At 38.5% G+C, this 144,179-nt stretch overlaps 6 protein-coding genes and 1 long non-coding RNA gene across 19 annotated transcripts in view; all 7 read right to left on the reverse strand.

Annotated features, from left to right (window-relative positions):
• Window positions 1–9,418: 9,418 nt before the first annotated feature.
• Window positions 9,419–19,143, reverse strand: LOC111581647 (NLR family CARD domain-containing protein 3-like). Of its 7 annotated transcripts, none has more exons than XR_008603741.1 (11): window positions 17,633–19,143; window positions 16,484–16,594; window positions 16,207–16,404; window positions 15,967–16,101; window positions 14,668–14,740; window positions 14,282–14,507; window positions 12,335–14,129; window positions 11,201–11,374; window positions 10,460–10,633; window positions 9,572–9,673; window positions 9,419–9,529 (listed from the first exon to the last, which is right to left on the reverse strand). XR_008603741.1 is itself a non-coding variant. In XM_035957089.2 (10 exons), exons 2-10 carry the CDS (start codon window positions 16,549–16,551, stop codon window positions 9,661–9,663), a joined length of 2,856 nt encoding a protein of 951 aa, XP_035812982.2. In that variant the 5' UTR covers window positions 16,552–16,594; window positions 17,633–19,143; the 3' UTR covers window positions 9,534–9,660. The 7 variants fall into 7 exon arrangements, 1 of the variants encoding a protein (XP_035812982.2); XR_008603740.1 differs by having other exon boundaries at window positions 9,429–9,529; window positions 9,563–9,673; XR_008603743.1 differs by having other exon boundaries at window positions 9,474–9,529; window positions 9,581–9,673.
• A 139-nt stretch (window positions 19,144–19,282) lies between these two features.
• On the reverse strand, window positions 19,283–44,797 carry ccdc69 (coiled-coil domain containing 69). The gene is made up of 9 exons (XM_023289907.3): window positions 44,629–44,797; window positions 35,643–35,706; window positions 28,447–28,616; window positions 26,928–27,015; window positions 25,847–25,920; window positions 23,991–24,092; window positions 23,790–23,909; window positions 22,703–22,800; window positions 19,283–22,607 (listed from the first exon to the last, which is right to left on the reverse strand). Exons 1-9 carry the CDS (start codon window positions 44,647–44,649, stop codon window positions 22,439–22,441), a joined length of 906 nt encoding a protein of 301 aa, XP_023145675.1. The 5' UTR covers window positions 44,650–44,797; the 3' UTR covers window positions 19,283–22,438.
• Window positions 44,798–55,021: 10,224 nt separating this feature from the next.
• On the reverse strand, window positions 55,022–59,552 carry ltc4s (leukotriene C4 synthase). Its single transcript, XM_023289906.3, is given in 5 exon segments — window positions 55,022–56,210; window positions 57,245–57,326; window positions 57,440–57,510; window positions 58,316–58,415; window positions 59,035–59,552. Coding segments are annotated over 5 exon segments (510 nt in total). The 5' UTR covers window positions 59,150–59,552; the 3' UTR covers window positions 55,022–56,068.
• Window positions 59,553–59,701: 149 nt separating this feature from the next.
• On the reverse strand, window positions 59,702–82,350 carry maml1 (mastermind-like transcriptional coactivator 1). Of its 3 annotated transcripts, none has more exons than XM_023289905.3 (6): window positions 81,995–82,350; window positions 80,853–81,162; window positions 70,615–71,976; window positions 67,474–67,704; window positions 66,230–66,359; window positions 59,702–63,714 (listed from the first exon to the last, which is right to left on the reverse strand). In XM_023289905.3, the coding sequence occupies exons 2-6, from the start codon at window positions 81,153–81,155 to the stop codon at window positions 62,693–62,695; spliced, it is 3,048 nt and encodes a 1,015-aa protein (XP_023145673.2). In that variant the 5' UTR covers window positions 81,156–81,162; window positions 81,995–82,350; the 3' UTR covers window positions 59,702–62,692. The 3 variants fall into 3 exon arrangements, with proteins under 3 accessions (XP_023145673.2, XP_023145672.2, XP_023145671.2); XM_023289904.3 differs by having other exon boundaries at window positions 70,615–71,970; window positions 80,853–81,352; XM_023289903.3 differs by having other exon boundaries at window positions 80,853–81,352.
• A 1,806-nt stretch (window positions 82,351–84,156) lies between these two features.
• Window positions 84,157–114,353, reverse strand: canx (calnexin). Of its 4 annotated transcripts, XR_008603693.1 has the most exons (17): window positions 114,204–114,353; window positions 103,021–103,254; window positions 100,570–100,643; window positions 99,853–99,911; window positions 99,611–99,752; window positions 98,568–98,649; window positions 97,749–97,941; window positions 97,397–97,586; window positions 96,473–96,586; window positions 96,234–96,390; window positions 95,425–95,640; window positions 92,746–92,865; window positions 91,307–91,408; window positions 89,450–89,579; window positions 89,261–89,355; window positions 87,981–88,131; window positions 84,157–87,950 (listed from the first exon to the last, which is right to left on the reverse strand). XR_008603693.1 is itself a non-coding variant. In XM_055016391.1 (16 exons), exons 2-16 carry the CDS (start codon window positions 103,249–103,251, stop codon window positions 88,072–88,074), a joined length of 1,965 nt encoding a protein of 654 aa, XP_054872366.1. In that variant the 5' UTR covers window positions 103,252–103,254; window positions 114,204–114,353; the 3' UTR covers window positions 84,157–88,071. The 4 variants fall into 4 exon arrangements, 3 of the variants coding, with proteins under 3 accessions (XP_054872366.1, XP_054872367.1, XP_023145668.1); XM_055016391.1 differs by having other exon boundaries at window positions 84,157–88,131; XM_055016392.1 differs by having other exon boundaries at window positions 84,157–88,131; window positions 114,188–114,208.
• Window positions 114,354–125,678: 11,325 nt separating this feature from the next.
• LOC129350314 (uncharacterized) lies at window positions 125,679–130,439 on the reverse strand. The gene is made up of 3 exons (XR_008603674.1): window positions 130,246–130,439; window positions 128,940–129,088; window positions 125,679–128,024 (listed from the first exon to the last, which is right to left on the reverse strand). It is a non-coding gene; the product is annotated as an uncharacterized LOC129350314 (long non-coding RNA).
• A 1,381-nt stretch (window positions 130,440–131,820) lies between these two features.
• mgat4b (alpha-1,3-mannosyl-glycoprotein 4-beta-N-acetylglucosaminyltransferase B) overlaps window positions 131,821–144,179 on the reverse strand; it is a 72,198-nt gene continuing 59,839 nt past the window's right edge. The window contains exons 12-15 of one of the 2 annotated variants that reach the window (XM_055016613.1): window positions 143,220–143,298; window positions 140,604–140,691; window positions 137,356–137,468; window positions 131,821–135,446 (exon numbers count right to left, since the gene is read on the reverse strand). In XM_055016613.1, coding sequence (XP_054872588.1) covers window positions 135,423–135,446; window positions 137,356–137,468; window positions 140,604–140,691; window positions 143,220–143,298 — 304 coding nt within the window. In that variant the 3' untranslated portion in view covers window positions 131,821–135,422. Of the gene's footprint in view, window positions 135,447–137,355; window positions 137,469–140,603; window positions 140,692–140,782; window positions 141,465–143,219; window positions 143,299–144,179 lie in introns of those variants that run through there. The other variant, XM_055016612.1, reaches the window with a different exon arrangement.

Here is a 144,179-nt window from a genome sequence, read left to right on the forward strand (position 1 = left end):
ACTTCTGAGTCATTTTAGACCATTTTTATGCCACTTTGGATGTATTTTTACCATTCTGGACCATTTCTAGTCTTTATTTCCAGATTAAGTCACTCTGGACAGATTTTCTGTCATTTTGAACAACTTTTGAGTCACTTTGGACCAACAGTTTTCATTTTTTGGACAATTTGGTGTCATTTTGGACTGGCTTTAATCAACTTTTTTGTTATTTCAGTTCAATTTGTGCCGTTCTGTACAGATTTTAATCTTTTGGACAGCATCTGAGTAATCTTGGAGACAGATTTTTGCCATTTTTAACAACTTTTGAGTCACTTTGGACCAACAGTTTTCATTTTTTGGACATTTTGGTGTCATTTTGGACTAGGTTTAGTCATCTCTGTGAAGTTTTTGTCATTTCAGATAATAGACTAAACAACTGCATTATTAAGTATTTAGTCACTCTGGACAGAACTTTGCCATTTTGACCAATTTTTGAGTCTCTTTGGACCAGTGTTTTTCATTTTTTGGACAATTTGTTGTCATCTCGGGGAAGTTTTTGTCATTTCAGATAGATTTTAGTCAAAATTTTTAGAGAGATTTTTGCCATTTTTAACAACTTTTGAGTCAATTTGGACCAATTTTTCTAATTTTTTGGACATTTTTGTGTTATTTAGATGAGCTTTACTCACCTTTTTTGTCATTTTAGTTCAATTTGAGTCGTTCTCTACAGACTTTAGTCTTTTGGGCAATACCTGAATAATCTTTTAAACAGATTTTTTTCTTTTTAAACAACCTTTGAGTCACTTTGGACCAGTGTGGATTCTGCAGAACAGCTTGTTTTCATGTCTGATTAATTGATTTTTCCGTGTTTTTTCTGGCGCATCACGGATCAATCTGTGTTTAGTGTTGTGAATAAGAAGTGTTAACCAGGTAAACACACCTGTCGACGTGAGCAGAGCTGCAGGTAGAAGCCTGACCTCTGTTTACGGTATCAGAGTCTTTGTCTCTTTACATCGGTGAGCCTGTTTTTCTCTCCGGACGTACCTGCACAGGTAAACAAACAGCGGCGAGCAGGGAGGCATTTAGCGGCTAATTGTGTTCAAGTGGAGGAGGACTGGAGGAGGGAGGAGAGGAGGGAGGAGGAAACAGCGACAGGAAGAGCCTGAGGGGGACGACTCACCTGGACGCACACACCTGACTCACAACACACACACACACACACACACACACACACACACACACACACACACACACACACACACACACACACACACACACACACACACACACACACACACACACAGAGAGAGAGAGAAGAAATGCATGAGTGTCCCTCACACACACCTGAAGACAAAGGGAGCATCTATCAGCACACCTGAGCAGCCCCTCCCCCCTCCTCACCTGTCAACACCTGAGATGAGGAATCGACTTCCTGCGATCAGCTTCAAAGAGTCGCAGCGACAGATCAATGATCCCACCGATCGATCGACAGGTTAGCAGAAGTTAAGCCGCGTTTTTAGTGGCCGTCCTGTGATTGGTCGAACCAGAGGCAGGTGTGTAGCGAAACCTCCCAGCATGCACTGCAACGTAAAAACATCTCATTATAATATTGTAACTTTACACCATTAAAATACATTCTCAGGCTTTAATTTAATGAGATTATGTGAATTCTTTCTCATTATGATGTTTAATAAAAAATGTTTAAATGTTGGAAACAATTAAATGACATATAAAGTAAAATGTTGTATATTTCCAGGACATTTATCAATAGATTAGATAAATTAGATGACAAGAAATCGATTGAGATCGTTTTTGTAATCAGTTCAATGTAGTTTTTGTGATTTCTGTGATACTTTGAGTCGTTTGGAGAATATTTGATTCATTTTGGATAAATTCTGCAGAAATACTGCAGAAAAACAATTTCCTCAATTTCCATTTAAAAACCTTTAAGAAAATAAGGCAATAATGTCCAAATAGTACTTTTTACAGTATTTAAGTCAGCAATTATTACTGTTTGTAAACAGACATTTGTTGTTTTTCAAAGAAAATTGGTGTATTTTATAGACTGTAAAACAGTTTGTGTGTCGTTGTAGTTGTTTTGCATTTCTTTGTGGTTGTTTTTGTGTCTCTGTTTGGTCATTTTGATGATGGTTTTCCAGATTTATTGTGTCCTTTATTGGATCTTTGTGTATTTTTTTCTGTCTTATCTTACTTTCAGACCGATGCGATGAATCAGGGACAGAAATCGAGAATCTGGACGTTGAAGGAAGCAGAAACTCTGAAACGCTGCTGGACCCTCAGACGTCCTCGGACATGTCTTAGATTGAAATCCATATTGAAATGCATTTTTTTATCTCGAGGACTCGGAGGCTATTTTCACGGCGGACCGAGGTCGTGTTGAGACGCATCGAGACGCATCGAGACGCATCGGCGACCCGTGGATGGACTCCAGCTGAGCATAAACACTGGAGGCGTCACTTTATAATCGAGTCGCAGCTTCAAGCCCACGGTTCAAAGACGCACAACTTTTCCATCTGGACACGCAGAAAACAGGAAGTTCAGTTTGGAGAAATGAGATCCGAACAGTTGGATGATGTTCATTTTGTCGTTTATTATCATAGGATGTTATTTTTTTTCTTTGATTTGAGATCCGAACAGGAAGAGGCAGGAAGGAAAACACTCTGCAGCATGACTGTTAACTCACACGATGACAGAAGGAACGAAGGAATGAATGAATGAATGAATGAATGAATGGACGAATGAATGAACGAATGAATGAATGAATGATCGAATGAATGACAATGAATTAATGAATGAATGAATGAACGAATGAATGAACAAACGGACAAACGAATGAATGACTGAATGATCAAATGAATGAGTGAACAAATGAATGAATGAATGAATGAACGAATGAATGAACAGACAAACGAATGAATGACTGAACGATCAAATAAATGTATGAATGAATAAATGAATTAATTAATTAATGAACGAATGAACAAATAAATAATGAACAAATGAATGAATAAATAATGAATTAATTAATTAATTAATAATGAACAAATGAAAGAATTAATTATTAACGAACAAATGAAAGAATGAATTAAGTAATAATGAACAAATGAATGAATGAATAGACGAATGAATGAATGAAGAAATGAAGGAATGAATGAACAAATTAATAATGAACGAATTAATGAGTAAATGATGGAACGAATGAAGGAATGAACGAACGAACGAATGAATGAATGAATGAATGATTGAGTTTTGTGGATATTTTATGCTCGTATTTTTTTTAGATTTTTGTAGATATTTCATGTGTTTGTGTTTGTTTTTGTGTTTATTTGATATCTTTGTGGTTATTTTATGTTATTGAGTTTTTTAAGTAGTTTGTGTTTATTCTATATTTTTGCGTTTTTATGTATTTTGTGGCTATTAAATTTTTTGAGGATATTTATTATTTTTTGTTATTATATATATATATATATTTATATATTTTTATATATATATATATATACATACATATATATATATATATATATATATATATATATATATATATATATATATATATATCTTTTTTTTTTTTTTTTTAAAGATATTTTGTGTTTTTGTATTTTTATACACCTCTGGTTTTCTGCTTCTGTTCTGAACATTCTTTGGTCCTGATTTATTGCAAACAGTTTTATCTTCTAAAAATTAAAAGCTTGTGTTTTCCATGCGTTTCCGTCCAAACCTCCACAGAACGTCCAGAGAACGTGTGTCGTTGCTGTGAGTCGGTGTTCCTGCTCCTCTGAAGCTTGTGCTTTGTGAGTCGTGACATTTTTAGCATAGCTGGGCTGCAGGTGAAAACACGTCGCTGTGAAATGCAGTTTAGCTAATGGAGCACCTCCTGCAGCAATTTGTCCTCCACAACAACACATAAATTACCGTTTAGGAGACGACTGGAGGCCCGCAGCGCTGCCAGACGCTGAGTGACAGCCGGGCGAGGACGGCGGCGCTGCTCAAACCGAGGCCCGGAGACCCCCGGGGGTCCGCCAGGGGGGCTCCAGGGAGTCCCCGCTCACATCTCAGCTTTCATTCACAAGAATTTCCCCCAATTACAGACTGAACGAGTCTTTAGATTAAACTCACTGATCTACAGGCAGCTGCCTGATCACGTTGGTTAGATCAAGGTGTCTTATTTCAGTCTCGCTGGGGTTGTTTTCTGTCTCCTTGTGGTTGTTTTGTGTCTCCTTGTGGTTGTTTTGTGTCTCCTTGTGGTTGTTTTGTGTCTTTGTGGTTGTTTTGTGTCTCCTTGTGGTTGTTTTGTGTCTCCTTGTGGTTGTTTTGTGTCTCCTTGTGGTTGTTTTGTGTCTTTTTGTGGTTGTTTTCTGTCTCCTTGTGGTTGTTTTGTGTCTCCTTGTGGTTGTTTTGTGTCTCCTTGTGGTTGTTTTGTGTCTTTGTGGTTGTTTTGTGTCTCTTTGTGGTTGTTTTGTGTCTTTGTGGTTGTTTTGTGTCTTTGTGGTTGTTTTGTGTCTTTTTGTGGTTGTTTTGTGTCTCTCTGTGGTTGTTTTGTGTCTCCTTGTGGTTGTTTTGTGTCTCTCTGTGGTTGTTTTGTGTCCCCTTGTGGTTGTTTTGTGTCTCTTTGTGGTTGTTTTGTGTCTCCTTGTGGTTGTTTTGTGTCTCCTTGTGGTTGTTTTGTGTCTCTCTGTGGTTGTTTTGTGTTACTGTGGTTGTTTTGTGTCGCTTTGTGGTTGTTTTGTGTCTTTTTGTGGTTGTTTTGTGTCTCTTTGAGGTTGTTTTGTGTCTCCTTGTGGCTGTTTTGTGTCTTTTGTGGTTGTTTTGTGTCTCCTTGAGGTTGTTTTGTGTCTCCTTGAGGTTGTTTTGTGTCTCTTTGTGGCTGTTTTGTGTCTTTTGTGGTTATTTTGTATCTTTTGTGGTTGTTTTGTGTCTCTTTGTGGTTGTTTTGTGTCTTTGTGGTTGTTTTGTGTCTCTTTGTGGCTGTTTTGATAATCGTTTTCCAGATATATTCGGCATTCTAATGTGTCTGGAAAACTGCAACTAAAATGACTAAAAAAGCTGGAAAATTACCACAAAAGACACAAAATCACCACAAAAAGAGCCACAACTACCTTGAAAAGTTCAAATATGCCAACAAAAACATGCAAAGTACCAGCATTATCCACAAAAAGTACCAAAATCACCACCAAAAACATTACCACAAAAAGGACCAAAACTACTACAAAAAAACTGGCACAAAAAACATGCAAAATAATGACAAAAGCAGCTGAAATTACCACAAAAAGAGCCACAACTACCTTGAAAGGTTCAAATATGCCAACAAAAACATGCAAAATGATCACAAAAAGGACCAACATCACCATAAAAAGGACCAACATTTCCACAAAAAGGACCAACATCACCACAAAAAGGACCAACATTACCACAAAAAGGACCAACATTACCACAAAGAGACACAAAACAACCAAGAAAAAGTGCAAAAAAGAAACAGAAAAACAAAGAAAACCACAAAATATGCAAAAAAAACCCCACAAAGCGACAGAAAACAAAAAATGTGAAAAATAAACACAAAAAAATACAAAGTGCAAAAAATAGAAAAACAAAAGACATAAAACAACCACAAAAAATGCAAAAAGAAGTACAAAATAATGACAGAGACACAAAAGGACCACAGACAGACACTAAGTGAACACAAAAAACACTAAATGATGACAAATTGATCCACAACCACCACAAAGAGACACAAAAAGAGCGGAAAACACACAAAACCAACACAAAGAGACACAAAAAGAGCAGCAAACACACAAAACCAACACAAAGAGACACAAAAAGAGCAGAAAACACACAAAACCACCACAAAGAGACACAAAACAACCACTGGTCATGTTCGGTAAAATCTCGTTTCCATTCCTTCTTCTGCTGTTTGTCTTTTTTATTCCAGTTTGTCATAAATGTGAAGTTAATGACAAACTTGTGTGATTTTTAAACTGAGACTTTTTGTTCTCTGAGACGTTTTGAGCTGAAATGTGTAAAAACTCTCAGACAGAGTTCAACAGACGGAGCTTTAAAAGACGACTCATTAGAGACCAACTGCAGGAAAACATTGAACTCATCAGAGAACCGTCTGATGATTGGTTTTCATCTCTGCAGCTCATAAATGAACTTTTCAATCACTTTCCAGTCGTTGAACATCAGACAGGAAGCTGAAGCAGCTCATTCCAAACAGCACGGCGCCCTCCAGTGGCCGCTCTGAGAATCACACCCTGCAACATTTCCTCATTCCAACGGCTTTCATTCATCCCACAGCTGCATTTATTATCAGATTATTAAACATGTCTGCTTTAATTACAGCTTTATGTCACGTTCAGTGGTTTAAACCACACAAACAATTCCAGATTTCCACTTTAGCTGCTCATCAAAGCAGATCTTCTCTGGTCTGTTGTCATTATAAAGCTCCGTATCCATGATATACACTGTGTGTGTGTGTGTGTGTGTGTGTGTGTGTGTGTGTGTGTGTGTGTGTGTGTGTGTGTGTGTGTGTGTGTGTGTGTGTGTGCGTGTGTGTGTGTGTGCGCGTGTGCGTGTGCGCGTGCGCGTGTGCGTGTGTGGTAATGTTGTTGTAATTTTGAATAGCTTTGTGTTATCTTTTGGTTTTGTGATGTTGTTTTGTGGCTATTTAGTATTTTTTGTTTACTTTTGTTGTCATTTTGTGTAGCATTGTTTTCATTCTGCATCTCTTTACGGTCATTCTGTGTGATTTTGTGTCATTTACTGTAATTTGTGTTATTTCGTGTCACTTTATGGTCAGTTTGGGCCTTTTATCCTTTTTTTGTTGTCTTTTTTATCATCAGTGTACATTGTTGTTCCTTTAAGATTATTTTGTATTAGTTTTGCAGAAATGTTGTTGTTTCTGGTTATTTTGTGGTAATTCTGTGTTGTGTTGTGGTTTTTTGTGGTCATTTTGTGTTGTATTGTTGTAATTTAGTTTTCAGTCTGCATCTCTTTCTGGTCCTTTTGTCAGATTTTCTATCATTTATTCTAATTTCCTGTCTCCTTATGGTCAGTTTGGTCATTTTTGTTCCTTTACGTTAATTTTTGTGTTGTTTTGTGAAACATTTGGTGGTCATTTTGTTCTTATGTGGTTGTTTTGTGGTAATTTAGTATTTTTTTTGGCATTTTGCCTTATTTTGTGGTCATTTAGTGTTACCTTGTAGTCATTTGGTATTGTTTTGTGATTGGGCCATTTTGTGATCATTTTCTATGTTTTTGTATCACTTGGTGTAATTTTTGGGTCACTTTACAGTCAGTTTGAGTACTGTTGTGATTATTCGTTGTTGTCATGTTGCAGTCATTCTTTCTGCTTTACTGTCATTTTGTCTCTTTGTGGTCATTTTTGTCTTTGTGTAACTTAACCGAATCATTTGACCCAAAATTCTGTTTGCAGTTGAATCAGGCAGAACATGTAGATTAATAACAGGCAGAAATACATTCCTGTTTCATATCACTTATTAGAATTTGTGTTATTTCGTGTCACTTTATTGTCGGTTTCTTGCCTTTTTTCTTCTCTCTCTGTTGCCATTTTCCGGAGTTTAACCTCTGGATATGTTTGGTTTGTGTAAAATTATTATTCAGACTCTAAATAATACAACGGATTTTAAATATCAGATAAAGAAATGATCTCTTTTCCACTAATCTTTAAGATAAAACACTCATGACTGAAGTTATTTTGATGAATTAATAACATTTCAGTCACAGCTACAGTCACTGTTTGATGAATAGAAAACTGCATTAAATGAGCTGGACTGGTTTTTTAATGTAGTTTAAACCAGGAAAAAGAACTGGTCTGGTAATGATGTGGAGCTCAGAGACATGAGGAGAATCACAGCAGCTTTTATCCAACATCAACCTTCACCTGGACTCACCTGCAGCATCTCCTGTCTCACCTGTCTGCAGGTTTTTCTCTCACTGTGGCCGTTTCCACATCAGGATTCATTCTGTGCACAAACTCTGCAGCTTGTTGAGTCTTTGTTGAGTCAGACGTGGAGCAGCTGCAGAGATTCATCAACCTGCTGCCTGATGTGACAAACGGCTTCTTCACTGCTGCTTTCTGACACATCTGATGGTTCAGCTTCAACCTGCAGAGTAAAAACTAAACGGAGACTGAACAGCAGCTCTGCTCTCATTTAGAAACAATATTCAAACTGTTTTCACATCTGTGGTCTACAGATGTTGATGTTCCAGCAGCTGACTCACTGTGAGACACACTGTCCTCTGCTGCCTCCTGGTGGACGCTCTGGTCAATCACAGCAGTCAACCACAGATCTGATGGGATGATGGGATTTTTCTACAAGGAATGTTTTTGACTCTGGACACTGACTGTGAACATGGAGGAGCTTCAACACTGTGTTTGTTTCACCGTCAATCTTTACGTTTCTCTTCTTGTCTCTTTGTTCCTCCTTCAAATGAAGCTCACTGACCTCTGATGGAAAACAAACTAAATGCTGGAACATACATGACATGTTGGTGTCAAAGTCACATTTGAACTCTGTCAAATTCCAGGAGAGTCTCTAGGAATCCTCTTCTAGATTTGTCCTCAACCAGCTCAGTGTGGAAAAGAGGAGGAAGAAATAAAACACCCAGATGGTTGCAGCTGAACCAAAGCTGACTGATTTATTGAAGGAAGTTGTTGAGTTCACACAAATCTAACAACACAGGAGACAGAAAAAGGAGCAACGGAGGGAGATGGATGCTACTGAAAAGAAACGAAGAGAAACTACAAAAAGATTTGTGACTACAAGTTAGAACCAAACTGAACTCTCCTCCGTTGAGCAGATAAAAGTCCAAATGAAAACCCTGCTTGGACTCACCTCCACTCACTGCCCACACTAAAGCTACAAACAGGAGAAACACCTGCTGTGGAATGTTCAGGACATTTCATCTCAAACAAACAGTGGATCTGAACATGAAGCTCATGATGGAGGTCTGGATTCAGAATCCCATCCTGACTGACAAACTGAGCAGCTGGAAGAAAAACACTTTCTGTCAGAGAGCAGGAACTGTGCTGATGGAACCACATGTCAGCAGAAAACTGACTGATGATCATCAAACAACTAATATGTGCTGGAAAAGTCCTGATGAAACACCTGAAGGCCCTGAGTGTTATTTACAAGCTGAGTCAGGATGCGTTTCATGATTATGTGTTAATAAAGGTCAGATTGAATCATTACCAACCATGACGTCATGCTAATGTGAGGACAGAACTAAAAGATAACGCTGGAACATTCCCAGAAACAGACCGAGGGCTGAAAACCTGGAATTGAGGCTCCAAGTGGGCAGATATCAGTCAGAGTGGAAAACATCCTGAAACTTCCTGCCACTCTGCAACCTGACATCAACCTCCAACGGATCAAGTCAACATTAACTGAACTTCTCCCTCATTCACAGTGTGGAGCTGCAACACTAAACTGTACAGGAACAACACACTTCATACTGGTTCCCAGTCCACCTCCCAGTAACATGGTCCAGTCAGAGTCTCTACACACCAGCTGCTGCTGCTGCTGCTGCTGCTGCTGCTGCTGCTGCTGCTGCTGCTGCTGCTGCTGCTGCTGCTGCTGCTGCTTCAACCTCTGGATCATCAGGACACACTTCATCCTCTCAGCACAAACACCGTCCTGATCAGAACCTCCATCTGCAGAGAGAAGAAGAAAGATCAGAGGAGATGAATGAGTTTGATCAGCATCAGGTGTGTTTCTCTGCACATTTCACTGCAGTCCACAGTGGAAACAAACTGCTGACACTCATCAAGCTTCATTACTGCACAAACTCTTCACTCATGGATTTACTGCTGCTCCATTTAAACCAACAGTCTCTGAGTGTCCATCAACATCTCATCTGCTCCTCAAACATCAGCTGACAAACCAACATGGAGGCTGTCAGTCAACACATCTGGATCAAAGCACACACAAGGACACACATCCAGATGTTGCTGCTGGACCTGAGCACAGCTTCTGCTCTGGACAAACACCTCATGGTTCCTACATGTGATGATGCTGCTGCTGGTTTGCAGGCTTCAGTCTCTCATCTCAGAGCTGTGACAAACATCACACTGATCAGCTGATCACTGTTGAAGTGAGACAACAAACAGTCAGATCACATCTGATGGACACTTAGATGAAGGAGGACCACTGTCTCTGCACATCTGGAAGGCTGGCAGCTGGAATCAGCTCGATTTCCTCAACACATCAACACAACAACAACAGTCGGCTTCACATCCACTCAAACACACCATGACAACAAGCTTGTGGCTCCTCTGATTGGCCGACTGCTGTCTCTGTGTTTCTGTCTCCATTCTGCTCTCAGAGCTTCACTGAGAAGCTGCAGGTTTACAGGAGACTCTGGATCTTTGCTTTGATACTGACTGTGTTTAGTAGAAAACTGCTGGAAGCAGCAGAGACTGATGGAACCTTCTACTGACCTCAGAGTCTTCAGGATGCAGTCTGGACTCTTCACAAGATCTAACAGATGTTCCACTGATGAATCCTGCAGGTTGTTCCACCTCAGGTCCAGATGTTCCAGATGGGAGGGGTTGGACTTCAGAGCTGAGACCAGAGAATCACAGCTGATCTCTGACAAACTGCAGTTCTCCAATCTGAATAAAGAATAAAAGATGTGTATAAAATCATTGATGATCCATCAGATGTGTTCAGGTTCTGAATGTGCAGATCAACATTACTTTGTCCTCATCAATCAGCTTTTCTCTAAAAGCAGCACAGTGACTTTGTCCTTCTGTTATTGTGGATCATCATCATGTCAACCTTCTACACACATCATCCACATGTCAACACAACATTCATCCACCTATTCATGTCCACACATCAATAACATCTGCTGACCTCAGTCCATCTCTCATTCCAGGATCAACATCAAATCTCTTCATTCTTTCATTTATTTCATCACCTTCTTCTGTATTTACTTCTTCTCACATCACTTTCACATCAGCTTCACATTCAGACACACAGCAGGACTGTGGATTCTGTCCTCCATCTGGGAACTCTGCAGTCAGCTGATCAGGGGATTTATTCACACTCCAACAATCTCAAACATCTTCACCATGTTTTCAGGAAAATACTCCAAATTTATTAACAACAAACTCCAAACTTCAGTCAAGGATTTGACTTGAATATATTGAAAAACCATCAACAGTCAGTGAACTGACCTGAGAGTCTCCAGTTTACAGTTTGGACTCTGCAGTCCAGCAGAAAGATGCTTCACTCCTGAATCCTGCAGGTTGTTTCCATACAGGTCCAGATCTATCAGATGGGAGGGGTTGGACTTCAGAGCTGAGGCCACAACTTCACAGTGACTCTCTGAGAGTCTACAGTCAGAAAGTCTGTCATGAGACATAAATGACAAAACATGTTATTATGAAAAAGGACACTTTATATTTCCTTCATGCATTTGATAGCAGAACATCTGGACTGGTCCTGTTGGACATTTAGTTCTTCATCTTCTCTGACTGTTTGACATGAAACTGAATTCTCATCAGCCTCTCTCACACCTGAACACTTTCAATCTGGAATAATTAGATCTATAATCTGTGTTTCATCTGCAGATGGAGGACAGAAGATGGACTTCCATTCAGGCTTCCATACTGTCCACAGTCTGTCAGTTTGATCTGATCCCACGTCTGACTCCACAAAGTTCTCAGGAGAACATCTGGATCAGAACATTTTCTGTCTGAATGTTCACACAACACTTACAGAAAGAATAAATATGAAGAAATTCAAGAAAAACATCACAAATTACCAGAAATAAATGAATTCAAATCCAACTCAAAACAGTAACAGCAATAATTCCATTAAATCAATTCTCCCAGACATCAGAAATGATTCAGATCTTATATTCAACTCTAAAGAAGATTAAAAAAATCATTTAAAAGCTGTATGTCTGATTATATAAGATGCTTCCAGAAGCTCCTCATGTAATAATAACTGATGCTGTGATAAAACCTGGACAAGAACCTCGACAGTTCTTCATGTGTTTCAGCAGATCCACATGTTTCCTCCATCAGCCGAAGGAAGAAACTCACAAGAAAAAACTGTCAGACAGAACAATTATCAGAATGAAATAGAAAAACTGTCATCATTCATTTAACAGCTTTAAACAAAACCAACTGAAAAATCCACATTTTCACAGCGTTTGAACATCTGAGACTAAACACAGCTGACATGGAAAGTTATAAATAAACAAGTGGAACACTGAGAATAATGAGAATGTTCTAGTGAGAACATCTGAAGAACTCAACTACTGATCTACTCTGACTGATCATCTTCATCACATCTGGACTCACCTGAACTTTCTGCAGTTCCTCACAGCTGGAATCAGTCTCAGTTTTCCCTCCTCTGATGTTCTGTACTTCTTCAGGTCCAACTCATCCAGAACCTCCTCTGACATCTGCAGCATGTAGGCCAGAGCTGAGCAGTGGATCCCAGAGAGGAACTTCTCTGATCTGTTCTCTGACTGCAGGAACTCTTGGATCTCCTGATGTACTGAGAGATCCTTCATCTCCATCAGACAGTGGAAGATGTTGATGCTTCTGTCTGGAGACATTTCATCACTCTTCATCTTCTTCAGGTTGTTGATGACTCTCTGGATCATTCCTGGACGGTTCTCTGTCTGACCCAGCAGACCTCCTAAGAGTCTCTGATTGGACTCCAGACAGAGGCCATGAAGGAAGCGAACAAACAGGTCCAGGTGACCATTTTTACTTCTCAGGGATTTCTCCATGACTCTCTTCAGGAACACATCCAGAGTGTCTCTGTTCTCGTCTTTCCAGCCTTTTCCCAGGAAGTCCTCCAGAACCTCCTGCTTCCTGTTGGTGTAACAGTGGAACATGTAGACTGCAGCCAGAAACTCCTGAACACTCAGATGGACGAAGCAGAACACCTTGTCCTGGTACAGTCCTCTCTCCTCTTTAAAGATCTGTGTGAACACTCCTGAGTACTTTGAGGCTGCTTCCACATCGATGCCACACTCTGTCAGGTCGGACTCATAGAAGATCAGGTTTCCTTTCTGCAGCTGATTAAAAGCCAGTTTTCCCAGAGACTCAATCATCCTCCTGCTGTCTGGACTCCAGTGAGGATCTGTCTCAGCTCCTCCATCATACTTGACCTTCTTGACTTTGGTCTGAACCACCAGGTGGTGGATGAACATCTCAGTCAGGGTTCTGGGCAGATCTCCTCCCTCTCTGGTTCTCAGCAGCTCCTCCAGAACTGTAGCAGTGATCCAGCAGAACACTGGGATGTGGCACATGATGTGGAGGCTTCGTGATGTCTTCATGTGGGAGATGATGCTGCTGGCCTGCTCCTCATCTCTGGATCTCTTCCTGAAGTACTCCTCCTTCTGTGGGTCGCTGAACCCTCTGACCTCCGTCACCATGTCCACACAGTCAGGAGGGATCTGATTGGCTGCTGCAGGTCGTGTGGTTATCCAGAGGCGAGCAGAAGGAAGCAGCTTCCCCCTGATCAGGTTTGTCAGCAGCACATCCACTGAGGTGGACTCTGTAACATCAGTCAGGACCTCATTGTTGTGGAAGTCCAGAGGAAGGCGACACTCATCCAGACCGTCAAAGATCAACACAACCTGGAAGTCTTCAAAGCTGCACATTCCTGCTGCTTTGGTTTCACTGAAGAAGTGATGAACAAGTTCCACCAAACTGAACTTTCTCTCTTTCAGCACATTCAGTTCTCTGAAAGTCAATGGAAACATGAAGTGGATGTCCTGGTTGCTTTTGTCTTCAGCCCAGTCCAGAGTCAACTTCTGTGTTAACACTGTTTTCCCGATGCCAGCCACTCCCTGTGTCATCACTGTTCTGATTGGTCCATCTCTTCCATGTGAGCCTTTAAAGATGTCTTCTGGTCTGATGCTTGTTTCTACTCTGTCTGCTTTCCTGGATGCTGCTTCAATCTGTCTGACCTCATGTTCATCATTGACCTCTGCAGTCCCTCCCTCTGTGATGTACAGCTCTGTGTAGATCTCATTCAGGAGGGTCGGCTGTCCTGCTTTAGCGATGCCCTCAAACACTGTCTGGAACTTCTTCTTCAGGCCACATTTAAGTTTACGTCTACAAACTGGAGCAGCAAGTTCTGAATGAAGAAACAACATGAGATCAATGAATAAATGACAGTAAATATTCCAACAGTTCATCCTCCTAAAGACTGATTGTGTGAAGATATTCTGAGACTTTAGTAAATGTTCTGTTGATCAGCAGCTTCAGTCTTTCCACAAATCTTCTTACTGCTCTGCAGACAGTCAGCCAGCTTCTCCTGCTTCATCCTCCTCAGGAACAACACTGTGATCTGCTGAAACATCTCTCTGCTGCTCCTCTGATCTTCATCATCACCCTCCAACTCCTCCTCATCCTCCCTCTGACTCTCTGAGCATTCTGGGTAATCTGGACTCACAACCTTCTGCATCTTCTTCAGCTCCTTCTTCACAAAAGTCACCATGTTGTCCTCCAGCAGCTGGAACAGAGAAATGTGTCAATGAGTCCATCAGAGTGAAATCATGGAGCCAAACATCAGATCCATGTTGGACACACTGACAGTCCACTGGTCTACAAAGAGCAGCATGGAGACGCCTGAACACAACAGATGGAGAACAACTTGTTGTCCATGAACTCACCATGAATATGGAGTCCAGGTGATGCTGCTGGACAGACTGAGCTCTGGGAACCTCTGAACTCTGCTGCTCCACTCTGTGGATCAACATCAACAGTTAGATCTCAGTACTTCTGTCCACACAGACAAATGACATCAAATCAAATGTATTTATAAAGCCAGTTTAAAAACAACCTCAGTTGACCAAAGTGCTGCACATGCTGACAGATAGAGAAAAGAATTATGTGCAGACAGACAATTTAAAAATAGAATTGACAATATACATGTAAAGACAATATAAAACTAGTAAAATCAATGAGTAAAACTAAATTACACAGTATATAAAATACTACAACAGAAAAGTCTCTGAAGGCAACAATTGCAGCTGAACCATGAATGGATTTCACAATAAAATCACAGTTTGAAATAAAGCCATTAGCAGATCATGAATGCTGCATTTTAGGATCTAAGTTACACAACACGTCTCAGAGTTTAAACTGTGTGTCGGTGGTTTTACAGATTCCTGCTGCCGTCCTCCTGGTGTGACAGTCACAGTTTGATGCTGTTTCATGTGGTGAAGCTTCATCACGTTTTAAATTTATTACACAATCAACATTAAACTGAAGTTTAAAAACATTATCACAGCATCATCCAGGACCGACTCCTCCACACTGGGGATGAATTCATGACCATAGAATCAGCTACTGAATGAAAACTCTGCTCCTGGAAATAACAGCAGGTTACTGTTAGCAGCTAATGATGAGCTGCTAATCCTGCATCACATCACACCAACATGTGCAGCAGCTGAGCTTCAACTTCCAGCCTCTGAGCTGCTGCACACACAGCCTGGAACTGAGTTTACAAAGAAATAAAGTCCAAACTTCTTCCCTCTGCCTTTAACTTCATTGATCACAGTAGATGTTCTTCACTTTGTCAATGCAACGATCCCTAACAAGCACCACAAACCTCCATGAAGCCAAACGTCTCTCCAGGACATCACAGCAGCCTTCACCGTTTGCTATTTGCCCTCCTCCATCCAGCAGCACCTGAAACCTGACTGCAGCTTCCTGCCTACACTGTTTGAACCAAAGCACAAAGACGCCACCTGCTGGATCAGCTGCTGTCCTGCAGCTGCTTCACCACAACCACAGCATCCATTCTTTCCACTCTGACAGCAAACACTGCCTCACACAGGAACATTTCCATGGATGTGAGCAAGAGCTGAGCTGAAACTCAGCATGTGTTTGAGGATTCCATCATGAAGACAATAAAACTGACTCACTGACATTTTATACACTTACAGCGTTTAGATATGAAGAATTACCTCTTTGCAGCGGAACGTTGTTCTCCTTTGATTTCAACTAAAATATGCTTTGAGTCATCACTCTTAAAGGACACACAACTGGGTGCAGGTGCAGGTTCAGATCCACGTTTGGGTCTCTGAGGGATTGATGTTCTCCTGATAGAAGAATGTTAATTCTAACATGTTCAAAAAGTCATAAAGATAATAAAACTGAGTTACTGACATTTTACACAGTTACAACATTTATATATGAATAATTACCTCTTTGAAGCACGAGGTTGTTCTCCTTTGAATTCAACTAAAATATCCTTTGAGTCATCGCTCTTAAAGGACACACAGCTGGGTGCAGGTCCAGGTTCAGGTTCAGGTTCTGGTTCTGGTCCAGGTCCAGATCCAGGATCAGGATCAGTTTCAGGTTCTGGTTCTGGTGCAGGTTCTGGTTCAGATCCAGGTTCTTTCCTGTGAATAATGACCGTAGTGATGAGTGCTGAGCTCTGACATGCAGAAGAGTCGTGGACACTTAGAGATGTGGTCTCACCTCTCAGCTTTGTTCTGGTTCTTCTGTTCCCCCCACAGAGAGCTGTGAGGATCCTCACACTGATCCATGCTGCTGAACTCACACCAGCTCACACACACCGTTTACCTTCACCTGCACAGGAAACACATCATTCAGCTCCACTCAGATCCTCCTGTTCATCCTGTGTGCTGTAGAAAGATCAGCTGCTGCTCTTCTATCAGTCCATCAGATCTACACAGTGTGACCTGCAGCTGGATCCTGGTCCAGATTCATTCTCTCTCTGGGATCATTTAGAATTTACAGAATCTAATAGTTACCAGTGCTGTTGTTTTTTGGTGTACAAATGTGAAAACTTTCTCTCTTCCTGCTGCTGTCTGATGCTGCAGCTGTTCATCAAACTCAGATCCAATAGTTCCAAACAGCTGGAAACAACTAACTTCAGCTCCTCCAAACATTTTATGGGAAAAACACAATTATTTTCATTATTGGGGAAAATAAATAATCTTTAAGCTGTTTGTGTCTCTTTTCATCGCAGGAAGATGTTAATATGAACATTTAGTGTTGTGGCCTAATAGATTAGAAACTGTAGAACAAAGTACATAAAAAGATGTGCTGTAATTTTGGAACACAAAGTGTTTATAAAGTGTCTCCTTGATGTTTTTGGATGAATATTGTTGTTGAAATGAGGAAAAATCCCTCCTTTAATTATTATTTATGCGTCTCTGTCCGTTAATGTGAAGGTTCACTTCACAGTTGTTCTGTGTTAAACTTGTACAGAAACGTTTCCTGGTCTGATCAGTCAGATTTCTGGTGTTGTGTCATAAAGTGATCATCTGACCTAAACTGGTTCTGGACTTCCTGTTGAAGTGAACACCCAGTTTAAATCCATCTACATGTTTACAGTCAGAACATGCAAATACTCACTACTTTGTGGTAACAGCAAAAGTGTTTGCTATTTCTAATATCCTTCTTCAGACTGTTAAATGTGTTGTTTTAAAGTTAGCTTTAGCTGCTAGTTAGCTTCCTGTCGTTGGGTGGATGATGTTAGCTGGTCGATGGAACATTAAATATAAAATCAGCTGCTGAATGTTAGCAGAGCTGTGGAGACACATTTCTGCTGCTGGAACTAAACTAACAGCAGCTGGACACAGAAAAGTGTCGTTTACTCACCTTCACACGGAGAAAACAAGCTGCGACACGAGGATGGTAAAAGTGAAACTAACTTAGTGAACAGGTAGGGCCGTGACGTCACTGTTGTCAGGGCAACGGAGGAGGAAACGCCTTCAACAGAGATTTTAAATTTGTTAAACAACAAACAGAAATGAAAGAGTCTGTCAGTGTCCATGTTGTAGTTTTAGATCTGTGCTCTAATGAGGTCGACAAAGCAGTGAAATCTGCCTTTTGTTCATTTTCACTAATAGAATAAAGTTGTGACAGATTAGAAAGTGAGTTTCAGAAAAATGAAGGTTTGACCTTAAATGTGGAAAAAACTGAGAATCTCTGGAACCAAGTTTCAGATAATTTCTCCTTAACTTCAGGGTTGTTAGTGACACATAGAATATTATTGAAACTGTTATCAGTCCAGTTGTCACCATGATGTGATCAATACTGATCAGAGACTATTGGTCCTAATAATAAGCTGTTGATTAGATCAGGATTTGATATCAGAGTTCACCTGGAGAGTATCATGATCACACTGATGGACAGAAGAGTTCAATACTGCAGAGCAGAGTATTCGAGCTGAAATACTGCAGTAACTGATGAATATTAGGGCTAAAATACTGCAGTAACTGATGAGTATTAGAGGTAAAATACTGCAGTAACTGAGGAGTGTTAGAGCTAAAATACTGCAGTAACTGATGAGTATTAGAGCTAAAATACTGCAGTAACTGATGAGTATTAGAGGTAAAATACTGCAGTAACTGATGAGTATTAGAGCTAAAATACTGCAGTAACTGAGGAGTGTTAGAGGTAAAATACTGCAGTAACTGATGAGTATTAGAGCAAAAATACTGCAGTAACTGATGAGTATTAGAGGTAAAATACTGCAGTAACTGAGGAGTATTAGAGCTGAAATACTGCAGTAACTGATGAGTATTAGAGGTAAAATACTACAGTAATTGATGAGTATTAGAGCTAAAATACTGCAGTAACTGATGAGTATTAAGCTGAAATACTGCAGTAACTGATGAGTATTAGAGGTAAAATACTGCAGTAACTGATGAGTATTAGAGGTAAAACACTGCAGTAACTGATGGGTATTAGTGGTAAAATACTGCAGTAACTGATGAGTATTAGAGCGAAAATACTGCAGTAACTGATAAATATTAGAGCTGAAATACTGCAGTAACTGATGAGTATTAGAGCTAAAATACTGCAGTAACTGACGAGTATTAGAGGTAAAATACTGCAGTAACTGATGAGTATTAGAGATATAATACTCATCTGTGACCGACGGAAAAATTCAGAGTTTTTGGGTTGAACTGCAGGCAGTGTTTCCACAGAGAGACTGAGAAGGAAATCAAAGCTACTGGATGAATAAATAAATGCAGCTCGGCTCAGAAACAGTGAACAGAGGAGCGAGTTGTTGGAGATCCATCCAGCAAGGTGAAACATCTTTCTATTGATGATGAGCAGAGGAGAGGAAAAGTCTGGAAATATGGAGATAGTTAAATGTGTCGTATGTGGAGCCATTTCGGTTTCACTGTGTTGTTTTAGTTCCTTTATCAGATTTAAGTTAAATAATAAATAAAAAATAGAACACAACAATAAACATCCTTCACTTCCTAGATGTTGTAAAAAAAAATAAAAATAAAACTGTTTAGAAAACAAACTTAGTGAGATTTTTAATTCGTCAAGCCAAAAAGAAATTCTTTGAGTGTCTCTACATCACACTGGAAACTGCTTAATTTTGATCAGCTGAGAAAAGACAAAACACATTTTTACACGTGAAAAGCAGAGAAATTCCAACTCTGTACGACATGAAGAAATCTCTCTTAGAGTCCCGGTGAAATCCAGGTCAAAGTGCTGGTGCATGAGGACAAAGAGCTGTCGAACACTGGCAACAGTTTTTTTTTGGCAATACAAACTTCTCATCCCACAGAGAGACCAAGAACTAAAAGAAAAATGGTAAAATTTTTCACATCTTTAAAAAAATATATCCCCAACACAACTGAAAGGCAGCGTACTTACAGTGACTTATGTTCAGTGATTCGAAACTAAACTGCCAGTTCATAAAAACAGAGAAACTCAGAGAAACCTGCATCAGATCTGTTCAGGTGGTAGAAGCCCGAAATGGAGGAAGCTAGCATGTTAGCATTTAGCACAGAGCTGCTCCACAAAAGAGATGTAGCATGTTCTGAAAGAAGGGATGCTACAGATCTGTGTCCTTCAATTAACTTAAAATGACTCATGCTACTGCTAGCAACTGAGCTAACTAGCTAGCTGTTCCCATCCCTTTAGGAGGCCAGCATGCTAACATTAAGGTACACTAGAAATGTGTCCTTAAAATAACTGTTGAACTCACGGTACACTTAGCATCTCAGCTAGTTAGCAAGCTAACTGGTACCAATATCACATCACTGGACAACTTAAGATGGGTGTACAAAAGCAGGGCTAACCCTTACGTGACCACTACCTTATCAGCTAGCAAGTCAGCTAACTTGGCAGGATATTTAGCATGTCTCCAGTTAGTTAAACTTGAATGTAAATTTCGATATCAATGTAATCAAACCGTGAGCTTTTTTAACTAGCCAGCATGCTAGCATTTAGAACATAGACCTGCTCTACTGCAACATGAAACTTTTGCTACTGTTATCAACTTAACTTAGAGCTTGCATGCTAGCATTTAGGTGATGGTAAGTTACCATTACAACTAATGGTATAGTTAGCACCAGAGCTAGTTAGCTGGGTAACTGGTAGCCCAGTGATATCACTGAATATCTTAAGATGATCATACAAAAGCCAGGTTAATGCTAACCCAAGTGGCTAAGTGGTAATCATGCTAACATGGCAGCCAGCAAACTATTTTAGCAAGCTGGTTAGCAGCAAACTTAACTTGATTTCAAATTAATTTTCCTGTGAATGTGTCCTTTCAGTAACCGTTAAAGCTCGGGGTACAGTTTCTGTCTGAGCTAGTTAGCAAGCTAACTGGTAGCCATCTTACATCACAGGACAACTTAAGATAGCTGTATAAAAACAAGGTAAACAGTAACCCGAACAAAATCATGAATCACAAGAAGTAGTTAGCTTAACCGTTAGCCACAGTCATTTCCATATGAGTCAGTTTCTGGTGGCCTCACACTAACTTTTCAGCTACGTCAGCAGCCCTGCAAGGATTTAATCCTAATTACACTCATGAAAACACAATTGTTTGAAAGAATTAACAAAATACTAATTAGGGTCTGAATTGTTACCACTTGGAGTCAAAAAACTAGACTGAGATTTTATGATTCTGAGCTGAAATGGTATACTGTTTGCTAATGCTAACATGCATTTTATTGAATAATGCCTGCTAACATGTCGACATTTTCCATTTTAGGATGCCAACATTCAAACAGATGTAAACAGACTACTTAGCTAACATGCTAAAACCAACATTGTGAGGGTTAATGTGAAGATTAAGCCAACAAATCCAAACATTGTCATGATGTTTCAATTTCTTTAGCTGAGATGCTAGCATGCTTAAACGCTAGATTAAATATCTTTTGTGTTTTTAATGAATCAAGCTAAAACAGTTCTTGTGGAGGGAAAACGTGTTGATTCAGAGGCTCATAGAACACTTTCATAACGACTAAGTAAACTTTAAAAGGGTAGTTTGAGACTAAACGTGAAACATCGTCTTCACCTGACCGCAGCATCGAACAGATCTGTAACTTAAAAGATGTCATCTGGAGCTGAAGTTAAAAGATATTTAGTGAGAATCTGTGTAAAGCTGACTGCAGGAAAAACTTTTGGCATCAGGACTGAACTGGACCAGAAAAATCATCGTATAAGTTGATTGTTTTGTTTCCATGGTTTCCTGAAAGATGTACCTCCAGCAAGCTGTCCAGGTACATAGATTTTTATATTTGCATTATGTTTTGGAGCTTAATACTAGAAAATAACAGAAATAACAGAAAAAAATCAGAGGGGAATCGGTTATTCTGTCAAGCTGTGGATTTGTTTCATGATGGCGAGGAAAATTAGCCCTAACATTTGGTGAAGCATTTGCAGTGCTAACTGTTAGCAAACAAAGTGATAGTGAGTGAATCTAAAATGATGAAAACTTAAACATTAGCCAGACCATTCTGTAGAACCGACAGTGTTGTATAAAATGACTGCACGACTCTGTGTCCATAACGAGGCAATTCATTTCATCTTGTTGTATATAGTCCTGCACAGCCAGATCATCTGCTAACTCTGTCATCAAACGGGAGTTAATCATGAATGTGTTCTCGTAGCAACCAAGCTGTGTAGTTCCCAACTACAAACAAGCTAGCTCTGGTCGGCCAGTTCTGAACCCTGTGTGGTAACAACAGCTAACAGCACGCTACTAAAGCAACATGGAGGCATTCAGTCTTGTTGTTTATGTTAGCGGGGAGCTAACTTGTTATCTGTTAGCTCATCGGCTATAGCAGCTCGCTAACAAGGCTGACTAACACAACTTCACGGACTGACTGAGGACTTTGGTGCTGCCACAGTTGTCTGTTTTCACAACAACCTGTCATGAAACAGACGCACCTTTCTGGACAAAGTTTTAGAAATGAACATGGAGAAGCACATCTGTCCAGTTTGACCACCCAGCTGTGGAAGGTCAAAGCCACCAGTGATTGTAGTGAAACCAGAATAATCTGGTAAACCTGCTCGACTGCGACATTAAGAACAGAGGAGATGCACGTTAATGCAAGTATTCAGTCTCGTTTCCATCCCCGGAGCCTGTCAACTCGGATGCTCGGTAGCTCTCGCTCAGTAAACCTGGTTGGTGAACGGTTTCTATCATCTGGGTGCGATCTCCTGCATCATGGCCGGCAGGTGGATGGTCGGACACGAGTCCCTGTGCCTCAGTTTGAACATCAGCTGCTCTTTCTCCTGAGAAAGCTTCTGGTTGACCGCTGCCTGCCTCTCCAGCGCCGCCTTCAGGTCCTGCTGCTCCTTCGATAGCTGCCTGAAAGACAGAACAGAAGACGTGGACGGTGTGAAAAGAGGTGTTCTGTCCAGCAGGTGGCAGCAGAGTCACACGTCAGGTGGTGAAGCACGTACTGAATGAGGGTCTGGCAGTTGTCTATTCGGACCCTCAGGTCCTCGTTCTGCTGCAGAGTGTGAATGATCTGGTCCTCCAAAGACAAGTTCTTCTCCACCTGCGAGTTAAGAAGAAGAACAAGATGAAGAAATGATCCTGTGTGATCAGTGTGCTCTGAGGTCAAAACAAGGAAACGAAAGTAACGTATACGAAAGATAAAGAGTCACTCTGTCCACCAAGTTTAACCTGGTGATATTCTAACTCATCCAAAACCCTTTTAACAGCCAAACCTGTTAAAGGAACAATAAGGCCTGAAATGATTTATTGGTTACTATTTACTGACTGAAATCATGTTACTTCTAATAGTGCGATTAATCACTGGACCCACTTATGGATTACTGACCACAGCGTGATACAAGGAGTATCAGAGAGGCACAAAACAGCCACAAAAAGACACAAAACAACCACAAAGAGACACAAAACAATCATTAATAGGCCAAAAAAGAACAACAAAAACACACAAAACAGCCACAAAAAGACATACAACAACCACAAAAAGACACACAACAACCACAAAGAGACACAAAACAACCACAAAGAGACACAAAACAACCACAAAGTAACACAAAATCAACACAGAAAGACACAAAAAATCATTAGTAGGCAGAAAAGAACCACAAAGAGACACAAAACAAACACAAAAGGACAGAAAACAATCACAGACATGCAAAATAACCATAAAGACACAAAACAACTACAAAGAGACAGACAACAACCACAAAGAAACACAAAAAACAAAAGGAGACACAAAACAATCACAAAAAGACACAAAATAACCACAAAGACACAAAACAGCCACAAAGAGACACAAAACGGCAAAGAAATACAAAAATAACACAAACTGCTGTAAAGTTGCTCTTATGACACACAAAACAATGACAAAAAATGCAAAACCTCCTTCCGGAATTACAAAACAGCTCCAGAAAGTTTCAGAAAGAGGCATAAAAAGATGCACGAAAACGTCTGAAAAAGGCAGCGACAAAAGACTCCAAACAGCTGAAACGAGCAGAAAGAAACGGTGAAAGTCCTGATTCATGTGGAACCTACCAGCTCATCCATCTGCTGCAGCTTCCTGTTCTGCTCCTGAACGCGCTCAGTCTTCATCTCGATGACGAACAGCAGCGACTCCTGCTCAGACTCCCAGAATGCACCGGGGCTGCCGTGGGCCTACAGGTGACACAGGCCGTTGGTGTGGATCTAACCGGAGCAGAAACCTGATCAGTGATGGATCGAGGGCTTCATACTCACCTGGATGTTCCTCTGCAGGTCCTTCTTAAAGGTGGATTCTTCAGCTCTCCTCTTCAGCTCGTTGTAAACCTGCAGCTCTGCGGTCAGCGTCGCAACTTTACCCTGCAGTTAGAGCACAAACGCAAACATTCATCCACTGAAACACAGTAAACATCTGTGCCGCTCCTCTTCTGTCCTGTAGGTGGCGTCAGAGGGCTTTAAGACTAATTTTAACAGCTGTAAAAAACAATTTAATACCTGTTTCACCTCATAGGAACCAAATCCAGTTATTACATCAGATTTTTATCTACTCTAAGCTTTAAATAACAAGTCAACAATATTATAGCTAACTAACACAAATAAAACACAAAATAAAATACACACAAAACGGCTCACAAATGGTCCAAAATTACTCAAAATCTAAGTCTAAAATAACTAAAGCTGTCCAAAATGATTGAATTTGTCAAAATGACTGAACAAATGTCCAGAATGACTCAAAATGTGTCCAAAATGATTGAAAATTGTTTTAAAAAATGAATAAAAATTGTGCAAAATGACACAAACTTGTTCAAAATCATGAAAAAATGAGAAAAAATGTGTTCAAAATGGCTAAAAACTGGCCCAAAATGATACAAATGGGTTCAAAATAACTGAAAAAATGTCCTGAAACCAAAATTACATAAAGTCATCTAAAAATGAGAAAAATAACGTCCAAAATGCCTCAAAATGTGTCCAAAATGAAAAATATCCAAAATGACACAAAATAGTCTAAAATAACTAAAGCTGTCCAAAATGATTGAACAATGTCAAAGTAATATCAGTAACAAAGACACACAAAATAACCACAAAGAGACAAAACAATAATTAATAGGCAGAAAACATTCACAAAGAGACACAAAACAGCCACAAAGACACATAAAATAAACACAAACAAACACAAAATAACCACAAAAAGACACAAAATATTCATTAATAGGCAGTAAAGAACCACAAGGACACAAAAAACAGCTTCAAAAAGACACAAGACAACCATAAAGACACACAAAATAACTACAAAAAGACACAAAATAACCACAGAAAGACTCAAAACAACCACAAAGAAACAGAAAACAACCATAGAGACACAAAACAATCATTAATAGGCAGTAAAGAACCACAAAGACACACAAAACAGCCTCAAAAAGGCACAAGACAACCACACAGACACAAAATCAGCACAAAAAGTCATAAAATAACCACAAAAAGATGTAAAATAACCACAAAAACACACAAAACAACCACAAAAAGACATAAAATCAGCAAAAATAAAATATGCACAAAAACACACAAAACAACCACACAGACACAAAATCACCACAAAAGGTCATAAAATAACCACAAAAACACACAAAACAACCACAAAAAGACATAAAATCACCACAAAAAGACATAAAATAACCACAAAAACACACAAAACAACCACAAAAAGACATAAAATCACCACAAAAAGACATAAAATAACCACAAAGACACACAAAACAAACACAAGGAGCCACTAAACGACAAAGAAATATTAAAAACAAAACAGTTTATGTAAAGTTCCTCTATGACACACAAAACAACAAATTCTTTTTAGAGCTACATGTCAAACGATTGTTTTTCAGGACACAACATGAACAGAAACGAGAAGAACTCTGCGGTAAATTCAGCTCAAACCAGAAAAAGTAGATTTTATGTGAACGTTTCATGTGTTCAGGTGAATGAAATGGAACTTTAAAGGTCAGGTTTGCTGCGGAGTTTAAACACAGCTGGGTTTTAATCTCCACAGGCTGTTAGTAACTTATTATCAGACAAACGGGGAAATAAATTGTGATGTTTCAGCTGCTTCACATCTTCACCTGGAGGAGGTTCTCAGCCGCCTGGAACTTCTCCATCAGCTCGGTTCTCTCCTGCTCTCCTTTCATGTGCAGCTCTGCAGGGAAAATAACACCAGTTTTAGCTTAAAACAGACAAACTAATCCGTTTTGACACAAAAAAATGACCAGACAAAGACACAACTGATTTAAAAGACACACAAAATGAACAGAAGTAGATGAAAAACAACAATACGGCGACACACAGCCTCACAGATTGACAAAACATGAACACAAACCAGCAAAATCAATAAATACACACAAAATGACTGCAAATAGACACAAAAAGATCTAAAACTGCTGTAAAGAGACACAAAATCAACACAAATACATGCAAAATGATTACAAACAGACACAAAAAGATATAAAACTGCTGCAAAGATACGAAAAATCAACACATATACACGCAAAATGACCGCGAACAGACACAAAAATACTTAAAACCGCTGTAAAGATACACAAAATCAACACAAATACACGCAAAATGACCACAAACAGACAGAAAAGACATAAAATCGCTGTAAAGAGACACAAAATGAACACAAATACACGCAAAATGACTACAAAGAGACACAAAAAGATCTAAAACTGCTGTTCATAAAGTTCCAAATGACTAAAATGGCTCAAAACTGGTCTAAAATGATACAAATGGGTCAAAAATAACAGAAAAAAAATGATGAAACCAAAATTACATAAAGTCATTCAAAAATGAGAAGAATAATGTCCAGAATGATTCAAAGCATGTCCAAAATGACTGAAAAAAAATGTCCAAAATGACACAAAATGGTCTAAAACAACTAAAGCTGTCCAAAATGATTGGACAAATGTCTAGAAAAACTCAAAATGTGTCCAAAATAATTGAAAATGTTCAAAATAAATTACAATTTGTGCAAAATGACACAAACTGGTTCAAAATCATGAGAAAAGAAAGTTCAACATGAGGAAAAAAAATTGTCTAAACTGACTCAAAAGAGTGTGAGAAGTTTAAACAGTCTGAGCTGGAGGCTCTGATCTGGTACTTCATGAAACAAGCGACACATTGAGGATCTTTTTAAGACTTCCTTACCTTCTACGTGTCTCTCGTGCTCCTCGGTGGCAGATTTACTTTTCTGTTCATGCAGGACGTTCAGATCAGCCGTCGTCTCCGTTCTCACCTGAACAGAAAGTTGAGTTTAGATTTTAAACAAAGTGATGAGTCTGATGAACGTGTTTCAGAAACTCCGCAGGCTGAGCAGGGTCACGGCGAGGACGCTGAAAACTGCTGCTGATCACATGACCCAGCTGACGGAGGAACGAACCGGTCTGGAAGGTTGGGAAGGTTTCAGTGGATTCATCAACCATTCAGATGAAATCAATCAAATCTGACAAAAGTTCTCCTCAGAACATCTAGTTCTTCATTTCCAGTAACTTTATCAATGATCAGAGTTCTACCTTCAGACTGGGAATATTTTCCTTCAAGTCCATAGAGGTGGATCCAGATTTATCACTTTTTAATGGACTTTTTCCATCATTTCTGAGCCTCAGAACTTCATCAGTCCAGCAGATAGAACCATGACATTTAGGAGGAGAAACACATCTGAGTTCTGCTAAAAACTGACACCAGATCAGTTTTACATCCATCCAGGTGTCACAGTCTGAACACTGAATCTGGTTTTTGTTCTAAAATGAGACTGAGCAACAGAAAGGAGACAAATTTTTCCGAAAGAGACGTGAAACGACATGAATGAGACACAAAATGATGAAAAACGCCAGAAACAACACAAACGAGACCAAAAAGAGAAAAACGACAGAAATCGACACAAACTCAACAAAAAATGACAAAAACTCAACACAAAATGGCACAAATGAGACAAAACCACAGAAATCCAGCTGTAAATCTATCTAGGTGTCACAATCTAAACACTAAATGTGCTTTTTGTTCAGGACGATTTTCTAGAACCAACTCTGAGCATCAATACTCTGATAAATATCATCGTTCAAATACGAATATTAGAAAATGATTCTGTCAGAGTGAATCCTGTCTATAGATGATCCTGGTTTCTTCTTACATCGTCTATAATTGTTCTGACCAACCACCTACCACACATGCAGATATGAGCCTTGAAAGTTTACCCAGAATGCACTTTTTCCAGTTTTTCTCCAGCTACATATCATCACACTCCCACCTTCGTGCTTCACTGTCAGGACTATGCATTCACTGTGGTAGTTCTGGTCAGAAAAGACACTTTTCCCCCCTAAACTTGTCCAGAAAGACTCAAAAATTGTGGAAGATGAGTCAAAAGACGTCTCAGAAAACAGTAACACATCCAGGGTACCAATGATTGTTTCTAGGATTTAAACTGTTCAAACTGTGATACATCCCATAATATTGGCATTCACAGTTGTTTACATCCATGGTATGAAGGTAAAACTTCAGTAAATATACTGTAGCTGCCGTAGATAAACACCCAGCTGATTCTGAGGAGGTCTTTTTGTCACATTTGGTTGATTATTCGTATCTGAAAGTTTCTGTAGATGGAGGGGGAGGCCTGATGGACTTTTCATGGAATGACCTTCACGTTTCCATCCATAAATCTCCTCCTGACCTTGTCCAGGATGCTCAGAACGAGGGCGCACACTTCCTCATCAGCGTGGTCCTTCAGGAGCTCCGCCCTCTCTGGGTTCCCATTGGCCTCTTTTAAAATCCTCAGCTGCCATTCAAAACGCTCCAGCTGCTTCTCCAGACAGACGTCCGGCTGGGCTGACGTACGTTTACCTGCCGACACACAAGTAAACACAGGGATGCTGTAGATCAGGGGTGTCCAACATGCGGCCCGCGGGCCAAAAGCAGCCTTTTAGAGGGTCCGATCAGGTCCTCCGGAGGGTCCGATCCGCCCCTCAAAGTGTAAAAATTCCAGAGAAGACATTAACTGCAGATTGTAAATTAGTAAAACTATAAATTTAAAATCATTTCTAGATCATGACAAGTTGTTTGGATCAGAAAGTAAAATACTAGATTGTTCATTGTTCTTTTGTGTCTCATTTTTTAAATATTTTGTCTCATTTTTGTTTTTCCTTTTTATCTCGCTTGTGTTTTCTGTCATTTTGTGTTTTGATTTACTTGTTGTTTTGTGTGTCGTTTTTGTTGTTTGGTGTTTTTTTTGTCTCGCTTGTGTAGTTTGACTATTTTTTGTCATTTTGGGGTTTTTTGTCTCGTTTGTGTCATTTGTGTAATTTCTTGTCTTATTTTTGTTCACTTTTTTGTCGCTTTGTAAGTTTTTAATGAAATTTTTTGTCTCTTTTTTGTTTTTTGTGTCACTTTTCTCATTTTTTGTCGTTTTGTGCCTTATTATTGTAATATTTTGTTTTGTTTTTGTTGTTTTTTTGTCTTTTTAGTTGTTCTTCTCATGTTTTTATCTTTTCTTTTTTGACATTTTTGTCTCGTTTGTGATTTTTGTCCATTTTTTTCACTTTTTTGTTTCGTTTCGTGTCATTTGTCTCATTTTTTGTCTTTTTTTTCTCTGCTATGCTGTGATTTTACTATTCCGGCCCACTTGAGATCAAATTAGGCTGAATGTGGCCCCTGAACTAAAATGAGTTTGACACCCCTGCTGTAGATAGAGCTAGAAACTGAAACAACTAAAAAAAAAAGAAAGTTCAAAACGACTAAAATGGCTCAAAATTGGTCTAAAATGATACAAATGGGTCCAAAATAACTGGAAAAAATGTTCAAAATGTTATGAAACCAAAATTTCATAAACTGGACCAAAAGTGAGAAGAATAACAATTTTAAACAATCTGAATCATTTAGGACTAGTTTTGTAGAATAAATAATGAAAGAAATGTTTATTTTTTTTGATGTCCATCATTCTAAATGCTGCACAGAAGATATTTCTGAGTTCTCTCTCCGTCTTCACGGTTGTTCTGGTTCCATAAAGGTGCAGGACTTTAAAAACGAACCACAGTGAAGAAAAACGAGAGTCCAGAGGGTTAAACATGAGGCCTCACAACAACAACAGTGATTCAGGACCTGCTTCTGACTGTCAATTACATCATCGACATGTCGACACACGATTATAAACGGTTCATTCAGATTCAGTGACGTCTTCAGTTTGATGATTTCAACACGTCAGCTGGTAAAAACACAAGTCAGATCAATAAACCTGCAAAAACATGGAATAAACTCAGAGAGCAGATCAGAAAACTCTGTGTATTTAAAAAACGGGAACTCATTTTGTTTTTAAAGGGTTTACTGAATGTTTTTCTACTAATCTGGTAACAATATGATGTACAAACAGGTCTGAAGATGGACTGATAATCAAAGAAAGAGCAGCTTTAGGTTTATTCTGCTGATGTTTGGCATCATTAAGTTCTGCAGGAGACGAACAAAGGACGGAACGAAGTGATTCAGCCATGAGCTGCTGCTCTGAGTAATAAGTTCAGGTTTTAAAGTGCATGTGAAAGGAGAATTTTAAGTAAATATTCAACCAAAAGCAGCAGTTTTATCCATTTAGACGTGAAAATTGTAACAATAAAATGCAAAAAGGTCTGAGTTCTTCCTGTAAAAAAAAAAAAAAAAAAAAAAAAAGAAGGAAACGTGTAATTTCGCCCTGCGGTGATTCAGAGGGATGACTTCAGAGTTCTGTAGGAATCTGTGGTTTCAGTGCTGCTGTTTAACTGAACAAACTGCTCATAAACTGGAGGAAACGAGTGATAACCAGCTGCCAGTCAGCCGTTACTCAGACTCACAGCAGATGCTTCATTCTGCCTCACATGTCCTTCTTCTTGAGCTTGGAAATTTAAAAACCCTCGTTTGTCACCTGCAATTGCAGGAAAATTAAGAACAAATGTGTGCAAATTGACATAAACTGGTTCAAAATCATGAAAAAAAGTTAAAAATGACAACAAAAAAAAAATGTCCAAAATGGTTCAAAACTGGTCCAAAATGATACAAATGCAAATGGGTCCAAAATGCTGACAAAAAAATGTCAAAACTGTTATGGAACCAAAATTACATAAAGTTGTCCAAAAATGACAAGAAAAATGTCCAGAATAACTGAAATTTGTACAAAATGGCTCACAAATGGTACAAAATTCCACAAAATGGTCTGAAATAACTGAAGTTGTCCAAAATAATTGAATATTTTGATGAAATGCTTGAACAAATGTCCAGAATGACTCAAAATGTGTCCAAAATTACTGGAAAATGTTTAAAATAAATAAAAATTTATGCAAAATGAAGTGGATTTGGATTTAGTTTTGGATCTGGTTTTGGACTGCTTTAGACTTGGCCTGAATAAAGATTATAGAGTCGGTTTTGGACCTGGTTGAGGACTGGTTTTGGACTTGGTTGAGGACTGGTTTTGTACCTGGTTGAGGACTGGTTTTGGACCTGGTTGAGGACTGGTTTTGGACCTGGTTGAGGACTGGTTTTGTACCTGGTTGAGGACTGGTTTTGGACCTGGTTGAGGACTGGTTTTGGACCTGGTTGAGGACTGGTATGGTACCTGGTTGAGGACTGGTTTTGGACCTGGTTGAGGACTGGTTTTGGACCTGGTTGAGGACTGGTTTTGGACCTGGTTGAGGACTGGTTTTGAAGATGGTTTGAGGTTGGTTTAGGACTATTTGTGGATTTTATTTAAACTTAGGTTTTGATTGGTTTGGACTTGGTTTTAAGTTGGTTAGGGGTTGGTTTGGACCTGGTTTGGACTAGTTTCGGACTTGGATTTGATTTGGTTTAGAACTGGCTTTGAACCTGGATTTGAACTTGGTTCTACATTGGTTATGGACCTGGTTTTGAACCTGAATTGGACTTGTTTTGGAGCAGTTTTGGTCTAGTTCTGGACTGATTTTGAGCTGGGTTCTGAAATAATTTTAGGCTAGTTTCAGGCCTGATATCTTTGGATTTAATTTGGAGTTGGTTTGGGACAGCTTGCTCTTGTTGGAGTCTCACATGGATCCTGCTGCAGGTATTTAATAAACTCAGAGGAGGAAAAGTCCTACAAACAGCTGGAAGCAACAAACTAAACTTGTCCAAACTCTGATTCCATTCATGACTGACGATCCTCTTCTAGAAACCTTGTTCACTTCTGGTCACTTTATCAGAAACTGTTTTGTGATGTTTAAGGTGCTGAAATGTAGAAACCGGCTGTTTAACCTGTTTTTTTCCATAAAGGAGGGGCTTTGCATGCTATCCCAGATTACATACATCATCTCATAATTACAGGCGTGTTTGTTCCATCATGCTGTCTGTTTGTGATTGACAGTTCAGGGGCACAGTTTCTTTATTACTGTAATTAAATGAAGTCTCTCTTGCAGTGCATCAACACAGCGTTGACATTTTGTGCCCGAAGCAACTGTCTCCACGGTGTTTGCCATCAGAAACTGAAGTGACAAAGTTTATCACTGTCCTGAGTATGGAACTGGTTTGGACTTAGTTTAGAACTGGCTTCAGACCTGGTTTTGGACTTGATTTCTGACTGGTTTTGATGTTGGTTTGGATTAATTTTGGCTTGGTTTGAGTTTTGCTTTGGATCTGATTTCAGACTAGTTTTGGACTTGGTTTGGACCTGGTTTTGGACTATGTTTGGGGTTGCTTTTGGACTTGACTTTGGACTTGATTTGGACTGGGTTTAGAACTGGCTCAGACCTGGTTTTGGACTTGATTTCTGACTGGTTTTGATGTTGGTTTGGATTAATTTTGGCTTGGTTTGAGTTTTGCTTTGGATCTGATTTCAGACTAGTTTTGGACTTGGTTTGGACCTGGTTTTGGACTATGTTTGGGGTTGCTTTTGGACTTGACTTTGGACTTGATTTGGACTGGGTTTAGAACTGGCTCAGACCTGGTTTTGGGCTTTGTTTGGACTTTGCTTTGGATCTGGCTTCAGACTAGCTTTGGACTTGGTTTGGACCTGGTTATGGACTTGGTTTGAACCTAGTTTTGGACTAATTTTGGACTTTATTTTGACTGGGTTTAGAACTGGCTTCAGACCTGGTTTTGGACTAATTTGGCTTGGTTTGGACTTTGCTTTGGACCTGGTTTGGGACTAAATTTGTATATGGTCTTGACTTGGTTTAGAACTGGCGTTGGACTAGTTTGGGCCTAGTTTTGGAGTATGAATCCAGTTCAGAGGTTACGGTAAACACTGACAGATTTCCTGGACTGATAAAGTTGCGGCTGCAGTATTAATGGACGTCTGTTCCAGATGTTTCCAGCAGCTGGATCACAGTTTGAGTATTTTTGTATGTAAAACTGGAGTCAGTTTGAGAAGTTCTGTAGCTGTTTACTGTGTTTAGTATTTTGGATTAATGAGCAGCGACATATGGAGACGTATTTTCTGCTATTTAATTTATAACATAAATAACTTTGTGTTTATTTCATCTGTTCCTGATATAATCTGATTTTGTGGTGACCTTCAGCAATGAGAAATAGTTTTATTAGGCTTGTTTGGAAAACCCTCCACTGTATTTTATTCTTCTTAATGATTAATGGATTATTGATTGTTAGCATGGCTGACTGCATGTTAAAGAAACTTCACTGGGTCAAATGTATTTATGAAGCGCATTCAAAAACAACAAAAAGTTGATGCAAGGTCCAGCAAAATTCAAATAGCAGCCGATAAAACAGAATGAATAACAGACAAATGTGTTGTGTTCAGTAAATATGCAGCTGTAAACACTAAAACTGAACTGTGTTCCAATCAAAAACAGAGAGAATGTATTCTTATTTCAGCCTGGCTTTTGACTTCAGTGTTTCAAAGACATTATTTAATCATTTATTCTGAATTCTTGAAATTTATATATTCAAATACCTTCATGAGTTCAGTAATTCATTGTTATCTAGTTTTATTTGCTTTTTAATATTCTTTTTATTGAGTTCATTATCTTTCACACTTTTTATTTCTGATGTACATTAGACTTCAATAGTTTTTCCACCTGTGCAAATGAGGCGACACAAATCAAGTTTTATTGATCTTACTGTATATAACCCAACTGATTTCTCTTTATAGGCTAAATTTAAGTGGCTTAATGAAATAAAACTGTTAAATACCGTTGATTAAACCTGGTCACAGATTCAACTACACCATCTGCATTGTTGTAAAGCAGGAAACAGCACAAAGTGTATTGTATATTTGGTATTTTAACCACATTGCAGCAGCATCCGACCCTCAGACTGAATCGTGACATTTGGTTCAGAAAACAAGAGCAGGAAGTGAAAGAAGGTGACGAGTGTGAGAACAGTCAGAGAAGGAAACCACGCAACAGAACTGTACAGATCATATGTATAAATATTTACATACACAACCAGTCAAACGTTTTAGAAAGCCTCAATGTGTCTAGTTTTTTATAGAAATTCAAGCAGTTCAAGTCCAATGAATAGTTTGAAATGGTACAAAGGTAAGTGGTGAACTGCCAGAGGTTAAAAAAAGGTAAGAATTATATTTTAAAAAAGGCCTTTTTCAAGTAACAGGAAATGGGTCAACAACTTAAAGTTGTTCTTCAGCAATGGAGGTTGATAAAGCCTTGAAAGTTGCTGCTACCAAATCCTACAGGTGTCCCAACTTTTCTACATTACTTCCAACCCCCTCTGTCTGCATAAAGTAGTAGTAGTCTCAGCACCCTCCAGAGCATTATCTGAACAGGATTGTACTGCACAAAGTAGTGTGTTGCTGTAAAAATGGAGAGGAAAAGGAAACTAACAATAGAAGAGAGAGAGACCATCATAACCCTTAAAAATGTAGGTCTTTCCTACAGAGAAACTGTGAAGAAAGTCGAGGTGTCAGTGAGTCCGGTTTTCTTCACTCAGAAACTGGAGGAAACTCTGACAGGAAGAGGTCTGGAAGACCCAAAGACACAACAGAATCAGAAGACAAGTTTCTGAGAGTCAACGGCTTCAAGCACAGCTTCATAGTGGTCGTAGTAAGAAGTCTCAGGTTCAACAGTGAAGAGAAGACTTGGAGTTGCACAGGGAAAGCCGTTGCTAAGACATCAGAATAAGAAAAAGAGGCCTGCCTGGGCCATGAAACATCATCAATGGACTACTGAAGACTGGAAGAAGGTATCATGGACTGATGGATCAAAATTTGAGATCTTTGGTTCATCGTGCAGGATTTTTGTAGCCGTCCAGTAGGAGAAAGGATGGTTCCTCAGTGTGGAACATCAACTGTCAGACATGGAGGAGGAAGTGTGATGATCTGGGGCTGTTTTGCTGGATCCAGGGTCAGTTCTTGTACAGAGTGAGAGGAACCCTGAACCTAAATGGCTACCACAGCATTCTGCAGCTCCATGCAGTACCCTCTGGTATGTTCCTAGTTGGTCAGGAGTTCATCCTACAGCAAGGTAATCACCCAAAACATCAGTCCAAGCTCTGCCAGAACTACCTCAGGAACAAAGAACCAGATGGTGAGCTTGAAAACATGGAGTAGCAGCACAGTCTCCAGACTTAAACCCCATGGAGCTGGTTTGGATGAACTGGACAGAAGAGTGAAAGCAAAGCAAAGCAAGTGCCACATTTATGGGAACTGCTGCAATAGAGTTGGGAAGAACTTTCTGAAGAATATTTGAGTTCCACTGTGGAAAGAATGAGTGTGTTCAGCTGTTATATCTGCCAGAGGTGATACTTTGATGAATCAAAAGTTTAGAAGACATGTTGGTTTCTAACTTGATTTTTTTTTAACTTCATCTGTTCAATGCTTTCATTTCAGAGTACAATCGGACATTAAGATGCAAGATTCCCAATAAATAAATGGAAAAATTGGGGTGTTCTGAAACTTCTGACCAGTAGTGTATGTAGAACACTCACCTCCTTCATCTCGGCGGCTGCTGCCTTTCTGAGCTTTCTCTCCTTTCTTGCCTTTGCTTTTCTTCTGAGGACAACAAAAACAAGGAGAAGAAGGTTCAGTGACAGACTGAACAAAGCAAATCACTACTGCACACGCTCAGAAAATAAACCACCAGCTTCCATTAACACCTCAGGAAAACTGGGGAAAATAACAATTTAAGACAAAACGCTTAAAAGAAGGGAATAAAAACATGACGCGTTTCCTTTTACAATTGAAACTAGGCCTCAGTGTTAGAGCTGAAAGATTTATCAGGATTAAATGTTTCATTTGAAATAATTAGTGCTCATTTTTAATTAACCTGCTTTGGTAAAAAAACAGCAAGATAAAATGTTTTATTTGAATTTTACTGCCTTACTTTGAATCAAGGCACATTGTTAATACATTTTATGCTAACACAAAAACAGCCATTGAATACAGTAAATAAAGGTTGTTTCATCTTGATGCACGTCTATCAACTGATTAATCATCAATAAATAAGAAGACACTTTAGTTTGGACACCTGCAGGTACATGGAGGGCCAAGAGGCTCCAGTATCAAGAGATATGATTGGCTGTTTAGGATCCGGTGAGGAGGAAAGCGAACTTTGTGTTTTTATGGCGGTTTGAAACTATCAATCTTTCTAATACATTAATTGTTACTGATTAATCAGAAGTACATATCGCTGTAGTTTCACCGTTCAGGCCTGATTTATAACAGCTCGGAGGATAATAAACCTGGACGGGAGCAGACAGTTCTGGTCCTGGTCCTGGTCTGGTTGTTAAACTGGAGCAGGCTGCTGGTTATGAAAGAGTCTCATTAGTGTCCACATGACTGAAACTGGAACTTTCCCTCTTTTATTCCTGCGTTACGTAACTTTGGCTGCAGGACATCGAGTTTCTGCTGCACGTTTTCAGTCTGTCCACAAACCTGCAGGGACGAACCGACGCCTCACCTGGAGCACTTTACTGTCAGAACACCTGTCCGTCAGGATGAAGATAAAATGCTAACATGACCTTTACTAGTTACAGCTAAAGTTAAAATGCTAACATGAACTTTACTGGTTACAGCTAAAGTGCTAACAGGACCTTGTTACAGAGTTATAGCTAAAGCTTAAATGCAAATATAAACTTTGCTAGTTACAGCTAAAGTTAAAATGCCAACTTAAACTTTGCTAATTACAGGTAAAGTTTAAATGCTAAAATGATCTTTACTAGTTACAGCTAAAGTTAAAATGCTAGCATAAACTTTACAAGTTACAGGTAAAGTTAAAATGCTAATGTGAGCTTTTTGCATGATACAGTTAGTTTAAATGCTAATTTAAACTTTTTATATGTTACAGCTGAAGTCTAAATGCTAACAGCAACTTTTCTAGTTACAGCTAAAGTTTAAATGCTAACATGACCTTTTAACAGAGTTATAGCTAAAGTTTGAATGCTAATATGAACTTTTTACATGTTACGGCTAAGGTTAAAATGCTAACACGAATAATTTACAGACTTATAGCCAAAGATAAAATGCTAACATTAACTTTTTATATGTTCAAGCTAAAGCTAAATGCTAACATGAAACTTTTAATAAGCACAATAGCTAGCTAAAGTTTAAGTGCTAACTTGAACTTTTTAATGAGCAATAGCTAAAGTTTAAATGCTAATTTGAACTTTTTACATGTTACAGCTAAAGTTAAAAGGCTAACATGAACTTTTGATGGAATCATAGCTAAAGTTCAAATGCTAATATAAACTTTTTACATGTTACAGCTAAAGTTTAAATGATAATTTCAACTTCTTATATGTTCCAGAAGTCTAAATGCTAAAAGGAAGTTTGCTAGTTACAGCTAAAGTCAAAATGCTAACAGACTTTTTACAGAGTTATAGCTAAAGTTAAAATGCTAACAGACTTTTTTACAGAGTTACAGCTAAATTTAAAATGCTAACACTTTTTTACAGAGTTATAGCTAAAGTTTAAATGCTAACACAAACTGCTTATATGTTACAACTAAAGTTTAATTGTTAACATGAAGTTTACACAGTTATGGCTAAAGTTTAAATGGCAATAGGAGCCTTTTATACGTTGCAGTTACAGTTTAAAAGCATGAACTAGTGCAGTTAACTGTAATTCTCATTGTCTTTCTGCTGTCAAAGTTCATTTGTGGTCTTGATATGTTACGATGCTAAGCTAGTTTGGCAAAATTTAGAAACTTAGTACTAACTGACTTTAACAGAACGTAAACCCAAATAAATATAATTTAAAAGAGTCGGTAAGATGATCTCTGGATAAATCTGGTTTCTGCTGTCCGTTGAGCTCCTGTGCAGTGAGGTTTTTCCTGGAGGTGAAGTGCTGTTTAAACAGAGACGGCAGCCCCGGCTCTGATTTATGGCCCTTTAAAAAGCGAAGGGCCCCTGCAGGAACATATGCTTCAGCTCCGCACCACCTTCCTCCAGCTTGGAGGTGCCGATGCCGCCGAGCTCCACGTCGACGTGTTTCATCCAGATATTTACCGTTGGAGCTCGGAGTTTAAAGGAGGCGGGTGTCCAGTGTGCAGAGCGGCGTTTAAAGTGTTTATTCTTTAGGGCGTGATTGTTTGGCCTCGCTGTGCTTGAGCAATGTGATGGTGTGAGGCAATGCAGTAAGCATTTCAGTGTGTCTGGATACACGCCTAAGCCGGTGTTTGTGCTACTGAGACCAGAGCTGGTTAGGGATTTATCAGTAGCAGTGCTGCTGCTTAATTAAAAGGGCTTGAGGTTTATTTCCTGCGTATTCATTTAGTATGAAACTCTGGCCTCCTGTTGTTGATGGATAATTAACAGCAGATTTATGGCTGTTGGTGGTTTATTGTGTCAGACGACCGACTGTCTTACAGATGACTTGGAAAAAGCAGTGAGTCACTATTAGCACACAGATGCTTTAAAACAGGGAACATATCAGACAACAGCACAACCAGCTACACCAGGTCATGTCAGAGTTTAAACTTTATTTTTTTTTCTGTAATAAGTAGTCACTTTACTGTAGACAAAAATAACAGTTGCATTCAGGAATTTTTGGATTTGAAAGGCAATAAAAAAGGCCAAAATGACAACATTTAACAGTGAAAACCTGGGAAAACTAAATCTGTACATGTTCACCTCTCTGATAGTGCTTGAACTGCAGCTAAAGTTAAAATGCTAACATTACCTGCATTAGTTACAGCTAAAGTTAAATGCTAACATGACTTTTACTACTTACAGCTAAAGCTAAAATGCCAACATGAACTTTACTAGTTATAGCTAAAGCTAAAATGCTAACATGACCTTTACTACTTACAGCTGAAGCTAAAATGCTAACATGACCTTTACTAGTTACAGCTGAAGCTAAAATGCTAACATGACCTTTACTAGCTACAGCTAAAGCTAAAATGCTACATGACCTTTACTACTTACAGCTGAAGCTAAAATGCTAACATGACCTTTACTAGTTACAGCTGAAGTTAAAGTGCTAACATGAACTTTATTAGTTACAGTTGAAGTTAAAATGCTAACATAATATTTACTAGTTACAGCTAAAGTTAAAATACTAACATGCCCTTTACTAGCTACAGCTTAAATGCTAACATGACCTTCACTACTTATAGCTAAAGCTAAAATGCTAACATGAGCTTTACCAGTTACAGCTAAAGTTAAAATGCTAACATACAATTTAATAGTTACAGCTAAAGTTAAAATGCTAACATGAGCTTTACTACTTATAGCTACAGCTATAATGCTAACATGAGCTTGACCAGTTACAGCTAAAGTTAAAATGCTAACATAATATTTACTTGTTACAGCTAAAGTTAAAATGCTAACATGAGCTTTACTAGTTACAGCTAAAGTTAAAATGTTAACATAATATTTACTAGTTACAGCTAAAGTTAAAATGCTAACATAATATTTAATAGTTACAGCTAAAGTTAAAATGCTAACATAATATTTAATAGTTACAGCTAAAGTTAAAATGCTAACATGAGCTTTACTAGTTACAGCTGAAGTTAAAATGCTAACATTCACTTTTTACAGTTACAGCGAAAGTTTAAATGCTAATTTGAACTTTTTACACAGTTATAGCTAAAGTTTAAACCCTAACATTCACTTTTTACAGTCATAGCTAAAGTTTGAATGTAAATACAGAGAAAAAAAGGGCACACAGTGGGTAAAAAAGAGGGTTAAAATGCTCGACCTTATGTCCCTAAAACTGTCCTCTCAGGTTCTGCACTAAACAGGACGACGACACATGAGCAGAATAACGACGACGGATTCGATCGGCTGACTGAGCAGATTCACAGTTTAGAGCTGAGTCTGGCAGGAAACACATCCTCTGATTCATCCGTCCTGCAGATAATAATGTACAGAGCCTGGTGCTAAAACTAATCAAACACCCCTAAAACACACTCAAATCAGTTTTTTTAGCTCATCTGTGCAGCATTAAAGGCAGCCCAGTTCTACAGTGAAAACATGGATGCAGCGCTTTCCTGTGATACTGAAGAAAACCAGAAAACATGGTGATTCTGAGGCAGGAGGAGCGACGTTATATTCTGACTTCCAGGCAGATTTATGGGTGTTTATTTGCAACGCACACAGCAGATAATAATATCCTGCAAAAGTAGCATAAGCTGCACTAAGTCTAAAAATATGTGTTTTTGTTTTCACATCAGACCGACTCACTGAAGTTTTGTTGTTTGAAGAAGCTTTGAGGGAATTAGGTTTAAAATCATCATCTCGTGTTCATTTCAAACAAACCGGCATGTTTCTGCGCTGCGGTAATGACTGTTTTCCTCCTCTGAAAGCCACAAAACAACTACATAAAGTGGCACAAAAACCAACAGGAGCTTTATTCCTGAAATCCTGTTTGTATTCTTAAAGCCAGACTGGACCGAGGCCGGGTTCTCCGGATTCTCAGCCACACGATACAATCATCCTCAAGTGTTTGAATGTTCACCTGGATGAGATTTAACCTGGAGACCAGGTGTGAAATGTCTCAGGAGAATCCGAACATTAAACTGAAGCTGCTGCAGATAAACTCACAGCCAGAAATTCATCACCGACAAACAGTGAGTCTAGCTGCAGACGGAGAGACGTCATTGAAGACGAATCAAAGAGAAACAGGCGTCGTCTTTAGATTCACCTCCTCTGCGGTTCCTCTGAAGAGTTACGAGCTCAGTTCAGCTCGATTAAAACAGTATCAAAGCTGAGAGCCAAACCAGTAAATGGCACTTTATTCTAATTAATACAACCAGGAAGGTTTTAAAGGACAACAACTTAACTACTGACAACTCGTCCAGACTGATAGAAGCGTGACAAATAAACTAAATTAGAAAAAGGTGTCCAAAAAGAACTCAAAACTCATTACAAAGGACAATAAAATGTCCAGAAAGAACTCGAAACTCACTACAAACTACATAAAAATGTCCAGAACAACTCAGAACTCGTTACAAATGACAAAAAAGTGTCCAAAATGACTTGAAATTCATTACAAATGACAAAAAAGTGTCCAAAACAACTCAAACATCATTACATAATAAAATGTGTCAAAACGACTCAAACATAATTACAAATGACATAAAGGTGTCCAAAAAGAACCCAAAACTCATTATAAATTACATAAATGTGTCCAAAATATCACATAACATGTCCTAAATGTTTAAAAGATGTAGAAACCGACTCAAAATTTATTCAAAATGACACCAATCTTGGACATCTCGGAATTTTAGACACATTTTTGTAGTTTGTAATTAGTTTTGGGTCTTTTTTGGACACATTTTTCTAATTTAGTTTATTTGTCGGTCATTTTGGTCACACTTCTATCAGTCTGGACGAGTTGTCTTTAGTTAGCTGTTTTCACTTTCAATGGTCCAACGTTGCTTAAAATTAGTCCAAAATGACATAAAGTCGACCCAAAATTACTAAAAATGATTCAGACTGACTCAAAATGTGCTTTAGAAAAGTCCTGAGAAAAACAAGAAGTGAAGTCGTCCGTGTGCTTCTGGGAGCTCAGACCGATTCTATTCTGAGCTGATCAAAGATTTACGCAGCTTTCCTCGTTACACAACTGATCCTGAAGCAGCGTCTGAGACGAAGCAACGTGTCCTCAGGAGGTTTGTACTGCAAGACCATCAGCTCCAGCAGAAACCCGATGATAAACCAGGAGCAGTCAGCGTTAGCAGCATGCTAACTGAAAATGATCACAACCAATCACATGATTTCTGAAAATAACATCAGCTGGTGATTTTCCATCTTCTTACAGTCATTATGGTCACTTCACCTGTTTTAGTGGTGATTTGCATCTTCTATTTAGTTATTTTGTCGCTTTTTATGATGATTTTGCATGTTCAAGTAATGATTTCACCCCTTTTTGTGATATTTCCATCTTTTTGTGGGGATTTTGTGTGTTTATTTGCTTCTTTTGGAGGTGATTTTGCATCTTTTTGTTGGGATTTTGAATCTTCTGGTGGCAATTTCATCTGTTTTTCTGATGATTTTTCCTATTTCTTGTAATTTTGTGTTTTTTGTGGCAGTTTTGCCTCTTGTGTGAGGATTTTGCCTTTCTGGGGACATATTTCATGTTTTTCTTTTTTATTGTCTCCCTTTCTTGCCGTTTTTCGGCCCTCATATTTGCTTGGAGTAATTTTTGTGTGTCTTTGTGGTTGTTGTGTCTCTATTTTTATTACTTTCAAATCAGTTTCTGTTCATTTTGCATCTTTTTTATAGGCTATTTAGAGTCTCTTTGCAGCCGTTTTGCATCTTCTTGTCCATTTGTGTGTGTTTGTTGCAGTTTTCTGATTTCTGTTTTTAGTGGGTTTTAGTGTCTTTCTGGTCATTTTGTGTCTTTTTTTTAAATTACGTCTCTTTGTAGCCATTCTGATTCTTTTTGTGGTTAATTTTGCATAAGTTTGTGTTCGTTTTGTGTCTCTGTTAGTCAGATTCAATCTTCCTCTTGACATTTTGTGCGTTTCGTACGTTCTACATCTATTTGTGTTTATTTTGCTTCTTTTTGTTTATTGGTTTGTGTCTCTTTGCAGTCATCTGAAACAGCATCTGTTTGTGTTCATTTTGTGCCTGTTTTATTTAGTTTTGTATCTTTTTTCATAATTTGTAGACGCTCTGATTCTCTCTGTGGTTGTTTGTGTCTCTTTGCTGCAATTGTGTCTGTTTGTGTTCATTTTGTCAGTTAATTATTTGTTTTCAGTAACTCCGTGTCTGTCAGACGTGGTGTCAGTTAAATATCTTTTTTATCAGACATTACTTCTCTGTAAAAGATATTTTTATTTGATCCTGAGACGTGCAGCTCTTTGTAAACTCCAGAAACTCCACAGATCGATCGTCTTTCTGACTGTTAGTAAAATAACGACGGGGAACTTTCTGGTCTTTTTGTGGGTCTTTGTAGTCATTTCTATGTTTGTATTGGCTTCTTTTGTTTATTTTGAGCCTATTTTGGTCAGTTTTAATCTCTTTCTTTTTCATTTTGCACGTATTTTTTCCTTGATTTGTGCTTTCTTTGCTGTCGTCCAGTTAAATAACACAGAAAATGTGCAGGACACAGAGCTGATACTGAAGTTATGCAGAAAATATACAGAGTCCAGTGAAGATCCACTCAGAACTACAGACATTTAGACACTTTGAGTTTCATGAAACGTTACAACAAACTGAAATGACGACAAAAACCTGAAGCTTTGAGGGTTCAGATGTTTTTGCTTCGTTGTCGTCTGTACTCTGAACACCAGCAGCTGTTCCACATGTGTTTTCCAAACCTCCACATCTGGTCGACTCCACCCTGAACTCTCAGGTGAATCAGAAACAGGTAAACCGAAGATCTCTGGCAGACAACAAGCAACAACAGGCAGCAGCAGATCTGCTCCTTTCTCTCAGCTTCTCAGAAACGCTGCTTAATGAAGGATCAGAAACTCTATCAAAGTCCAACAGAAGGCCCCCGGACCTCATGTTGAACAACACGAAGCCTCGGCCGCTCCGTCATTTTCTATCAATAACCAGACGAAGACAGCAGCTGTCAAACTTTTACATCCAGCAGGAAGAAATACAGACACAAATCCTGCAGGACGGACACTGAATTTACACCAAACGACACAAACACACAATGAAACCAAACTGAAACACACTAAAGTAAGACTCAAACACAATGAAAACTCAGATACAACACTAAAATACACTACAAAATGTTAAAACAGCACAAAAACAACATAGGAAACACTAAAACACACCACAAAATGGTAAAACAACACTAAAGTAACATTAAAACAACCTAAAAGATACAGAAATACACAACAAAATGGTAAAACAGCACCAAAATAAGACTAAAACATACCACAAAATGGTAAAACAACACTAAAGTAACATTAAAACAACCTAAAAGATGCAGAAATTCACAACAAAATCGTAAAACAGCACCAAAATAAGACTAAAACAACACAGAAGACACTGTAATACTGAACAGAACCACCACTAAACACTGAAAGGTCCTGATTTACCCTCAAACTAGCCTCCATCACTGAAAAACAACAACACAACACTAAAAACAGAATAACAACACAGTTTAACAGCAGCTGAAGCTAAACTGTTGGTTTCTGCTTTAATAAAGTCTCTAAAAGTTCATTTTCTCCGGTTTCAACATCTGGAAGTCACCGAACACCAAAGAACACAAAGAAAAGTTCCTGTTTTCACACTTTAACAGCCGCAGTTCAACCATTAAAACGACCTGGAAGCAGGAAAAACGGACTTTTAGGGGCTTTTTAACCGGATAAAACGGCGCTAGATGCCGGTTTTAACGGACAGCACCGTGGGAAAAACCGTGACACTCAAAACACGATGCGGGATTAGAAACAGATGTGCAGGGAAACGGAGACTCTCCGCCCGGCGCCAAACCTCCAGTCACGGGCAGCAGAGGAGCCGGACTCCCGGTCCGCCGACCCGGTCCGGTTCCCGGTACCGCCGGTTTCCTCACCTTACTGTGGCTGCAGCCCATCACACCTCCGCCGAACTCCGAGTTCTTCTTCTTCTTCTTCTTCTTCTTCTTCTTCTTCTTCTTCTTCTTCTTCTTCTTCTTCTTCTTCTTCTTCTTCTTCTTCTTCTTCTTCTTCTTCCCTCTCTTGACAACTTTCAAACTCTGCAGGAAAAAGACCCTGAACGCACCGCCGGCCACGAGGGGGGCGGGGCTTCGCTGCGCTGCCTTCAGGGACACTCAGTAACTTTTCTCCACAAACCTAATTGTTACTTGTTTGTTATAAAAATGTGGCTCAAAGCGCGATTATTAATAAGAAAATAAAGGAAAGCAGCAGTCTGGGAGCCTTTGAAGGACAAAAACACTCACTGAAGTGATCAGAAAGTTTAAAAAAAGATGTAAAATGATGACAGAGACACAAAACAACCACAAAGAGACACAGAACAACAACAAAGAAACACAAAACTAACAAGGAAGACACAAAATAACCACAAGAAGACACAAAAATCGCAAAAACAAGAAACACAAAGAAACCCAAAAGATCGCAAAAGACACACAAAACGACACAAATATCCCCCAAAAGAGAAACACAAAACAACTATAGAGACAGAAAACAACAACAAAAAGACACAAAATGACAACAAAGAGACACAAAAATCCCCAAAAACAGATACACAACAGTCACAACGAGAAATTTTAAAAACCACGAAGCAAACCAAAAGATTGCAAAAGACACACAAAACAACCAAACAACCATGAAGAGACACAAAACACCAACAGAAAAACACAAACAACTGCGAACAGGCAGAAAATAACCTCAAAAATGTATAAAATGGCAACAAAAAGACACAAAAAATCCAAAAAAGGGAAACACAGCAGTCACAGAGAAACACAAAACAGCTACAAAGACACACAAAGTAACCACAAAAAGACACACAACGGCCACAAAGAGAATCACAACAATAGCAAAGACATAAATCAACAACAAAGATACAAAAATTGCAAAAACAAGAATCATAACAATCAGAAAGAGAAATAAAAGCAACACAATGAAATCCAAAAAATTGCAAAAGACACACAAAACGACCGCAAAGAGACACAAAATTAACAAGAAAGACACAAAACAACCACAAAATACAAAGCCGCAACAACAATGAGACACAAAAATGCCTAAAAGAGAAACACAATAACAGAGAAACACAAAATAACCATAAAGACACAACAAAACAAAACAAAACAACAAAATGACAGAAAACAACAATAAGGAGCCACAAAAAGACACACAACGGCCAAAAAGAGACACACAACACAGAGGCGCAAAATGACAACATAAGGAGACACAAAAAGTACAAACACGAAACAAATGCAAAGACGCAACAACACCAAAAAAACTGAATCAAAAGGCACAAAACAACTAAGAGGCACAAAACAGACACCAGAAAAGAAACACAACAACAGCAAAGAGACACAAAACTGTCACAAAAAGGCACACAAAAGCCACAAAACAACAACAAAACATCAACATCAAAGACTCAAAACAAGAGACAACAGTCACATAAAGAAAGACAACACAGAGACACAAAAAAACTAAAGAGAAACACAGTCACAAAGACACATAAAACAACAACAAAGAGACACAATAATATAACATAACAAACACAATCGTTACACATGTAGTGTCATAAACCCACCGGTTCCACAGCTGCACGGCCGCTCGTGTATTTTCCCACAGCACGTGAAGGCAGCGGCATGTCAAACTGTGACATGCGCAGTAGCGGGTCTATTGTCCGTGTGAACGGTTATGTTAATGTGCAGAGAAGAAGTTACACAACTGACCTCACACTTTGTACACGTGACGTCATGTTAGTGACTGTAAACAAACATTAGTGCTGCGTCACGTTGTCACATTTTAAGATGTAAAGCAACTGCAGCATGAATAAATATAAAGAGTTATATTTAGATTTAGTATCTGAATCAGTTTGAATAATCAACAACACATTAATTAAAGCCACAGCGCTGCTGTCTTGTTTTCATCACTGTCGACCTGCAGCTGAACTCTGAGGAAAACTCTGACATCATCGCATTTCTACCAGCTGATGTCATAGCTGTGTGTGTGTGTGTGTATGTGTGTGTGTGTGTGTGTGTGTGTGTGTGTGTGTGTGTGTGTGTGTGTGTGTGTGTGTGTGTGTGTGTGTGTGTGTGTGTGTGTGTGTGTGTGTGTGTGTGTGTGTGTGTGTGTGTGTGTGTCTGATATGTAAACACAGTAAGTCGGCCTCAGTCTTCACGTTTAGTGAGTTTTATTCATTTAATCTCAGCAGCAGAACTTTAATCCGTCCATAAAGCAACACCCAGGTTAAAGTTCAGGAGCAAAATCTACTTAAAGTGTCAGATTTGTTCAGTAAATGTGTCCTTGGTGAATGAATTTATTGGGTTTTATTGTTCATCCCGATGCAAAAGTGTTTAAGCAGCATTTTGGTGTTGGAGCTGCTCCAGTTTAGTGCCGTGGATCTAAATCTGAGGCTCAGGGCCCTTTGAGGGGCCACCAGATCAACCTGATGGGACATACATGATAACTAACCGGAGCTGCAGGAACTCTGAGAAAACTGCAACACAACATGTTCTTCTTACACCGATCGGGAAAAACATTATGACCATCTGCCTAATATTGTGCTGGTCCCCCTTTTGCTGCCAAACCAGTGCTGACCTGTCAAGGCCTGGACTCCCCTAGACCCTGAAGGTGTGCTGTGATATCTGGACTCCCCTAGACCCTGAAGGTGTGCTGTGATATCTGGACTCCCCTAGACCCTGAAGGTGTGCTGTGGTATCTGGACTCCCCTAGACCCTGAAGGTGTTCTGTGGTATCTGGACTCCCCTAGACCCTGAAGGTGTGCTGTGGTATCTGGACTCCCCTAGACCCTGAAGGTGTGCTGTGGTATCTGGACTCCCCTAGACCCTGAAGGTGTGCTGTGGTATCTGGACTCCCCTAGACCCTGGAGTCTGGAACTAAGATGTTCTGTCCTCTAAGTCCTGGAAGTTGTGAGGTGGGGCCTCCATGGATCGGACTCATTTGTCCAGCACATCCGCAGATGCTGGATTGGTTTAAGATTTGGGGAATTTGGAGACCAAGTCAACACCTCAAACTAGTTGTTGTGTTCCTCAACCATTCCTGAACCATTGTGGCTGAAAGAGGCCATCAGGGAATACCGTTTCCATGAAAGGTCTGGTCATGGTCTACAACAATGTTTAGGTAGGAGGTACATGTCCAAGTAACGTCCACATGGATGGAGGACCTGAGGTTTCCCAGCAGAACGTTGCCTCACACTGCCTCCACTGGCTGACCTTCTTCCCATAATGAACCCTGGTACCATGAGTTCTCCAGGTAAGCAACGCACCTGGCCATCCATGTGAATTCTGAGTCATTTTGGACAATTGTTTATGCATTTTGGATTAACTTTAGTCATTTTGGACTCATTGTGGATAAACTGAGGTCATTTTGGATGAATTTCACCTCATTTTTGAAACATGTTAAGAAATTTGGATGAGTTTTAGTCATTTGGGACATTTAGAAAAACACTTTTGACAATATTTATGTCATTTTAGACTCTTTTTGAGTCATTCTGAGAACATCTTAGTCATTAAGGACACAATCTGACCTTATTTTGGACACATTTGAGTAATTTTAGACTTTTTTCTGTCATTTTGGATCAATTTTGGATAAACTTAAGTGATTTTGGACGGATTTCAGCTAATTGTGGACACAATTTAGACAAATTTTAGGAATTTTAGAAACGTTCTCATCATTTTGGACTATTTTTGGATAATTGTTGACCAGATTTATGTCACTGTGGACACATTTTGAGTCTAGTTTTGTGTATTTGCAATGATGTGTGCGGCTAGAAGAATAGAGCTAGAATTCTGCTGCTGTGTTGGTGGAAGAGGTTCAGGATTTAAAGTCCCACTGAGCTCTGCAGGTTTCTGCTCAGGTTTTTTTCCTGCTTCTGTTTTATGGATGTTTATACGAGCAAAGCTGGAGGCTCATAAAACCCTGAAACACAGACCGAGGAGGAGGTTTGTGTTTGTGGCATTGAGGGTTTAAAGCAGCTGGATCTGATCTTCAACACAAAGTCCTTCACCTGGAGAAGAGTCTGGAGTCTGGAGAGGATCTTTGGGCTGAATGTCGGCACAGAAAAAACTTTAAAAGACGATAATTAAAGTTCCTCTACAGTTCTGAATGCTAGTGAAGCATGAAAAACTCCAGTAAAACCTCCAGTGTTCTTCTGACCCCTCAGACTTCCTTTTCTCCAACAGTTTCCTGGTGTTTCCTCAGCAAACACCTGCTCAGCTTCATGAGATCGACTCACAACACGGTGGAAATAACACAACGCCAACACAATCTGATGTGTCGGCATCTCAGAGTCTCTGAGAACATTAGATACGACTCAGTTACTGTTTTCTCAGTGAATGTGTTTCTGTTGTAGTGTGTGTCTTTAGGTTGTTTTGTGTCTCTTTGTGGTTGTTTTTTGTGTCTTTGTTGTTGTTTTTTGTGTCTTTAAAGCTGTTTTCTGTTCCTATGTAGTTATTTTGTGTGTCCTCAAAGCTGCTATCTGTCTCTGTGGTGGTTTTGTGTCTAATTGTGGTTGTTTTGTGTATCTTTAAAGCTGTTTTGTGTGTCTTTAAAGCTGCTTTGTGTGTCTTTAAAGCTACTTTGTTGTCTTTAAAGCTGCGTTGTGCGTCTTTAAAGCTGTTCTGTGTGTCTTTAAAACTGCTTTGTGTCTCTTTGTTGTTATTTTGTGTCTTTAAAGCTGTTTTGTGTATCTTTAAAGCTGTTTTCTGTCTCTTTGTGGTTGTTTTGCGTGTCTTTGTGGTTGTTTTGTATCTCTTTGTATTTGTTTTTCACATCTTTAAAGCCGTTGTGTGTAACTGGACTTCCACCAGTGTGTGTTCACCTGTCAGAGGTCGGCAGGTGATCAGAAACTGAAACCTGGACGTGTTGTGATCCTGATCCAATTAGCTGCTGCATGCTAGTTGTGTCCGTCAGGATCAGCCAATCAGCAGTGAGCTCCAAATGGGATGAAGGATTCCAGGAGCTGAGAGTGGGAGGAGCTTCCACTGGTTTTATAGTTTTACAAACATCAGAGACCCCGATGACACGAAGGTGTGATGTCACCGTAGGAGTGACATCATCGTGGTCTTTATAAACCCGCTGATGACGACACAATGCGTCACAATGTGGTCGATTATAAAAGCAAACATGTTTGTGGGTCTGAACACGGTTTGATCGTCCAACACAGGAGCACCACACCCAAACTGACAGCAGCCATATTTGTAGTCATTTAAAATTGTGTTTAGTTTTTAGTTTGTGGTTGTTGGTTTTTTCTCTTTGTGGTGATTTTGTGCTTTTTTTAAAAAAAAATAAAATTTCTATGTCTTTGGGGCTGTTTTACATTTGTTTGTGGTTGTTTTGTATGTTTTCGTACTCTCTTTGTGTCTATTTGTGGCTGTTTTGTGTATTTTTTGTTTGGTTCATGTGTCTTTGTAGTTGTTTTGTGTCTCTTCTTGGCTGTTTTGTGTCTTTTTGTGGCTGTTTTGTGTGTCTTTGTGCTTTTTTGCACATTTCTTAGGTAGTTTTGTGTCTCTTTGTGGTTGTTTTGTGTCTTTTTGTGGTTGTTTTGTGTCTCTTTGTGGTTGTTTTGTGTCTCTTTGTGGTTTTTTCATGTCTCTTTGTGGTTGTTTTGTGTCTTTTTGTGGCTGTTTTGTGTCTTTTTGTAGTTGTTTTGTCTTTGTGGTTGTTTTGTGTCTCTTTGTGGCTGTTTTTGTCTCTTTGTGGTTGTTTTGTGTCTCTTTGTGGTTGTTGTGTCTCTCTGTGGTTGTTTTGTGTCTGTGGTTGTTTTGTGTCTCTGTGGTAATTTTGTGTGTCTTTGTGGTTGTTTTGTGTCTCTCTGTGGTTGTTTTGTGTGTCTTTGTGGTTGTTTTGTGTCTCTTTGTGGTTGTTTTGTGTCTCTCTGTGATTGTTTTGTGTTTCTTTGTGATTGTTTTGTGTCTCTCTATGGTTGTTTTGTGTCTCTTTGTGGTTGTTTTGTGTCTTTTTGTGGTTGTTTTGTGTCTTGAAAGCTGTTTTGTGTCTGTGGTTGTTTTGTGTCTCTCTGTGGTTGTTTTGTGTTTCTCTGTGGTTGTTTTGTGTCTCTTTGTGGTTGTTTTGTGTCTCTTTGCGATTGTTTTGTGTCTCTCTGTGACTGTTTTGTGTCTGTGGTTGTTTTGTGTCTCTGTGGTTATTTCGTGTCTCTTTGTGATTGTTTTGTGTTTCTCTGTGGTTGTTTTGTGTCTGTCTGTGGTTGTTTTGTGTGTCTTTTTGTGGTTGTTTTGTGTCTGTGGTTGTTTTGTGTCTCTTTGCGGTTGTTTTGTGTCTCTCTGTGTCTGTTTTGTCGGGTCTTTGTGATTGTTTTGTGTCTGTGGTTGTTTTGTGTCTCTCTGTGGTTGTTTTGTGTCTCTTTGTGGTTGTTTTGTGTCTCTTTGTGGTTGTTTTGTGTCTCTCTGTGGTTGTTTTGTGTCTCTTTGTGATTGTTTTGTGTCTCTTTGTGGTTGTTTTGTGTCTCTCTGTGGTTGTTTTGTGTCTCTGTGATTGTTTTGTGTCTCTTTGTGGTTGTTTTGTGTCTCTCTGTGGTTGTTTTGTGTCTCTTTGTGGTTGTTTTGTGTCTCTGTGGTTGTTTTGTGTCTCTCTGTGGTTGTTTTGTGTCTCTCTGTGATTGTTTTGTGTCTCTTTGTGATTGTTTTGTGTCTCTTTGTGGTTGTTTTGTGTCTCTCTGTGGTTGTTTTGTGTCTCTTTGTGGTTGTTTTGTGTCTCTTTGTGGTTGTTTTGTGTCTCTCTCTGGTGGGGTCTTTGTGACTCCAGTGTTGTGGCGCTCTGAGGACAGCCTGGGTGTGTGTCGGCCTGTAGTTGTGTTTGTGGTGGGCGGAGCCTGCGATGGCGGCGGGTCGACACTCGACGGTAACGGAAAGTGAAGCAGCTGTTGTTGGATGGAAAGTTATTCTGACGCTGAGAACAACAACTGCTGCTCCTCGGTCTGCCACGGAGACGACAACACGCTAAAAATACACACAAATCCACATTCCACACGTGAAGCTGTGTGTGTCTGTCCCGTGTGTGTGATAATGTTCAGACCTGCTGCAGCTCCTAATATAAACTCAGACCCGCCGCTCTATAAATACTCCTCCCTGCATTGTGGAGCAGATTACAGTCCAGCGTGAGAAAATCCAAACACACCGAGCGACAGCCGACCCACAATACACCTCTGACACAAACTCTGTTGTGTTGACCTGAAACACCCACTTTATTCAAGAACATTCACATTTAGAATCCAGTGCTCAGTTTCACAGACAAACAGGGATGTTTTGTGTCTCTTTCTGGTTGTTTTGTGTCTTTTAATGGCCCTTTTGTGTTTTTATTGTAGTTATTTTGTGTCTCTTTATAGTTGTTTTAATCTCTTTCTGGTCATTTTGTCTGTTTTTGTGTCTTTTTGGGGTCACTTTGTGTCTCTTCGTTGTTGTTTTGCATCTGTTTTGTGCCCTCCTTTGTAGCTGTTTGTGTTTATTTTTGGTTCTGTCTCTGACATTGTTTTCTATCTTTTCCACACTTTCTAATAATTTAGTGTCATTTTGCACCTTTTTTGTTTCTTGATGGAAACACACACTTCTGATTGAGTCCATCAGCTTCAGGTGAATCTTCTGGTATTTTGCAGTAAACCAGAGTCTTAAATCTGCTTCTGTCTCCACGTTTTACTGGTCAGGTTGGTGGTTTTTCAGGACTCTTCAGAAGAACTGAACCCGGAGGTCCTTCAGGGTTGATTCCTGCAGTCAGAACCAGCTCAAAGCTTCTGGCTGCCTTCAGAACCATCCTGAACTTTTGAACTGCTTGACTGAAAGTTGCTCTTCTGCTGCGTGAACTTGAGATTTTGTAGCTTCTGAGGATAAAACATGAAACTCCCAGAACAGAGACATTAAACCCTGTTGTTTGCAGACGCAGGTCTCCTGACAGCAGCGTCTCTTTTATAACAGCAGATTGAGGCGAAATGTTTTCCACAAGATGTTTTCATTGTGATACGTTGAGCGATACGTTGAGCGATACGTTGAGCGATACGTTGAGCGATACGTTGAGCGATAAGTTGAGCGATACGTTGAGCGATACGTTGAGCGATACGTTGAGCAATACGTTGAGCGAAACGTTGAGCGATACGTTGAGCGCTGCGTCAGCTTCGTTGAAATCACGAGTCTGAATATAAAAGGTCTCTTTCAGAAAGTTCCTTCAGCCTCAACGTGAGTCTTCTGAGATGCCTGAGCTTCACTTTCCTCTCTGATGAGATTCCACAACAGTCGCAGTTTTACACACAATCATCGTCATTTTGTGTCTCTTTGTGGTTTTTTTTGTGTCTCTGTGGTTGTTTTGTGTTTTTTGTGGATGTTTTTGTGTCTCTTTGTGGTTGTTTTGTGCCTTTTAATGGTTGTTTTGTATTTTTTGTGGTTGTTTTTGTGTCTCTGTGGTTGTTTTGTGTTTTTTGTGGATGTTTTAGTGTCTCTTTGTGGTTGTTTTGTGTCTTTTTGTGGCTGTTTTGTGTCTTTTAATGATTATTTTGTGTTTTTTGTGGTTGTTTTTGTGTCTCTGTGGTTGTTTTGTGTCTTTTAATGGTCATTTTGTGTCTATTTGGGGTTGTTTTGTGTCTGTTTGTGGTTGTTTTGCATCTGTTTATGGTTGTTTTTTGTCTCTTTATGGTTGTTTTGTGTCTCTTTGTGGTTGTGTCTCTTTGTGGTTGTTTTGTGTCTCTTTGTGATTGTTTTGTGTCTTTTAATGGTTGTTTTGTGTCTTTTAATGGTTGTTTTGTGTCTCTTTGTGGTTGTTTTTGTCTCTTTGTGGTTGTTTTGTGTATCTTTGTGGTTGTTTTGTGTCTCTTTGTGGTTGTTTTGTGTATCTTTGTGGTTGTTTTGTGTCTGCTGATCTGACCTCCTCCTGCTCAACACAAACTTCAGGACTATGGTGTCAGATCCATTTTAAACTCCACTAAAGGTCACCAGAACAATGATCGCTTTCAGACTCGTTCTTTCACCTTCGCAGCTGAAACCTCGAGGAGTCTCGTGTTCTCTGAGGAGCTTCTGAGGAAGATCATGAAAGTTTCCACCTCGAGGCGGCAGATGTTCAGATCAGAGACTCTCCTCGGGCTGCTGGATGATCGAACACGAGGCCGAGTTCTTCTCCAACAGGGAATCTGTGACCCGGAGTCTGAGAATTAAACTCACCTCAGATACGACAACGATGATGTCCGTCTTCAGGTATTAATCTGTATTTTGGACTTCTGAGGATGTTAAATCTGATGGATTCGTGATAAGAAGAAAAATGTTTGACTGGAAACGGAATTTGAATTATTTCTGTCTGAATTTCTCAGCTTGGCTCTTGGTCTCTGTATGTATTTTTTTTTCTGCATCTCTTAGTATTTATTTTGGACATCTGGACAGAAATATGCACCAGCAGGAACTGAATCTGTATCATTTTATATTTGAATAAAACTTGTCTTTCACGTCGTCGGATTTTTTCGTGTCTCTTTGTCGTTATTTTGCTGTTTGTTTGTTTGCAGCTCTTTTTAGTTGATTATATATTAGAATTTCTGAACTTGAATAATTGTAATTTAAGTTTTTATTTTCTCAACTTAAATATTTATGATAAAATTTGGAACCTGAATATTATAATTTGAATTTCCTCACTTTAAATGATTGTCATTACATTTTATTTGAATCCTAAAATGTTTTTAAAATGATTTTGTCTCAGGATTTGAAAGTATTAAATTGAAATTTCATTTCATTTGTTGATGTTTCTACCCATAAAGCACACAAAAAACAACATACAAACGCACACACTTCTAAGCTCCATGTGTGTAAAACTCTGAGTTTATTTGTGTTGTTTTGTTTTTATTGCAGCTCAGTGGACTTAAAGGACGTTTAATTAATTAATAATTATTATTGTTCAGAAGTTTTCTGCTTGTTTTACAGTTTTACTCCTGAAGGAGGCGCTGCCACCTGGTGGTTGTTTTATTAATGCTTCACTCACTGGGTCAGTTTTCTACAGATCAAGTACTTTGAGCTGAAAATACTGCAGTAATTTAGTTGTAACGGAGTATTTGGACATCCTGAGTGTTGAACTTCTCCTCTGGACGATTCTGCAGCATTCAGATTTATTCATCGTGTTATTTTTGTATTTTATCTGTTACATATTTTATATTTCAACAGGTCGGGTTCAGGCTCCAAACCAGACTCCAGGTATTCTAACACCTGAGTCCATTCAGCTTTTCTGAGCTCATTTAGTTGAAGGTTCACATCCTTTTCCCACCAACACTCTCAATAAAGACACGAAAGATCAGAATAGTTTCTGTGTTATTATTTTAGCTTCGTTATATTTGTGACCCGGATGAAGATCAGATCACATTTTAGAACCAATTAATGCAGAAAACCATGAAATTCCAAAAGGTTCACATCATTTTTCTTTCCACTGTACATGTCAATGAAACGTTACTATGAGGTTTAAACTTACAAATGATGCAATAACTAGAAAATCACTCAGAGAGCAGTCCTCCTCCAAGGCTGCTCAGTCCTCCTCCAAGGCTGCTTAGTCCTCCTCCAAGGCTGCTCATTCCCCCATGTGTCAGAAACGCAGCATTTGTTTATTAGTTATTGATGATCAGAAATCACGACTAAATAGAATGTGTCCATTTAATATAGATGTTCCCACAAACACAATGACCTGAGCACAGGCGTGTTTTATGTATGTATGAGTCATTCCAGAACTGGAGGACATTTTACGTCCCATCCATCAAACAACATCCTAAAACATGCAGTCGTTGTGTAAATGTTCTTGTCCTGAGACCAAATCTAAAAAAACTAGGACAAAAGAATGTTTGAAAATATTTTAAAACACCAAATAAGTCTGGTGTTCCCCCTAAAATTACATTTTTCTTTTGTCTCGCCCCTCGTTTTGTTTCCTGTTTTCATCGTTTTGTGTCGATAAATAAATGGAGAAACGACAAAAGTCAGACAAAAGAAGACAAAAACCAACAAAAACAAGACAAAATATTACAAAAATGAGACACAAAATGAAAAGGCGAGAAACAAAGTGTCAAAAAATGGACAAACGACAAAAGTGAGACATAAAACGACAAAAAACAACAAAAACGACAATATATTGCAAAAATTAAATGACAAAAGAACAATGAACAATCTAGCATTTTACTTTCTGATCCAAACAACTTGTCATGGTCTAGAAATGATTTTAAATTTACAGTTTTACTCATTTACAATCTGCAGTGGACCGGATTGGACCCTCTGGAGGACCGCTTTTGGCCCGCGGGCCACATGTTGGACACCCCTGATTCAGACAGTTGAATATTTTTACGGTTTGTACTCCGGGTCAGTAGGGGGCGACGGCGGTCCAGAGCTCCAGCAGGACGTCCACCTTCAGGTAAACTCTGCAGAACGTGAGGAAAACTCCGAGAGACGAGAAGCCGATGAGAACCCAGAGAACCTGAGCGCTGAAGTAGAGCGGAGCCAGACTGGAAGAGACGGAACAGCTGATTGGTTCTACGTTTCATGTCTCAGAAGAAGTGCTTCTGATGCTGGACAGACTGAAGACTTCAACGGCTTCAGGGAGGAAAAGAGTCTCGTTAAAGCTTGAAACCGATCTAAACCTGCTGCTGAGAGGACAAACTTCTGTATCAGTGGGACAGACTTTAGACAACGCCGCCACCTTCAGGTCACTCTGGGAATCACAGCCATCATTTAACCTTCACTACCTTCAGACTCAAACGTTACAAGAACGTTCCCAGAAACATTCTTAGAGGAGAAACAGAATTAAAGTTACTGAATGGAAGAGCAGAGAGAAGAACCAGCAGGGAAGTTATTTTTAATGTATTTTTAGTTATTTTTTTGTCAATACTCGAATTATTTTGGACAAAATTTTATTCATTTTGGACACATTTCAATTTGTATCAATTTTTAAATCATTTTCGACAAGCTCTAAATATTTTCAGGTAAACTTTGAGCCATTTTGGACAAGTTTCAAGTCATTTTTCCACAATTTATTTGTCATTTTGGAAAAACTCTTGGTCTTTTTGGATAATTTGGAAATTTTTGGGACATTTTGAGAAAGTTTTATATAATTTTAAACATATTTTGAGGCATTTTGGACAACGTTTTATTCATTTTGGACACTTTTAAAGTAATTTTTCACAAATTTTGTGCAATTTAGGACAAAATTTGTGTCATTTTGGGCAATTTCCAAATAATTTAGGGCATTTTTGGGACATTTTGGGAAAGTTTCATGTAGTTTTAAACATAGTTTGAGCCATTTTGGGCAATTTTTGAGTAATTTTGGAAAACTTTGGAGAAATTCTGGAGGAGTTTTTGGTATTTTGTACAATTTGAAGTAATATAAATGATTTGTACACATCTTTTTCATTTTGGATGAACTTTAAGTAATCTGGGGAAAGTATCGTGTGATTCTGGACGACCTCTACATCATTTTGAACAAGTTTCGAGTCATTTGCTCCTGAACCTGAGAATATTTTTATGTTTTCAGAATTCTTACCGTCTGTGTGCAGACTCGGAATATCCCCAGAAGTAAAGGAGGCGTCCGTATAAATACAGCAAACCACAGACTGAAGACACTCCTGCAACACAAACACATTTACTTTGTGCTGCAGGGGAACATGCGACTGGATGCGACTGGATGCGACTGGATGCGACTGGATGCGACTGGATGCGACTGCAGGTGTCGACTCACCTGGACTGAGGAAGAGTCCGGCCGTCCACAGCATGGTGATGAAGATGGGAAAATACTCGGAACAGTTTGCTCTGAACACAGAAGACACAGTTGATGAAACAGTCGGCAGCCTGCAGGTGGCGCCAGCAGCTCAGAATTATTTTTACTCCTTTAGTTTGTAAACTGCTGGAAGTTGTCCATTTTTTTTCTCCACCTCAGATTAATTTAATCCTCTGAACCTAAAACCTCCTAGAGAGGAAATCTGTATTAAATAAAGCTAAATAACTGATGGAAGCTGGAACTTGTTAAAAACACACATAAAAACACTGTACATGAGAAAGGTCACATTTATTTTGTGTTCTTTAACTTTTGATTTTAAATTGACTGCAGCTTTTGTTGTTCTGCAGCAACGATGGTGTGGTTCAACCGGCAAAAACGAGACACAAAGTGACAAAAATGAGACACAAAATGACATAAACGAGACACAAAATGACAAAAATGAGACACAAAATGACAAAAACAAGACAAAATGACAAAAACGAGACACAAAGTGACAAAAATGAGACACAAAATGACACAATTGAGACACAATGACATAAACGATACACAAAATGACAAAAATGAGACACAAAATGACACAATCGAGACACAGAATGACACACACAGTTGGTTAAACTGTGTTTCATCGTAGAAAACTTGTTTCTAATGTTTGTAAAGCAGAATGTTCAAATAAAACTGCAGGTTTAATTAAGGTTGAATGATTAAAAACTGATGCTGCAGCTTTAGTTTGGTTTGTTGTTGACCTGCTGTGTGTTTCCAGGACGACTTCCATTCACTGAACCAGACCTTAACTCTATCTTTAACTAAACTTCAGTCTAAAACTCGACAGTGACTGACTGAGCTCTGAAGATCCTCTCAAACTCCGGCGGTCCAGCGGTGGAGGGAGGAGAAACCGAATACTTCCTCCTGGCGTAAATCACCTGGAGGGAGAAATAAGCTGCACAGAAAACACTGCAGTTATTGTCACTTTTCAGTTTAATCAGCTGAAATGTCTTCAAATGTCAGAAACACACGAGTCAGCCGGCCGTCAGAGGAACAAAGTTCACACAGGATTAGTAGGAAATGTAAACATGGTTTGTGAAAAATAAACAGGAGTGAATGAAAGCAGCCAAACGGTGAGAGCTGAGAGGAAAACATGAAAATAAACTGAATCTCATCGACTAGAGGACTCAGAATGCTTCAAATCAAACACAAGACAACACAGAAAGTAGTAGACAACACTGCTTTTAGTTCACATTACACAAAAACAAGACAGAAAATGACCAAAACAAATCAAAATGATAAAAATCTGACACAGAATGATACAAAATGATAAAAATCTGACACAGAATGATACAAAATGATAAAAATCAGACACAGAATGATACAAATGAGACAAAAAATGACAAAAACAAGACAAGAAAATGATAAAAACGAGACACAAAATGATAAAAACTGGACTGGTGAAATAGGCTGGAAAATAATTTCAGTGAATTAAAAAATAGTTTAACTCCAGCAGGAGCCTGATTTTACAGACAAAGTAAAGAAAACGTTCTATTTCCCAGAATGCCCCTCACCTTACTCCAGGACGCCCAGCACGGTGACGGCACCGAGGCCGACCGACTCCTCCAACATCTCAGACAGGTGAGACACACACCTGGACACTGAAGCAGGGAATGAAGCCACAAACATGCAGGGAACTCAGGTAGAACAGGACAGGTGAGAGAGAGGGCATACCTGTGAGGGGGCGGGGCCAAAACACAGCCAGCTTAAACGGTTAACCAGGTTAATGAGTGACCTGATGTCACTTTAATATCCAGTTTTATGGTATGTTTTTGCACGAATGTCCAGTTTTGTGGTACTTCTTTTTTTTTACATTAATATCCAGTTTTGTGTTGTTTTTTTTTACATTAATATCCAGTTTTGTTGTACTTTTTTACACTAATATCCAGTTTTGTGGTACTTCTTTTTTACACTAATATCCAGTTTTGTGGTACTTTTTTACACTAAGATCCAGTTTTGTGGTACTTTTTTTTTCCATTAATATCAAGTTTTGTGGTATTTTTTTACATTAATATTCAGTTTTGTTGTACTTTTTGACATTAATATCCAGTTTTATGGTACGTTTTTGACAATAACATCCAGTTTTATGGTACTTTTTACATTAATATATACAGCATCCACCTGATATTCAGTTTATTTATGAAAAAACCCACACAGAGACACAAACACACAGAAACCAAGTTGTTTCTAAAGAACTATATTTACATAATACTCTTGTTTTACAGAGAACCATATCAAAAGTATAAAATACTTACAAAAACTCCGCTGCAATATATAAAAATAACTTCTATCTTCTCCAGGTCATTAGGAAAGGCTTACATACAAAAAAATATATTTATAGACATTTACACAGAGCCCCTTCACAACAGTTCAACCCAGAAAGGTCCGGAAACCCAAGACTCGACCGGAGGATCGGAGCGACGGAAACACGAAACCAGCCCCAAACCAGCGTTTATCAGAACGGTACAAATAAAATACACAACGAGTCTGCAAAAAAACACAAATCCTTGAACAAGTCAACAACAGTACAGTAGATAGGACGACCGCTCGCTGGTCCGCCTTAAACGGGACGACGGCCGTCAGACAGAGGAACGAGAACAATGAATCGTCGCTGGTCTACGGAGACGAATGTAGTGAGAACCGTGTGGACTCAACGTAAACAGCGTCCAGATTTAAACTCATCAGAGCAGCTTTAAGTCTTTAATGTGTTTGTTAGAAACTCCAGGAGACGTTTTAAATTGAGGAAAAGTCCGACAGAACATCTGATGCTAAGATTTTAATGTTCATTAATTTAAAAAATGAAAAGTTTAAAGTTAATTTTCTTGTTTCTTCGGAGGTGGTGGAGCTGCTGCTAACGATTATTTTCACTGTAGATTGCTGATTATTTCATAGAACAATCGATTAGTTTGGTCTAAACTGATCAGAGCAGCTTTAAGTCTTTAACGTGTTTGTTGGAAACTCCAGGAGACATTTAACTTCAGTAACAGTCTGACAGAAGCTCTGAAGTTTCATTTCTTTATCTCTAAACCAACCAGAGCTGCGGTTGATGATTTTTCTCACATCTGTTGATAATTTTCTGGACTGAAGCATCAGTTGGAGGGTTTTAAACAGTAAATATTAAACTCTACACTCGTTATCAAGGCAAACCGGGACCATTAATTTTCACTTGTTACTGAGAATAAAATTCTTAATTTGAAGATTAAAGAAACATTTTGCTGTTAGAGCTGCAGCTAGCTTCTATTTTTACTGTCAGTTATCTTCTGTTGAGTCTCTAAAAGGTCAGAAAACGGTGAAAAATGTCGACATGCGAAACATATCGTTTTTAATAAGACTGAAATAAGACTCATCACAGCAGCAGCCGTCGTGTTCTTGTTCAGATTTTAACAGATTTTGAACAGAAGAGACGCTGCAGATTGAAACTGCAGCAGAAAGTTTTCAGTGATGTTTAACTCCGAGGGTCTAAAAGGTGTTGAGAGGGCAGAGCGGAGCTGGTCAATGTGCTTGTTTCATCTCATTTTAAAGGACCACTTCTCTGTTTCTGTAGGTTTTACAGTGACAGGATGATTCTGAACGGACTAAAGAGTGAATCTAAGTGTTGAGTTTAAAGCAGATCTAACATTTGTGCAGCGTTTCCTTCAGACAAAAGAGGAGAAACGTCTCATTAAAGACACCGACAGCCACCAGCAGAGCGATATTTCTCATGAATTTAACTCCGAGCTGCTGGAGAATCACTCCTCACGACTGCAGATCATTTTCCTGAACACAACCAGCTGAAGTGTTTCAGATATTTTAATATCCAGCAGCACTTCTCTGCATGTATTTCTCTACAGTATGAAAATCAGCTGGCTGGAGTCGTAATGAGGCAATAACAGTAAATATAGAGATGGGATCAAGTTTGGAGTCTTTTTTTTTTTTTTTTAAATCAAATTCCAGCTTAAAACTTGCAGTAAAAGACGTACAAAAACACAGAGCGGTCCTTTAAAATGACTCGTGTCGGTTTCCTTCAAGCTGACGGCCTCTAGGTGGCGCTGTGGGGGCAGGTACAGTGGTTCAGCACTGAGCCATAGGTTCAGTAGTAGTCTTAGTGCCACTCAATCCATAAACGCTGCAGTGTGTGATAGAATATTTATATATATTTATATACATACACACTACTAATCTCCATGTACAGTCAGTCTGCAGCCCAACAGGTTTACACTCCTGGTAGAAACCAGTCAGAAACCAGTCAGAAACCAGTTTAACATGGTTTGGTAACTCAATGAAGTGAGATCAACTTTAAAGGAGGAACATCTTCAATCTGTTCTGTTGCTACGGTGAAAAAAGTAAAACCTAAAGTAATAACAGAAGTAGATTTAAGTTATGATATCACAGCTGACGGCCTTTAAAAGCAGCTGAATTATCCAATATTAACCAACATCCTGTAACGACCTGTAGTTCCAAACACTGATTTTAAATAATTTCTCAGCAGATTTACAGAGGTTTGGTTTCAATCAATTTCTGTTAGGGTTTGATTAAATTAGCAGAAACTGCAGAGAATATTTGATATTTCATCCATCTGCCAGTCAGTTGTAGAGAATGAAAACTAATCTGGACGACAGGAAACAATCTGTAGAACTTTCACCTCCAGCTGAAATTAAATATTGTGATTTAATCCTTTAAAACCAAAATAAAACATTATTGGCTGCTTATTTTATCGTATTTTTAACGTTCACCATCATTTCTTTGTCACAGATAACAATTATTTCATACTTGATCAGTAAAGATGTAAATCGATCGATCGCTGCCGTATTGGAGGGTTTCTACTGGTTTCTGCAGGTTTCATGGAGACTTTGGTTCTACCAAGAGTGTGGTTCTGGTTCTGAGTCTGGTTCTGCTCAGCTGTGGGTCAGCCGACACCTTAGTTTACTCTAAAGCAGCTGATCCACTGAGCTGACTGACCTCTGAGCCCTGGCTGCTGATTGGCTGTTCTCTGATGACCCTCCTTCCTGTTTCTTGGTTACAGTGATCTGGCGGCGGGTCCACACGCTGTGGGTCGACGTGTTCTACCGACCGGACCGAGCTTCAGTCGGATCACAAACACGTCGTCCACAGTTGGAGAGCAGAGAGACGGAGAACGAGGCCTCAGCTAGGCGGCTAACGCTAACGGCTGCAGGTCCAGGTGCTCCAGGTGTTCTAGGGGTGGCTGGCTAGCAGCTCGTCCAGGTCGGCCATCCACTCCTGCGTGCTCTGGCCCTTCAGAAGCGAGTCCACCAGCTCGCTCTCGGCGGCGAAGCTTCCCGACGCCACGTTGTATCCGAACGACACCTGCTGCTGCTGCTGACCAGCAGTCCTGCTCACCTGGTATCCTTGGTTACACTGTAGTCCCTGGCGACTGTTGCCCTGCGGCTGTCCGAACGCCGCCAAGTCAGAGAGGACGGCCTGGTTCTGATTGGCCTGCTGCTGCTGAGCCTGCTGCTGATTGGCCATCGGCTGGCCCAGGCTCTGGGGGTTAGGTGGCGCCCTCTGCTGGGCGGCAGCCATGTTTGTCTGCATCATCTGCTGCCCGGCGTTCAGACCTCCCATTGGACGTCCAGCAGGGTTGGAGCCAAAAGGGGCGGAGCCCGGCGGCATCTTGGCCATGCGCTGCTGCTGCTGCATGTGGAAGGCGCTGGGGGGGCTGCTGAAGGCGTTGGGGGGCAGGCCTGCGTTACTGGAGGGCGGCTGGTTGGCGAGCTGCTGCTGCCAGGCGGCGTTCTGACCGCCCGTCATCCCGCCGGGCATCGACCCAGAGAGGCCGCCTCCCATGCTGCCCTGCATGGCGCCCGGCATGCGGGCGGCGGCGGCCAGCTGCTGCTGCTGCTTCAACATGGCGGCGTTGGGCTGCGCCTTCAGGTGCTGCTGCTGCAGGAGGTTCTGCCTGTAGGAGGCGCTCATGGCGCCCAGGGGCTGGCGCTGCAGGGCGGCCTGCTGAGGCGGGTGAGCCGGGTGGGCGGGGTGCAGGTTCATGCTGCTGTAGCCGGCCCCGCCCCCTCCACCACCACAGGAAGAAAGACTGATGTCAGCCTGGCTGGCGGCTGGGGGCGGAGCCACGCCTCCCGCCGGCCCTCCAGCCTGACCCATGTTCATACCCAGCATGCTCTGGTTCTGAGGGAACATACGGGAGCTGGGGGCGGGGCCTCCCATGGAGCCGATGCTGCTCATTGGCTGAGAGGATGCTGTGAAGAAACAAGCAGCTGTTAGACAAATAATGAACATTTAAATAATCACTACAGAGTAATTATTATTATATACAGTGATGGAGAAACGTTTTGGGACACCTCAAACATTTGCATGTATTTGCATTAAGAATCACTCTCAGGTCTTCAAGTGTAATTTCAGTCACAGCCATAATACTAAACAAATCCTAAAAAAAACATGGAAAACTTAAAATTGATTGGTTCCATAAAAATAAGAAATTTAGAGTATTGGGTCAGTTTGGTAGAATTTAGTTTTGGTAGTTTTTCTTGTCAACAATAAACAAAAATAATATCTTTTGTATTTGTTTGTGTCTGTCTAATGCAGTCCACCTTCTGAAACACGAAAAAGATTTTTCCACAAACATTTCATGATAATATTTGAGATTGTGTAAAATTTTAAAGGTGTCCAAACACTTTTTTTCCACCACTGTATGTTTTTGTTATGTACGTATGTTTTTGGAAGAAAAGGGCAAAATATAAACGCTGCCGTTAGAGACGCAGTAAACGACTATTTTAGAGCTCGATGAGGTTTGAGCTGCTGACAGTTCAGTTACTTCCTCTCTGTCCTGATGCTACAGTTCCCTTCATTTTCCATTCAAATCAGCGGTGAGCATCATTTACACATCGGCCGAGAGAATGTTTGTCCTGAACGTCACGGCAGCAGCCACAATATCCACAATATCCATCATAATATCCATCAGCAGATGAAACTGATTAAACTCTTCCTTCTGTAGAACAAAACTTTATTTCTGCTCCACTCATAAACTAGGGTCGGATTTCCACAATGCAGAATACAGTAAGCTCTAAACCGTAGCATCTAAATAAGGGTTAGTCGGGTCTGAACTTTAATATTTAAACCAGTCAGGTAAATTTGTATAACATGTCAGGTATTAAGCTTAGTAATTAAACTTGTTCGGTGAACTTGGAGTGTCTAATTTCTCTTTTGGAAAGCTGTTTTAAATGTGATGTTTAATATTTTCCGTGTGTGAAAATCTAGATTTTTGTTGCAGCATAAAGAAACGAAAAATCTGAATCCTTAAAACCTGTAAGCTGTAAATGTTGGTATTTTTATTTTCCACTTGCGTTTGTTGGTTCACGTTAGGACTGAATTTAAATAGTTTTCGGATAAATTCTCATTACTTTAATAACACTAAACACAATTTACAACATTTTAAATTACTTTATGTGTCACCATGAATAAAATAAACTAAGTTGTCAGTTTTTGCATCATTCTGCAGCACAAAAAGCAGAAAATGTTCCTTCAGTTGTGTTCAAAAATCATATTTAACATATTTGAATGTTAGCGAAGAGAACACAGTGGAGTTATTGTAATGCTGCAGTTCGACCACACAGATCAGGTGATTTGTTTTTTACATAAATTCCTCCTGCCAGACGTCTTCCTGAACTGCAGGTCTATAAAGGCCATTTATCAGTGAATCGTCTCCATTCTGAAACTTTTAAGCAACATTATTCAAAAACGGACCAACAGATTTGGATGAAATTTTCAGTGAAGGTCAGAAACGACACAAAGACCAAGTGATTAGATTCTGGCAGTGATGCGGCTTAAAGTCTGGATCCACGGATTTGTTAAAGATTTCTGTATCATTGCCAGATAGTGGCACGGCATCACGGTAACCATGACAACAAGTGAACACTACATCACATGATTGTGATTCTACTACAAATCCACTGCTGAAGACTTATCAGGACTTATCCGTCGGAAATGATTCACGGAACAACTAATTAACCCTCGTGTCGTCCTGCAGGTCAAAATTGACCCGTTATAAAGTTTGAAAATGTGGGAAAAAAAACATTTTCACAGTGAAACTTCTGATGTCCACATTTTCAACATTTTTAGGAAATCTTTGAGCATTTTTTGGTGGAAAAAAAGAAATGTTAAAAATGTTTCTTCAGAACATTCACATAAAAATCAACCAAAATCCAGCGAAATTCGCTGGATTTTGGTTGATTTTTATGTGAATGTTCTGAAGAAAATATTAGAAGTTTTACTGATATATATGGAATCAGTTTAGATATTTTTAGGATTTTTTGGAAGATTTTTACTAATTTTTTGAAAATATTTACAAGAATTTTCTTGCCAAATTTGTTTTTTAAAATAAAACTTTTCAGGGAAACTTTTAAGGAATTATTGGAATTTTCTTCCTGAAGGTTTTGCAAATTTTCAGAAATTTGGGGAATTTTTTTGCTGAATTTTTGTTTTTTTTTTCAGACAAAGAAACAATATTTTTTGGTGGCCGTAAATGAAGACAGCAGGAGGGTTAAATTGCGGGTGTGTTTCTGAGTCCCATTGTGATTCGGTATCCGTACATAACGTCCACATGCAGAACACACACCTGTGTTCAGTGTGAGGTCATTGTGTTTGTGGGTTCATCTATATTAAATGGACACATTCTACCGTGTCGTGATTTCTGATCATCAGTAAGTAACAAATAAATGGCGAGCTGTTTGTGCTGTGTGAGATCACTTCCTGCACCTGTAAACTGGTTGACTGGCTGCTGAGGGAACGGGTTCTGATTGGCCGGCGGTCCCGGCTGGTCCTGGTACTGAGGGGGAGGTCGGGTCAGGTGTCGCTGCAGCTGCTGGTCCTGCTGTCGCTGCTTCTCCTGAAAGAGACGCCAGATTCTTCATTAGAAACAGAATCTTTACCACGGGTTTAATAACTGAACATTTAACGACAAGGTTTCACAGCTTCGTTACAATGTTAGGACATAAAATTAACCTTTTTGAGGACATTTCTGAGCAATTTCTACATGAACTGATTTGTTAGAAATGTTAGAAAACAGTGAAAAACGTCGATCAGTGTATCCCAAAGATGACAAATGTCTTGTTTCATCCAAAGATATTCAGTTTACTGTCTAATAGGAGGAAAGAAACCACAAAATATTTTCATTTAAGAAGCTGCAATCACAGAATTTAGACTGCTTAAAAAACACATCAATTCTTCAATTGATTATCAAAGTAGTGGCAAATTTAATGTTGACAATTGATCAGTTTTCCAGTAAACCTTTTGTGTCTCCTGCTAGTCAGCTTGGACATTGTTGAGCCTCTCTGCAGTGGATTTTCATCACACTGTGCTCCATTTCCGCCTCTTTTACAGTCATCTTTCATCTATTTGAGTTCATTCTGGATGTATTTAAGCCTGGTTCATGGCTTTGAAGATATTCTGCATCTGTCTGTGGTTCTCTATTTGTGCTAAAGTTTCCCAATGTTCAAGACGACAAAGATTTACAGTTCAGAGGAGGAGATAAACCAGAGAATCTAAGAATCTGAACTGACTAACCAATCATCAAACTAGTGGCTGATTAATTAGTTAGTTAATTCATTAATTAAACAGCAGAAACATTGATCACTGCAGCTCTATTTGAGGTGTGGTTTTAGCTCTATGAGCCAACAGCGCCCTCTAGTGTCTGGAATGGGACACTGATATTTTTATTACTATTATTACTTATTTTAATTTTTGTCTCCTCTTCTTTCTAGTTATTTTATTTTTCTCTTTCTTTATTCCTAGAGTGAAAACAACAGCCAAATCCAAATTCCTTCTATGCTGTGTACGTAGACGGCCATTAAAGTTGATTCTGAGTGTGTGGACTGGAGATCCTCATTTCAGCCTCTCATAGTCCAGAAGGAAGTCTTTAAATGTGTTAATATGTTCAACCAACAGCCCAGAGTCACTGAGTTTCCAGAGAGAGGAGGTGAAGAGCACCAGGTGAGTCATACCTGTTCAGCCATGAGTTGCTGCCTCTGCATGTACTGCTGCTTCTGCTGCTCCAGGATCTGCTGCTGCTGCTGTTTCAGAGCCGCTGCCACCACCTGGCTGTTCAGGTACGCCTGGTTACCCGCCATGGCGTTGGCCCCCGGCTGGGCCGACATGCCGTTGTTCCCGGGTGCTGACGTCATGGCGCTGGCAGGGCCGGGGCCGTGAGGAGGAGCCGGGTACGAGTTCTGGTCCTGTTAGCCACAAAAACGACGGTGGATTTAACGTTTTAACAGGAGAATTTGGAGGTAATTTGTAAAGGAACATAATGCAGATTCATCTCTGTGGAAATCTCCTTAAATATACACGATATTCTGAAACTGGAAACGGAGCAGAGCAGCACCGCTGCTGGGAAAAAATCCTAGAGGAAACACTGTCATTGATAAAGTTACTGCAGATGAAGAAGTCGCGGGGATTTTGTTCAGATTTGGTTCGTTTTATCTGGAATGATCCATTTGTCAAACATAAACAAGAACAAATGTTTGTCTCTCACATTACAAACCAACACAATGGTTTCACAGACCTGGAAAGTTCTGGGAATTTCAGGTTTTCTAGGACATGTACCATATTCCACAGCTACAGATGCTGCTTTTTAAAAAAATGTTGTGTAAAAAAAAAATGTATATGTAACATGTGAAGTTAAAGCAAATTAATCATTCAGTTTCTATAAAAGTGATTTAAAACAGCAGGAGCAGGACAGTCTATTTAGACTGTTAGTGTCCTCCAGAGGCTGCAGAGTTTATTACAGCCACTAAAAAGAAAAGTTTGGGTCAATATTTGGATTATTTATTTGTTGTCTGTGTGACTAAAAGTTTGTCCTGATTGTGTCTCTGCAGGAAAAGGGTTTAACAGTCGTTCTGGATCCACGTCGGGCTGTCTGATGCCACCATCGAGGGACAGAAAGTAAAGTTTGAGTAAACGGATTAAGGGTTGTGATAATAAAGTGTGAAGTGCAGCAGGAACATGGTGTCCCGTCTGCCCAGAGGAAAAACACAGGCGGCAGCAGCAGTGGCGGCGGCTATATTTAAATCCAGAGAGGGAATATGAAAGGCTGCTTTGTCACGGCCTCCTCCACCCCCCTCAGAGAGCCTGAGCAACCAGCTGCTTGACCCAGACGCTCACTCTGAGGCTGGACGTTAAAACGAGGGGCCCGGTGGAACAAAAGGCCTCGTTGCTGCTGGACGGACACCAGTACGACCAGCGACACTCGCCCTGGAGCTGCACGTTTACCTGTTTATGAACCCTAATGTATTCTAGTCTGTTATTAGAGTCACTCCAGGGAAAAAAAAAATCAATCAGACCCTCCCACCTGACGCTCTGACGAGGAGCTTTGACCCTGAAAAAGTCCCTGGAACTTGTTGTGATAAGACACAGCTGCCCAGTGCTTCAGCGTCTTATCTTATCTTTACGTTAGCCAGGAGTCATTCCACCTTAAATCAGCCACATCTGAACCATCTGACTCTCAGAATCTACAAAAACTGTATTATGGTTGTTGAAGCCATGCAAAGTTTTAGCTTCTTCAGGTCTGTAAAACCATTGTCTTGGTTGTAATACAAGAGAGGAAAATTTGTTCTTGTTTATGTTTGACAAATGGATTATTCCAGATAAAAAGGAACCAAATCTGAAGAAACGTCCTCCCTGAACCTCCTCAGAACCATCTGGTTCTTCATCTCCAGTAACGTTATTAACGTTCAGAGTTCTACCTTCATACTGTGAATATTTCCAGAGTTCCAGGTCCTTGAAGTCCATAGAGGTGGGTCCAGATAGACACATGACATTTTAGGAGGAAAAACACATCTGAGTTCAGGTAAAAACTGCCACTAAAATAACTAAAAAAGCAGGAAAATCACCACAAAAAGAAATCAAATCAGCACAAAAGACCCAAAATCACCACAAAAAGAGGTAAGTCACAAAGACACACAAAATTTCCACAAAAAGATGCAAAATGACCAAAAATAAAAGGTAAAACGTACCACAAACAGACACAAAATCAGCCCAAAAAGAGACAAAATGACCACAAATATGGTTCTAACTATGACAAAATGTCCCCAAATCACCACAAAAATAGGTGAATATAATACGGAAAGACTCAAAATCTCCACTGAAAGATGTAAAATTAACACAAAGAACCATCTGGTTCTTCATCTCCAGCAACTTTATTAATGATCAGAGTTTACAGGACTTGAATATTTTCCTTCAAGTCCATAGAGGTGGATCCAGATTCATCACTTGTTAATGGACTTTTTTCATCATTTCTGAGCCTCAGAACTTCATCAGTCCAGCAGAAAGAACCATGACATGTAGGAGGAAAAACACACCTGAATTCTGACAAAAACTGACACTAGATCAGTTTTACATCCATCCAGGTGTCACAGTCTAAACACTAAATCTGTTTTTGTTAATTTTCTCTATAACCACCTTTGAGCATCAATATTATGGGCTGTATCGGAGCTGCATGTCACAGAGACAAAACTTTCACAAAGACACGTAAAACAATCAAAACGTCACTAAAAGGACAAAAATGAGACACAAAATGTCCCAAAACATCAAAAACAAAACAAAATAACGATCGGATCAGTTTTACATCCGTCCAGGTGTCGTAGTCTGAATACTAAACCTGGTTTCTGTTCAATTTCTCTATAACCAACTGTGAGCATCAGTATTATGGGATGTATCCTAGTGTGAACAGTTTAGAGTCCTAGAAACCATCACTGGTACTCTGGATGTGCTGCTGTTTTGTGATAACTCACCAGAGAAAAATGTAAAAAGTGCATTCTGGGTAAATTTTCATTGTAGCTCTATGAAAATGTCTGTATTTATGGAAAAAGCTCCAGCAGAGTGAGACGTTTTCCTTCTAACTGATCAGCTGCAGGTTCACATTCAGAAGAATTACACAGATGAGATGAAAATGTCAGAAAGTCAAACTAGCAGACAGCTTGTATTTATCCTGCTGTTTACCAGTTTGCTCAGCTAAGTTTACCGTTTTAGTTTTTTAACCACTAGATGCTAAAACGTTTAATCTGCCCTGAAGAGAATCTGAGCAGCTGCTGTTTCTGCTGCTGGTCAGACTGAGGCGTGTTGGAGGTGGTTTCAGAGCTTCTTACCTGTGAGTGCGGTATGTGCTGCCGGAAGTTCATGCTGTTCTTCTGTTTGATCTGCTGCTGCTGTCGGAGCAGCGTCAGCAGGGCCGCCTTGTTCTGGTTCTGGGCGTTGGTGGGCCGCGGCGGGCCGGGCCCCGCCTCAAAGTGCGACAGAGGTTTGGTGTTGTTGTAGTTCAGCATTGCGGTCGGAGCCTGAGCTCCAGCGGCCGGCGGGTGGCTGAGGGGCGGCCCCGACGTCAGGTGACCCAGCATGTTGGGGTGTCCGGAGGGCCCCTGCATGTAGCTGCCAGCCCCCGCCTTGGGAGAGCCCTTGTTGGGCTGACCGGGCATCAGCAGCGGCTTCTGGGGGTTGGTGTTGAAGTCCTGCGGGTACAGGGAGGGGCTTGTGGGCTTGTCCATACCAAAGCTGGGCCCTAGTGAGCTCTGAGAGGTGTTGGCCAACTGGGGCCACGGCGAGGGGTGGGCATGGGGCGCCTGGCTGTGGAACTTGGCCCCTGGCTGCGGCTGCTTGTGGATCTGGCCGTGGAGGTGCTGGGCTCGCTGCTGCTGGGCGGCCAGCTGCTGGAGCTGCTGGGCGGGGGACAGGTCTTTGGGCCCCGGGGGCCCCGGAGGGAGGAGGTGGTTGGGAGGAGGCTGCAGCTGCCTGGGGGCAGGAGCCGGCTGGGAGGGGGGCAGGGCCGGAGAGGAGGCAGAGGAGGAGGCAACAGGGGAGCTGGTGGGGTGAGGAGGTGGTCCGGAGGAGGTGGACCTGACGTGGGGGGAGCCGGTCCGAGAGTCCTGCTCGAAGACGGCCGAGGCCGGAGAGAACTCGGCCTTCACGCTGACCAGATCTGGAGGGAGGAGCCCCGACGACTGGCCTCCTCCTGCTGCTCCACCTGATGCTCCTCCCACCGACGCTCCTCCACCAGAAGTGGGCGCCAGCTCCAGCGGGTCTTTGCGGTCCTCGAAGCCGTCGTTGAGGATGTCCTGGATGTCCTCGTAGGCCACGGAGCAGTTCAGCTCCTCCATCAGCTCCGTCCACTCCTGCTCATTCAGGTTCAGGTCAGGGAACAGGCTGTTGTTGCCGCCGCCTGACGGAGGCATGATGGGCAGGATGTCGTCCGGCTCCTGCTTCATCTCCTTTCGATGGAAGTCCGACCCCGGCTCCCCGCCGACATCCGCCGTCTCCCCCGCCGGCCCGTGGGTCCCGTTGGAGCTGAGCGAGTCGGTGATGCCCAGTTTGGAGTCCAGCGGGGAGCCGTTGGTGGTGCCGTTGTCCAGGCAGGTCTTCTTGTTGGGGGGGAAGCCGTCGCTGTAACCGTTGACCTGATCTCTGCCCAGCGGAGAACCGGCGCTCTCAAGCTTCCTCTTCACCGTCTCCTGCAGCTGGACACAAACACAACCAGAGAATGAATGACAGATGGGTTATTGATACTTCAGACAAATTTTATCAAAGTTCTTGATATTTCAGACCAATAATATCCAGGTTATTGATGCTTCAGATCAATAAAATCCAGGTTATTGATGCTTTTTTAGATAAATATCTACGTAATTGATACTTTTTTAGATTAATATCCAGGTTATTGATGCTTGTTAAGATAAATATCCAGGTTATTGATGTGTTTTACAATAATATTTAGTCCAGGCTCATAACAACTTATCAGGGCCTCTTATTTTTTTTCTGACCAACAGTGTTGTATGATTTAAAAAACTGAGAAAAAAGCAAACCTGCACCAACTTTAGTTCACATCTTAACTTAGAGATGTCATCATGAATGGACTAAGAGCTGTGGAACAAAGCCAGCTGTTGACCTGTGACATAAGCTCCATCTGTCAGTGCAGCGTTGCAGCTGCAGGGGGCGCTGCAGCAGAGCTGCAGGTCAGACAGCTGTTGCTGCTGTTAATAGAATCGGCTGCAGGCAGGCTTGCATAACGCTGACAACAAAGAGCTTCCTCAGAGCAGTCAGCAGATCGATGTGTCCACTCTGAGGCAGCTCCAGCGCCGGATCTGAGAGCTTCCTGCAGCACATCAGCTGATCCTCACACGGTTTAGCTGCCAGGAAACCGTCCAGGAAACTGTCCACACCTGCAGCTGGAGGAGCAGCAGCAGCCAGGTGAAGCCAGCAGAGCAAACAGATGCGGTGTCTGTGTGGCTGATGATTATATTTATCAGGTTAGCTGCTCAAATATGTCCCCAAGTATGAACTCAGGTTAGTCTGATCGGTCCAGTCTGAAGACTTTTTCTGTTAGTATCCAGGTTACTGATACTTTCTATAAGATCCAGGTTCTCAACATATTCTTACATTATAATCAAGGTTTAGTTTTTTGTTTTTTAACACTTTTAAAATGTTAATAATCAGGTCATTTACGCTTTTGAAAATTAATGTCCAGGTTATTGACACTTTTTAACATTAATATCCAGTTTTGGTGTACTTTTTAACATGATTATCCAGGTTATTGATGCTTTTTATGTTAATATCTGGGTTATTGACACTTTGGAACATTAATATCCAGGTTATTGACACTTTTTAATATTAATATCCAGTTTTGTGGTACTTTTTTACATTAATGTCCAGGTTATTGACACCTTTTTTATATTAATATCCAAGTTATTGACATTTTTTACATTAATATCCAGTTATATGGTAATTTCTTACATTAATATCCAGTTACATGGTACTTCTTTACATTTATTGACACTTTTTTTCCATGTAAATATCCATGTCTTTGATACTTTGCTCTATTAACACCCTGCTAACAGTTTTTTAGATTAACATCCAGGTTACTGATTTTACATTCATGTGATGAAATCAGACAGAAAACAAAGGGAGACAATCAAAGCTTGCGCCTCATTGAGCAGAGGGAGAAAGGCGACGTCTTGTCCAAAAAATGCTGAGAATTTCCTGATGAGCCTGAGCCCAGCATCCAAACATTTGGACGGCAGCTCTGAAGTCCTGCCCCATTCTGCTACAGATGCACTTTATTTCCTCACGCTGTAATCATGTGACTCCTCAGATTCACACCGAGGGGTCTCAGGGTTTAGTTTAGTGTCACTTTAGTGTGTTTTTCTCGACGTGGTTTCATCCTCCTGTCTAGGAAAACCTCTGCTCCTGTCAGCACAGATAAAAACACCTGCGTGGGAGTGCAGATGTTTGTTGGCTTCATATTCTCAGAGTCAGAGGAAAAAAAATCACACAAACCAGCGCTTATTCAAATGACTTTTAGTTTCTGTTACTCCCTCACCTTCCCTCTCATGTGAGCGCCTTGGTTTCTCAAATCAAACTTTCATCAGTAGTTTCTGAACCAAAACACAGCATGAGCAACCAAAACACTTCCTCATTAGTCAGTTAGTCTTTAAATCTCAGCTGTTCATTGATTCATTATTCAAACGGTTTTTAACACAAATTATTGGCTCTAGCTTCTATAAATGTGAGAGAGAGGGGAACTAAAAGGACAGGTTTTGGATATTAACGTTCCAAAGTGTCAATAATCAGGATGTTAATGCAAAAAAAGCATCAATAATCCAGATCTTTAGGCACCAGAAAGTCAATGTAGATAATAATGATCCAAAATGTCAATAATTTGGATATTAATGCACTTAAGTGTCAATAAACTGCGTATTAATGCACAAATGTGTTAATAATGTGGATATTAATGCACAAAAGCATCAATAACCACAATATTAATGCCCAAATGTGTCAATAACCTGTATATTTATGCACCAAAATGTCAATAACCTGGATATTAACGCACTTAAATAAACTGCGGATTAATGCACAAAAGCATTAATAATCAAGATATTAATGTCAAAAAGTATCACAAAATTGGATATTAATGTGGCAAACTACCTTAAAACTGAATATTAATGTAAAAAACTATCACAAAACTGGACATTAATGTAAAAAAGTACCACAAAACTGGATATTACCATAAAAATATACCATAAAACTGGATATCAATGTAAAAATATACCATAAAACTGGATATCAATGTAAAAATTACCATAAAACTGGACATAAATGCAAAAATTACCATAAAAATGGATATTAATGTAAAAAAGCACAACAAAGCTGCACTTTGTCCTTCATTTTCCCACAAGGGCAGAAGACAAAACAAAAACATCTTTGACCAGTGTAAAGACGAAACAAAAACATAATTTCTCTGAGCAAAAGGAACCAGAATTATCTTCACTGTGTCTTTACGGAGCAGATCCGTTATTCCAGAAAACTGGGATTCTGAACTGGACTGAGATTCAGGGAAACGAAACACAACCTGACGGAGAGAATCTGCCCCGAGGAAAAGCAGACCGGTGACTCACTGAACTCCTTCTACCTGAAATACAGGTCTGCTCGTCACCATGGTTACAGAGCTGCTTGGGGAAGGGGGAGGGGCTTAGTATACCAGTGGGATTATGGGTATTTGAGTCTGCAGACAGCTGCTCTGATCCAAACAGACAGAAGCTCTGGACAGTTTGACCTCTGCGTTTATCTCACACTGTTCCTTAACACAGAAGCAGCAGTTTAAACACCTCCGCCAATAGTATCCACGGCGACGCCGGCGGCCTTTGTTATGGCTAACAAGTGTGCATATTTATCGTGACGCCTGGCCGGCAGATAAACGACGATTCTGGTGATTCATCCTGGAATTTCTGGCTCTCGCTCTGCCACAAAAATGCAAAATATCTGGTGTGTTTATGTCGTCTGACTGCTGCCCCCGCGCATGTTTTCAGCTCTGAAATTCTTACTTTGCAGTGCTGGAATTTTAAAAATGTTTACTGCGTTGTTACGGCTCATCGACATCAGCAGGAACAGACGCTGAATTCTCACTATCAACCCTTCTGTTTGTGAATAAAGTAAAGAAATGCAGACTTTTCTGTTTTAGATAAAGAATAATTAGACTCTATGAAGGTGTCAGGTGAAGTGTTTCCTTCATTAAGAGTCAATAATAACAGGTGGTTGGTTTTTTCTGGTAAATTTGACTATTATTTGTTAATTAGATGAAAGTCACAGATAATTTATCTCTCCTGTTTGTTTTAAAAGGACTAAATAAGGATAAATGAAAAGTTTCGTCTAACTGCTGCTTTTATGTGCTGATTGTGAATCACTTCTTAAAGTTAATATGCAGATTATTCAGTCTTTTTAACGTTAATATCATAACATTACCATGATAAATAAATAAATAACATTAAAATCCAGGCTACTGATGCTTCTTACTTAAATATCCAGATAAATTACAATTTCTGAATGTTATTATTCACGTTAATTTTTTTACATTAATTTCCAGCCTTGTGGGACTATTTTATATTAATATCCAGTGTTTTGGCACGTTTTACATTTATATTCAGTTTTATGGTACATTTTTACATTAATATCCAAGCTATTGACACTTTTTTACATTAATATCCAGGTTATTGACACTTTTATATATTAATATGCAGTTTTATGGTACTTTTTTACATTAATATCCAGTTTTATGGCACTTTTTTATATTCATATCCAGTTTTTTGGTAGTTTTTTTACATTAATATCCTGGTTATTGATTTTTTTACATTAATATCCATTTTTTTGGTAGTTTTTTACATTAATATCCAGGTTATTGACATTTTTTCCATCAATATTCAAGTTTTGGCACTTTTTTACATTAATGTCTGGCTTTGTTGTACTTTTTTACACTAATATCCATGTTATTGATTTTTTTTACATTGATATCCAGTTGTTGCTTTTGTGTGCTGATTGTGAATCACTTTCTGTTCTGTGTATTGTCTGCAGCAGATTAAAAAGAACTAAGATGGAATTCAAGTTTAATACGTAGTTTCTCTGTATTTGGAGGGAAAAAAATTCACTTTTAGTGTCTCATTTTTGGAATATTTTGTCTTGTTTTTGTTATTTTTTTGTCTGACTTTTGTCGTTAGTCTCATGTTTTTGTTGGTTGTTTCTAATTTTTGTTGTTTTGTTTGTAGTTTTTGTCGTTTTGTGTTTCCTTTTTGTCTCGCCTGTGGGTTTTGCCTTTTTTTTGTTGTTTTGTTTCTTTTGCTGTCATTTTTTGTCTAGTTTGGGTCATTTGTGTAATTTTTTGTCTCGTTTTTGTCAATTTTTTTTACTTTGTAACTTTTTGTTTCATTTTTGTAATATTTTGGCTTGTTTTTGTTGTTTTTTTGGTCTTTGTTTTATCTGACTTTTGTTGTTTTGATTATGAGGTAAAATACTACATGGTTCAGTCCCAGATGACTGAATGTTTTGTTCTTTTGTAGACACTCTGTGATCTGTAATGTGTACATGATAAACTGCGGCATAAAGTGTCAAAAACCTGTATATTTACACACCCAAAAGTCAACAGCTGAAAGTCCCCAATAATATATTATTGCATGTACATCACACTAAATATAATTCATTTGGGCTTTTGACGAGAAGTTAACTCATCCAGATCCAAAGTTTTCAGCTTACTAGTCTCATTATTTCTGTTTAAAAAAAAAAAAAAAAGGTTTTCTGATTAATCTTTTGGCTCTGATGCAGCTGCCTTTCTTTTCATTTTTAGAGCAAATGTATATAAGCTCTAAATATCATCTCCTGGTGTCAATAGTTACTAAAAATCAGCATCAGTGCTAAAAAGACGTACCGTTTTATACCACTGGAACATTTTTCTTTACCATTTTTTGGGGGGTTAAAGGTAAATTATCAGGACATTAATCACTGGTGTGTTTGTAAAAGTGACTAAAGTCAATATACTGCTGGCTGTGAGATACACTATTTAGACCAGCATACATGACTTTATGTCACTATATATCAAGAAGATCGTAATATTTTGACATTTTACAAACAATATTACTAATAGATAAATCCAGTAAATAATCAACAATGAACATAATTGTTTAAAGCAGCCATAATATACTTAATTTCACAATATCTGTAGCTTAATGGCATTTAACGGTTGACATATTTTTATTATCTTACTGCGTTTGTTGTTGTAGAAGGTAGGAGTTATTAAGATGAATTTTTTTGGGTTTCTTTTCATTTTGTGCGATTTATTTTGCCTCTATGGTTTTGGAGCACGTCTAAAATAAATCAATAAATACAACAATAATAATGAATATTTACAGCACAATCTGCACCTTCCCCCAGTGACATCACTAATGACATCAGTGGAGCAGCCAATCATTTGGGAGCAGCTGTGATGTGGCCCCGCCTCTTCCTCCTCCTGCTACCACAGAGCGGAGTGAGAACGAGGCGTTTCTTCACAGCGTTAGTATTCAGAACCAACAAAACGAGCGGTGAGTCAGCTGTGAGGGGGCAGAGGGGGTTTCTGTTCACACTGAGTCACCTCTCAGGACTCCAGTCGCTGTTTGTCAGCCTGCTGTTCACTTAGAACACCAAGAACCAAAGCCTCCGTTCACTCTCAGCTCTTCCAGACCGATGATGAGGGAAGCTGCCCAAAGGAACCCTGGAGACTCCTCTGTGACTATTAGAACCTCCTGAAGGAACCCTCACTGTTCCTCAGTAACTAAAATCAGCCATCAGTCATTTCCTTACATCTAAAAGAAACTCCTCAGTGACCATCAGAACCTCTTAAAAGTCCATTAGATTCCTTTGAATGACCCCAAACTCTTATGAAGAGACACTAGAACTCCTCCTATATCAGTTCTAAATATCTATAAACATCCTTAGAACCTCCTCAGTAGTTATCAGAACTGTTTGAAGAACAGCTGAAAATCCTGAATGAATGCTTGAATATTTTACAGACATCAAAGAACATCACCATGGACACCAGAACCCCTCAATGAACCTCGTCAATCACCTCTGAAGTATCGAAGGATCCTTAGAACCATCTCAGCAGCCATCAGAACATTTTAAATTTGAGCTTAGAATTCCTGAACATCTTAAAGACCCATAAGAACTCGTCCACAGAAACCAGAAGGACGTTGAGTAAATCCTAAATCGTCTCTAAACATTAAGACGCTTTAAAGAACCTATGATGCTGCAACATCAAATCAACTGAACACAAGTTCAAACATTGGTACGTTTGAGACTTTATACTTAAAGTGTAACAAAAACAGCAACACCAGTTTATTTATACTTCAAACATGAGATAAACCCTTTAGATGAGTTTTCACCATATAATATTTGACTCATGAGCTGAACCCCACATTTAAAAATGATCCTATGAACAGGAAAATATTAACAACTATGACTGAGTTATTGTAAGCAGCTGCATTGTGCAGATGTCATTTCTAATAAAGTTTGTTGAGGTTTAATCTATGTGTTGTTTCAGCTGACTAATTGTTGCGTCTGTAAAATGTCAGAACAAGGACAACAGCGCAGTTTTAGTCTGAAGAGTCGCGACAAACCCAAAGAAAATCTGAAAAAATGCGTTGATTCATTTATTGTAAATCAGCTGATGTGCTCGTTAAATATTTGTTTCTGCTTTAAAAGACTAAAATAAAAAGACAGAGCAGGTCAGAAGTCTGAGGCTGGGATTTGGTGTCTTGCTCAAGGACACTTTAGCAGCATGAAGGGTTTGAACCAGTGTTTGTTGAAGCAACCACAGTCAGAGTGAAGGAAAACACGGAGGTCACGTGACCCGACAGCAAAGCCACAGTACAAATCTGTCAGAAGAACTTCCGCTGAACGAGGAGCTCACCGATCAGTAGTGATCGATGAGTGCGATCGGCTCTGATTTATGACCCACGCCGGCTGTTCAGGTCAGATGTGAGCTGAAACCACCCAGACACTAAACAGCTGACAGAGTCCACATTACTGCCTGTACCTCCAACCAAAACAGCCTCCAGCGCCGCTTCATCTGAAATGCTTCCTGGTGTTTCAGTGAGTTCCACGTAAACTGAGCTTTTCCAAAACAATGAACTAAACCACATCCAGGCTGCTCTGCTCACATCCTAAGTGCAGGATCACCATTTATCTGGATTTAGCTGAGATCAGTACTAAAGAAGGATGCTATGAGCGGCGCAGAAGCTTGAGAATGACTTCTGGGCAATTAGTAATGTTTGTGATCGATGATTAAATCAATACTTCCAAACCTGTTCGACTGTGAATGTAAATAAAACAACTTTACGGTGATTCTGGCTGCAGTAAAACACAGTGAGGGTGATGGAAAGGAGCAGGAGGCGGCTGAACGCAGGTTTAACAGGCTGAAACTGAGCCGCTGATGATGATGAACTAATTAGAGACTAGATCAGCATCATTATCAGTTTCTAATTAGCCCAAAATTAACATTAACAGGTAGATAATTTCTGTCAGGGTGAGTGTTCACAGCTTTGGTTGAAGGCTTCGCCATAAAAATAAACATGGCGGTTAAGTGTAATTATTGTGCCAGTTATTACTCAGAAAAAAACATAACGCTGGAATAAATGCAGTCCCTGATAGAACAGCAATAAGAAATAAATATGATGCATTGCTAAGAAACTAAAAGAAAAATAAGACTTTTGAGAAGCAGTTTGCTCCCAGTTGAACATTCAGGATGTTACTGGATTAAATCTGCATGTTTAGGAGCCCCTCCTGCTACATATCTCATACTAAAATTGAATAAATAAACCATCATTAGCTCTTTAACAGACTCTGGATTATTTTGTTTTACTGCCACTACCTGTCCAAAACATACTAAAGTGAGCTGGCGCCAACATGTCAAGCATCTTATTTACTCTGAGTCCCTCCAGTTGTCACTGCTGTTGGTTTATCCCTGTTACAGCAGCCTGTGTTCATGTGTTTGAGATCTAACATCCAGCCTGTTCCTCATGTGTTTCAGCTCTAACATCCAGCCTGTTCTTCATGTGTTTCAGCTCTAACATCCAGCCTGTTCTTCATGTGTTTCAGCTCTAACATCCAGCCTGTTCTTCATGTGCTTCAGCTCTAACATCCAGCCTGTTCCTCATGTGTTTCAGCTCTAACATCCAGCCTGTTCTTCATGTGTTTCAGCTCTAACATCCAGCCTGTTCTTCATGTGTTTCAGCTCTAACATCCAGCCTGTTCCTCATGTGTTTCAGCTCTAACATCCAGCCTGTTCTTCATGTGTTTCAGCTCTAACATCCAGCCTGTTCCTCATGTGTTTCAGCTCTACCATCCAGCCTGTTCTTCATGTGTTTCAGCTCTAACATCCAGCCTGTGTTCATGTGTTTCAGCTCTACCATCCAGCCTGTTCTTCATGTGTTTCAGCTCTAACATCCAGCCTGTTCTTCATGTGTTTCAGCTCTAACATCCAGCCTGTTCTTCATGTGTTTCAGCTCTACCATCCAGCCTGTGTTTTGGTCCCACTCACCGCTATCAGCGTGCTGGTCCGGCTCTGCTCCGCCGCCGACCCGCCGCTCTCTCCGTGCTCCGCGCTGCCGCCGCCTCCTCCTCCTCCGCCGCCCGGCGCTCTCTGGCCGGCCTGGTCGCCGCTGGTCTGGGGCTGCCGGTGCTTGTTGGACCGCTTGGCTTTGGCCTGCAGGCAGCGCTGGTGCAGGGCGAAGGTCTGCTGCCTCTCCAGCTCCAGCCGTTCCAGCGTCGCGTTCTCGTAGCGGCTCTCGCAGCTGTTGTGATGCTGCCGGAAGAGCTCGATCCTCCGGCGGAGCCGCTCCATCACCGCGCTGTGTCGCGGTGTAACAAAATCCGCCATCATCAATAAAGACTTGTAGTAAACTCCCGGCTCAGGTTTCGTCCATAAAATGCTGAATCTGGCTCTTTTTCACCCCCCCTCGCCCTTTACAAAGACTCCTGTGCTGGCTCCATGGAGGCGACCTTTGTCTTGCTAATGGCCTTCAGTCACAGCGGCACTCACTGCCGGAGAGGAAAATTAAGGTTTTTGGGTGAAAACCATCCAGCCTCCTGATTTTATTCACTTAAAGCCAGATATCTGCTGTAAACCAGCTCATTTAAGTTGCTGTGAAAAGCTACTGGAGCCACAATCAACCTGAGTTCAACCCAAATCAAAGGCACAAACCGCTGATTTAACTAAATCAACGCCTGGTGATTTTAATATGAACCCTTTAAATATTTTATTCTACATTTACATTTCATTCAGTGAAACAGCTTCGCCATCAGACTAGCTGGTGTTTGGGTTAAGTTAGCACATTCCTCCACTCTAAATCAAAGTTGGAGCGTCGAGTTTTCATTTAAAAAAACTCCCGAGCTGCCTTTAAAATGAGTTCGTTCAGGAGTTCGGCGGCATCAGCCTCCGGTTAGACTCCCGTTTCAGCGTTAACGGCTCCGCTAAGAGCGTCCTAACGGTTTAACAACTTGTCCCAAACTTTATTTTGCTCCAGTCCGATGAGTTAGCTCGGTTAGCGAGCAGGAGCTAGCTGTTAGCGTCACTAAAACTTGGCAGCTAATAAACAAATTATTTAACCTGGTTCAACAGCCCCACGCATTACAAGGTTTTTCGATTATTTAAAGCTTATTTTGGATTTTAAATCCACTTACTGTGAGAGTGTTGCCGTCCGCTCTTCCTACAGCATCTGTGTAGCAAACAGCTGATCCTCCGCCTCCCGCTAGCCGTTAGCCGCTAGCTGCTGTGTTTTGGATAGACGGGCTAACGTTATCTCGGCTAGCAGGGTTGGCTAGCCTCAAACGTTTAAATAAATCATTATACTTTAATTATATTTCTCCCGAGTCACCGCCGCGGACAATCCACCTCCCGGACGAGCCCGAGTCGGGATATGCGGGGATTCAGAGCGTGTTCGTCGGTAGAACGGGCTGATTCCGTCCCTCTGCGCTGCTTCTATTGTTTTCCAGCGGACAGGCAGGGCGACGCAGCCATCTTGGAAACTTTCTCTTTTTTTCCATCAGCAAAGGAGGAATGTCTCTGCTCCCGCCTCACGGATGACTGACAGCACCAACAGCCAATAGAGAGAGGGCATCGTGGCCGGATTTGACTGACAATCATAAAGCCCAATCAGAGCCCATATACCGCCCCCTCGTTTTGCTAGTAGCCCAATTTAAAAAAAAGTTGCATAAACACGAGGAAGAATTTAAAAATTAAGCACAAAACAGATGCACATAAATGCAGCAAAATAAATTTAAAAATGTAAAAATAAATTCTAAAAAAATTGACATAAAAATAAAATAAGATAAGTGAATGAATACAGAAAATATTAAATTAATCAGAAAAAGTAAAGATGCAAAAAAAACTAAAAAACAAAACAAAAAAACAAAAACTAAATATATGGACACAAAAAAGGGAAAAAGGGAAAAAAATAACTTGAAATAGAATAAATGATCGAATACAAAAAATGCAAAAATTATTCATTTGAAAAAATAGAATTAAAAACAAAAATTACTGAAAGAGTACATAGAAAATACATTTTTTAAATTAAATAAATGAATTACATAAGTCATTACATGAGCAAATAAAAATGTGAAAAATATTAGGAAATATTTTATAACACATTAAGTAATGAATCCAAAATATATAAAGAATAGATGCACATAAATGCAACAAAAATAATTTACAACAATAAAAAAATGGTAAAACGAGACAGCAAAAAATAAGATAAATTAATGATTATATAAAATTTATTAATTAGTAAAAAAAAAAGCATAATATAAAAAACTAAATGTATGGATACATATAAAGGAAATAAAAAAAGAAAATGTGAATGACAAAAATAACAGGAAATAGAATAAATGACTGAATATTAAAAAATTTAAAAATAATTCATTTGAAAAAATAGAGAACTAATTAATTAAAAAATAAAACGGAGTACATACAAACATATAAAAAAATATATAATACATGAGTACAGTAAAATGTGAAAAATATTTGAAAATATCTTATAAAAAACATTTTAAGCAATGAATTCAAACTACATAAAGAATTTAAAAATGATGACATAAATGAATGACTCCATTAAAATTTGAAAAAAGAATAATTAATAATAATTTTGGTGTTTGTGTCCACAGTGACAAAAAACTTACTAAATTGTTTTTTAAAAAAAAAACCAATAGATGTGTATAAAAAATCTATAAAAAACATAAGAAAATAAATGTAAAAACAGTACTAAAAATATCAAAATACAAATATTGTAAATCTAATTTATAACAAAATGAATACATACATAAAAAAATGTAAAAAATTAAGAATACATAAAAATTTGAAAGGTTAATAAAATAAGATGAACGTAAGCATATTTTAAAAAAGTTAACAAAATAAAATTCAAAAACGCAAAATTAATTTGAAAATATTTAAATAAAAAAAGAACATGAAAGAAATGAATACTTAAAATGTACAGAAAAAGAAATCATTAACTACTAAAGTATGAAAAAAGTTACCAAAATAGAGTTTAAAAAAATGAAAGTTTTTTTTAAATATTAAAATGTTAAATAAAATTTTATTAAAAAATAAACAATTAAAATTATTGAATGTCATTTCATTAATGTTTATTTGAAGATTTGTGTGTCGGTTCTTTTATACCTGATCACCTGAATGAGACTCGCTGTGAGCTCTGCATCCTGTAAATACACACTGAGAAAAAACAAACAAAAAAGCGAAGCAGTATTTAAAAGTATTTAGAATAATTACAGAAGAAAGAGCAGAAACGTGTAGTTTGTAGTGTGGAGGGTGAATAAAAACTCTGCAGACTCTGTTTCCATTTGGCCTTTTTTTTTAATTCATCAAAACAAATGTTGACCGCGTGTCAAACAGACACACACGCAGACAGACAGACAGACACACACGGGGCTCCATCATCACAGCGTTTCGTTCAGAGCTGGAGCTCGGTGTCGGTCAGCTGGACGTTAGTTCAAACAGAAATAAAAAGCAGAGTTACAGAAGTTTCACCAGCAGATACAGTGTTCAGTCTACAGTCTGGGAGCCAGGCAGCTTCGGCCGGACCAATCGGATGACAGCAGGAGGAAGAGGAGGACGAAGAAGAGGAGGAACTTCTCCCAGACCTTAAGGAAGCAGCTCCAGTAAATGTCTGAACCCGTCAAGTCCCACCGGCCAATCACAGCAGAGCTCTCCGGCGGGACGAGCCAATCCCAGCCGGAGTTTGAAACGACACAGAGACAGACGTTGAGGGAAACATTGACACAAAGACACAATCAGACTCCTGATCAATAACCACCAATCAGAACACTGGACTCCGTTTTACAATTAATGGACAGAAAAACTGCAGATGTCCTGAAGGTGGCGCTGCAGGGAAGGTCGATAAACCGGAATCAGCTCTAACTTCTGCTTCAAAGACAATTTAATTTCTTTATTGAATTGTTTGGCTGATGAATCAAAAAATAGTAGCAAATAAAAAAATTCTAAAATTATTTATCACAGAAGAAAAAAGAGGTTTGGTTCTAATTTTCTTTATTTCTCTGATTTTTATCTGATTGACAGTTTCAGCTCAAACGACGACAAAAGTGTTAAAAAATAATAAACATATTTAATAAGATTTTTCTTTTTTAAATACAGATTATTATTACTATTATTAAGGTCTTACCGATTCATCTGTTGATTTTTTTAGATATTTTAAATTTACACAAACTAGCTACACTACAGCATGTATGAAATAATCTCAATGGAACCAATCGGCAGCCGTTTCCGGGTCACGTGACGAGTTCAAGTTCCCTCAAGCGAGTTTGGCGTCACCTATGGTCACTGACGGTAACTGCAACTCCTCTTACTAGCCGTTCTTTTTTCTCCAGCTCTTCATCGGCTGTTATTGGAGGACACTAAAATTTAATTTCGCGAAGGAAGTCGTCTGTGATTGGTGGAGGCGGACAGGTGAGGTGTTTTTTTCCTGTAGTGCAATTATTTTTATTTTATTTTCAGTCCTGACAAACAAAAGTCAACTCCAAATGTCTCATCAACCCTCTGAACCCAGAAAAATCGACAAAATGTGATTTACTTTATCCGCTGGAAACCGTACAAACAGAACGAGAACTTTCAGGAACTTTAAACCAACTGGTTTCTACACATCTCATTTACAAATTTCATCGAAATTAAACGGTTTGCTTTAACTAGATTGTGAAAAACAAAAAAATTAGTGCCTCTCTGCACAACTGTGCAGAGATGCGTTAATTTTTTTTGGTTTTCACACAATCTGGATAAATTGTTGGCTTTAACCAGACTGCGTGAAGCCAAAATCTGAAGGAATTCAAGGTTGGAATGCAGAAAATTAAAATTATAAATGGTAAAATATCCATAAATATGCTTTTCTGGTACCGGAACTGTGTCAGGATGTTTTTTATTGCAGTGAAAAATGAGAAAACGAGACGAGAGTTCAGAGGGTTAAAGTTCATCGAGACCATCCAGTGTGTTGGTAGGAAGACTTTTATTGTAAAAATGTCGCTGCAAAGACGAGATGTTGGCTGAATTAACCCAGTTTGGACTAAAACCTCAAAGACAACAGCATGAAGTCAAATCTACAGAAACATGAAGAGGGTGTGAAGAGGTTTTTAGTGTCAGAAGTCACCTGCTTCGCTGATCCGACGACATCTAAACCACAAAGTTCGACAACAAACGCAGCAGGAATCTGAAGAAACGACACGACTCAAAGCTCCAATCGGTTCCGACCAGTTTGGACCGGTTCGGAAGACGACAACAAACGCAGCAGGAATCTGAAGAAACGGCACAATTCAAAGCTCAGACCGATTTGGACCGGTTCAGACCAGTTTGGACCGGTTCGGGCCATCGACCGCCGCTGCAACGAACACCGAAGAGACTCGTTTCCGCTGTTTCCAGTGGAGCCAACATGCGGCTAACATGCAGCTAACTGCTTCGGAACAAAACACGTTTATTTTTATATCACGAGAAATAAAAAGATGAAAAAAAAACAAGGGTGGGAGGAAGAGAAAGTCGGAGTGTTCCCAGTTCAGTATTTTTTAAATATCAGCTCAGTGCCACTCGGGCGAATCTCTACCTTCTGGGTTACTTCAGGCAGCTAGCGGGCTAATTTATAAACTCTAGAAACTGTTAGTAGCTAGTTGTTAGCCACCCGGTTGTAGTCGCTACTTTAATTTGCAGTAAAAGCAGCCAGATTTTCTTGTCATCAGGACAGTACAAGTAGCTCATAAGCTAGTTAGGAAGCAATAAGTCGTCTGTTAGCTTGTGAATTAGCATATGCGCAAACACAGTTGTTTGTGATGCTGGTATTCCATTTGCCAATTTCAATAGCAATACCAGCAGCCAAATTGCCGATAAGCTACTAAGTAGGCTAATTAGCACTGCCTTCACTAGCTGAGCTCCCTATGATCAATGTAATTGCAGGTAGGCCAATTTTCAGACTGAGAAAAAAGCTAATAAATCAACTGTTAACTTGTGAAGTAGCATTTTGTCAACAGGGCAGTTGTTAGCTTCTTTCAGGCTAATCAGCTAGTTGTTGTTAAGTTACAACGTTTTTTTAAATTAGCAGTATGTAGTCCAAGTGGAATGATGGCATTTAACAACAATACCAACATTAGATTCCTGATGAGCTAATTAGCTGGATAATTAGCTACCCTTCTGTTAAATCAGCATTGTAACTGCCGGCAGGCTCATTTCCAGAATCCTACAAAGCTAAAAAAACACCCAACACCTGCTAACTTGTGAATTTGCCAACACACTAACTGCTAGCATGACAAACTGTGAAGTTGTTGAGGATTAGCTTCCTCTCCATAAGCTAATTAGCCAACAGTTCTGGTTGGTGACCAGTTGTTGGATGGTACCAACTATTTTAATTAGCGTCATCATAGTCGGCTAGCTAGCCGACTGTAGCTAGCCTAAGCAGGAAGACTGTTACTTCAAACTGTAGACTATCAAATTAGCTAACTGTTTGTGGGCTATTTAAGGAGGCTTGTTGAGGTTAGCCTGACTGGTAGCCCAGTTAGCATTCAATCGGTAGGCTAGGGGCTAATTAGGGACTTATTTTTAGTAGCCTTTTTTAGCTAGCCTTGTAGTGAATCCTGCTAGCCTCAGTATACGTGGCTGCTGCTGAGCTACTAGTACTGCGTGTCGACTGTAAACAAATCTGCTTGAAGACTATTTAGCAAGACTTGTGGCAGGTTAACTAGCAGTACCGACCTGACAGTTGGTGGCTAAACAATCTGGCTGCTGGTAGGCTAATGAAACTCATGGCAGGCTACCTCAAACCAAAACAGCCAAATCATCTCTCAAGACACTATTAGCATGTTGCTAAAAGGCTAATTAGGCAGCTGCTAGCTCAGGGTGGCGGTTTGGCAGGCAGGACGTCGGCCCAGGAGGTTGGAGTCTGCTTAGGTGTTGTTAAGGAATGATGCAGGAAGGTAATCTCTTTCAAAAACAAAAATCCTCTAAATCACACTAACTTAGTCCCGTTCATACTGGAATCATCATCAGGCATCCATGTCAGAGATCTCGATTAGTTTCCTTTCAGCTTCGCTGCTTCCACTGAACCCATTCGGGCTCCGTCGCCTCGTAGTAGTAGAAGAAGAGGAGGAGGAGGAGGAGGAGGAGGAGGAGGAGGAGGAGGAGGAGGAGGAGGAGGAGGAAGAGGAGATGTCTGAAGAGGGGAGTCGGAGAGGTGAGGAGGTCAGGGCTGTGGATTCAGATATCAGTCCCTTCTGACCTTCCTGTTCCTGGGAGATCTCCGCAGAATGTCCTCCTCCAGTTTCTGAAGTAAAGACGGAGGAGATCATTCATCAACGGTCCAGGAACAACTTCACATTTTTAAAGCTTTAACCCTCTGGTTGTCCTCATTTACAGCACCAAAAAATATTGTTTCCTTGTCGGAAAAAAATTCAGCAAAAAAATTCCCCAAATTTCTGAAAATTTGCAAAACCTTCAGGAAGAAAATTCCAATAATTCTTTAAAAGTCTTATTTTTTAAAAAATTCCCTAAATTTGGCAAGAAAATTCTTGTAAATATTTTCAAAAAATGAATAAAAATCTCCAAACAACAACAACAACAAAAAAATCTACAGTGATTACATATATATCAGTAAAACTTCTAATATTTACTTGACGAACATTCACAAAAAAAATCAACCAAAATCCAGCGAAATTCGCTGGATTTATTGAATTTCCCTTCAGGTATTAATAAAGTCATTGTATTGTATAGAGTACAGTCTACATTTATACTAAATTATAGTAGATTATAGTCCACATTTATCTTACAGTTATAGTAGATTATAGTCCATATTTATACTAAGTTATAGCCCACATTTATGCTAAATTATAGATTATAGTCCACATTTATAGTAAATTATAGTAGATTATAGTCCACATTTATCTTACAGTTACAGTAGATTATAGTCAATTTATACTAAGTTACAGTAGATTATAGTCTACATTTATAATAAGTTATAGTCCACATTTATCTTACAGTTATAGTAGATTTTAGCCTTAATTTCTGCGAAACCTCCAGAAGGATAAAGCCGTTTGTGTTAAATGAGTAATAGTTTATAGTCTGCAGGTATGTTAGGTTTTAGGTACAGGATAAAATGATCCTACATTGATGCAGTCGGTTATAACCCACATTTTAGGGGGTTTAACGTGTATTTTCAGGAGTTTATAACCAAATTAAGAGCTTTTATTTTTCCTAAAATTAATTTACTCCATGTTTATTCCACACGGGTATTAGAATTAGTTTTTTATATATTTAGAGACGACATGTCGGCTGAATTTTACTAAATTTATACGTAGAAAGTTTGGCCATGCAAGATATTTAGTTAATTTTTGAAGGAAAACCGTGAATCTGAGCTCCAGCGTCTGTTCTAATAATAATAAAAGTCGACTGCTCACCTCGTCGGCCGTGGCCTCCTTCTCTTCCTCCTTCTCCACTTCGTCTTCCTCTTTCTCTACAGGACTTTCCTCTCCGTCGCTCTTCTCCTCTGCAGCTGAAACAGGTTCAATCACAGCAACCGTTACAAACCGCAGAGACGCACAAAGGAAGCCACAAACAGTTTGATGGAATCTACACCAGGCAGCAACCTTCTGGACTGCTCTTCTCGGCCTCTTCAGCCTTCTCCTCCTCCTCCACTTCCTCTTCTTCCTCCTCCTTCACGTCCGGCTGAGGCTCGTCCGTCTTCTTGTACTCTGCCGGCGTGGCTGGTGTTTTCTTCTGCAGGACAAAGAGTCAGATTAGCCCCGTTAGCTTGAAGATAAACAGTTTAAAGAGGTAGTTTTTCATGAAACAACACCACAAAACCCTGAAATATTCTGGTGTTCACATTATCAGACACTTAGCCGTTCATGCTAAATCTAATTTTATCCAGTCGATGATGAAAAACGCAAGAAACAAAACGACAAAAATAAGAAACAAAACAAGACAAAAAAAGTCACAAACAAGAAAAACTCGACAAAAATCCAACAAAAAATGACACAAAACAACAAAAATCAATGGGAAATCCACTTCAAAACGAACCTAGCTGTTAGCCGTTCATGCTGAACCTCATTTTATTCATAACAGTCGGCAAAAATAAGACAAGACCAAAAAAAAAGACACAATCCAACAAAAACTCAACAAAAAAATGAGACAAAACAACAAAAATCAACGGTAAAGCCACTCCAGGTGTGAAAAACTAAACTAGCCGCTCATGCTCAATCTCACTTTATTCACAACGGTAGATTTTATTGGGATTCTTCGTCATTTGACATAATATTTACTGATTTTCGCTTTTATATTAAGGGGAACACACACATATATTGTTAAATTGTTATCTGTTGACACGGCTGCACACCATAAATGCTGGTGGAAGAGATATCTGGCATTCCAACCTGTGAATTATCTCTATTCAGCATGTTTGGAAGCGTCTAGCAATGAGAAATATTCTGTGCAGAATCGATATATTTCTAAATACAAAAGAACTGAGCAAAATCAGTACTTCCCTGTGCAATAATCAACATTTCCTACGTGCAATATGTGCAATGAATTGTGTACTTTCTGCTGATGTTCCCTACGTTGCTGCTGTTTAATTAATGGTTTAATTATCTCATCTTTCTATAAATTGTGGGAGAAATTATCGCAACTAAAATAACTAAAAAAGCTGGAGTATCACCACGAAAAGAGAAATTAACCACAAAAAGACCCAAAATCACCACAAAAATAGGTGAATGTGTCACAGAGACACAAAATTTCCACAAAAAGATGCAAAATGACCAAAATAAGGTCAAAACTACTACAAATAGACAAAATCAGCACAAAGAGAGACAAATTAACCACAAAAAGACCCACAATCACCACAAAAATAGGCGAATATACCACATAAAGACTCAAAATCTCCACTAAAGCATGTACAATTACCACAAAGATGCAAAATCACCACAAAAAGATGTAAAATTATCACAAAACTCTCAAAAACTCCACTAAAAGAATCAGAATTACCCCAAAGAACCATGTGGTTCTTCATCTCCAGTAACTTCATTAATGATCAGAGTTCTACTTTCAGACTGGGAATATTTTCCTTGAAGGTTTGATCTGCTTTTGTGGTAATTTCCAGCTTTTTTTTTTTTTAGTTATTTTAGTGTCAGTTTTTCCCAGAACTCAGGTGTGTTTTACCTCCTAAATGTCATGGTTCTATCTGCTGGACTGATGAAGTTCTGAGGCTCAGAAATGATGGAAAAAGTCCATTAAAAAGTGATAAATCTGGATCCACCTCTATGGACTTGAAGGAAAATATTCCCAGTCTGAAGGTAGAACTCTGATCATTGATAAAGTTACTGGAGATGAAGGGTCAGATGAGAACTTTTATCGACGGCTGACAACATTTCACGCCACGAGGACACAACAGCGCTACACTACAGCACCACAGACACACAAACATGATGTTGATCTACTCTATCAGTCACCAGGCCTGAGGAGGAGGAGGAGGAAGGTGGACGTCCGGGATCATTAAACTCTTCCTGTAAGCTGGTGAGACTCAACTGACCCTGAGCTGATCCTGAAGACCTCTGTGGACAGTCGACCGGCAGAAAATCAATCAGCAGCCACTTTAACACGCAAACAGAACGCTAAATAAACAGTTTGAAAGCAGCGACTGAACTCTCACAGGGAACCAACGGCTGCTTCTCTTGCTTTGTTAGATCCTGAATATTCTGGAGTTCTGTTTGGACAAAATAAGACTGTACAGGATGTGTCTTAAATAATAGAAAAAGACACAAAAGGATACTAAAATAACACAGAAATGACACAAAATGATGCTTAAATGACAAAAAGACACCCAACACAAAAATGGCAAAAAGATACAAAAATGACACCAAAGGATGTTAAAATAGTGAGAAAAAAAGACACAAAAAGACAAAAAAAAGACAAAATGATGCTGAAATAACACAAAAATCACAGACACAAAAATTACTCAAAAGCAGGCTAAAATAACAGAAAAATAACACAAAAATGACAAAAGGATGCCAAATTTAACATAAAAAAATGACAAAGATTCTGAAAGAACTAAAAAACTGACACAAAAAGACAAAAAGCTGAAAAATTTAACACAAAAATGCAAAACAATATTTAAATAACACAAAAATGACAAAACATGATGCCAAGTTTAACACAAAAACACAAAATGATGCTAAACACAAAAATGACAAAGACACAAAAATAACAAAAAGAACGCTTAAATAACTAGAAAATGACACAGAAAGACAAAAAATTATGCAAAATTTAACACAAACACAAAATGATGCTAAAATAACACAAAAATGACAAAAGATGCTGAAATAATTAAAACGACACAAAAACACTAAACAATGTCAAATTTCACACAACGCAAAACGATGCTAAAACAACACAAAAATGACACAAAAAGACACAAAAATTACACAAAAAGATGCTTAAATGGTGAAAAAATGACAAAAGGATGCTTAAATGACACAAAATGACACAAAAAGGATACTAAAATAACACAAAAATGACATAAAAATGACAAAAGGATGCTTAAATAACTAAAAAGACACAAAACGATGCCAAATTTAACACACAAAAAAAAGGCAAAATGATGCTTAAATAACTAAAAAAAATTACCCAAAAAGTGACAGTACTGATCCGATGACTAAACTGCTCTGAACTAAACCCTCGTCTGCCTCCCTGGAACAACATCTGATTTATTTATTATTTCTAACAATCTTGTTTTAACGCTGAGGCAGAAATGAACACGAGCTGCGATGTGATGAATGTTTTACTGTCGGAGGTTGTTCCTGAGGAGTGTATAAACATCAGAGGATCGATGAGCTCCGACGTTAGCGGTTCTTTAGAAAGTATAAGGGTGGTTGTGTGTTTGGAACGCTACCTTTCCAGTGCAGCAGAACACGATGATCAGGACCAGAGGTAACGCCACGGTGAGGACGTAGACCACCCACAGCCACGGACGTTCCTCTGCAGCGTTCAGCATCTGAGTGGCCAGACCGGGCTGCAAGAGCACAAAAATAAAATACAATGAACAGGAAAACAACACCTGCAGGATTACACAAAACGACGGCAAAACGGCTTCAACGACACAAACAAAACCAACCACATTTTGTTCAGGAAGTGGAGAATAAACTCATGAACGTACGCAGCTGCTCTGTTCAGTCATTTCAGTAGAAAAAAAGCAGGCGACACTCATTTAACAAAAAAATGACCCAAAAAGACACAAAAGGATGCTGAAATAACACAGAAATGACCCAAAAGACACAAAAGGATGCCTGAAAAACAAAAACGTGACCTAAAAAGACACAAAGGGTGCTAAAATAACAAAAAAAGGACACAAAAATGACACAAAAAGGATGCTGAAATAACACAAAAATGACAACAGAAAGGGATGCTGAAATAGTTTTTACAAAGACACAACAGGAGGCTAAAATAACACGTCCATCCTCAGAGGAAACAATCATCATGTTATCTCTATTTCTACCTGCAGCTTTTCAACAGAAATTAATCCCAAACCAACAAAAACCTCGTTTTAGCAGCAGAGATTCATTCTGAAATAAAGATTTGAGCAGAACAAACCCCAGCTCACGCTCTGATTCTACTGGACTGACAACATTCTCTTTATGTTTTACTAAGAACGTCTATTTTTTCTTAATTTATTAATTATTCTTTCACTATTTTTGGCTTGTTAGATCAGGTTTACAGCCTTTTTATGGAAGACGTTTTACGTCCTCTGAGGTGTCCCTGAACGCATCGTCTGTCTGAAACCCGTCCTCTGAGGAGACTCTTATTAACATCAACATCTATTTCTGTCTCCCAGCGCCGCCTCGGGAGGATTCCACCGACCCCGAGGCTCAAACAAACACCTTCCACCAAACCAACAAACACCAGCAACAGTTTTAGTCCAATTTTCTCATCAGTTATGTTGTTTAAACTAAACTTTTACTTAATTTAGTTGGAATTAAATCTCTTTTTTCATCAACTTTCTTCATCATCAATTTAAAAAACACACAGAGGTCCTTCAGGAGAAAAATATCCTCCTAAAACTCCAATTATTCTTATATTTTCATCTTATTTAACCCTTTAAATGCCTTTTTTTAAAATTCCTATTTTCAAGTCCTTATCTGAAAACAATCCAAAAATTCAGCAAAAAAATTCCCCAAATTTGTAAAAATTTGCAGAATCTTCAGGAAGAAAATTCCTTAAAAGTTTTCCTTGAAAGTTTTATTGAAAAAAAATCCCCAAATTTGGCAAGAAATAAAAATTTAAAAAATAAAAAATAATTAAAATTGTAAATATTTTCAAAAAATGAATAAAAATCTTTCAAAAAAAATCCTAAAAATATCTAGTGATTCCATAGATATCAGTAAAAGTTCTAATATTTTCTTTAAGAACATTCTTAAAGAAACATTTTTTTAAACATTTTTTTTTCCACCAAAAAATGTTCAAAAATTTTCCCAGAATGTTGAAAATGTGGAAGTTTTCACTCGTCCTGATCACAGTCTTTTTCAGGACTTTATTCCTTTAAATACCTGAAAAACAAAGAAAAACACAGAAAAAAACAACACTTCTAAGGAAAGTGCTACAAGAATTGCTATTATTCTGAATATTAAAAGAATTATCAAAATAAAACAAGCATCAGCAGCTTTCACGAGGCTGGATGGGGCGGTTTTTGTCTTTTAAAGTCCTGAGTGTTATTTTTTGTCTACGTAGTGGATTAAAGATGCATTAAGGGAGTTGAAAATGACTCTTTGCGGTAATTTTGAGATTTTGTGTCTTTCTGTGGTATTTTCACCAGTTTTTGTGGTGGTTTGGGGTCATTCTGTGGTAATTTGGACCCTGTTTGTGGTGCTTTTGCCTCTTTTTTTGCTGACTTTGTGTCTGCTTGTGGTACTTTTGACCCTTTTTTGGTCATTTTGTGCTGATTTGGTCAGTTTTTATGGTAATTTTCCAGCTTTTTTGTTATTTTAGAACAAAAAATGCGTTCTAAATGAGTTCAAATTGTTCAGAATTACTTAAAACTTTTTCAAAATGAGGGAAATTTGCTCAGAATGTCTCAAAACTTGTGGAAAATGCCGTAAAAAAACAAACAAAAAAACCCACAACAAAAAAGTGAAAGTTGTTCAAAATGACTAATCTCAAAATTTTAGTGTTTTAGAGTAATTTCAACCTGTTTGTGGTGGTTCTGTCTCTCTTTCTGCTTATTTTGTGTCCATTTGTGGTAGTTTTGATGTTATTTTGGTCATTTTGCATCTTTTTGTGGATATTTTGTGTCTCTGTGATATATTTACCTCTTTTTTTTGGTGGTTTTGAGTCTTTTTATGCTGAATTGGTCTCCTTTTATGATAATTTTGAAGCTTTTGCTGTTATTTTAGTGTCAGTTTTTCCCAGAACTCAGATGTGTTTTTCCTCCTAAATGTCATGGTTCTATCTGCTGGACTGATGAAGTTCTGAGGCTCAGAAATGATGGAAAAAGTCCATTAAAAAGTGATAAATCAGGACCAACAGCCAAAATGATCAAGAGTTGGAAAGGCCAAAGCAGTGATCAGGATCAACCCACCTCGGCGGCACCCTCTGCTGCCTTCTTCAGCCCCCAGCCGTCGGTGGCCCAGCGCTCGGCCGTGTTGCGGTCGTTGGTGATGAAGAAGTTGTCGAAGAAGATGTCGGAGGTCATGGACCAGAGCTCCAGACCGACGGCGCTGAACGGCGTCATCCTGAACGGCTGGAGGTCCTCGAAGTACGCCGGGTTGGGGATCTTTCTCGGCTTCCAGACGCCCTGAAAACATGACGGGTCAGAGGTCAGGACGAGGGAGGTTCCAGATCAACTAGTAAACGATTAACTGTTGGTAATAACTTTAAACGACTGAAAATGTATTAATCAATAAGGCGAAAGAAGAAGGTCATGATGTCAGTAAATTTATCATAGATCAGCTGTAGTTCCTGGTTGATCCACCAGGTGGAGCCTCTTCCTGTTTATAACTGTAGACACCAGAGGAGGTCACTCTGACTACAGTTAAAGCAGAGAGCATTGTGGGAGTTTAGCAGCAACGGGCACCATGACAAAGACTAATGTGAAGGTTGAGGTCAGCAATGTAGTCAATATGTCAACTAGGACGGTGGATAGAATTCCTTTTCCTGTCAGTGTAGGAATGTGCAAAAAGAAGAATCAAATGCATCCATGACAACACTGGGATAGCTAGCTTATGTGGTGTAACAGGAATTAATAGAACAGCAGCGTAACTGATGTAGCACGGTGCCGAATATGTGCAAAAAAAAAACAACGTGGCTTAAGTAGCACAAATATTATGTATGAAATGTGTCCTACTGCTGCAGATTTAGTAACGATATAGGACTCTCCCCCTGACCCACCTGGTAGTTGGGGTTGTCAATCATGGGCGGCTTCCACTTGCCCTTATAGTTGGGGTTGTCGATGGTGGGGCGTTTCCAGGCGCCACAGCCAGGGGCGGTCTCACAGGCGGGGTTGGGGACCTGAGGCGCCTCCCACTCGCCGTCCATGTCCTCGTCCCTGGCGGACAGAGAGGCGGTTATCAGAGCGACACTGGCTGAGCGGCGTCGAGTGGACGGGCTGCGTTGCCGCGGTAACTCACCAGTCCTCGGGTTTGACGGCGTCGGGGTCTCCCATGTACTCGGGCTCGTCGTCCAACCAGCCGTCTGGTTTCACGGCGTCTTCATCTGGGATCTGAGCGGGAGCATCTTCATCCCTGCAGACAGACACAGGAAAATATAAATATACTGACCAATATATAGATATATATTCATATATAGATTAATGATGTCATAACTGTACTTATCAAAACATAGATTAATTATAAATATCCATAACAATATATAGATGAATTATAACTGTATATATCATATATAGAATAATTATAACTACATATCCATATATAGATGAATTATAACTGTACATATCAATATATTGATTAATGCCATAACTGCACTTATCAATATACAGATTAATTATAAATATACTTATCAATATATAGATGAATTATAACTGTATTTATCAATATAGAGATTAATTACAACTGTACATATCCATATTACGATCATTTCATTTCTCCTTACTTACTTTAGTTACACTCATTAATATTAGTGCTATAATTTGTATATTGTTAAAATACTATTTCTAATGGTAATATTGAATTATATATACTATAGTATATATTATTATTAGCATTGTTATTTTATGAATGTATATATTATTAGCATTATTTAGATTATTATTATATTATTGTTAATATTATTATCATTCTTATACTATTAGCATTACCATTATTATTTGTAATGTCAATATTGTATAATATACACACTATAACATATTATCATCATTATAATTGTTTTATGATTGTATTTATTATTATTTTAATTATTAGCATATTATTGTTAATCTTACTATTATTGCCATTCCCATTTTTATTCTCGTTACTATAATTACCATCATCAACATCATCATCATCATCATGATCATCATCATCATCATCATCATCATCATCTCCTCTGGTACTGACCAGTCTTCAGGCTTGGCAGCGTCGGGGTCCTGGATCTTGGGCCTCTCGTCCCAGTCCTCTGGTTTGTGGTCGTCAGGGTCCTCTATCTCTGCCGGGGGGTTTACTGGGGGGGTCATGTCTGTCAGCAGGCTGCCGCTGTTCACCACCGTCTGGTCCACCAGCACCTCGAAGCTGTTGTCAGGGTTCACCACTGGGGGGCGACACACAACAGTTACACCTGACTGACAGCAGCGGCATGTAGGAGTCACTGAGTTTAGACCAGATTGTACAGGTGAGTCTCAACCAGAGTGAACAGGTACGTCTTACCCAGAGTGTACAGGTGAGTCTGAACTACTGTACAGGTGAGTCTTACCTAGAGTGTACAGGTGAGTCTTCTTGTCGGTGTAATACGTCCTCAGGTCGGCGTCTGGCTTCTTGGCATGTTTCTCTTCGTACTCTCCAGTTTTGGGGTTCTTGTGCCTGAAGATGAAGTGCAGCTTGTAATCTTCTCCACATTTGTCGGGTCCGAACATGATGGTGTACGGAGTTTTATCCACAAACTGGTCCTGCAGACACACAGCAGCAAAGAAACAAACATTCTTAAAAATCCACTGTTAGTCTGTAATAAGTCTTATGTGCTTCATCTTCCACAGGCTTCCCTCATGATGCACAAAAAAACGAAAACATGATTTGTTATTTTTATGATTCAGCGCTGGTGATTTTCCCTCGGTGCTGGCTAAAACTTTGTGAATTATTTTTGCACGTTGGTCATGACAGCTCAAGTATTTGTTTTTAAAAAGAACAGCAGAAAACAAGATCAACAATACAGACGATACAATAATGAAAAGCAGAATGATAATTAATGCTGTAATATAAAAATTTTAAAAAAAAAGAACAGCAGTAATTATCATTTGCTTGCTGGCATTCTTATATTAAATTCTTTTTGAAGATCTTTTAAATCCACCAGCAGGTTCTGAGGTTCAGAGTTTTATATATGAAGCTTTAAGTCCAATCGAACCCACCTGGACACACCTTCAGAACATTTTTAAAGCAAATTTTAACCGTTTTCTGGCTGAAACTTGTCAGACGTGGTGACTTGATGCCTTTCTTTGACTCATCTAATTGTAAACTCGTGAATAGTTTCTGAGTTTCGGTCTAACTGGTGAAACTGGGAGCAGAGAGCAGCACTGACCAAGTCCAGATCCGGAGTCTGAGTCAGCAGCTTGACGTAGGCGCCGCCACAGTCGATACCGGCCTGGAAGTTCACCTCGTACCTGAGAACAGAACCGGACGTCAGAACCACGACAGAACCGAGGTCACGTTCATCGGCTGCTTCCAGACCTTAGATCCAAATATCACTAATATTGTTGAAATTTCACGTGCAATACTTTCATTTTATGTCTAATATTTTAAAATTTCATCATCATGTGCAACATTTCAATTTCATATGCAATATTCTAACTTAATGTACAATATTTTTATTTATTGAGCAGAATTTTAATTTAATTTGCAATATTTTATTTGCAATATTTTAATTTAATGTACAATATTTCTATTAAATGTAAAATATTTCTATTTAATGTGCAATATCTTAATTCAGTGTTCAATATTTATTTCTCATGTGCAATATTTTAATTTCACTTCAAACATATTTCATTTTCAGACTTTTTTATGCATAATTTATAGGGCAATATTACATTATGTAAAATAATAAAATTTTATGTGCAATATTTTAATGTAACATGTAATTCTTCATTTTTCTGTGCATTTCTTTTATTTCCTGTGTAATATTTTTATTTAATGTAAAATTATTCTATTTAAAGTGCAGTATTTTTATTTTTTGTGTAATATTTTTATTTAATGTGCAGTATTTTTATTTCCATGTACAATGCTATTTTATGTAGTACATTTTATGTCACGTAAAATATTTTAATTTTCATGAGCACAATTTAATTTCATGTAAAATATTTTAATTTTTATGAGAACATTTTAATTTGCATATGCAATATTTTAATTTGATGTGCAATGTTTAATCACACTGCAATACTTTCATTTCACGTGTAATATTTTATGTTCATGTGCATTATTTCAATACAACATTAATTATTGCATTTATTCTCCGGTATTTTTTCCCAGAGTGATATCTGGCATCTTTTGGGATGACTGAAGTTCTCTTTAATAAAAGTTTAATTTCATGTCTGGGAGCAGTTTCAGAGGACGTGTCGGTTTTCTTACTGGATGATGAGCGGCTGGGTGTCAAAGATAAAAGGTCGCAGCAGCTGGGCTGAGATGGCGTGATGTTTGGCTCGAGACTTCAGGACCAGACCTTTATCTCCAGGCAGCTTTGAGTCCTTCATCTCCTCCACCGACCATTTACCTGCAAATAACAACAACAGTTTATCCTCCTTTCTGGCTGCTTCAGAAACTTCAGGAGATCAGTTGCTGTACTTTCAGTGAAAAGCTAGGATGCTACCTACCGTCATACTTGGCGATGTCCTCATCAGCGTCGTCCTTCTTGGCGCTGGACAACACCCACCTGAAACCGACAGCAGTTTAGATGCTAGTGGAGCCCTGATTTCCAAAAACACACCATCAAAAACTTGGATGACACCAAAATTGAAAAAGTTGGAAATTAATGCACCAAACATTGGATATAAATGCACCAAAACGCCACATACTTGGATATTATTGCATCAAACCACCTAAGACCTGAATATTTGTGCAATAAAAAATAAAAACAAATAAACAAAACAGCAAATACCTGGATACTCATGCACTAAAATGCCCAAAACTTGGATATTAAAGCATTAAAACGTAAAAATTTGGAAATGAATGCAACAAACAATCAAAAAACTTAACGTACACGCACAGAAACATCACAAGCATGGATATTATTGCATCAAAATGTCAACAACCTGGATGCAAATGCACCAGAACATTAAAAGAACTGGATATAGCTCCACTAAAATGTCAGAAACTTGGCTATTCATGCACTGAAACACAGAAAAATGTTAGTTAGACCCGGGTCATGTTTAATTATCCAAAAATGGCAGCAACCAAAAAATCCCAATAAATATTATTTATATCTAATTCATAACTCCTTTAATAATAATTTCTATCAATATTTAGTCTAATGCTGCTCTTTAGCTGTCACAGATCATGGTTCAATGAGGGTAATTCTGCTGTGTGCTCACCCGTCAAGTGTTCCCCGGTCAAAAGACTCGGCGAAGAAATGTTCCCCCATCGGCTCTGGAGCTTTGTAGGTCACCTGGACACAAGGAGAAATGAAAGTGAGTGAACCTGGACTTCAGCAAAAACATCTAAACACATGAGAAGCAACCAGTGATGATGGCCAATAATAAAATAAATTTGGCCATTTTAAATGTGATGAAGCCAAAAATGTAATAAATCTATTACATTTAAAATGGCCAAATTTATTACATAATCGGCTTCATTACATTTGAAATGGTCAAATTTATTACAATATTGGCTTTACTAGATTTAAAATGGCCAAATTGGCTTTATTATATTTAAAATGGCCAAATTTATTACATTATTGGTTGTACTACATTTAAAACGCCCAAATTTATTACAATATTGGCTTTATTATGTTTAAAATGGTAAAATTTATTACATTATTGGCTTTATTACATGTAAAAAAAAAGACAAATTTATTACATTTTCGACTTTACTGCATGTAAAATTGCCAAATTTATTACATTATTGGTTGCTACACATGTGAAACAATCTGTTTCTACTCTTAAAACCTTAAGCGTTCTCTCTTTTTCTGCTTTTATTTTCTCCGTTCTGTTTTTTTTAGTCTTTGACTCTGTTTTCTCTCCAACAAGCACTTTGCAGCTTTCTTAAGGAACCTGCTGCATAAATAAAGTTTCTTATTATTCCAATAAGTCACAGTTACTGGAAATAGTTCAGGTTTTACTTCAGGTTCCACGCCGCTCAATGATGAAACAGATTTTTTACTTTCTCTTTTTCAGGCTCATTTGCCTGTTTCTGTGGATTCATGACTTTTATGTGTCTGTAAAAAAGCAAACTGAGCTGACATCTCATCTTATCTGCTTTTGTTGTCAAGTTCTGGCTGTGTCTGTATATATTTGCACAAGAAAACAACAAAGACTCCACATAAATCCCGAGCTAATCAGTCACTAGCACTGTTTGTTTTGCTGTTAACCTCCTGGAAACCACCCATCTGTGTTCATTCAGTGACTTATTATAACATTTAGAATGATCAGGTTTCAACAGCGAGGAGTCTCAGGAAGTTTTGATTGAATTATTCTGATAAAAAGGTTTATTTGTTATCAGACTGTGTTGAGTGAAAGCAGGTCAGTGGATCAGCGGGTCGGTTAACTTCCGTTATCAAACCAACGGGTTAATGTTTACACAGACGCTTCCTGTGAAATCATTCAAGACCTTTTTATGAAGCAGAACTCAAAGAAACAAACTGGAAACACAGCAGAGAGGCAGCGAGAGAATATTTAACTGTCTGCAAAAAACAATGAGACTAAATCAGCACAAAAAGAGATAAATGTATCACAAAGACACAACCCTTCCACAAAAAGACACAAAATGACCCCCCAAAAAAGTCAAAACTACTACAAAATGACCCCAAATCACCACAAAAATAGTTGAATATACAACGGAAAGAGACAAAATCTCCACTAAAAGAATCAAAATTACCACAAAGAATCATCTAATTCTTCATCTCCAGTAACTTTATTAATGATCAGAGTTCTACCTTCAGACTGGGAATATTTCCAGAGTTCCAGGTCCTTGAAGTCCATAGAGGAGAACGTCCCCTGGAGAAAGTGCTCTCGAACTTTCTCCAGGGGACGTTCAAGAGTATACCTACTTATTGTCGAAAGTTCTAGAGTATACCTACCTATTGATGAAAGTTCTAGAGTATACCTACTTATTGACGAAAGATCTACAGTATACCTACCGGTTGACAAAAGTTCTAGAGTATGCCTACCTATTGACGAAAGTTCTAGAGTATTCCTACCGACAACTGTACAGCTGTCAGTAGGTCTACTCTACAACTTTCTACAGGGGACATTCTCCTTCATTGCTTCTAGTCTTTAAGTTTAGTCTCATTTAGAACATTCCAGGTCCTTCAAGTCCATAGAGGTGGGTCCAGATTTATCACTTTTTAATGGACTTTTTCCATCATTTCTGAGCCTCAGAACTTCATCAGTCCAGCAGATAGAACCATGATATTCAGGAGGAGAAACACATCTGAGTTCTGATAAAAACTGACACCAGATCAGTTGTACATCCACTCAGGTGTCACAGTCTGAAGATAATCAAAATTTAAGTAATTCTGGATAATATTTATATCACTTATGATAAAATTTGAGGTCCTTTTGAACAGTTTGGAATATTATGGGGAAACAGTGAGTCATTTTGGAATGTTTTTGTCAACTTCAAGGACTTGGAACTAGAAATATTCCCAGTATGAAGGTAGAACTCTGATCATTAATAAAGTTACTGGAGATGTAGAGCCAGATGGTTCTGAGGAGATTTGGAGGAAACTTTGTTCAGATTTAGTTCTTTGGAGTGACTTTCTAGGAAAAGTGACCTTAATTAGTAGCCATCAGCCAGAAACGTCCAATCAGCTGCTGCCGTCTTACCTTCGGTGTGGGAGGAGTTTTGGGAGCAGACGGAGCTTCTTCCTCCACGTCTCCCTCCAGCTCGTCGTCGTCCTCATCGGCTCCGGCTAAACCCAGATCCAGCTCATCCTCAACATCCACGTCGTCGCCCAGACTGTCCTCAATCAGGTCCTCGGCCCGAGAGACGGGCGTCAAGGTGAGGCAGAGGAGGCCCAACGCGAGAAGAATGAACAACCCGACCCTCTGATCCATAATCTGAACAAAGAAGAAGAAGATTGAGAATAGTTTCACCTTTCAGCAGGTTATCAGAGCTGCTAGAAGGACACATGTTGTACGGATGTTTGACAACTACACTTCCTCGAGGTGGTTTCTGCCTTTTTCTAATTAAGAGCTTGATAGGAGATGGAAACGCCTCGTCGAGTGAGGATCGACCAATCAGCTATTTCGGCCTCCGGAGACTCTGGACGTCATTAAACATGGCCGTCACCAGCCGACGTGAAAGAATCATTTCAACTCGACCGACTGAAAAGAATTCCTGAAGATGTCTCTACATTTTTCTATGGCGATGGACAAAGTCTGGTTTGTTTTATCGAGAACTTTCAGCGTTTTAGCATAGGGAGGAGGTGGGGGTGGATGGATGGGTCTACAGTTAGATTAGCATCTCATGTGGAAGGGATCTATTAAACTCTATTACACACCTTCCCATTTATTTAGCGTTTATTTGATCTATTGCTAGTCTGAATGTTGACCCATCCACCTGCCCCAACTTCCTCCCAATGTTAAAAATGCTGTAAAACTTCAAATAAACAAACCAAAATCTTCAGGAATTCATGTCAAAATAATAATTCTTTCATGTCACCTTGGGTCAGCCGTGTTTCATTTGAGTTAAATGTTATTCAGAGTAAATAAAGATATTTGTGGCATTTTTTGCATCGTATCCAGAAAAGTAGTCATATCGTTAAAATCTTTAGGATGCCTTCCTTATTTTTTTAAAATAAATATTTGGTGTTTTACCAGCAAAAGCACCAGTCCTTTTCATTTATTTAGCGTGGATTTGGTTAATCTAGAGTAAGTCTGAATATTGACCCATCCACCCACCCCAACCTCCTCTCAATGCTAAAAATGCTATAAAACTTCAAATAAACAAACCAAAGTATTCAGGAAATCATTATAAAATAACAATTATTTCATGCTAGCTTGTGTCGGTCATGCTTCCTTTGAGTATTCCGAGTAAATAAAGATACTTGTGGCTTTTTTGCACCGTACGGTTTCACAGATGTAATAAATTTTGTGTTGGGTGAATTTTCCGGCAACACCAGCTAGTTAAAACCCGTTACAAGCTAGTTTAATGAGTTGCTAACACCAGTTCATCCAACAATGACTAAGTGAAGACACTGCAGATAAAACTGCCCTCTCCCTGCAATCGCCTAAGCATCGTCATGGTGACCGATTAACCAACCAACCGACCGACCGATTAACCAGCACCCACAGGAATCCCAGCCTCAGCTCATTTAACCTTAATGAGATTAAACCCTGTGAGATTACTGCAGCACTAACAGTAAAGTCAGCACACAACACAGACACACAAAGTCAGGATTTATACACCTGCAGCGCTGCTACACTCGCTGTCTTTACAGGTAATTTAAGAGATGCTTCTGCAGGAAATTTGCTGCAGCCGATACGACGCCGTGATCAATAAGGAGGAGAACAACAACGGCTTATTTTATCTGATCTCTTTACCTGCAAGAATATACATTTATCTGTTTACAGCTGCTCTGTTCAGGAAAAAAAACTGTTATTATCTGACAAAACCACCCAAGAAAAATGTTTTTAATTTTCTCTTATCGGACAATGATATTAAAAACAGACAGGCAGCATGTTTCATGAAAATCTGGCTCCAAGAAGAGGATTTTCTCAGATCAAACATTTTCCGAATCAGGCCTGCTGTCAGTATTTAAAGGGACATAAAACCCGAAAATAAATGCAGTAATCACGTTTGTGGAGCATGTACAGGCCAGTTACAGAGCACTTCCTGTTTCATGCTGAATTGTTGAAATTCCACCAGCTGCCATTTCTATGCCGTCAGAATTTTGCAGAGAATTTTGATAACTTAGTGTTGTCAAACGATTAAAATTTTAAATCAGATTAATCACAGGGTTGCTGTGGTTTCTTTTTGAATAATCACGATTAAATATCTGTCATTTTTAATCTATGTTAATCGTGTTTCATTTTGCATGAGCAGGGAATATATATGCGCTTGACGTGTTTATTAAACAACTGTGCTTCGGTGAAAAGAAAACTCCCTTGTGCAGATTGTGCATACTACTGTATGTCGGACAACTGCTCGGTCTTGGGTTATTTTTTAATTAAAATTTCCCACCGACAGGGCTAACATGCCGTTTAGCGTCTTCCATGTGGAGTTGCTTGGTTCTGCCACTACCGGTCGGATCAACTGCCCATTTGGGCGACAGTAAGTCCACTTCAACAAACTGCCCGAAATGCGTTGCCAGAGATGTTTCAGGGATTTTGAGTCATTCTGCGTTAAAATTTTTAATCATGATTATGGATTAATCCACATTAATTCTGACTCTCCTACTTTTAATACATTCTGGCCAAATTTGAGCTTCGTCGGGGTTACCTTGTTTGAGTTTATAGCTTTTGAAAATGTGCAAAAATTGGACAAATTCAGAAGTAATTTAAACAACTTTTTTCTCCATGCATGAATTCAAGTTTGCATCATTTTTTTACCCCAATCAAAGTAATAATTAAAGCTGCAATAATCCTGTTTTAACTGTTTTTAGCCTGGGTTTGTTCTCATTTCTTCAGATTGGTACCATTAAAAGTAGTCCAACTCACAAATTTGACTACTTTTAAATGTTTGTAATTTTTGGTTAAATATAACAATTTTGCCTCATTATAGACAAATGAGTCATTTTGGACATCTGGTACCAAACTTGGGCAACATCTCAGCAATAGAATCAATTAGATGGCAAAAAAATATCATTTATTGATTGTTTTATCGATTTTAAGCAACAATATACCAAATCCCAACTGGTTAATTCAGACACTTTGCTGCTTCACTGCCTAATATCATAACAAACTACATATTTTGGGTTATTTGAACAAATTAAAACCATTAAAAGGCGTCATGCTGTTAAATTCAAGAAGAATTGGAGTTAGAATGGCAGGATATGGACAAATTTTTTGAAAACTTTTTTGTGTCTACATGAATTCCAGTGTGCATCATTTATAACTCCAATAAAAGTAATAATTAAAGCCACAATAATCCTGTTTTAACTGTTTTTAGCCTGAGTTTTGTTCTCATTTCTTCCGATTGGTGTGATTATAACTGGTCCAAAATGGTCCATAATATGACATAATTCAAAATGGCAGATTTCCTGTTGTGTTTTAGGTATGGTTGTCATTTACATTTTCATACATATTGGAGAGTTACATAAGCCTACCAAATTTCATAGCTGCAAGTGAAACATACTGGCCGTAGTTCCTGTTTGAAATTTTCCAGGTGGCGCTATTGAGTCATTTTGGCTCACACGTATACAATTCCTCGGTCCTGATGTGTGTGCAAAGTTTCACGTTTTCAAGTATTTTTAGGCCTTCAAATGTGACAGAAAAATGATTAAAAATAATAATAAACCGAAGGGTTTCAAGAGGGTCCGAACTTTGGTGATCGGACTCTCTAATTAAACAGTCTTCTAAAAGTATAAAATACTAAAAACGCTCAGGTTTGAATGTGAATCTGACAATAATTACTGATTATTCTGGTGACAAAACTCAGACCAGATGAAGGCCTGAAGAGACGGTAAAAACTTGAAATCCTGCCTTCAGCTCAGCAGCAGACTGCCCGGCTAATCAGATTAACCTGCAGCAGGATTAGCATGCCGGGCTAACAGCCGCACAGCCACCAGCGCTAGCCGTTAGCTTAGCATCGAAGTCGTCTGGCCGGCGTCCACGTGGCGTTTTCAAGGAATTAGCCACAGACGAATCTTCACGTTGGTTCAAGATGGGAGAAAATACACAGAAAGAATGCAGACTTAATTTAAAGTAATTTTAGGCGTTACGTTACATATTTTCCCTGTTATGTTAAATTACAGATAATATCTGGTAAAAATCACATAAAAAAATTATTTACATAATTTACAAACAGGAATTTGTTCTTTCACCATGTTTGACTGTAAAATTCAAGTTTACTGCACATATATTCACTGTTTTTGTTGTTGAACACTAGAGTATTTTACAGTTTAACACTGTTGCTGACGGATTTTTAAGTTTTTTTACAGAATTAAGTTTCTGCAGTGCAACTGCCTACGATACTAAATGTGATCGATGTGTTACGCTGTTGTCTCTACATTTTCCTGCCATTTGTGACCATGTAAAAAACAAAAAAAGGTGCTTCTGTCGAGTAAATGAAACCATAATTAACAACAGCGCTGTAAAAAAAATTATTTTTATTCTTAATTCTTATTAGTTCGGTGTCGGCTAAAACTTCTTTCAAAAATTTTTGAAAATATAAATATCCTACATCTAAATAAGATTATTTAAATATAAAATAATACACAGTTCAGTGATATAGAAGTCATTTAAACAACTTCTTTCTGTCTCCATGAATTCAAGTGTGCGTCATTGTTCAGCCTAATCAAAGTACTAGCCTGGATTTGATCAGGATCATTTGATTGTTTTGAGTAATTTTTGTTTGCATGTTACTCATTTTGGACCAGATCTGAGTTGCTTTTAAACACCTTGTGTCATTTATTGTCATTTTCTGAATCATTTTGGTCAAATTTTGAGTCATTTTGGACCCATTTTTAAGTAACTCTGACCAAGTCTTGAGTTATTTTAGGCAAGTATTGAGTCATTTTTAAACCCCTTCTGTTATTTGAGACACTTTTGAAATATTTTTGGATAAATTTTAAGTCATTTTGGACATATTTTAGCCATCTTGAGCAACTCTGGACTTTTTTGGGCAAGTGTGACTAATTTCTGTACACAGTCATTTTGGACAAAATTTGAGTCATTTTTAAACACCTTGGGTCATTTGGAACACTTTAAATCATTTTGGGCAAATTTTCAGTCATTTTGGACCCATTTTTAAAGTCAAGCTTTACTACTGTAAAGCACTAAAAGTGTTTTTTTTCTAAGCTTAGATTAATTTTCAGCACCGTTACTGTTTTCATTTTCTAAAATGTTTTTGTTTTTTCTCTGCTGTGAGTTTGGTTCGTCTCAGTCTTCAACACTGAGGAAGCAGCAGAGAGCTGTAAGGACATCGGCTTAATGTTAATCAGTTGAGTGAAACCAGCTGAAGTCGCCGTTTATCGCCCAGACTGTCGGCTCCACACTGCCGGTTAATCTGATATTATTAGAGGACATCTGCTGCTGCTCGCATCCACCATCCACACTGCTTTACAAACAGTGTATGTACTGCATCAAGAATTTGGAGTCATTGTGGACGCATTTTTGAATAAATCTGTACAAATTCAGAAGTAATTTAAACAAATTTTTCTCTCTGCATGAATTCAAGATTGCATCATGTTTCACCCCAATCAAAGTAATAATTAAAGCTGCAATAATCCTGTTATAAACAGTTTTTAACCTGGGTTTGTTCCCATTTCTTCAGATTGGTGCCATTAAAAGTAATCCAAATCACAAATTGACTAATTTTGGACACTTTTTGTATCATTTTGGACAAATGTTTGAGTAATTTTGCGCTAAATATGACAAATTTGCCTCATTGTGGACAAATATTGAGTCATTTCGGACACTTGGTACCAAATTTAGGCAACATCTCAGCAACAGAATCAATTAGTTGGCAGAAAAACATTTTATTGATTGTTTTATCGATTTTAAGCAACAATAAACAATATATAAGTGTGCATCATTTTTCACCCCAATCAAAGTAATAAATAAAGCTGCAATAATCCTGTTTTTAAACAGTTTTTAGCCTGGGTTTGTTCTCATTCCTTCAAATTGGGGCCATTGAAATTAGTCCAACTCTCAAATTTGACTAATTTTTGGACAACTTTTTTTTTATCATTTTGGAAGAATTTGGAGTCATTTTGGACAAACATCGTTTTAATTGATTGGTGCAGCCTATCTGCAGCTACAATAGAGTCATGGGGCCAAAAAAATGAATTCAGTGTTGAATTTAGATGCACATGAATTTAGGACAAACTACCTTTCCTGGGTGGTATTTTGCACCAATCACAGTTCTGTCACTCAAATACTTTGATTTCTCACCAAATTAAAACTGCGTCCTTCATTAAATGAGCCCCACATCTCATTTCTAACTTGTTTTGGGTTTCTGATGCTTTTAAAACCAACCAGACACCCGCCGTTTGTGTTGTGAGCAGATTTTAATAGTTAAACAAGCAGCCAGCATCCGTTAACAGGAACAGGAAAGACGAGTTACTGTCAACTGAAATCAACACTGAGTCTCCTCTGGTGTAAAGTGGTGAAAACTAACAGAAGAACTCAGTTTAAACTAAAAAAAACAACTGCATGTCATAAAAAAAATGTTATGTTTTTAACCAGTCTGTCTGGAGTGAATCATTAGTCTCTCTGCTGGTAAATTAAAAGTCAATATTAGTCTCAATGAATAAACACGAGAAATAAAATTAGATGTTTTCTTCAATTTTTTACCAACTCAATAATGAGACTTTACTTTTTACAAATTTTAACCATCTTTGAACTTTTTGAATGAACAGTTGCAGATATATTTGGCACTTTGGGGATATTTGCTTCAATTTAAATTACCTTTATTTCTTTTATTCAATGGATGTAAAAGTTATTGAGTAATTTTAGACAAATTTTTGCCATTTGATGTTATTCTGTTCTCATTTTAAGCACATTTAGAATCATTTAGCATATTTTTGTCATTGGGGACAAATTCTCAAGCCATTTTGGGCAAATTTTTTGGGACACATTTGTGACATTTTGGACCAATGTTGCCTAATTTTGGACAAATATTGAGTAATTTTGGACATTTGGTACCAAACTTGGGCAACATCTCAGCAACAGAAGCAATTAGACGGCAGAAAAATATCATTTATTGATTGTTTTATCGATTTTAAGCAACGACATGCCAAATCTCAATTTGTTAATTGAGACACTTTGCTGCTTCTCTGCCTGATATCATGAAAAACGACATATTTTGGGATATTTGGACAAAATAAAACCATCAAAAGGCATCACGCTGTTAAATTCAAGAAGAATTGGAGTTAGAATGGCACGATGCGGGCAAATTTTTTAAAAACTTTTTTCTGTCTACATGAATTCAAGTGTGCGTCATTTAGAACATCAATAAAAGAAATAATTAAAGCTGCAAAAATTCTGTTTTAACCGTTTTTAGCTTGAATTTTGTTCTCATTTCTTCAGATTGCTGTCATTAGAAATAGTCTAACTCTCAAATTTGACAAATTTTAGACAAGTTTTGTCTCATTCTGGAAGAATTTGGAGGCATTTTGGACAATCATTCCTCGTTGTGGACAAGTTTGGGTGGCAGAAAAAACAAGACATCTGTCTTCTGATGTATTTCTCAAAAGGAAGAATATTTCATGTATTGGTCTGTGATTTTAATCCACTAAATAGTGTGTCAGTTTTCACCACAATCACTGTAATAACTACCATCACAACAACTTCCGTTTTCCCTTGCTGCTCTGATTCTTGGAACTAATGTTTTCATTTTGCTTCTTCAGATCTGATCAGCTACAGACAGACGCTGTTCTGTCTGGATTTGTTCCCGTTTAGTCCGATTGGTTCCATTAAAATCGGCCAAACTCTCAGTTCTTCTGTTGGAAGTGGACGTTCAGACAGTTTTTACTGGAAAATTAAAGACAGGCGGATTCTCGGGCAGCTTCTGTGTTTCCTGAGCAGATTTATGGCTTTTAGTCTGGATGGACAACAGAGATAACGACATCTTCAGGACGTGAAGTCACATGTAATGATATTAACATGTCTGAGCGTTGACTTATAGCTCTAATAATATCAGCATCTTCATAAAAACCTGTTTAACTCCTCCCCTTCCTGAAAGTTCTGATCTTTAACCACGGTTAAAACCAGTCGGACAGCTGCTGGCTTCACCTGAGGGACGGGATCCAACACGTGGACCAATCACAGCCACTTAGACAAACACATGGACCTGATTCTGACTGGTTAAGGTGCTGTTTAGCTCGTCGTTTTGGAATAATTTCAACTCATGTTGGATGTACGTCATTTTGCCACCTGTGGTTTAATGAGTCTGTTAGCTGCGATGCTAACAGCACGAAGGAGCGCCATATCTATATATTTCATTTTGGCTCATTTTTGGATCCATTTTGGGCAAATTTTTGTTATTCTGACCAAATTTAGAATCATTTTTGGCAATTTTTTTGTTATTTTGAACAAATTTAGAGTAAATTTGGGCAAATTTTTTTTGTAATTCTAAACAAATTTAGAGTAATTTTGGGCAAGTTTTTGTTATTCTGAACAAATTTAGGGTCATTTTTGGAAATTTTCTGGTTAATCTGAACAAATGTAGTCATTTTGGGCAAATATTTTGTTATTCTGAACAAATTTAGAGTCATTTTGGGCATTTATTTGTTATTCTGAACAAATTTAAAGTAATTTTGGACACATGAAATCATTCATGTACAAATCTTTGTTTTAGTTTTAGCATGGGAAACAAGGATTGAAAAAAAAATCACATATAAGAAGCTGCTGACTCCCCCGCCCCCCGCCAAAAAAAAATTTCTCTAATGGATTAATCAATCATTAAAATAGCTCAGAGGTTATTTTAATAATGGCTACTCAAACCTCTCGATGTCAGACTGTAGGATGAAGCGAACAAAATGGACAGTCGGTGTCGTTTCAACGATCATTTCTAAAACAGACCCTTCGTTAATAATTAGTTCCAGCAGTCAGACGCCTCCTGCTCACTTCATTTATTCCTGTTGCTTTGTGTTTCGATGGAAATGTTGCTTACAATGTGTAAACCAACAGTTAAAGTGAGGTTTAAAAAGAAAAAAAATGTCTTGTCTTGCTGTCTTACTAAATATTACCAACTGATTTTACCATTTATCACAGGCAGAAACTGTTAAAACAGAAATGATTGCTGGATTTTCAACTTCCCAACAAACCCAGAACTAATTATGTGTAACTAACAGTTCTGTTTGGAAATATAGCAAAATCTAAGCTTAAAATCAAGTTATTTAATCAAAATCTCTACATGTTAATGGTTCACATCAGATCCTGTAAAAACAAGACACTTTTAAAATCATTTTGACCATTTCTAAGTCATTTTGGACATATTTTAGTCATTTTTAAATGCCCTGTACCATTTAGGGTACTTACTGAATCATGTTGGACAAATTTTAAGTCATTTTTGGACACATTTTAGCCATTTTGAACAACTCTTTAGTTATTTTAGGCAAGTGTGACTAGTTTCTGTACACATTTGAGTCATTTTGGACAAAATATGAGTAATTTTAAACACCTTGAGTCATTTGAACAAATATTGAGATATTTTAGGCAGGTTTTGACTTGTTTTGTACCAATCAGAGTAAAATGCACACAAAAAGTATGTGTTTTATTCATTCTGGACAAAATTTGAGTCATTTTTTAACAACTTGTGTCATTTTGGACACTTTTTGAATCATTTTGGACAAATTTTCTGTCATTTTGGACACCTTTTAGTAATTTTGGACCAAATTTGAGTAATTTGGGACACTTTTTAAATAATTTTGGACACATTTTGGACCCAATTTTAAGTCATTTTGAATAAATCTTGAGTCATTTTAGACAGGTTTCTCAGGTAAACATGAAAATAATAATGTTTGAAAATTATCTTTCTATAAACAAATGTAAAACTACACTAGTGCACAAAATTGTAATATCTGATGCTACAAACACACAAGTAATTTTCCTAACGCGCCTACAGTTGGCCAAATGTCAATGTTGGACACATTTTCTGTCATTTTGGACCAAATTTGAGTCATTTTACACATCTTGAGCCATTTTGGACATTTTCTAAATCATTTTGCATATATTTTGAGTCATTTTGGACCCTTTTTTAAATCATTTTGAACAACTCGAGTTATTTTAGGAAAGTGTGACTAATTTCGGTACGCATTTGAGTCATTTCTAAACATCTTGAGTCATTTGGGACATTTTTAAAATCATTTTGGACATATTTTGAGTAATTCTGGACCCACTTTAAAGTCATTTTGAACAAATCTAGAGTTATTTGGGAAACTTTCTGAATCATTTTGGACACATTTTAGTCAGTCTGGACAAAATTTGAGTAATTTTCAGACACCTTAAGTCATTTAAGACACTTATTAAATCATTCTGGACACATTTTAGTCATTTTGGACTAAATTAAATATGCTAAAGTTACTGCAGATTAGTTAATTAATGTGTATAAACCACTGGCTGATAAAGACATCTCCTTGAAATGGTTTTCTTCCACTTTACAGAATTTGAAGGATGTAATTTAAATATCAGGAATATCATTTGCAGCTCTACACCTTTTCTAAACACATTCCTACGTGAATTAGTCAGACATACTTGATAGATTTGGAACTTTTCTCTAGAATTTTACACAAACTCGTGTGTTTTATGCATATTTGGTTGCATAACATTGGCTGGTAGTGCTGGAGCCTCTGGTGGCTGCTTACACAGCTGCAGTCAGCATGAATACTGACCCCTGACACACACTCCTGCTCAGGATGAGACCACACAGCCTCCTCCTGACATCTTAACTCATATTTGTGTTTTCTATCAGCCCACAAACCTCCTCCAAGTGTCCGGATACCAGAAGTACTTTGCTCCGCCACACACACTTAGCTTAGCTGCTAACGAAGCCAGTATCCAGGTTAGTTTGAGCTTTATTGTAAAATTAAATAACACTACTCAATTTACACATATTAAGCGGTGCGAAATGGGCGAAATGTTGAATTAAATGTGAGTAAATGCTAATGCAGCGGGCCAACAGGCTAGCTGGGTTCACCTGTGGTGAGTCTGTTAGCCACCGATGCTAGCAGCACGCCGGAGCCACGGATCCCCATATTTAATGTAATTTAACCGCTAAAAGCTGACATTATGTGAATAATTACAGCACAGACAGCAAGAATAGAGCCTCCCCTCTCAGAGAGCGGCTCTGCCCGGCGGGGCTGCGGGGGAAAAAAGTGTCATTTACCGCTGGGTTCACTCACCTCCGGCTCTCTGCTCCGACCGCCTGGGAACTACTGAGGGGCGTCACGTGACATATCGGAGGGCACTAACCCGCCTCCCCCCGCCGCTGATTGGTCACCGGGGGCGGACGTCTGACGTTTCCTGTCAACTGTCAGGATTTGATTGGCTGGAGGGAAATCTCAGTCGGCCCGCTCCGCCGGAGCTGCACCTCGTGGACAGCGATGATTGGCCGAGATGGCAGGAGGAAACGTGCGCTGATTGGCTGTAGTGGAGCTCACGAAAAGACGTACTGGCAGAGATTTGAATTGATTTTTGTTTTTTAACAATATCCTGGTTTATACATTGATTATACGAATATTTATTAAAGGAATAAAGCTTGTCTTTTGCTTGTTTATTTTTTGTCTTCATGTATTTCACCCTCTCTATTTGCTCCGCGCCGTTAAACAGCGTTTTAGGACCTAATTTTCATAATTTTTTGCACTTTACTGAGTACGTCACATTTTATAACAGTATTTATGCAAAACATGCATTATTCATGTCGTCGTTTGAATCAGTTCAGTGCTGATATCATTAATAGCTGTGTCCTTTCTTCTTCCTCCTCTTATTATTATTATTATTATTATTATTATTATTATTATTATTATTATTATTATTATTATTATTAATATTAATAATAATAATTTTATTAATTTTCGCCACAGAAATTAAAACTGATAACCAATAATTACTGAGAAAACCAGTCTCCAACATTTAGTTTTCATTTTATTTCCCAACATGAAAATGTAAAAGCAACCTTTATAATCTGGAAATAAATATGAACAAACGTAGAGAAATTAAGTTCATAATGTGTGACTGGTTCTACTACACTTAAAGCTATTGGATTTCTCGATATAATTTAGTATTTTGCCATTTTTAATTTATTTTAGAGTTATTTTAAGCAGGTTTTGAATCATTTTGGACAAAATTTGAGTTATTTTCAAACAACTTGAGTCATTTCGAACACTTTAGAAATGGTCTGTGTATTTATCTGGCAATTGGATTTTCATGTTAGAAATATTCCAGTTAAGACTCTAGAATATCATGATTTATGTAAATTTACCTCAATAATATGAATGTTCAGGTTAAGATTGTGCAGTGATATTTATTATGTGAGTTTAGCTGATTAAAGTTTATGACTCTGCACTACAGTATTATTTATTATTTAAATTGACATCATTGAGGGGGTCACGTGATGACGGCTGACTAAAGGACGTATTTTTGTCGGGCTCCCGCTCCCACATTACTATTAGTTCGTTCTCTTTAGTTTTATGCGCCCTCAGCAACACATCGCACAAGCCTGGTGCCGTAAGTTGTAGTAGCTGTCTGACAAACACTTTTTCGATGTAAAAATGTCGAAACAAACTTAATTTCAGACGCGGAAAACGATGCTAGCAGCCTCTCCTAGCATACACTCAAGTGTAGCAGCTAACTCTCCAGAGGAAAACAACGAGTCTTCATCAGCAATGGACAGAGGATAAGTTTTCTAAACTTTCTGAGACCTTGGACAGATTTTCAGCGACCCTGGAGAGCCACTCCAAACGTATTTCGGAGGCAGAGCAGCGCATGTCGGGTGCGGAGGAGACGCTGTCCGCTCTGCAGGAAAAAGTTACCAAAGCTGAGAAGAAAATCAAAGAGATGGAGGCTGGCTTGGACGATATGGAAAACCGGAGCAGACGCGACAATATCCGCGTTCTCAACCTGAAGGAGGGCATTAAAATCGACCGTCCCCACCATGGCTTGGGTCCGCAAAGTGCGCGTCCTCGCCCGGTGATTATTAAACTCCACAACTCAAGGGACAAACTGATGATAATGTCAGCATTGCGAAAGAAATCCACTCTGGAATACGAAGGACAGCGAATCCACATTCAACAGGATTTCTCTACGGCGGTCCGAGAGAGGCGTCGGGCTTTCAACGGTGTATGCCAGGCTTTGATCAACAAGGGGATCCGCTTCAACATGCGTTACCCAGCCATCCTGGTTGTGCACCATAACGGGACGGATCACAAGTTTGTAACATCAAGTGCTGCAGAGGGCTTTCTCGGCACACTGGACTAGAGGCTGCCCGAGGAGGATCTGATCAAGTTTGTGAAACAGAGAAGTTTTCCTTTCCCCCCCTTTTTTTTCTGCATTATTTGATCCATGGGAGTATGTGACTACAACTGACAGAATATTTGGTAAGGCCCTATTCCCATCTCAAAAACTGTCCTAAGTTGAAGACAATTTTAGCCTCTGGCAGAGTCCTCCTCAGGTGGGATAAAAGGGGGAAATATCATAGTACAGTTACTGCAGCATGCAGCCTCTTATGTTCGCTATGTTCAATATCCTGAGAGCACTTATAGATTGATGTTGTTATAAATATGTTAATATTGCTTGTTTAGTGGGAGCGGGGGTGGGATTGCTTTTTTCTCCGGGGACAACATCTTTTAGCAGCTCGTGGCCCTATTTCTATTTCTGCCTTAGTGCAATCTTATATTTTGTTCTTTTTGGGGTCTCTCAATGTCACATTTCATTCTTTTTACATTTGCACTTGTTTCCAGGAGTGACAATAGTTCTGGTTGATCTCCTGCTGTTGAGGATGGGTTCTTTTATGTCAGCACAAACCCTTTACCAGTCCATTATAATTTGTGCATTTAAGGTCATCTTATTCCATCTTATCTCATTCCCCAAACCGAGTCATCTCAATTTGTTATCTAAAGGATTCTTACTTTATGAGTGATATAAAAATCTCAACACTAAATGTCAAAGGTATTAACCATGTGGTGAAGAGGTGTAAATTACTCTATGCTTAAAAAGGATAAAGTGCATGTGGCACTGTTACAGGAAACTCACCTTACTGATCTTGAACATTTAAAGCTCAGACGAGACTGGGTTGGCCAAGTCTTCTTTGCCTCATATAATTCAAAAAGTAGAGGAGTAGCAATACTTATCCACAAGCGCCTACCATTCACACTTGATAAAATTGTCCAGGACAAGGAGGGAAGGTTCGTCATTATTACTGGTTTTCTACATGGTGAACAAATTCTGATAGTAAGTGTTTACGCTCCAAATAGCTACGAAAGCTAAATTATTCCAGATTATTGGCTGAAATTTCTGCAGTTTGTCCTCCCCATGTGGTACTTGGAGGTGACTTTAATTGTGGTTTGGCTCCTGATTTGGACTACAAACCAGCTAAAAATTTTCCTCTTTCCAAAATTTCTCATGCTACAGCGGAACTGTGTTCAGATCTTGGTTTGCTGGATGCATGGAGAGTCATTAATCCACAAGAGAAAGATTTTACATTCTTCTCTCACCCTCATCATTCTTTCTCAAGAATTGATTATATCTTTGTTTCAAGATTAACTCTTGATCAGATCAAAACTTGTTCTATCAACACATGTATCCTCTCTGATCACTCATCTGTAACAGTTGAACTTATGCCTCCTCACTATGATCCTCAGGCTAGACTATGGCGCATGAATCCGTTACTACTTAGCAACCCATCCTTTATGTCATACTTGGAGGCAGAATGGAAACTTTACATCTCCAAAAATGATACACCTGATACTTCAGCTTCCACTTTGTGGGAAGCTGGAAAAGCTTTTATGAGGGGGTCAATAATTTCTTACACAGCGGCAAGGAGAAAAATTGCCTTATCGAAACAGATCTTGAACAACAAATCCAAAGTCTGGATAGAGAGCTTAAAACCTCTCTTTCCACAATAGTTCTTAAAAAGCTGGCAGCTGCTCGATCAGCACTGGACCAGCACTGGACCATTTGCTAACTCAAAAAGCAGAATCTGCAATATTTTTTGCCAAGCATCGATTATTCACATCTGGTAACAAACCTGGCAGGCTACTCGCCCGGCTGGCTAGAGGCCAGACTGGTCCTACCACAATATCATCTCTTAAAGATAGTACAGGTGCCCAACATGTTAAAACCAAAAGTATCTGTAACATAATGAAAGAGTTTTATCAAAAACTGTACACAGCGGAGTATCAAAACACATCAATGAAAAGGAAATGTTTTTTTGATGGAGTTAACCTTCCCTCTCTGTCTGAGGAAAATAGCCGCAACCTGTGTAGACCAATTACAGCACAAGAGGTCATGGAAACCATTAAATCTTTACCAAGTGGGAAAGCTCCAGGCCCTGATGGGTTTGGTCCTGAATTTTACAAAAAGATGGCCGGGTTGGTTGTAGGACCTTTGACTAATATGTTTGTTGAGTCGGCTGGGAGGGGCTGTCTCCCACCAACTTTAAATCTGGCCCACATTTCTCTAATCTTGAAAAAAGATAAACCCACAGACAATTGTGCGTCTTACAGACCAATTAGTTTACTCGGAACTGATTTTAAAATACTATCAAAGTTACTTGCTAGAAGACTGGAGTTGGTGTTACCTGCTTTGATCAATCCGGATCAGACTGGCTTTATAAAGAATAGATACTCCCACTCCAACGTACGCAGGTTACTTAATATTATACATTTTTCCCAAAGCTCAAAGACAAGAGCCCTAGTGTTATCATTAGATGCTGAAAAAGCATTTGACCGCGTGGAGTGGGAGTATCTATTTGACACGCTGAATAGATTTGGGCTGGGTACAGATTTTATAAATTGGATTAATCTTTTATATAGATCCCCATCCGCAAGGGTTCGGGTAAATGGCTTAGTGTCTGATATCTTTCCTTTGTCTAGAGGTACTCGTCAGGGCTGTCCCCTGTCCCCGTTATTATTTGCTCTGGCATTAGAGCCACTTGCAGAGACCATCAGATGCCATCACAGTTTGTCCGGCATCACCCTAGGAAACACGGATCATAGAATTTCTCTCTACGCTGATGACGTCCTTTTGTTTATTACAAACCCAGAGAATTCCATACCTAATTTAATATCTACCATTAATCACTTCGGTGAGATTTCAGGATATAAAATTAATTTTGAGAAATCAGAGGCTCTCCCTCTTGGCAACTTTGGAGACTATACCACCCTGGTGGATTTTCCCTTCAAGTGGTCACTTTCTGGTTTTATTTATTTGGGGATTAGAGTATCTGCCGTGATTAAAGATCTATATAAGTTAAATTTTATAAAAACTTTAAAATCAATTAAGAATGACCTGAATAGGTGGTTTGAGCTCCCTTTGTCGTGGATGGGTAGGATCAACTTAATTAAAATGAATGTTCTTCCTAGAATTTTATATCCAATACAAATGTTACCACTCAGGATTAATAAGTCAGCTATCTCAGATATTCAAAGGTCTATCTCTAGGTTTCTGTGGCATGGAAAGAGACCACGGCTAAAAATGAAGACTCTACAACTGCCTGTAAACAGGGGAGGTCAAGCGTTCCCCAATTTTTTGTATTATAACTGGGCTTGCCATGCCAGAACAGTATATAGCTGGCTTAAACATTTTCTTAACCCAAAAGGACCCCATGTGGACGCCTGGTGCTGTGCCCCTTGCTCCCCTTTGAGTCTGCTTACAATAAACTTAAATGAGCTCCCAGGAGAAGTTGAAAACAATCTCTTTCTTAAAACCACTCTCAAAATTTGGCGAGATATTACCAAACATGCGGGCCGACAAGGCTTTTCTTTAGCATTACAGCCATTAATTCAAAACAGTGCCTTCCCCCCAGGTGTGGGGGTGAGCATCTTTAATGATTGGCATTCAAAGGGATTGAGATTTGTGGCTGACTTTTTTGACAATGGAAATGTCATGTCATTCTCACAACTTCAAATCAAATACGGGATCCCACACTCCCATTTTTTTGGTTTTCTTCAGGCCAGGCATTTTGTGAAGACCTTATGCTCTCTTCCACTCGCCCGACCAATTAAAAGTTGAAAGCTTTCTGTTAGACTTTAGCTTGTCTGCACTTAACAAAAGGTTTATTTCTCTTTTTTATGGGAAACTGCTTTCTTGTGACAATGTCAGAGACATCAGAGCTAAAGAACTATGGGAAAAAGATCTCGGGATGGACCTGGATTACAGCAGATGGTATGATGCTTTTGAATCTGCAAAGAAATTATTTTTGTGTAACAGACTGAGAGAAAATCAGTATAGAATATTACACAGACTCCAGTTCACCCCTTACCTTTTGAATAAGATTAACCCCCAGGTCTCTCCCATGTGCATCAAGTGTAAAAAAGAGGTGGGAACTTACTATCATTGCTTATGGTTGTGTCCGTTAATATCTAGATTCTGGATAAATGTTGCAAAAGAACTTAGTTCAATATTATTCAAAACAATACAGACAGACCAAGCCCTATTCCTTCTGAACATCCCTATGAGGCAGTTACCTCTAACCACCACACAGATGACCTTACTGCAAAAACTTTTGTTTCTGGCAAGACGCTGTGTCCTTTTGCAGTGGATAAAGGAGAAGCCTCCCTCAGTTACCCAATGGTACAAAGAAACTTTCCAAGTTTTCCCTATGGAACACCTCAGTGCCTCCCTGAAGGGGAATGATTATGTCTTTTATCAAATTTGGCAACCATTTCTTAATTATCTTCCTGATAACCTTCTTGGTCTGCTACAAAAGGGATGCTCTTCCTTTGTCTTTACAAGTAAACGATAAGAAATGTAATGATATCCGCTTGCAATGTATCTTGTTATCAGGGAAGGAAAGGGAAGAAGTATAGATGATAACGTAATTCATGTAATGTGATGACCATGTGCGCTGATTGTTGTCTTTTGTTTTTTCTTTTTTGCACTCTGTATACTTGATTTGGTGGATCTTGTGCTGACTGGTTCCTTATTTTGTTTTGTTATTTAAAATTTAATAAAATATTGTTTAAATTGACATCATTATTATAATATTTAGGGTCAGACCCTACAGTATTGAGATTAAGAAATCAAATATTCTATAAAATGTAAATACACTGAACTTATTTGGAGATATTTAAGCGAGAGTCTACAATATTATTTATGACACAAATCTATCTAAATCAACATTTTAATCATTTTTACTTCAAACATTTACTGGACTGATTTAAATATTAAAATCCCTCCTTTCTAATCCTCTGCTGTACGTTCAAACCTGAGGCCTTAAATAGAAACACACAAGTATCTGATTGAAGGAACTTCTGCAGAGTCCTGGTTCCAGAACATGATGATAGAATTATAGACAAACTTTAACAAAAGCTGCCTGAGAGTTTACAGGTTTTTATGTTAGATTTCTTCAGTAATTTAATGAGAGTCATCAGCAAAAATCAAGTGTTCATTTGATGAACTTCATTTCCTAAAACATCCAGAATTGGAGCTCATATCTTTGCAGCTGTAAAGTTTCTGCTCCTTCAAAATTCACAACACAATGAATGAATTCCTAAAACACTCTCAATGCTGGAGAGCGTTTGTGATGCTGAAGCAGTGAGCAGGTTTTCTGTTTCTTCTCTGGAGATGCACAATGAGGGACGTCTGCAGAGACTGAGAAAGAGTCTCACCACATCCTGACATGAGGAGAAAGACTTTATTGAAGACTACAATGAGAAAAACTATCAGACAGCAGACGGCTGCATTCAAGGTGAGCTCTGAACATTTGATCTGGAACAGGAATTCAATAACGGCAGCATGAGCTTCATTTCAGTCTGTAGCTGCTGAATTCATGGATGAATCATCTGGCACTAGAGAGGAAGACCATCAAACATCCACGTCAGCTGATAGAGGTCCAAGAGTCTCACCCAACAAACAACCTCTGTAGGTTGTTTAATATTTTCAGCTGAACTAAAGACAGACTTTGTGATTTTTCTGCTCACATGTTGTGTTGTTGTAAACTTCCTCTTTCAAATAAATAGCCTCCTAACCCCCTGGAAACCAGCATTTGTCCTGTTGTTGTGTTGCTCCTCGGTGACCCTAGACAGCCGGGTTGTAATGTTTTTGGAGCAACACACCATATTATGACGTTTTTACAATGATGGTTCTACTATGGAACCAGTTTGACATGTTCAGGTGTTCTTTGTGTGAAAACTCAGAGATTTCAGGGATCAGAAGGTGGTTTTCAACTTTCTTTGTTAACTTTCTGCTTCAACTTTAAACTAAATTTCCTTCACTAAGCCAGCCCTCTGGACTTCCAGTAAGCTGTGTTCCTATTGGCTGTCCAGGTGGCTGTGTTCCTATTGGCTGTCCAGGTGGCTGTGTTCCTATTGGCTGTCCAGGTGGCTGCTTGGTGTTATCAGGAACACCTGAGCAGCTCAGTGTCTTCCTGCTTTATTTAGCTGCAGACAAACATTTCCTCTGTTTCTCTTCACCAGTGAACTGGGTTTGGTTCCATTGCTTTAGTTTGTTCTTTAGGTGTTGGTTTGCAGCTTCCAGCAGTAAAATCGTCTTTAATGTGTTTCTTGGTGTGTTTTAGGGCTTTGTACTGGATAGTTGTCTTGGTAAATGAGGTTCTTTAGCCACAGTCAGCACATGGTGTTAATGTTGCAGTGATTAGTGGATTTGGTGCAGCTGAGTTGTGTCTTTATCTTGGCTGTAGTGAGTCTTCAGAGGTTTTTGGTCAGACACATTCTGTATTCTTGTTTGAGAACCAGCGTTGGTTGTCCAGAAGGTAAGAGTTCCTGTCCTGATTCTCTGTTCTCAGAGGTTCTCTGGTAGGCTGCAGGAGACTTTAGTGTTTGGGTTGTGCTAGTTTGGTTTTTGTATGGATTCATTTGGACGACTATCTTGAGGCCCCTCCATGTGGTTTAGTGAGGTTTTCTGGAACAGTTCTACAAAGCAACATGCAGCAGAAGAGACTTTGAGAGTTTTTAGGAAGTTCTGGAGACCAGACTTTAGAGCAGCAGAAACATTTGTCAGCAGTTTGAGCAGGAGAAGGTGATCTTCAGAGTAGAAATGAGATGGAAACCTTCTTGACCCGTGTGGTGAGGTCCTGTACCAAGAGTTTGAGCAGGTTGTGAAGAGTCTGTAGTTCTTTGGTCTGAAAGCACAAGAAGAGTCGACTCATTAAAGGAGAAAACAGGAGATATTGTTGGTTCTTCTGTCACTCTGCAGTTTCCTTAGACTGAATATCAAGTTTATATTTTAAATGATTTACCATGTGAGCCCAAGAAGACTTCAATAAACTCCCTCCATCCCCTGAACACAACATATTTTAATATGATGTTAAATCTTTTTTTTTTAAAATGTTTTTGAGTTTTAATCATAGTATTAGCAGTTTTTCTCTTTGCTTGTTTAGTTTTGTCATCTGTGTGAAAGGTGCTAAACAAATAAAGTTGAATTGATAAACTGAATAATTGACTAACTCATGATTGTGACAACAGAAGTATTTTCATTGTGATTTAAGGGTTTATTTCATTTTTAAGGTTGGGGTTAAAATCTTGACAGAAAAAAGAGTAAAGAAATAAACAACATACAAAAAGCAATTAAATCAAAGGTGAAAAAAAATTAATCCAATAAAATTTTTTTAAAAAGTATTCTTTAAATGTGTAATTATCTAAAATATTTTCTCCGTAAATTTTAATAATGTTATTTTAAAAATTTTGTTTAATTTCATACTTACATGTTTTGTATTGTGTTTAATTATCTAATTCTACATTTTGTCAGTTTAATATCATTTAATTGTATTTAATGTTTCATTTTATTAAACTGACAAAATATTGAATTAGATAATTAAGCACGATACCAAACATGTAAGTATGAAATTAAACAAAGTTTTTAAAATAACATTATTAAAATTTACAGAGAAAATATTTTAGATAATTACACATTTAAAAAATACAATTAAACAAGAAGAATATTAAACATTTAATTAGATTATTAAACCTTTAAAAAGACAAAACATTGAATTAAAAAATTAAATGTTTAATTTGAAAATTAAATCTTAAAGACAATAAAACTTTAAATAGGAATTAAACAGAAAATACAATCAAGCATTTAAAAAGAAAATTAAACATTAAAAGGTGGTAAAACATTTAAAAAGAAAAACCTTAACAAAGATTTAATCGAAAAATTTAACATTGGGAAAGAAAAGGAAATTTTTCAAACAAGCCGATAAAACATTTGAAAAAAACAACAAACATTAAAAAGCAAAACATTTGGAAATCAAATCAGACATTAGAAAAGAATAAAAGTTGAGAAAAGAGCAAAACTAAAGATTTAAGAAGAATCAAACTAAAGACAAAACATTTGAAAAGACACCAGTTAGACTTCAGAAGATCAAATTAAAGAGAAGAGACAATAAAACGATCAAAAAGAGCAAAAACAGATAAAAGTCTTCTCTTCATAAAGTGTTTTCTAGTCTGAAATAAAAACATCAGGTTGTTTCTTCAAACATTTCCTCTTTCTATGTTCTTGGTTTGATGGTGGACAGATTTACTAAGAACTCATTTCAGAAAACTGCTTTCCAGATAAAGTCTACTAGTAGTTGAAGGCATCGATCAAACTAATGTTACCTTCTGATCTCCACAAACTTTACTGTTCAGTGAAGAGAATCAAAGTTTGTTGAGGATTTCTAAAAAACCCACAGGTGAAGGTCTGAGAAGAACTCAGATGGATGATCTAAATGTGAAATCAAGACTCATGGTCACAAGTTTTAAGGCTTCTGTTAACCAGAAAGTTCAAACTAACAGAGAAGTACTGAGAAACTTTTAAAACTTCAGTCCTCAGACTGTCTGAAGGTTCAAACTAACAGAGAAGTACTGAGAAACTTCTAAAATTTCAGTCCTCAGACTGTCTGAAGGTTCAAACTAACAGAGAAGTACTGAGAAACTTTGACGATTTCAGTCCTCAGACTGTCTGAAGGTTCAAACTAACAGAGAACTACTCAAGAACTTCTAAGATTTCAGTCCTTGGACTGTCTGAAGGTTCAAACTAACAGAGAACTACTGTGGGACTTAGAAAATTTCAGCCTTCAGACTGTCTGAAGGTTCAATCTAACAGAGAACTACTGTGGGACTTAGAAAATTTCAGCCCTCAGACTGTGTGAAAGCTCAGGTCCTGAGGACTCGGGAGGTGTGGAGGCTTTGGAAAGTCTTGGAACTGAGGGTTCCACCCTCCAGAACAAAGGCTGAAGCCCAACCTCCTGAGAAAAACGGTCGAGTCGAGACTTGAGTTAAAAAAAAACTCGAAAACGACAAAAAATAGATGATAAATGCGCAAAAAAAAGAAGAATTAGTATCTGAGCGAATAGCTCAGGGGGATAAGAAGAGTGACTACAGAGTGGAGGGTTGCAGGTTCAAGACCCACCACTGGCAGTTTTCTTTCTTTGTCTTTGTCAGGATTTTGAGAAAATTTAAGAAGTGTCTGGTCTTGAACCAGCGACCTGCAGCTCCATAGGCAAATCCTTAACTCACTGAGCTACAGATCAGATACAAAGAAATAAATTCGTCGTCCCTTTGACATCGTAGTTGCTGAAGTCACCACATGGGTGGAGCCAAGGCGGAGTCTGGGTGGAGTCAGGGCGGAGAGTAGGCGGGGAGGTGGGTGGCGGCCTCCCCCCTCTACTCCCCCACCTCTCCCCACCACCCACCACACCTTCCCCCGCCCGATGAGTTCTTCAAGTCTCCACGAGTTCTTCGAGTCTCGACAGGTTTTCCCGAGTTTCTGGAGTTTCCACCAGGTCGGAGGCAGAACAAGTTGTCATGAAGAGGTGTTGAAGTCGGCCAGGATGGACTGACTTTTTACAGCGACTAGAAGGAAGACCACTAGAAGAGCAGGTCTTTAACCACCATCCATAAAATCCATGGAGTCGCTCCAGTGAAATGAAGGGAGGTCAACTTTTATCAGCCTCCATCCAGATGTTCAACTTCATATCTTTACTTGGACATTTTTAGCACCACAAACCTTTGGTATCACACTTTATTATCCTTTATTAGGACTTTCATGGAATCCACCAGCAGATTTACTTTTTGTTGAGAAACTTTATTCTTGTCATCGTGAGACTGCAGTATTTAAAACTGTTCTTTCTATTTGACCTCATGTTTATTAGTTTTAGTGGAGAAAGTTATTTTAATTGTCCATTAGTCTCTTAAAAACCAAATAATAAATTGGATTAGTCAAGAGGTTTAAATTTCTTACTTTGTCATATTTAAAATATGATAAAAAATATATAAAAATAAAGCATCTTGAGACAATTTCACCTGTAATTGGCGTTATATAAATAAAATTGAATTAAAATTGTATGTATCTTGTAATGTTGGAGTAATTCAGCCATATATGTTGGAAAACACATTTTCTTTGTCCATTAATCTGTTGATTGTTTTCTCCACTAATTCATTTCTTGTTTTGGTTTATGTCAAACCCAAATATATTCAATTTACTGTCATAAAAACCAAAAAGATTTACATTCATGATGCAGGAATCAGGCAGTTTTTCACTTTTTATCTGAGTTTAGTCAGAAAGATAGTTGATAATGTGTGAATTGTTGCAGCTTGTGAGCTGTAAAATGTTTTAATCTTTGGGGCCGAGTGTCAGAAAACATTTAGGAACCAACATCAATAAAACACTCAACAAAGATTTGAACATCATTAAAGGGAAATCCAACTTTTGCATGACAATGTCTCATTAAAGGACATTTATTTCCAACGTAAATGTGTGATATTCATCCTCTGGAGCTTTCTCTTCACATCGTCTTCCACCTGGACTGGTTTGGTCGGGAGCATATGCAACAAACATTTGAAAAACTGCACTTTAACATCAATGAATGACACTGAAGTTTAATCTCTACATAAATGAGACTGAGTCTGGATGTGCTGCTCTGTCATTAACTCCTAAGTTTAGGGAAAGTTCAAACAAAAGAGGAATGTTCAGATAAGAGAATGAGCTTATTCTGAACAAACATCTCAGACTTTCTGAGCTTCAGCACCTCTAGCAAGATATTTTAACAACAAGCAACTCAAGAGATCCAGAAGTTGGAGAGAGTTAGCATTAGCTGAGCCAAAGAACATGTGGGACGCTAACCTAGCAAACATTTCAGACTTTTCTCTGTGAATTCTGAGAAATAATTTCCTATTTAATGACAGAGCTACACATCTTAACTTAGTCTCATTAAAACAGACTCTAATTCAGTGTCATCCATCCATATTAAAGTGCAGTTACCCAAAATGTTTGTTGCATGAGCTCCAACAAAACCTGTCCAGGTAGAAGGCCACTTTGACAAACAGGAAGTGGAAGATTCCAAGCAGATTTATAGAAGGGGGAACCAGACTGTACTAAGTGTGGTCCAGTATAGAGGGGTGTTTTGTGGGTTTTTAAGGCTGATAATGATTATTAGTGAGACATTTGGAGTAGATATTCATTTGCAGTAAATGAAAGTATTTAAAATCTTGGAGTTAAACTTAGAAGAACACAAACTCTAACAGAAAACTTTGTTGATACGTTTTTGTTTTGTTTACAGATGTTAAGTTAAAGGAGTTTTATTCGTGACGTATAACCAATCAAATCACTCCAGAAGACAGAGCAACCACAGGTAGATAAAGGTTCAGAGCCAAAGTAGCACCATTTTAAAATTTATTTATTACCGTAAATCAGTAAAAAATAAAATACTGCTAATCAGTAAATCAGTCAGCCCACAATTACTACAATTCTACAGTGGATGTGTCTTTTCTACAGTATATGATGTATACACTATGTTTGTTTCTTCCTCTGTTGTTTTCTGGATTGTACTCAGCTTCATGCCTTCGTCCACCAGGCCTCCGTTGACTCGTCCCGCCTGCCGTCTCTGGAGCTGAAGCTGGATTGGAACAGACCAAAGTACAGTCCAATCACGATGCCAGCTGCCTCTCAAAAGGCTCCTTCATCTGGCAGGTGGCAGCACTTCTTCTGAGGGGAAGCTGAGCTGGTCCGGCAGAACTTTGGAGATGTGTTCCAGTGGTTGGTGGATGTGTGGGGAGATAGAGAGGGACCTTTGAATTGTTCACAAAGAAAAACAGGGAACCCATTGGTAGTTTTAGTTTAGGGTGCTACTGCGGTGTGTTTTTGGGTTTTAAGAGGTGAACAGGAAGAGTTTTTTTTCATATTATCTTTTACTTTGTTCCTGGCTGGAATGCCCATCAATGTCAACAGGAAGTTCACTTTTAGTTCTGTTTATTTATTTTTATTTTACTAACACCCATTTGTTTTTAACCCCCTCACATGTTGTGTTGTTGTAAACTTACTCTTTCAAATAAATACTCGTCTAACCCTCTGGAAACCAGCGTTTGGACTGTTTTTGTGTTGCTCCTCACCTACTTCAGACAACAGGGACAAAGCAACATTTTGTGAACTAAAGGCTTTTCTATGACGTTTTTAGAGCGACATGCTATACTATAGGCTTTTTAATTGACATATTACTAGTATGTTTTTTTGTTTTAGTTTTTTTTGTTTTTCAGCAACATATAAGAATTTGAACAGTTTTAAAAATGACTATACTTTTACTTGTGCAATGAAATATTATTCTATGGCATTTTTAGATGACATATTATACTCTGATGTTTTCTTGAATTACATACTATTTTGACAATATACTGCACTATGACATTTTTTGAACCACATATCATACGTGACAATTTTAGGCAACATCCCATCATTTTGCACTTTTTGAACCACATAATAATCTATGGGGTTTTTTTGCCGACATGCTATACTATGAACTACAGGCCATACTATGTTATTCTTGAGTAAAGTATACTATACTTTGACATTTTCTGAACTACATCCTATACTATGGTGTTATACACAGAGTGCTTTGGTTACATGTTGATTTATAATCTAGATTTTTTTCTGTTTTGTTTTTTGATGGGATTACCACAGACCTGACTGTGAACACTGTTGACACCCACCTGAGGGAGAAGCTGTCTAAGATCTCAAGGCTGCTTGGTCGTGGTCTTTCTGGTCCTGCTCCAGAACGCCTTCATCAACTACGTCTTCTTTTGAAGAGGCCCTCAGATGCTGCGATCTCTGACCTTCAGGAGGAACTGCTACTTTCACTCTGTAACGAGACGGTGGTTATTTTAAAGACCCAGCTCCTGCCGGCTTTGAGTGAAAGTTTAACATCCATCAAAAGGGAACTACAGACAGTTAAATCTGAGCTGTGGGTCAGTATTTCAAACATCAAGTCCAACCCGGCTGCCCTAAAGCACGCTGTGGGTGAAACGGAAACTTCACTCTCCACATCAGCGACGACATCGTCACACTCCAAAGCAGAGCATCTGTCTGCTGAACTTTTAAAAGTGGACTATAAATGTGAAGAATGTGAGCAGCAGCAGACTGTGAGCAGCAGAACAGATGTGATCAGAAAGAAGTCATTTTCTTTTTTCTTTCTTTCTGGTTGACTTGATGCTGTCAGATGCAGATGTTGGAGCTGATTCTGATCTTTCAGGATAAAAAGCTGCTTTTCCTTCAGACTTGTCAGGAAATTATTCTCTCAGGTTTTCTCTGCTATTTATATTTTTATTATCTGTGATTATTTCATTATTTCATTATTGTAAAATAAAGTTTGAGGCATAAAGACTCATTTAGTTTTTTTAATCCTGAAATCTTTGATGTAGCAGAACTAAACTTCCATTTTCCTTCTTGTACTTCTGATACTAGAACTAAACGTGTCTTCAACACGGATCATCTGGTTTTAATGAATCAGCAGCAACATCACAACAACAAATGAGACAATTTTCAACAAATTCATGAAACTGATGTCATTAAAACTATCAGAGTCTGTTTTAGTGTCAGATTAAAGCTGATTACTGACAACTAGAACATTAACGTTACTGTTTTAATCACATTTAAGTTTCCTGAACGTTGAATTAACGTCAACCAGCCACAGTTTTATGAACTTAATGAACCACATTACAGGAACACAACACACTTCAGCTGTTCACATGAAACACAACACAAACATCGTTAGCTTAATGCTACGTTAGCTTAATGCTACGTTAGCTTTACTCAGACTACGACTGAGCAGCTAGCTCGGTTAGCATCGCTAACATTAAAGCTAATATTTACTGGATGCTAACTTTCTTCTCTGGTCAACACACACAGAAATAAACTCCACCAACATCTGGAGTGCATGGCACACATTATATCTGACACTAAAGCTGCATATAAAGTGCATTAAAAGCGGCACCGATACGAAAATAAACATTAACTTACCGAACTATCAGAGTCCTTTCAGTGTCTGCTGGTAGAATCAGCCGAAGGTAGAAAACTGGTTAAAACAAGCCAACGGGCAGGAAAACTGTCTGTAGAGAAGGTTCTGCTGCTCCACCGATAAATAAACCAACAGTTATTATATCAGAATTAATCCAAACGAGGAGAGCAGAGTCTCTGCTGCCTCCTCCATAAGACCTGTCAATCATTCCAGACCAGACTGTCAATCAAGTAGCCCCGCCCCCTGGCTTCGAAAAACTTTAACGCTCTATAAAAAAATCAATATTGATTTATTTTAAGATTGGCCACCTGATCTGTCATTTTGACCATGAAAACTAACGAAAAAAATCATATACACTCTTTGCACGGAAACTGTTTGGCTCCACCCTTGCTGATGACCACTTCCGGTCTCAGAAAATGAAAAAACGGACCTTTTTTCGTTTCTGCCTCTTCCTGATTTTACTTTTTGTTATTCTAAATATAAAATGAAAATCAAAGCATTTTTAAAATATCGTATATCCTTTTTTGATCATGAAAAGGAAAAACGCCTTGTATTTCAATTTTAATTTTTGTATTTTAAAACAAAAATCAAATAACCACTGTTTTTTTTGTTTTTCAATCCCCGTTTCAGAACGGAAAATCCAATTACCAGATCCGTACACGGACCAGAAATAACTCCCGACATATTTTAAGTAATTTTTTTGACACACTTTAGTCATTTTGAACAAGTTTTGTGTTATTTTGGGCAAGTGAGACTAATTTCTGGACACATTTGAGTCTTTTCGGACAAAATTTGAGTCATTTTTAAACACCTTGAGTAATTTTGGACCCATTTTTAAATCATTTTAAACAAATCTTGAGTTGTTTTAGGCAGGTTTTGACTTGTTTTGGACCAGCCAAAGTATACAAAAAGTTTGTTTTACTCATTTTGGACCAAATTTAAAATGCCTTGAATCATTTGGGACACATTTCGATGCATTCTGACACATTAAGTCATTCCGAACAAATCTTGAGTTATTTTAGGCAGGATTTAAGTCATTTTTGGTTGATTTTAGTCATTTTGGATCAAATTTAAGTCATTTTTAAACACTTTGAGCGATTTGGGACACTTTTTTGAACCATTTGGACAAATTATGAGTCATTTTGGACGAAATTTGAATAATTTGTTAAACCACTTGTGTCATTTTGGACATTTTTAGATCATTTTTGATAACTTTTATATTGTTTTGAACCCATTTTAAGTCATTTTTGGACGGTTTTTGAATAATTTTGAGTCATTTTAGACTCATTTACTTCATGCTGGACCAAATTTGAGTCATTCTGGACACTGACCAATTTGACCAATTTTTAAGTCATTTTGAAGACATTTTGAGTGATTTTAGGCAGGTTTCTCAGGTAAATGAGAAAATAACAATATTCTAAAATTATCTTTCTAAAAACAAATGTAAAACTACACTAGTGGACAGAACTGTAAAATCTGATGCTACAAACACACAAGCAATTTTCTTAAATTGGCCAAATGTGAACAAAAAGCCAAACTGATGCTAAAAATGTGCATCAAAGAAACGAACTGGAGGATCATTTAAATTTCTGTCTTTATTACAATTCACAGATTGGATATCTGATTTAAATAGAGTTTATCTAAAGGATACAAAAGACAAATACAAGATGAGAGCAATGCATTCCAGTGCATCTTACAAGGAAAATTAAATAAAAACCGCATGTTTCAGATCAGAAACGAACTCTCGGCTCTGAAAACCCGAACCTGATGACTAGCTTCATCTGCAGCTTCATGGAGGAAAAGTCTCGATAAGTTCAGTCCTTCATTTACTCACTTTGTTCCCTTCAGTGAAGAATGTGTGGATTTTCAAGTGAAAAGATTTAAATCTCCGGGTTCTTAGAGCTGTTTTAGCTGCTGATACCTGAGGCAGCTTCTCAGTCAGTTTGGACGAATCTTAGGAAAGTGGGAATCATTCTGGACCAAATCTGAGTCATTTTAAACACATCAGGCCATTTGAGACTCTTTATAAATAGTTTTGGAGACTTTTTGTATTAATTTACCCGTTTACTGTGATTTCTGTTGGTTGTGTCTCAAAGCTTCTATCTGTGGATGAATTCTGTGATTCAGTAGAAAATCGACCTGACGAAGCTCCAGAACTAAATGAAAATGTTTTCTGACTGTTTGAAACTACTCCAGAGTATTATAGAGTGCTACAGAGTATTCCAGAGTACTACAGAGTAACTCTGAGTATTCCAGAGTACTACAGAGTAACTCTGAACTAAAATGTTTTCTGAATGTTTGAAGCTTTTTTCTGCTCATCAAAGTTCCTTCATTTGAGTCACAGAACTGAAAACTGAACCTGTGGAGGAAGAAGAGACACAGAACTACAGGAAAGTACTACACAGTACTGCAGAGTACTGCAGAGTACCTCAGAGTACTGTCGGGTGACTCAGAGTGCTGCAGAGTACTACAGAGTAGTCCAGAGTTCTACATAGTAGGTCAGAGTACTCCTGAGTAACTCACAGTACTACAGTGAACTTCAGATTACTCCAGAGTACTGTAGGGTAACTCACAGTACTCCAGAGTTCTACCTCGGAGTACTACAGTATGTTCTAGAGTACTCCAGAGTACTCCAGATACTGTGAACAGTGAAGGCCTCGGCCAGCAGGGATCTGATTGGTTAGAACAGCATCAGTAGTTTGAAGCCTCCAGGAAGTTGTGAGGCTGCAGCAAAGGATTGTGGGAGTTTGTGTTCAGCTACATATTTAGATTTAAGGCAAACGGCTCAGCGGCTCTGAGAGGACGTCTGTCTGCAGAACCACCAACAGCAGCAGGACCCTGGAGGTTCTACTAGAACTAGAGGATCCTTGAGGTTCTACTAGAACTAGAGGATCCCGGAGGTTCTACCAGAACATCATTATTCTGGAGGTTTTACCAGAACTAGAGGATCCTGTAGGTTTTACCAGAACATCAGGATCCTAGAGGTTCTACCAGAACATCAGGATCCTGGAGGTTCTACCAGAACATCAGGATCCTAGAGGTTCTACCAGAACATCAGGATCCTAGAGGTTCTACCAGAACATCAGGATCCTGGAGGTTCTACAAGAACTAGAGGATCCTGGAGGTTCTACTAGAACTACAGGATCCTGGAGGTTCTACTAGAACTAGAGGATCCTGGAGGTTTTACCAGAACATCAGGATCCTAGAGGTTCTACCAGAACATCAGGATTCTGCTGGAAACGACTCAAACAGGTTCCAGTTAGTGACAATAGATCTGAATTATTTATTTAAAAAACTTTCATTTTCAGTGGAACCAGAGGTTCTAGATGATCTGACATAATCTCCAGGGTTCCAGATCTGATCTCCAGTCAGTTCACAAAAAGATCACAGAGTTCCAAAAGAGTAAAACCAACTTTGGACACGTTTTAAACTCATTTTAACTTTTTTCCTGTCATTTTGGACAAACTTTAAATAATTAAAATTATATTTAGACTTATTTTTGGTCCAGTTTAAATAGAATAGGTTTGTTTTTAAAGCACTGAGTAATTTTTAGAACAATTTTGACATATTTTGAGATATTTTTTGTAATTTTAGACACATTTAGAGTCATTTCTGGACGAGTTTTAAATAGAATTTTAAGAAATGAATCATTTTCTAGTAAACATTGAGTGATTTTGGACACATTTTAAATGAACTACAAAATTAAAACTTTGGAATCACATCTGGACAAATATTAAGTTATTCTGGTCATATCCAGTCATTTAGACTTATTTTGAGGTTTGTTGTAGTTTTAGTCAGATTTAGTTGTTTTTTAATTTTTTAATATTTTGGACAAATGTTGAGTAAATGTTACATTTCAATAGGTTTTTGTTATTTTGGAGAATTTTTAAATCATTTGTACACATTTTGAGACAATGTTGATTGAATTCTGAGTTCTTTTTGACAAATATTTGTCATTTAGGACAAATTTGTATTTAATTTGTGAAAGTTTGGAATATTTTGGACAAATGTGGACTAAATTTGTGAAAAAATTTCAAGACATTTTCAACAAGTTTTGGTCATTTTGAGCCATTATTAAGTCACTTGGGACTTTTTTTGGTCATTTTGGAGAATAAAAAAAAATTAAACACATTTTGAGACATTTTTGGCCATATTGTGAGTAATTTTGGACATAAATTTGTCACTTAGAACAAATGTTTGACTATTTTTGACAGGTTAAGAGAGATGTTTAGACAAATTTTTAACAACTCTATGGTCATTTTGGATTATTTTTTGTCACTTGGGATCATATTTGATTCATTTTGAGCACATTTCGAGATGCTGCTGGTTGAAATTTAAATTCTTTTGGACAAATATTTGTCATTTAGGACAAATTTGTAATAAATTTTTGAAAGTTTGGAATATTTTGGACAAATGTTGAGTAAATTTTTGAAAAAATTTGAAGATATCAAGTTTTTGTCATTTTGGAGAATTTTTTTAATAATTTGGACACGTTTTGGGACATTCTTGGCCAAATTTTAAGTAATTTTGGACAAAAATTTGTCATTTAGGACAAATATTTGACGAGTTTTGGACATTTTTTCAGTTGTTTTGTTGATATCTTTTGTCATTTTGAACAACTACTGAGTCATTACGACATGTTTGTGTCATTTTGAGCCATTATTGAGTCACTTTTTTTTGGTCATTTTGGAGAATGTTTCGAGAATCTGGACACGTTTTGAGTCGTTTTGAGCAGAATCTGAGACGCTGCGGTGACGTATTTCCGTCTGAATCGACACAAACCGACCCAGATGATTAAAATTCATCATTAAACTCAAAGTCTCTGTCTTGTTTGTGTCGTTTCCAGCCAGGTGGAATGAAAGCTGACTGTGGATCAGCGTCCGGCTGTGGAGGGTCTGGGAGTCGGTAGGAAGGTCCGGTTCTGCCTCCAGGTCCGGTAGCAGCAGCTCCGTCCTCAGGAAGGTGCTCGGCATCACCACCAGTGTAGAACATTTATTTTACTGTATGTACATAGATACAGGCGTGCAGCTTCAACGGCTGCTCCTCCCACCGCTCGCCGTGGTTCCAGGCCCGGCCAGGCGGCGGCGCTGTGGCTCCGCGGCCGGATCCATCTGAGCAGCACTGGAGGCAGCCGAGCCTCCGGTCGGCTCTGAGGTATCGCTGAGGGGGAAGAGGGGCTTCACTCGGCTTTCTTTATGAAGATCTGCAGGGAGGCAGGAAAGAAAAGAAATAAAATAAAGCCTCGATAATCACTGAAACACTAGAAAATAAAATAAATAAAATAAAGCCTCGATAATCACTGAAAAACTAGAAAATAAAATAAAGCCTCGATAATCACTGAAAAAACAGAAAATAATACAAATAAAATAAAGCCTTGATAATCACTGAAACACTAGAAAATAAAATAAATAAAATAAAGCCTCGATAATCACTAAAAAACTAGAAAATAAAATAAATAAAATAAAGCCTCGATAATCACTGAAAAACTAGAAAGTAAAGAGAATAAAAGCTCCATTTAGACAGAAGTAGACTAATATCAGCTCTGAAAACCCTTTTATTAAGAACCTTCAACACAAACCTGCAAAAAGTTAACAAGAAAATAATAAAATTAAAGAGATTATTAAAAACCTTTAATACAAACCTATAAAAAATCTAATAATAAAATAAATGAGATTATTAAGAATCTTTAACACAAACCTGTAAAATAACAACAATAAAAATAATAATAAAATGAATATGATAATGAAGAACTTTTAACACAAACCTGTAAAACAATAAAATAATATTATTATTATAATATTATTATTATTATTATTATTATTATTATTATTATTATTATTATTATTATTATTATTATTATTATTATTATTATTATTATTATTAATAATAATAATAATAATAATAAGAAGAAGAAGAAGAAGAAGAAGAAGAAGAAAATAATAAAATTAATGTTATTATAAAGAACCCTTTAATAAAAACTTGCAGCCCAAAGAAGAAAATAGTAAAAATTATAAAATTAATAAAATGAATCTGATCATTCAAAACTGTGCCGAAACGTCCTGTAAAATTACAGTAAAATACCAGAAAAGTTCACATTGTTATTATTTTAATTTATTCAAAGTAATTTTGGAGAAATATTTGTAATTTAGGACAGATTTATATTATCTTTTTTAAAAACATTTTTACTATTTTGGACAAATTTTGAGTAATTGTGAACGAATTTTAAGACATTTTCAACCATTTTTTTCTCATGCTAAGCCATTTTGAACTTTTTTTGGTCATTTTGGAGACTGTTTCATTTCACTTTTGAGACATTTTTGGCCAAATTATGAGGAATTTTGGACTATTTCTGATATTTCGAGTCATTTTGGACACTTTTTCAGTTGTTTTGTAGACACATTCTGTCATTTTTAACAGTTCTTTGGTCATTTTAGAGCATTTTTTAAAATATTTTGGACAGTTCTTGAGTCATTTAGAACTAATTTCAAATAATTTCAAAGTAGATCAAATATTGAGTCATTTTGGACAAATATCATGATCATTCGGGACAAATATAAAATAATTGTGGACAATTTTTGAATAATTTTGGACAACTGTTGAACAAATCAGACCGATTTCTGCCATTCTGAACAGTCGTTACTTTGGAAAGTTTTGGGACAAGTTTTAAATAGGTTTCTTCCATTTCATGTCATTTGCAACAATTCCTGGGTCATTTTGGACCATTTTTTGTGATTTATGACTATTTTTGTGGCATTTTGGACATTTTATTGGTCATTCTATTGGTCATTCTGAACACATTTTTTAAATTCTTGATCATTTTTGAGCCTTTAAAAATAAATTTTAGGTCAAATATTGAGTCATTTGAATGAATATTTGTCATTCTTTTACACATTTTCAACTGATTTTGACAAGTTTGACATTGTTGTGGACAAATTTCGAGTTATTTTTGGGAAAAGTGTTTGAACACTGTGTTTTGGGCACATTTGAACTATTATTTGACACGTTCTGGGTAACTGCGGAGTCAAATTTAAGTAATTTGGGGTCATTTTTTAGCACCCAGAGTCTCTAACGGTTGCTGTGAGGAACCCAGAACCTCTGTGAGAACCCGTTACCTCGCTGAGGATCACCCAGACCGGGGAGTCGGTCACCACGGACAGACGCATGGCCTCCAGAGGACCGAAGGACGGATCCACCTCACCCTCTGCGATCCCGTTCTGGAACGTTCCTGAAAACATCCAGAGGACAGTTTGTGTAGAAGACATCCTGCAGGGTGAACACACTCTGAGCCGATTTAATCACTAAAATTATTAAACTGCCGTCCATTTGGTCTTTGGGAGGTTTTTGATCTTGTGATTCCAACACTGAGCCGAACTGAAGAACAAATATTACAGATGTGGTCTTGTTTTCATTCTTATATTATTGTTAATAAAGATTTTTTTAAGATGCCAAGGTTGTTTTGTGTCTCTTTGTGGTTGTTTTGTGTCTATTTCTGGTTGTTTTGTGTCTCTGTGGTTATTTTGTGTCTCTTTGTGGCTGTTTTGTGCCTCTTTGTGGTTGTTTAGCATTGCTTTGTGGTTGTTTTGTGTCTCTGTGATTGTTTAGCATCACTTTGTGGCTGTGTTGTGTCTCTTTGTGTGTATTATCCATCATCTACTTGCTCTGCTTGTGTCTTTTCCGTGTTATTAATGGTGATTAGGACCCATTACATCCATCCAGACAGACTCCATCATTGACCCCACTGTGTCTCATACTGGTTGTAATCCCTGCCAGGATGTATTGACTGGGATTACGCTGCTGCTGCTGCTGCTGCTGCTGCTGCTGCTGCTGCTGCTGCTGCTGCTGCTGCTGCTGCTGCTGCTGCTGCTGCTGCTGCTGCTGCTGCTGCTGCTGCTGCTGCTGCTGCTGATGATGATGATGATGATGATGATGATGATGATGATGATGATGATGATGATGATGATGATGATGATGATGATGATGATGATGATGATGATGATGATGATGATGATGATGATGCTGCTGATGATGATGATGATGATGATGATGATGATGATGATGATGATGATGATGATGATGATGATGATGATGATGATGATGATGCGATGCTTCCAGGTACGACGGAGCAGTAATCCCAACAAAGAGCAGCGTCTGGGCGTGTTATTGTTTGTGGCTGGGTATTATCTGATATTACTGCGGTATTAAAGCCTCCACTCAGCATCCAGCCACACGAGTCCCGCTGTCTGAGAGCTTTTCTCAGAAACACAATAAAAACTGTCACTCACGCACTCACACACACGCAGGCACACACTCTCTCTCTTTTGTGTTTTTCATTTATTGACGGATACAGGTTATATATAAGGTTTGGTAAAAGGATTAAATGTCGCTCTGAACGATCAACATGTTGCTAATTATTAAATGAAAAAACATTACAGCAATGTTGGTATTTATTCCTACGTTAGTGTGTTCAGGGGTCTCTTTCTGGTCGTTTTGTGTCTCTTTCTGGTCGTTTTGTGTTTTTCTGTGGTCATTTTGTGTCTCTTTGTAGTTATTTTGTTGTGGTCACTTTGTGGTCATTTTGTGTTTCTGTATTTATTTTTTGTCTCTTTGAGGTTGTTTTGTGTCTTTTTGTGGTCATTTTTTGGCTTTTGTTGTCATTTTATGTCTCTTTGTGGTTCTTTGTGTCTCTCTGTGGTCATTTTGTGTCTCTTTGTGGTTCTTTGTGTCTCTTTAGAGTCATTTTGTGTCTCTTTGTGGTTCTTTGTGTCTCTTTAGAGTCATTTTGTGTCTCTTTTGAATCATTTTGTGCCACTTTAAGGTTGTCTTGTGTGTCCGTTAGTCATTATTTTTGTCATTTTGTAGCCGTCATTTTCTAATCATTTTGTGGTCTGTTTTTTAATTTTAGTTTTTCATGTGGCTACTATTTATTGTCTCTTTGAGGTTGCTCATGTCTGTTTGTGGTAGTTTTATGTCTCTTTGTGGTTGTTTTGTGTCTATTTTGGTTTGTTTTGTGTAAATGAATCAAATCTCTTCATCCGAACACGGTAAAAACACCAGAGAGTGACTTTGGTTGAGTTTCGTCTCACTCCACCCCTGAACTGCTTCGTTTCCAGAGCCGTCAGACTCTCAGTCGGCTGGTTTTCCTCTGAAACGCTGGAGTCCTGGAGGCTGAAATTAATAGAGTGGAGGAGCCGATCGATCGGCCGACTCATCTGAAAAATTGATGAAGGGGATAAAGAGCTGCTGGTAATTTATGAAGTCCGGTCGCCTGCTGTCCTCACATCCTCGCTGTGTCCAGGTGAAATAAAAGCCGTTTCTTCACTTAAAACCATAAAAACTGGGTTTGTTTACAGATTAAAATACAGAAGAGAATCCAGACGTGGAGCAGAGAGAATCTAAATAAAGGTAAATGGTCAGACTTCACATTAATGTTTAAATGTTCACCATGAACTGGCTCATTAATTTCAGCAATTTGGTTCTTATTTGTCACTTTAAAATGGGGAGATGAGTCTCTTTGGACTCGTGTCTTTGTCTCTTTGTAGTTGTTTTGTGTCTTTTTGTAGTTTTATGTCTCTCTGTAATCATTTAGTGCCTCTTTGTAGTTATTTTCCATCTCTTTGCTGCCAATTTTTTTGTTTTGTGTCTCTTTGTGGTTGTTTTGTGTCTCTGTGGTTGTTTTGTGTCTCTATAGTTATTGTGTATCTCTTTGTAGTTATTGTGTGTCTCTTTGTGGTTGTTGTGCATCTCTTTGTGGTTGTTTTGTGTCTCTTTTCAGTCATTTTGTATGTTCTTGTGTTTGTTTTGTCCGTTTGTGTTCATTTTGTGTCTTTTTGCAGCCGTTTGGTTCGTTAGTTGGTTGTTTTGTTACTCTTTGAAACAGTTTTGTGTGCTTTTGTTCCTGGTTTGTGTCTTTTTGTGGTCAGTTTGTGTCTCTGTATTTGTTGCGTGACTATTTGTGGTGGCTTTGTATACACTTTTGGTCATTTTGTGTCTCTTTGTGTTTATGTTGTGTTTGTTTTTTGAAATTTTGTGTTTCTTTTTAATTTCCGTAGTGGTTTTGTTTGTTTTTCAGGCTGTTTTGTGTATTTTTGTGGTCAGGTTGTGTCTCTGGGGGTGTTTTGAGCCTTTTTGTGTTCCTTTTGTGTCTTTACACATCTATGTAGTGTGTTTTAAGGTTGTTTTGTTACTCTTTGAAACAGCTTTGTGTGTTTTTGTTCCTGTTGTGTGTCTCTTTGTGGTCAGGTTGTGTCTCTGTATTTATTCTGTGTCTTTTGTTGGCAGTTTTGTGTGTCTGTGTACGTGTTGAGTGTCTCTTTGTGGCAGTTCTGTGCTCATTTTGTGTGTCTGTGTGTCGTTGTGTCACCTATCCTGATGAATCCGTCTTCAGTCCGGTGGTATTTGGGTGTTTTCTCTCGTCCTTCTGTCAGAGCTTCTTTCTCTGCCTGGATGTTCTGAAAAACAGCAGCAGATAAAATGAGACATGTTTTAATTTTTCTCTTTATTATTATTATTATTAGTTTATTATTATTATTATTATTATCATTATTAGTTTATTAAGGTCTGGATTAATCAGATAATGAAACATCAAAAACTTTAAATACAAAGTTTTCCTGAAAATAAAATGTTTCCACAGTTTGTTTGTTTTCCAGTGAAAAACTCAAATCTGACATTTCTTCCAGGTTTCACATGTTGGTTTGTGTCTATTATTTGTTGCTTTTCCAGCTATTTTGTCAGTTTTTGTTGTAGTTTTCTGTTGTCGCCGTTTTGTGTGTTTTTGCAATTGATTTCTGTGTCCTTACTGTTGTTTTGTATTTTTTAACAGTTTAATGCATCTTTGCACCTGTTTTGTGTGTTTTTGTAGCTGTGTTGTGTGCTTTTGTGGCTGTATTGTGTGTTTTTCAACAGTTTTGTGTGTACTTGTAGTTGTTTTGTGTGTTTTTGAGCCGTTTCGTGCATCTGTGTAGTCGTTTTATGTCTCTTTGCAGCTGTTTTGTGTGTTTTTGTAGTTGATTTGTTTGTTTTTGAAGTCTTTAATGTGTATTTGTGGTTGTTTTGTGTCTCTTTGCGGCTGTTTTGTGTGTTTCTGAACTGTTCAATGCGTCATTATATGTGTCCTTGTTTTAATTTTGTGTGTTTTTATTGTCGATCTGTGTGTCTTTACCGTTGTGTGTGTTGTTGTAGTAGTTTTCCATCTCTTTGCAGCTGCTGTTGTCGTTATTCTCCACTATGGAAAAATATAAACTCTTCCAAGTCACTACAGACAAACCAAACCTCTTTAACAACTTTACAGACAAACAAACTAAAATAATTCTGTTCATTTGACCAGATTTGTTGATGTTTGAGGAGAATTTCTGCAGAAAAGCGGAGCTGCTTTATGTGCTGTCAGCAATCCGTCCCCCTGGTCACCGTTTCCACGGTAACCGCCTCCTGCATCCCTGATTCCTCGTCTCTTTCATCCAGTTCTGAGGCGGATCTCAGCAGGATCCACGTCTCTAATCTCTAATCAGAACCTCAGATCCATCAGTGTGACTCAGCGAATGACTCAGCAAATAAACAACAAATAAAACCTAAAGTTTCAGTTTGAAAAACGACAAATAAAACCTGAAGCTTCAGTTTGAAAAACAACAAATAAAACCTGAAGCTTCAGTTTGAAAAACGACAAATAAAACCTGAAGCTTCAGTTTGAAAAACGACAAATAAAACCTGAAGCTTCAGTTTGAAAAACAACAAATAAAACCTGAAGCTTCAGTTTGAAAAACGACAAATAAAACCTGAAGCTTCAGTTTGAAAAACGACAAATAAAACCTGAAGCTTCAGTTTGAAAAACGACAAATAAAACCTGAAGCTTCAGTTTAAAAAACGACAAATAAAACCTGAAGCTTCAGTTTAAAAAACGACAAATAAAACCTGAAGCTTCAGTTTGAAAAACGACAAATAAAACTTGAAGCTTCAGTTTGAGAAACGACAAATAAAACATGAAGCTTCAGTTTGAAAAACGAAGACCAAACACTTCATGCAGCTTTAAATAAAACGATTTTTTTCGAGGACAGATTCAGCAGATTATTTCTCGCCTCAAATGCTTTCAGAAATACTTTTTGCTGAACTGTTTTTGTAATAAAAGAGAAAGTTTCAGTTCGTGTCCACAGGATCTGTTTTTCCTGCATGGAAACGCGGCGCATCTGAAAATCACTGCTTCGTGGACGAGTCACTAGCTGGTCACATGACAGCGCAGTAGAAACGTTGGACCAACATGGTGAGTCAAGTCCTTTTTGGTTTGGTTTCTATCATTTTGGACAAGATTTGAGCCTTTTTTTGTATGAATTTTTATCATTTTGGACAACATTTGAGGGTTTTTTGTTGGTTTTTGTCATTTTGAACCAGAGTCCAGTCTTTCTGGATGGGTTTGTATTATTCTAACAGGTTTTTGCCATTCATAATTAAAATTCTGAGTCATTCTGAAGTTATTTTGGATATTTTGGAGTCATGTTTGATCGATGTCACATCATTTTTGGATAATTTGTAGCCATCACGGTGAAACATTGAGCCATTCTGAAACAATTCTGAGTAATTTCAGACAAATTCTGAATGATTTTGGGCGTATTTCAAGTAATTCTGGACACATGTTGGAGGTTTAAATCATATTTCAACTTTCTAGACAGAGCGTCTTCATTTTTGACAGGTTAATGCTGTATTTAATAATTCTGGATGATATCTGAGTAAATTTGGACAAATATTGGTTATTTCAGGATTTTTTCTAAGTCTTTTCGTTCATGTTTTAAGTCATATTAACATTTCAAAAAATGTTTCTGGACTATTTTGGATGCAAAATAAACAGATTTTTGAGTTATGAGTCATTCTGACCCATTTTTCAGTTTCATTCAGAATCATTTCAAGTCATTTTTAACATTTTGAAAGCGGCGGATGAATCCGTCTGTGATCAGGTCGGACAGAAAGTAGATCCTGTTGGAGTCAGACTCACATCGAAGGGCAGAACCTCCACCGACGTGTTGAACAGTTTGTCTCCCGGATGTTCGATGTTTCCGCTGCGAAAGAAAAACCTGAAACGAAAGGACACAGAAAAACCCTTTTAACGTGAAGAAGTTAGTGAGAGTTTGGAGACAAAATGAGTCAGTTTGGATGAACTTTGAATCATTTTGGGCAAATTTTTTGCCTTTTAAAACACATTTTAAGTAGTTTTGGACAAATCTTTACTCATTGACGCATAGTTTGGGCAAATTTAAAGTATTTTGGACGTATTGATGAATATTGATTGATTAGACACCAGTAACCTTTAACACTCTAGACAGTTTGGGAACGTTTTCGGATGAATTTTGTTTACTATGGACACATTTTTTGCCGTTTTAGAAGTGATGTAAGACACATTTGGGGTCACTGAATGAATTTTGGATCATTTAAGACAAATGTTTGCCATTTTGGACACATTTTAAGTTGTTTTGGAACATTTTAAGAGTGATTTAGGATACATTTTTAAAAATTCTGGATGTATAGTTTGGGTAAATACAGCTAATTTTGGACAAATTGATCGATATCAATAATGAGACACCAATAACCGTCTACTTTACAAACAGTTTCTGACCATTTTTGGACAAATTTAGTTTTTTGGGGGGCAAATTTGTTGTGTTTTCAGACAAGGTTTAAGTCATTTGAGAGAAATTTTGAATCATTTTGAACAAACGTTTGTCATTTTAACATGTTTTAAGTCATTCTGGATAATTTTGGACATTTATTTTGGACGTATTGATCAATATTGATAATGAGATACCAAACACCTTCTACGTTACAAACTCTTTCTGGGTATTTTTGAACTAATTTTGTGTCATTCTGAACAAATTTCCAGTAATGTTGACCATCCTGCTGATCTCCTGTCCTTGTTGATCGATATCAATGACCCGTTTCCAGCCACTTCCTGCCGGTACCG

This window comes from Amphiprion ocellaris, chromosome 13, assembly GCF_022539595.1.
Source record: "Amphiprion ocellaris isolate individual 3 ecotype Okinawa chromosome 13, ASM2253959v1, whole genome shotgun sequence".
In the NCBI taxonomy this organism is placed as follows: Eukaryota; Metazoa; Chordata; class Actinopteri; family Pomacentridae; genus Amphiprion; species Amphiprion ocellaris.

Excerpts from the sequence above, each read along its gene's own strand:
- ccdc69 (XM_023289907.3), bottom strand. The coding sequence starts at position 44,649 with ATGGGCTGCAGCCACAGTAAG. Across the intron at positions 28,617-35,642 it reads CAGCCGCCGAGATGAAGGAG|GTAAACGTACGTCAGCCCAG; the intron begins GTGAGTGTTCTA and ends GTGTGTCGGCAG. Across the intron at positions 22,608-22,702 it reads AACTGCCAGACCCTCATTCA|GCAGCTATCGAAGGAGCAGC; the intron begins GTACGTGCTTCA and ends TCTGTCTTTCAG.
- canx (XM_055016391.1), bottom strand. The coding sequence starts at position 103,251 with ATGGATCAGAGGGTCGGGTTGTTCATTCTTCTCGCGTTGGGCCTCCTC. Across the intron at positions 98,650-99,610 it reads ACCCAGCCGCTCATCATCCA|GTACGAGGTGAACTTCCAGG; the intron begins GTAAGAAAACCG and ends TTCTGTTCTCAG. Across the intron at positions 95,641-96,233 it reads TTGACAACCCCAACTACCAG|GGCGTCTGGAAGCCGAGAAA; the intron begins GTGGGTCAGGGG and ends TCATGTTTTCAG.
- LOC111581647 (XM_035957089.2), bottom strand. The coding sequence starts at position 16,551 with ATGGATCAGTGTGAGGATCCTCACAGCTCTCTGTGGGGGGAACAGAAG. Across the intron at positions 14,508-14,667 it reads ACCTGGACTCCATATTCATG|CTGCTGGAGGACAACATGGT; the intron begins GTGAGTTCATGG and ends TCTCTGTTCCAG. Across the intron at positions 11,375-12,334 it reads AGGAACTGCAGAAAGTTCAG|ACTTTCTGACTGTAGACTCT; the intron begins GTGAGTCCAGAT and ends GTCTCATGACAG.
- maml1 (XM_023289903.3), bottom strand. The coding sequence starts at position 81,194 with ATGATGGCGGATTTTGTTACACCGCGACACAGCGCGGTGATGGAGCGG. Across the intron at positions 71,977-80,852 it reads GGACCAGCACGCTGATAGCG|CTGCAGGAGACGGTGAAGAG; the intron begins GTGAGTGGGACC and ends GTTTGTGTCCAG. Across the intron at positions 63,715-66,229 it reads GCCAGTCAACCAGTTTACAG|CATCCTCTCAGCCAATGAGC; the intron begins GTGCAGGAAGTG and ends GTTTCTTCACAG.